Source organism: Galleria mellonella, unplaced genomic scaffold (genome assembly GCF_026898425.1).
Source record: "Galleria mellonella isolate WM207_F2 unplaced genomic scaffold, CSIRO_AGI_GalMel_v1 utg424, whole genome shotgun sequence".
NCBI classification, from domain to species: Eukaryota; Metazoa; Arthropoda; class Insecta; order Lepidoptera; family Pyralidae; genus Galleria; species Galleria mellonella.
In genome coordinates, this window is record NW_026442097.1 from 2239816 (window position 1) to 2344318 (window position 104503).

General features: G+C 36.2%; 6 protein-coding genes across 9 annotated transcripts; 3 read left to right on the plus strand and 3 right to left on the minus strand.

Moving 5' to 3' along the window:
• Nucleotides 1-204: 204 nt before the first annotated feature.
• Nucleotides 205-2486, minus strand: LOC113515619 (chorion class CB protein PC404-like). The gene is made up of 2 exons (XM_052898295.1): nt 2375-2486; nt 205-1131 (listed from the first exon to the last, which is right to left on the minus strand). The coding sequence occupies exons 1-2, from the start codon at nt 2423-2425 to the stop codon at nt 448-450; spliced, it is 735 nt and encodes a 244-aa protein (XP_052754255.1). The 5' UTR covers nt 2426-2486; the 3' UTR covers nt 205-447.
• Nucleotides 2487-2640: 154 nt separating this feature from the next.
• Nucleotides 2641-3609, plus strand: LOC128201418 (chorion class CA protein ERA.1-like). The gene is made up of 2 exons (XM_052898299.1): nt 2641-2751; nt 2981-3609. The coding sequence occupies exons 1-2, from the start codon at nt 2701-2703 to the stop codon at nt 3566-3568; spliced, it is 639 nt and encodes a 212-aa protein (XP_052754259.1). The 5' UTR covers nt 2641-2700; the 3' UTR covers nt 3569-3609.
• A 3783-nt stretch (nt 3610-7392) lies between these two features.
• On the minus strand, nt 7393-8714 carry LOC113515630 (chorion class CA protein ERA.1-like). The gene is made up of 2 exons (XM_026899893.3): nt 8620-8714; nt 7393-8092 (listed from the first exon to the last, which is right to left on the minus strand). The coding sequence occupies exons 1-2, from the start codon at nt 8668-8670 to the stop codon at nt 7505-7507; spliced, it is 639 nt and encodes a 212-aa protein (XP_026755694.2). The 5' UTR covers nt 8671-8714; the 3' UTR covers nt 7393-7504.
• Nucleotides 8715-8893: 179 nt separating this feature from the next.
• Nucleotides 8894-10553, plus strand: LOC113515640 (chorion class CB protein PC404-like). Its single transcript, XM_026899903.3, has 2 exons — nt 8894-8997; nt 9797-10553. The coding sequence occupies exons 1-2, from the start codon at nt 8947-8949 to the stop codon at nt 10454-10456; spliced, it is 711 nt and encodes a 236-aa protein (XP_026755704.2). The 5' UTR covers nt 8894-8946; the 3' UTR covers nt 10457-10553.
• Nucleotides 10554-16376: 5823 nt separating this feature from the next.
• Nucleotides 16377-31034, plus strand: LOC113515651 (angiotensin-converting enzyme-like). Of its 3 annotated transcripts, none has more exons than XM_052898289.1 (10): nt 16377-16458; nt 20256-20626; nt 21805-22193; nt 22946-23134; nt 24337-24443; nt 25639-25784; nt 26526-26634; nt 28375-28853; nt 29830-29985; nt 30744-31034. In XM_052898289.1, exons 2-10 carry the CDS (start codon nt 20289-20291, stop codon nt 30904-30906), a joined length of 2076 nt encoding a protein of 691 aa, XP_052754249.1. In that variant the 5' UTR covers nt 16377-16458; nt 20256-20288; the 3' UTR covers nt 30907-31034. The 3 variants fall into 3 exon arrangements, with proteins under 3 accessions (XP_052754249.1, XP_052754248.1, XP_052754247.1); XM_052898288.1 differs by having other exon boundaries at nt 16381-16451; XM_052898287.1 differs by having other exon boundaries at nt 16391-16465.
• Nucleotides 31035-31688: 654 nt separating this feature from the next.
• On the minus strand, nt 31689-103525 carry LOC113509241 (plasma kallikrein). Of its 2 annotated transcripts, XM_031914401.2 has the most exons (7): nt 102508-103525; nt 68414-68968; nt 50504-50615; nt 44915-44974; nt 35461-35714; nt 34692-34859; nt 31689-33050 (listed from the first exon to the last, which is right to left on the minus strand). In XM_031914401.2, exons 1-7 carry the CDS (start codon nt 103160-103162, stop codon nt 32818-32820), a joined length of 2037 nt encoding a protein of 678 aa, XP_031770261.2. In that variant the 5' UTR covers nt 103163-103525; the 3' UTR covers nt 31689-32817. The 2 variants fall into 2 exon arrangements, with proteins under 2 accessions (XP_031770261.2, XP_052754250.1); XM_052898290.1 differs by lacking the exon at nt 44915-44974.
• Between the last annotated feature and the right edge of the window lie 978 nt (nt 103526-104503).

Sequence of the window (104503 nt, forward strand, 5' to 3'; positions counted from 1 at the left end):
CCCAATTATAACCTAATTCCTAACTCTTGTTTCATGAATGCAGTATAAAATTGTCATTGGCAATAGATTGAATTGATATTACATTAAAGAGTAGACCTGCTGATTTTAGATTAGACTATCAGGAATCAAATCCAATTTGAATTGTTTAATTGTCATTGTATATTTTATGTTTCTGATGCAGAAAAGAGTTAAATAATTAAATACATGTTTTAGATAGATAGATACTCTTTATTGTTTCCTCCAAAAGATTACAATAGTAAACTTATTATAAATATAAACAATTACAAGATATAATCATATGTTATGTAGGTGAAGCCAATAATCGATAGACGATTCTCAGTAGTAAGTGAATATATTATGCAAAATAGAGGTACATGTAGTAATTAAGAATTACCACATAAATTTATGATAAGTAGTAACTTGGACACAGTTTTAGGTATCCGATGTTTACAGTAATGGCGCAACACCATGGCCGATTCCTGGGCCATAGCCGAGTCCACCCAGAGCGGGAGGCGCAAGGGGTCCATAATTCTCATTGATGATGCCAATGTAACCATTGTTGCCGCAGCCGCAGCCAGCAGCGCCCGCACCTGCAGTCGGCAGAGCACCTTCGAACGCTACAGCGCTCAGGAACGGCAGCTGTCCAGCGACTGCCATAGGTCCTTCGATGATGTTCTCCGACACAACAGTGAGACCAGTCGGAGCGAGGGGAGAGAAGCTGAAGATGGGGAGGTTGTCTCTTTTGGTAATTGTGGCGAAGTCGAGGAATCCAGTGGCAGGAGTAGGCAGTATGGCGTTGCCGATTAAGGCAGGGTTGGCCAATCCGACGCCAGCCAAACCAGTGCCTACAATTCCAGTGTTGGCCAAACCAACTCCAGAGCCGATCAATCCAGCGTTGGCCAAACCGACTCCAGTGCCGATCAATCCAGTGTTGGCCAAGCCAATTCCAGAGCCGATCAAACCAGTATTGGCCAAGCCGAGTCCGGTACCAATTAGACCATTGTTGGCCAAGCCTATACCGCCAATTGCATTATTACTAACAGCGACGGTGTTTTCGACCACCGTAGCACCGCTTATACCAGAGATGGCTGACGGCAGTCTTCTGTTGAGGGTTGGGTTTCCAAGCAACGACTGGAAAGACAAAGTATTCATTAAGCCTAAAAATTATAAACAGGTACATTTTTTCAGTTACAAATTTCAGATTCAATATTTCGTAGACATATTCATTAAGACAGTTATCATCTTTTTCTATCACTGTTATGATGCAATATACCTGAGTTGTAATTTGTGATATTATCATCATTATTTCGGCTGTTAAAACTGCTGAACATAAGCCTTCCTCATAAGGAGGGTACTGTCAGTAATTGTCACGTTTGGTAAGCGGATTAACGACCGCAGCCAGGCTTTGGTAATGTTTTAAGAGAAACACAGCTTTCAATTCTTCGACTATTAGTATTCTTTAGTTGCGTCTTACGATGGTGTAAATATATGGTATATTTAATTATACCAGATAAAAACCTAAAAAACTATGAATAGACTATGTAAAACATTGTTATGCATAAAAGTATGAAACCTAACAATATCACAATTAGTAGACAAAATATATGAAAATACACATATATACTCTGTTTTCAACTAAATTAAACAAGGGTAAGGAAATGATGATTCGTTCTTAGCGCTCTCTATATCTCATTGTTAAAAAATATTATTAGCCTACTATTGCGACACTGGACTGCAATTGTATTTTTTCTCTTATTCTGGGGTATTGTGCTTTCTTCCCTTATTTGCCTCTTACTAGGAACGAAAAACAATGCTAACATCTCGTATTATTTCTCCCGAGCTCACATGTCTGATGATAAACAGACACTGTAAAAATTATGGACGTTTGCAAAACCAGGAATGTCATATACGCATTGCTTAAGCTTAAAGAACCTTAATACGCTCTTTATGAAGAATCCCATGCTGTGGTTTCTAAAGGAAACCTTACCAAGAAGCTCATCCTACAGCCTGAACATTCACGAGAGGAAACATCTTTGAAACCGAACATTTAACATTTATGTTTCCTTAATAAAATCTAATCTTCTCTCTCTTTTCATTTCAGAGTTTTCTTTTATCGGTGCCTATGTTTAGGCTTCAGGTTGGCAACCGCTGTTAGCCTTTGGTGATATTTTTAAATGGGACACTTCTGTTGATCCTACGATCATTAAGTTTCCTTAGTCGCCTCTTACGACACCAAACGTAAAAGAAGAAGTGGCCCATTCTCTGCCCGACCACACGGCTAACAGTCTGATAAATTAATTAATAGAAAATATAAGTTTTTCTATTCAATTTGGATTAGATTATTGTTTTTACTAGGATAAATAATATATGTTACCTGAATGAAGAGTGCCTGGAGACACAACACAAATACAATCTTGGCGGCCATTGTTGAGGACGAATGTTCGTTGAATATGCTTCGAGAACAGTTCGTACGCCTTATATACTTACTGATCCCATATTACGACCTATTTACTTATTGTGCAGTCTCTCTTATCAGTAGTAGTAGTGCTGTATCACTTTCACATTTTACAAAGCATTACGTTTTTATGACACGTGATAGATTATATTATTAAGCATTTCAAAATAACATTCGGCAGTATTGTATATAAGACTGGACTTCATTGGAAAATATCATTCTGTGTTCATTATACATCGATAAACATGTCCACCTTCAGTTTCTTGCTGCTTTGCATCCAGGCTTGCCTGCTCCAGGTATTAAATTATGTATTGTATTGTATATTGTGTTGCACTAGTAAAACCTTTAAATCAATACTTCTGAACTTAGTACTATAATGGCTAATATCCCAAAGGCTAAGAAGATTGAAGTAAAAATGGGCTGATTTTATAGCTTGAATTGGCTGGAGGTAGCTTAGGACCGTTACTTATGACAGTCTATGGGCTATTCACTAGATTCGTTTCAGAAACATTAATATATTTTCAGAACGTCTATAGTAACCCTATAGGCCCCTGGGGTCCCGGTTATGGAAATATCGGTTACGGAGCGGTGACTGAAGTGGAAACAACTACCATCGAAGTGGACAGCGTGAACCGCGGCGGGTGGGGCTACGGCGGCCTGGCTCCTGGCTATGGATTCCCCGGCGGATACGGTCTGGGTGGCGGAGTTGCTGTCGGCGCAGTCGCTGAGATCGATGGATTCGCTGGCATCGGCAACTTGGGATACGGCCTGCCAGGAGCCGGCCTCGCGCCTGGACTCGGTAGATACGGATGGGAAGCTGAATATGGGCTGGCTGGTTTAGGTGCCAATATTGGGGCTATTGGTGTTGAACGAGTTGGTCTCGGCGCAATTGGTCTACCTGCACCTCCTGTGCCTGTGGTCAAAACTGGCTACGGCGGTGTGGGCAACGGTGTGATCGAAGTGTTTGCTGACATGCCAGCCGCCGGCACCGCCCTCCTGGGCGGCCAAGTGCCAGTGCTTGGCGCTGTGGAGTTCGCTGGTATTCTGCCCGCTGCTGGCGCCGTGACCATCTCTGGAAACTGCGGATGTGGTCTCGGTTGCGGGCTTTATTAATCTGTTTTGGATGTAACTATTAAAAAAAACAGTGAATTGAATTTTTGAGTTTTAATGTACATGATCCATCCATCCATCCATCATGATCACCCATTATTCCGAATTCTTTCTGTAACGTCTCATTTTGCTTTTTCCCCTAACACAGTCAATTTTTATTCCTTAAGTCTCCGACAAAAACTATTGTGTTTTATTCTTTTACTAGCTGTATCCAGCGGCTCATCCCGCGCAAATCAGTGCTACAAGTATCCTATGTACCATCTGTATACCAAATTTCATTGGGTTCCGTTTAGTAATTTTGCGAAAGAAAGGGACAAGTGTAGTACTTGTCGCTTTCTCTCATGTATTATTATTAGTCTTATTCTTCGCGTGCAATATAGTTTACCTGCAACAATTTTTGCAAAAGTTTAATACTAGCTTGTACGGCTGAAATGTTGAATACAGTATTGAAGAATTTATTTTATTTAAACTATAATACACAGTAGTAGTCAATGTACATTTGGAAGATATAACACCAGACAGTGTTCTCTAACAGTCAGACATTGGGCAAACCGAGAAATACGTAGACGGTGCAGTATTGAATAGAGGAAAAATAAAGCAATACTTGATGTATTCGTATAATATAAACATATAAATAGACTCATATAAACATACATCTAATATATTAAATAAATAAATATGTATATATACAATAAGCACATAAAATATTAGTTAAAAGAAACTGTATTAGAAAAGCAAATAGCAATTTTTGACTCAGAGTAACCAGCAGGAGAAGTTTAAAGGGAAAGTGATTTTTCTAAGAAGTAGATGCACAATTTGTATTTAAAAGCTAGCTTGTAGAATTTTAACTTAATGATAAATATTTAAAAGTTTGAGTATATATTCAAACTTTTGTTTTGTTCTATAGTGTATAACTAGTCAGGCCATAAATACTGTTACTTCAAAACTTTTCTTTTTTCACGATTGAAAAACACTACAATAAACAAAATGATAAAGTGTACGCTCACAGTTCTAAAGAAGTTGCTCAAGTAGTCGGAAAGGTACAACGTGGTCATTATCCTGCGCCAGTGATCGTTTGGTGGGGCGTGTCTCATTAATGAGTCACAAAACTACATTCTTGTGAAAAAGGAATAAAATTTTAGCCAAAGTGCATCAGGATACAGTTTTGGACGGTGTTGTGAAACCTCTCAGCAATACACCGTTTAAAATAATACCGTGCACTTTCCTGCAGGACTCTGCATCTGGTTACAAGGCACTAATTACCCAAGCCTGGCTTGAAACCAACGATCCGGACTTTATAAGAGCTGAAGACTGATCCTCATCTAGCTCAGACCTTAATCCTTTAGACTAAACTACGGTCAATTTTAGAGGACATGGCTTGCTCTAAATGACACGCGACTTAAAAAAATCTTTGGAGTAAGCAGTGGAGAAATTCCCCTTGGAAACAGTGCGTAAATCCATAGAATCGTGGCAAGACAGATTAAAGGCCTATATAAAAGTCAAAGGTGGCCATTTCGAATAGAATATTTTTTTTATTTTTTACTGAGACTAATAAATATGTAGGTATAAATTTTAGTAATATTACATTACTTCATAGAAAATGCATTTTATTTGTAACAGAACTTATGGCTGGACTAGGTATATTATAACTCTCTTTACCGGGGCGCCAAGGTTTGTGTTGGAAAACAGCGCTGCAGCGCCACAAACGTTGCAGCAATATGCTAAGCACGGACCTATTTGTTCCCAGAATATTGCGACACACATACGCACACGACTACACACTTACGTGTATTATTATTATTATCTTTTATTTTTGTTGTTTTAATTATATAGTAATACTTAGTTTTTTTTATTCATGCAACTGTGTGAGTCGCATGATTCTGTAAATGAATACTTTCATCTTTCTTTCTTTTGTATATATATACTATATTCTGTTCCACTAAAATAAGTACGAATAACATGCACAACGCGACAGCGTTATTTTTTCTATTTCTATGAATTATTAAATTCGTAATATCTATTGAATGTAATAGCCGATTTGAACAATATATTTAAAAATATAAACACGATTATTTAGTAAATGGTTTATGTGAAGTTTGCACAAAGTCGGTCGAGCGGTTCTTCAATGTTCGGTGTCGCAATATTCTGGGAACAAATAGGTCCGTGCTTAGCATATTGCTGCAACGTTTGTGGCGCTGCAGCGCTGTTTTCCAACACAAACCTTGGCGCCCCGGTAAAGAGAGTTATAATATACCTAGTCCAGCCATAAGTTCTGTTACAAATAAAATGCATTTTCTATGAAGTAATGTAATATTACTAAAATTTATACCTACATATTTATTAGTCTCAGTAAAAAATAAAAAAAATATTCTATTCGAAATGGCCACCTTTGACTTTTATATAGGCCTTTAATCTGTCTTGCCACGATTCTATGGATTTACGCACTGTTTCCAAGGGGAATTTCTCCACTGCTTACTCCAAAGATTTTTTTAAGTCGCGTGTCATTTAGAGCAAGCCATGTCCTCTAAAATTGACCGTAGTTTAGTCTAAAGGATTAAGGTCTGAGCTAGATGAGGATCAATCTTCAGCTCTTATAAAGTCCGGAACGTTGGTTTCAAGCCAGGCTTGGGTAATTAGTGCCTTGTAACCAGATGCAGAGTCCTGCAGGAAAGTCCACGGTATTATTTTAAACGGTGTATTGCTGAAAGGTTTCACAACACCGTCCAAAACTGTATCTTGATGCACTTTGGCTAAAGTTTTATTCCTTTTTCACAAGAATGTAGTTTTGTGACTCCTTAATGAGACACGCCCCACCAAACGATCACTGGCGCAGGATAATGACCACGTTGTACCTTTCCGACTACTTGAGCAACTTCTTTAGAACTGTAAGCGTACACTTTATCATTTTGCTTATTGTAATGTTTCTCAATCGTGAAAAAAATAAAAGTTTTTAAGTAAAAGTATTTATGGCCTGACTAGTTATACATTATAGAACAAAACAAAAGTTTGAATATATACTCAAACTTTTAATTATTTATCATTAAGTTAAAATTCTACAAGCTAGCTTTTAAATACAAATTGCGCATCTAGTTCTTAGAAAAATCACTTTCCCTTTAAACTTCTCCTGCTGGTTACTCTGAGTAAAAAATTGCTATTTGCTCTTCTAATACAGTTTCTTTTAACTAATATTTTATGTGCTTATTTCATTTTTATATTATAGATAGAGTGAACTATTAGTTAAAAAATGTTATTACGATATAGATGAATATTTAAATGATAAAAATTTTTAATAAAAAATAACGCATAATATATAAATATAATTTATATATAATTAATTATTAATTAATAATACTAAAATTGATAATGATACTAAAAAGATATAAAAATATGAACAACTACATTAAATTGCATTAAAATAAAATAAAACATATGGAAATAAAAAAAATCGTTATAATAATAAAATAATTAAATTAATTTGGAATTTAATTCGAATTTAATTAAATTGATGAAATTGAAATTGAATTAGTTAAATCTATATGACAATTTAAGGATTAACGCCCTCCTCGCTTCTAATTGCTGCGCCCGACAGGGTCTACAATGTACTTTATCCATTATTAACATCTTTCATAATAATATTGGAGAATGCAATAAATTGAATTGATAATTGATAATTGAAAAAAAAAAACAAATAAAGGAAGCATTCCTTAATATAAAAGTAAAAACCGCGTTCAAATCAGTCAAACTGTATTTTACATTTGCGCACATTTTAACAGAAAATAGAACAATTTTAAAAACTATATTTTAGCCTTGGTAACATGTATAAATTTTTATTTAAAAAATTAACACACACATGATTCGTTCACAATTTTATTACATATATGTAAATACAGTTTAAGTAAGAAATTCCATTATTAAACAACCATAAATTCAAATCAATATTTAGTAAAGCCCGTAACCGAGACCACATCCGCAGTTTCCGGTGATGGTCACGGCGCCAGTAGCGGGCAGGATACCAGCGAACTCCACAGCGCCGAGCACTGGCACTTGGCCACCCAGGATGGCGGTGCCGGTGGCTGGCATCTCAGCAAAGACTTCGAACACACCGTTACCCACACCGCCGTAGCCAGTTTTGGCCACAGGTACAGGAGGTGCAGGTAGACCGATTGCACCGAGACCAACTCGTTCAACACCGATAGCTCCAATATTGGCACCTAAACCAGCCAGCCCATACTCAGCTTCCCACCCGTATCTACCGAGTCCAGGCGCAAGGCCGGCTCCTGGCAGGCCGTATCCCAAGTTGCCGATGCCAGCGAATTTGTCGATCTCAGCAACTGCGCCGACAGCAACTCCGCCGCCCAGACCGTACCCGCCGGGGAATCCATAGCCAGGAGCCAGGCCGCCGTAGCCCCACCCGCCGCGGTTCACGCTGTCCACTTCGATGGTAGTTGTTTCCACTTCAGTCACCGCTCCGTAACCGATATTTCCATAACCTGGTCCCCATGGGCCTATAGGGTTACTATAGACGTTCTGAAAAAAAAATGAAAACTATAGATGTTTCTGAAACGAGTCTGGTGAATAGAATGATATCCATATGAGTGTCGCAATCATCATTGTCCACTGCTGAACATAATTATCCCCATAGACTTCCATATGGAACGGTCCTGACTACCTCCATTCATTGACTCTCTGCAGTACATTTGAAGTCGTTGCTCCATCTAATGGTCAAAACTTAAAAAAAAATAATTTCTATTGATTGTTAGTAACTCCAGCCGTGAAACCAACCCATTTTCACTTCAATTTTCTTAGCCTTAGCCTCAAGCTCAGCGTAGCCTGGGATATCAGTCATTATACTACTAAGTTCAGAAGTATTGATTTTAAGGTTTTACTAGTGTACCACAATACGCAATTAATTAGAAGTATATCAAAAATAAGAAGAAGCGAAAGAGGTTTGAATCGAAGCATTTGGCGTTCCATTGTTTCTGCCTACCCTAATGGGAGACAGGCGTGACAGATATGTATGTATGTATGTATATCAAAAATACATAATTCAATACCTGGAGCAGGCAAGCCTGGATGCAAAGCAGCAAGAAACTGAAGGTGGACATGTTTATCGATGTATAATGAACACAGAATGATATTTTCCAATGAAGTTCAGTCTTATATACAATACTGCAGAATGTTGTTTTGAAATGCTTAATAATATAATCTATCACGTGTTGTAAAAACGTAATGCTTTGTAAAACATGAAATTGATACAGCACTACTAATTATTGATAAGAGAGACTGCACAATAAGTAAATAGGTCGTAATATGGGATCAGTAAGTATATAAGGCGTACGAACTGTTCTCGAAGCATATTCAACGAACATTCGTCCTCAACAATGGCCGCCAAGATCGTAACTGTGTTGTGCCTCCAGGCACTCTTCATTCAGGTAACATATGTTATTTACATTCTCCTTACATACTCGTATAGTCCTTCAGATCCACGAACACACAGTTTGCTTTTGATTGATGTGTTTGACATTTCTCGCCATTATATTAGCCGTTAACTGACCACTGCTGAACATAGGCTTCCCCTTATTGGGAGAGTTTGGCCAGTAGTTGTCACGCTTGGCAGGCGAATTGGCAACTGTAGATAGACTTCAGTAATTTTTTCTAATTGAGACGTTGTTGCCCTGCATCTCTTGACCAGTAAATTCTCTTAGTCGCCTCTTAGGACACCCACGGAAAAGTAAGAGGTGGCCTATTCTATGCCGGAATTATACGGCCAACAGGGTAATAAAAGTTTAATATCATCCTGCTAAGGGAATACTCATTCCTGCTTGACAATGAGACGTTTACAGGTTGATAAAGAAGGAATCATCATCGCTTTGCCATCTCCCATTTATTTGCAGTTAGTGCACTGTTTTCTTCTTCCACAAATTTCTATCCACTGTCATCTTTGGGCTTACCTCTCTTTTATACATATCATCTTTCACATATTCCATCCACCTTTTCTTCAGTTATCCCCTTCATTTACATCCATCCACTTTCATACTTAAAACTTTTTTTTATATATTTCTTTATTTTAATTCATCAACACTACTTTTACGCATAATCGTCTTTTTCCCAATTCAATGATCCCTTTTTATGGACATGGAATTTGGACTTCAATAAAATATCCCTCGCGTGTGCATTCCTAGTGAATTTCTTTAAGAGCGTGTTTGAATATGTATGTATATTAATTTACAGTGTGCATTCAGCAATCCGAGCTACAACACTCTACGCCCAGCCATTGCCAGGCCAGGTGTTGCTACCGTTGGTAGTAGCACCGTGGTCGAAAACACCGTCGCTGTTAGTAACAATGCAATTGGCGGTATAGGCTTGGCCAACAATGGTCTAATTGGTACCGGACTCGGTTTGACCAACGCTGGATTGATCGGCTCTGGAATCGGTTTGCCCAACGCTGGATTGATCGGCACTGGAGTTGGTTTAGCCAACACTGGAATTGTAGGCACTGGTTTGGCTGGCGTTGGATTGGCCAACCCCGCCTTAATCGGTAACGCCATACTGCCTGCTCCTGCCACTGGATTCCTCGACTTTGCCACAATTACCAAAAGAGACAACCTCCCCATCTTCAGCTTCTCTCCCCTCGCTCCGACTGGTCTCACTGTTGTGTCGGAGAACATCATCGAAGGACCTATGGCAGTCGCTGGACAGCTGCCGTTCCTGAGCGCTGTAGCGTTCGAAGGTGCTCTGCCGACTGCAGGTGCGGGCGCTGCTGGCTGCGGCTGCGGCAACAACGGTTACATTGGCATCATCAGCGAGAATTATGGACCCCTTGCGCCTCCCGCTCTGGGTGGACTCGGCTATGGTCCGGGATTAGGCTATGGTGTTGCACCACTGCTGTAAACAACCGTTACATAACTTCGCTAAAATGAACAAATTCTATAGTATGATTATGATAGTTTTCAGTTATTATGCAGACGTATTACAAAATCAATCAGTACTGCTCTTGCCTATCAATTTACTTAACAACTACTTTAATATTTCATTGCTTATTACATCGAGTTTCAATTCATTTATTTTTATTAAAACAAATCTAAACTGAACAACTTTGAACAACTTCTTTGACTTCATTCAAAAGTGGTCTACATCAGTACCTCTATCCCACCCGTGTTTTTAGTGTAAAATAGCTGTGCTTACATGGTTGTATTTCTATTTGTAGGGCTATGAAATTACAGGATACAGTGACCACTTTCCATCTTCAAAGAATGGCAACACATAAGAAGTACCATTGTACACAGTGCAATCTGTACTTTAAAAAAATTGCCTTAAAGAAATTTTGGAAAAATGCAAGTGCATTAAAATGTTGTTGAGGAAAATTTGGGACCCCCATTACCAGCAATACGAGTATACCTTATGAGTTCAACCGTAATAATGGTTACTTCTTGATAAATTCGTCACGATGGACTTACTAACCTGACTTTATCCCCACCTAACATCCCTCACCAGGGGGGAAAAGAATTGTTAGTAATAAGATCTTACAGCTACACAGCAATATAACCTAACAGATCGACCTCCACTCGAATCCCCCTGGAAACCATCGAGATTAATTCTTGTGGAATTCGTCACGATAGGCCAACTTACCTAACTTTATTTTCACTTGTCATCTCTCACCTCGCCAGCATAAACCAGTTCCGCGAGCGAGGTTACCTTTCAATTTTTATCCACTTCTACCTGGTTCCTCTACGAAGACCCAGTCGTCAAACAAAGGCCACCTAATTGCCAATTTTTATAGATTCTTACTAATATTATAAATGTGGAAAAGAGAAAGAAATATCCTGTTACATCCGTCATCATTTTCGACGTATGTTATAAGCCATTACCTGTCCTCTGCTGAACATAGCCCTCTCCCTCTCTCTCTTTTAGCCAGTAGTATGTGTTTGGCAGACAAGTGGGCAACCGCAGTAAGGCGTTTAGAGATGTTTTAAGGGGGACGCTGTTGCCCATCCTTCGACCATTAAATACCCTTAGTTGCCTCTTACAACCCCTACAAGAAAGAAAAGGATGGTCCATTTTATACCGGGACTACACGGAGAATCGTTAATTTATTAACCTACATATTAAGAAATATTGAATATTGATCCAATATATAACTATCTTTGTATCGCTACTTCGCATGAATGGATTTTAGATGTAGGAAAACCAATGAAATAGAATATTTCTAGATAAAACATGTATCAAGTTTTAAAATAGACTTTCAGGAGCCCTGTGAAATTTGCATCCAATTTTTAAGTGATGCCAAAACAATCACACTGGATGAATGAATGGACAAAATTTCTAAAAACTAATGTGCTGGCTTTTCGATATCTCTTACTCCTCTTCATCCGAAGGTTGCCTGGAAGAGATCGCTTTTAGCGATAAGGTCGCCCATTATTTTCTCATTGTGATTATTTCTTGTAATTGTTTGTATTTATAATAAGTTTACTATTGTAATATTTTGGAGGAAACAATAAACAGTATCTATCTATCTATCTATATTATTAATACCCTTCATGCATATATATGTATATACATATATAGAGATTGGTAGCAGCTTCCCTTTTAAAACAACGGTTGCCATCCGCCTGCTAAGCGTGGCAACTACTACCAAAACTCTCCAAGAGGGAGGCTTATGTTTAGCAGTTATATATATATATATATATATATATAACTATATATATATATATATATATATATATATATATATATATATATATATATATATATATATATATATATATATATATATATGTATGTATATATATATATATATATATATATATATATATATATATATACAGTCTTTCTTAAATATCTACCATGTACAGACATAGTCTAATTGCGATTTTATTATTTTAACAACATGTTGTTAATGATATTACGATACATATATGTAACAACAATTTTATCAATTTGCCAACAATTTCATAATTAAATTACACGTGATTTTATCAAAAAAAAAGATGACGTAAATATTATTAAATGGTAGGTATAAGAAGGATATATAAATAATAAATAGAATAAACAATCTTAATGTTTACCCTGGTTTTATCTCGGACAAGTTAATTTAAAAATGGCTCACAAATCCTTCTTAATTGTTTTCACTTCGGCTTTATTTAAATAAAACCATTATTATATTATATTTCATCTTGCATTTGTTAATATAAAAAATATATTTGTATATCTGTACAGTCGACAATTTTGTTATTTACCAGCCAAGAATTTGTTCTGTAGTAATTTTTTTTAATACAACTTAGAATGGCAAACAAGCTGACGGCCCACCTGATAGAAAGTGGTAACCGTAGTCGTCTTTTTTTTACAACACAAAGGTTGTAAAAAAAAAAACAAAAAAAATTCTATATAACGATTTTTTTTTGTACAAAAATTTCTTAATCGATTTATAACTGACGAAGTTCTGAGGTAAGAAATATAAAAAAAACACACGCGAATTGAGTACCTCCTCATGTTCGAAAACGGTCGAAAATCGATCACGCCTCCAGTGAGGAAATTAAAAATAGACAACTCACTTACTGGAGTCACTTGTAAGATGACTCGGCGTATTTTTAATATGAAAATTCCTACCATAGCGGCGTCAATAATGCAATAAATTTAATAATAGTGTACGTACAAAACGTTAGTAAACTAGGTGTATCACGTGGCTTTAGACAGGTTGAAAATATATTTTTCTCAAACATGCTTGGAAAGAACTCAAACTCACGTATGTGTGCCTCGGCTACGCCTCGGCTCACATTTGCACGTTCGTCCATCAATGCCTCAGTTGCTTGTCGCTGCAGTAGTGTACTTTAATAACATGATTTTGTTCATTTACTTTAAACACTAAACCTACCGACATTTTATATATACCTGATCCTACCATGAGGGGGGAAATGATTGTTAGTAATGGGAAGGTTAGTCCCCATTTCTATTAACATACACTATCAGGCCGACCACTACGCGGTTCCCCCTGAAAACTATCGTAACTAATTTATCATTGAATTCGCCACAATGGGCTAACAGACTTGCCTTTTCATCCTCACCTATCACCTTTCACTGGTAACCCGCCAGTGTATACCAATAGCGTAGGCGGGGTTACCATGACATTTTCACTCATAAAAAAAATCCTACCATAAGCGATCAAATGACCGCTTTAAAATAATGTATCTTAATATAGAAAGAGATTTTAGGCAATTGGATAGTAAACAAACAAATAATAGTAAGTTGTAAATTTTTTTTATACCACTGATATTGCAAACAAGCGTACGGCCCACCTGATGGTAAGCGGTTACCGTAGCCTATGAAGGCCTGCAATACCAGATAAATTACGCGCGCGTTGCCGACCCTGAAGAAACCTTTTTACCCCCCTTTTGAAGAACCCCATGCTGTAGTCTCTTGGGAAAACCTCGGTAGGGAGCTCATTCCACAACCTAAGTGTTCGTGGGAGAAAACATCTCTGAAACCGATGAAACATATTGAAAAATGGCATGTATGTATATTATATCGAATTAGTAATGAGGAGGTGCTGCTTAGGGGTTAAGGAAAAGAGACAAATTATTAGAATTGTTGAGGACAGAAGGGGAAAAATGTTGGGACACTTGACACGACACGACGAACTTATGAACATTATAATAGAAGGTAAGATAGAAGGAAGGAGGGGAGGAGGGAGACCAAGGCATAGTTATATCAAGGCAGATCAAGGAAGGAGTTGGTGTCGTGTCGTAACAAGAGGTGAAGAGACTCGCTGAAAATCGTAGTGAGTGGCAAGAGCTCCACCGACAAGAGCGCAGCTCTTAAATGGGAAAGATAGTATATTATAGGAAAAGTCAATAAGTTACATGGTGATACAGTAAAGTTATACATAAAAATTATTTTTTTTTATACGACTTAGAATGGCAAACAAGCTGACGGCCCACCTGATGGAAAGTGGTAACCGTCGCCTATAGACATGAGCCGTACCATGTACATAATAGTACACATACTGTTTCGCCCATGATACCCCCCATGCGTTGCCATTCCTGAGGACTCAGGTGTTATTCCTCTGTACCCTGTAAATTCACGCCATATCCCACCCTTCGAACCGAAATACAGCCATGCACACACAACTGCTTCACGGTAGAAACACGAATGGGACAGAGGTACCCAAGCAATCGACTTTTGTACAAAGTCTCCCTCTGGTAGTTTTAAACAAAATTTCAAAAACGGTCATTTGACCGCACTTGTTAGGTTTAGTGTTAATACAGATTTAGGTTATAACAAACTCCTGTCCTATCCACTGCTGATCATAAGCCTCCCCCTTGGAGGGTTTTGCCAGTAATTGCCACACTTGCCAACTGGATTGTCAACCGCAGTTAGGCTTTAGAGATGTTTTAAGAGGGACGCTGCTACCCATCCCTCGTGCTTCCTTAGTTGATTTTTACAACATCCATGGAAAAGGAAGAGGTAGCCTATTCGAAACGGCCATAAGATATATGTATATATATATATATATATATATATATATATATATATTTATTTATTTATATCACACTTTTTTACCACCACTGCCTTTCTTACGCTTTCTGTTACCTAATGGTCAACTGGTGGGGGCATCCCTTACTGGTGCCCCACCAGCGTATACCGTTAGCGCGAGGTGGCCATTTCATTATCACCCATTTAAAAAAAATTATCAGCTGATAGAGTATACCATATGGCATTAAGCTCGAAACTTGTACTAAGTTTTATTGTGCAATATAGAATAAATAAATATATAAATTTTACTTGTATAGAAAACTACTTAATTTTCATTCGAAACAAAGCAAAGAAATCGAAGGGGACATGAATTTGTTTGCGTACAGTTCGAATTAAGATGGACTGCTATTGTCTGCCCCGGGGGGCAGTGATGGCTTACCGTCCATTTAAAGGTGTTTACAAACGTATACTGTATTTTTATTGCTATACTATCATTGATTATTTATTTAGAATTATTTTGTTTAATTCCGCTACCATTAGTATATGTTCGACTGCCAATACTCGAAGATTGACCCCACTATTACTAGCAGAAGTTCCACAACCTTCCATATTAGACATCAATCTCCGACTGTCATTTTGTTCACGCATGTTTTGGGACACGTGTTTCACCTCTAAACGAGGCGTCTTCAAATTAATTATTTTTAACTTAATGCGCGCGTGACATTCTTAATCTAACAGGCATTCATAACCTCGTGTACCATCAGACGAGCTGTATGCTTGTGTACCACCATGGTTTTATAAAAAAAAGTAGCTTTAAAAGTATTTATCGCTCAGGCTTTGCCCATAGGTTACGGTAACCCCGTTTACTATCAGACGGGCCGTATGTCTGCTTGCCACCATAGTTGTATAAAAAATGTCTGAAAAAGTATTTATCGCTCACTCTTTGCCCATAGGCTACGGTAACCCCGTTTACTATCAGACGGACAAGTATATTTGTTTGCCACCATAGTTTTATAAAAAAAAAGTAGCTTTAAAGGTATTTATCGCTCACGTTTTGCCTATAGGCTAAGATAATCCCGTTTACTATCAGACGGACCATATGCTTGTTTGCCACCATAGTTATAAAAAAAAGTAACTGAAAAAGTATTTACTGTTTACGCTTTGCCCATAGGCTGCAGTAACCCTGTTTACCATCAAACAGGTTATATGCTTGTTTACCACCACAGTTGTATTAAAAAAGTAGCTAAAAAAACTTTTATCGCTCCCGCTTTCCTATATTCGTGTACTGGCAGCCTAATGTCACGGCACAAATAAAACATTCCTTGCGCCTCCGGAGTTGTGATTCAGTCTTAATACGGGCCCCTACCTGTGACGTACACTAAATAACAGCATAGTCTGGAATTATTCATCATCTGTGGTATTTAGTGAAGTGTTCGATTTTTGAAAATTTAAATTTCGTCTAATAGCTGCATTTTTAAATTGACCAGAACTTTATTTTAATATTCTTATTTTCGAATTTGCGTTTGTTGCAATCAAATTTAAATATAATACTTAAAAAAAATAATGACTAAATAAAAAAAAAAATACCAATAAGTTATACAACAAATCGTGTAATTTCAAAACAATAATCGAAATAAAATAAAATAAAATGACGTAGAATATTTTTTACTTGCAAATCATTCCAACAATGTGATTACTCACTTAATAAACCAAACCCCGTACTATAATTTCATTTTTACCTTTTTTTAATAAAACTATTATATTATTATTATTATATCAGCTGTTGACTGTCCATTGCTGAACATACATCTCCCTCATAAGGAGGGTTTTGCCAGTAGTTGCCACGCTTGGCAACAACAAGACAGGTTGGCAATCGCAGTTAGGCTTTGATGATGTTTTAAGAGATACGCTACTGCCCATCTTCTGATTATTAAGTAAATTTATAATAAAAAAAAAATAGGATAATTTAAAAAAAAAAAGTTATAACAATTATAATAATTTTTACATATTATCTAATATATAAAATTCTCGTGTCGCGGTGTTTGTTACCAAACTCTTCCGAAATGGTTTTACCGATTTTCATGAAATTTTGTGTGCATATTGGGTAGGTCTGAGAATCAGCCAACATCTATTTTTCATACCCCACAATGATAAGGGTGACCCACCACAAAATTTTTTTTTTTATTTTTTTGACAAAATTTTGTATTTTTATTTTAATATGATTTAGCATTGAAAAATACATACATACATACAATAGGGTTGCAAGATGGCAATTGAGTATAATAATTGTAGTATGATATATTTTCATATATAGTTCTAGAAATAATGTACATGGTAAAACAACGTTTGCCGAGTCAGCTAGTTATTTTATAATATTCAAATAAATAAAATAAATATGTATTGTTAGTGCATAAAGAGGTTTAATTTGTATTAGATAAAGTCAAATAGAGTATAGGGATAGAAGAAAAATTAGCTGATTTCAAAAATTCTTTCACCTATAAAAAGTTACATTATCAGCCAGTATCATTGGCTGTGTTTTATTTAAAAAATAAAAATCTTTTATTATCTATCTTTGTACAAAAGTCTGTTGCTTGGGTAACTCTGTCCCATTCGCTTTTCTACCGTGAAGCAGCTGTGTTTGCGTGGCTGTGTTTCGGTTTGAAGGCTGGGATATGGCAGCGAATTTACAGGGTACAGAGGAATAACACCTGAGTCCTCAGGAATAGCAACGCATGAGGGGTATCATGGGCGTAACAGTATACTCTGTTATGTCCATGGTACTGCTCATGTCTATAGGCAACGGTTACCAATTTCCATCAGATGGGCCATCAGCTTGTTTGCCATTCTAAGTTGTATAAAAAAAAACGTTCTACTCGTGCGAAGCATAGAAGGTTCGCTAGTTCATTATATTTTCTTCGACTTTAAAAAAAATAGGTCCAATTCGGTTGTATTTTTTTTATAACCTCATAACTCCGTCAGTTGTAAACCAATTTGAAAAATATATATTTTTTTTTTATCTAAAGGTGTATACTTATTAATTGGTCCTATAGAAATTTTATTAAAATCGGTTTATTAGTTTAGTTTTTAAGTCAAAATAAGTTTTTCTATTGTGGAACACAATTTATTTGAAAAATAGTTCATTTTTTGCCATAGTTGATTAATTTCAGTTGAGATATCATGGGCGAAACAGTATACTCTATTATATCCATGGTACTGCTCATGTCTATGTGGTAACCGTCGTCTATAGACATAAGCGGTACCATGGACATAACATAGTACTACTCATGTATGGGCTACTCATGTATCATGGGCCGTCAGCTTGCTTGCCATTCTAAGTTGTATAAAAAAAATACTATTTTGCCCATGTTACCTCCCATGCGCTACCATTCCTGAGAACTTAGGTGTTATTCCTCTATATCCTGTAAATAAATGGCAACGCATGGGGGGTTACATGGAAGAAATAAATTTAAATAAATTACTCTGGTATGTTCATGATAGTGCTCATGTCTATAGGCAACGATCACCACTTTCCATCAGGTGAGCCGTCAGCTTGTTTGCCATTTTAAGTACCATAAAAAAGAATCGGAAAATACATCCTTTCAAATAAAAAAAAAGAAATTTTCGAATCGTTTCATAAACGGTTAAGCTCTAAGGTAACAAACACAAAAAAAATACATTCGAATTAAGAACTTCCTTTTTTGAAATTGGTCTGAAAAAAACAAAGTCTCAAGTAATGACCAGTACAAAATTTAATCAATAAATTAATCACTGTTGTAATCGGTAAAATTAAGTGAAATGTCACGTCCCTGATAGCGGACGATGGGTATTAGAGTGCCGTTATCAGAGATCAATTTTCGCCTGCTTACCTGATAATAAAATGTAGGGGGAAATTAGAATCAGATATCTGGACGAAAGCGCGTCATATTGAAGATTAGGGAGTAAAATTGATAAAAAAAAATCAATCAGTCTTTTTTTTATACAACTTAGAATGGCAAACAAGCTGCAACCCACCTGATGGAAAGTGGTAACCGTCGCCTATAGACATGAGCAGTAGCATGGACAGAACAGAGTATAATGTTTCGCCCATGATACTCCTCCATGCGTTGCCATTCCTGAGGACTTAGGTGTTATTCCTCTGTACTCAGTAAATTCACGCCATATCCCACCCTTCAAACTAGGGGGGAAAGGGATTGTTAGTAATGGAGACTGAGAATCCCATTGCTAGCAATATACCTAACCAGGTCGACCTCCTCGCGGTTCCCCCTGGAAACTATCATGGTTAATTCCTGATGAATTCATCATGATGAGCTAACTGGCCTGTTTTCATTCTCATCTATCACCCTTCACTGGTGCTCCGCCAATATATCCCGTTAGCGCAGGCGGGGTTACCATACCATTTTCACCTATCAAAAAAACCCTTCAAACCAAAACACAGCCATGCAAACACTACTGCTTTACGGTTGAAGCGCAGGCGGGGTTACCATACCATTTTCACCCATCAAAAAAAAACCCTTCAAACCAAAACACAGCCATGCAAACACAACTGCTTTATGGTTGAAACACGAATGGGACACAGGTATCCAAGCAATCGACTTTTGTACAAAGTCTCCCTCTGGTAAATCATTTGATTCCGTTTAGCTGTTTTAGCATGATTCAGTAACAAACATACAAGCATTTAAACATCCAAACATATTTTTAAACTTTCACATTTATTAGTAGCAAGTCTTCTGTTCGAACTGGATTTTAGAAGTGGATAGTGTAATAAAAAAAAAAAACAATGGAATAGGCTATTTCTAGATGGCGCGTCAAGACAAAACATACGAGTACATGAGCAGGCCTACTCTTGAATCTAATACCAATATCAATCCAATCTATTGCCAATGACAATTGTACACTGCACTCATGGAACAAGAGTTAGGAATTAGGTTATAATTGGGATCGGTTTACAATAGTTCGCATTGACAAGTTACACTAATATGCATCTATTAGAACAGTATGGAACCATTATGTCGCTAGTGTTGCTAGTCAAAAGCGCGAAACGTCTCAATTACAATATTGTTCTTTTGGAATTTATTTTAAGAGCAACCCCACAGTTTTTAAATTAGACCTTCAGTAACATAACAGTGAAAACCGTGTGTAAAAACTAGTGAATTACTATTTAAATGATTCATTCATTCATACTGATTCAATATATTTTACCATATTTACTGTTCAACTACAGCAAACTTCAAACTATGACAAAAATAATAACAAAATGAAAATCGTCACAGTGGGTTTAATGATACTGACAATACCATATTATTGTTTCTGCCTTGAAGATATACACATCCGAGAATTATTTGAAGAAATCAACCATAATGTAATCAAATTCAATGCACAAGCCGCAGATATAGCTTGGGCATCCTCGTTCGATCCTCGAAACCCAGTATTGCCAGCTAAATCGGCGAAATATCAAAAGCAACGGATCATATGGCAACAAGAAACGTGCAGTCGGTTGGCGGAACTGGTAAAACGTCACTTGTTAACAAGCGCGCAAAGGCGACAGACGTACCTTCTGTGCAGAGAGCCTAAATACACTTATAGAGAGACCAGGTAATATATTTTTTAATTATTTTATTTTTATATGTAATGCTCTATTAATTGCGTACCCAAATGCTTTAAGATTGTCAAATGGCTAGTTGAAACCTATAAGATTCCAGAAAACCCGGAAATTATCAGTAAAGTTGGTTGAAAAACAATTACAGTTCTTCTAACTTTTTACCCGTGCGAAGCCGAGGCGTAGATAGATAAATAAATAAAAAAAATAGATAGAAAAATCATAACATTAATTGAAGTACTGTCTACTATCACATTTTGATAGCCATTCCCCCACAATACTCAATTGTGATTCACATAATGCTCACGTTCATAAATAATCAAAAAACTGCAGAGCTGATTGTCACTAAGGACCTTCAGGTATCCTGTACATGAAATAACTATATACAATACTATGATAATTCCAACTACTTATGATGGGGGGGAAAGGAATTCTTAGTAATGAGGATTAATAGCTCCATTACTAGCAATATACCTTCTTAGGTCGACCTCCACGCGGTTCCCCCTGGAATCCATCATGGTTAACTTTTGTCGAATTTATCATGGTGGGCAAACTGACCTGCATTCATTCTCATCTATCATCTTCCACTGGCGCCCTGCCAGTGTATACCGATAGTGCAGGCGTGGTTACCAACACAACAACTTATGATCAACAATTGATAATTATGATAATTTCTTTATGAAACATAGAATGGTAAACAAGCCAACAACCCACCTAATGAAAAGTGGTAACTGTCATCTCTAAGTACGTTGGACATCAGAGAAAACGTTGTGGTGCCCACAGTACCTAGAGGGAAAGGGATTGTTAATAAAAGGAATCTAACAGCCCCTTTGCTAGCAAGCAATCCCTATCAGGTCAACTTCAACGCAGTTCCACTTCGAACCCATGACCTGCTCTGATTCTCACTTATATCATCTCTCACTGGAGCGCCACCAGCGTATACCATTAGCACAAGCAAGATTACCATTCCATTTTTGTCACTAAAAATCCCTAGTACCTCTGTCCATCCTGGTTATAATGATTATATAGATTTGGCATCTCATCTCCTCATCTTCTAGAAGCCCCAATACTCAAATAACTACGATAATCCTTCTAAAATCTTACATCCAAAAAAACATAGTTTGAAAAACGAGGTAATGACATAATTTTATTAATGGAAATTGTATTTTTAAAGGGTCGCCAGTGCATTGTATGAACAATTACAAGCTATATACTCAGAAGTAAATATATGCATACCCAGTGAACGGAACTTAACTGTAAACAATCTAGCAGAAACTGAAAATGCTATTGAAAATTATTTAATAGCAATTAACGAAGTTGTGACTTCACAAGACATAGATGAAGTATATGTAGCATCCAAAGTTGCTACTAATCATCACGATGACTCTAACAATGCTGTTTGTCTAAACGATGATGCAGATTTTGACAAATTGATGGCTTTTTCGAAGAAAGAGGAAGTGTTGAGATGGCTATGGTTGACGTGGAGGGAAAAAGTGGGACCACTCATGAAGATACCGTACCGCCAATTAGTGGATCTCGAAAATGTAGCTGCAAGAAGAAGTGGTAATTATGTTAACGATATTTTCAGAAATATAGGCCGTAAATATTTTTTACAACTTAAAGACCTTGGTGGAAATATGCACATTGATCGACAAAATTAGATTGAAATACGTGGAGACTTCTTTTCCCGTGGGTGTCGTAAGAAGCAACTGAGTAAACTAACAGTCGAGAGATAGGCAGCAGCATTGCTCTTAAAATATCACCAAAAACTTAACTGTGGTTGCCAACCCACTTTCCAAGCGTGGCAACTAACACTTTCAAAGCGTGGCTAACCCCGCCCTTATGAAGAAGGCCTATGTTCAGCAGTGAACAATTAACGGCCGATATGATGATGATAATTAGATTGTAAATTAATTTGAAACTAATATGTATATCTGGTAAATGAGAGAATCATAATAATAAATATGTCATACTGCATTGTAATTATTTCTGTCGGCTTTACACACATTTTAATTTCGGGGATCTCCGACTAGTTTTTGAACTCGATCATTACATTCCTGAACATAAGCCTCCCCCTTGAGAGGCTTTGCCAGTAGTTGCCACTCTTGGCATGCGAATTGTCAACCACAGCTAGGCTTTGGTGATATTTTAAGAGACGCTACTACCCATCAATTGGACATTAAGTTAATCTTCTCTTATGACACTTACGGAAAAGGAGGAGGTGGCTCTTTCTATGCCAGAATTAGACGATAAGATATAATTACTTTAGAATAAAATTGTATGTTCAACAAAGAATTCATTCATACATTTTTCAGGCTATGCCGATATAGGGGCAGCTTGGCGAGATGAGCTAGAAGTACCAAACTTGAGATTACTCTCTCGTCAACTAAATGATCAAGTACGTCCACTGTATCAACTTCTTCATGGTGTGGCCAGATATTACCTAAGAAAGCGATACGGAGACTTGGTACCCGAGTACGGGTATTTACCAGCACATTTACTTGGTAAGATTTTAGTGAATTTAACCAATCTGATGACAATCGGCTTATAAATCCCGGCATAGAATGAACCACCCCTTCCTTTCCGTGGATGTCGTAAGAGGCGACTAAGGGAGCTTATGGTGGAGGGATGAGCAGTAAGCTCCTTCTTAAAACATCTCTAAAAGCCTAATTACGGTTGCCAAACCGCCTGCCAAGCGTGGCAACTACTAGCAAAACTCCTCTTATAGGGAAGGCTTATGTTCAACAGTGGATAATTAACAGCGGAAGTAATGATAATAAAAACCAATCTGATACAATACTTCCACATCTTAAGAAGAGTCTTGAAAAATCGTCCTATGAGGATAGATAGAAATGATTAATCTAGTATTAGTTATTTTACTGGTACTATACTGCTTTGTTTTGTTTCATCAACTTAATTTTTCATTTCATTTGTTTCGTAGAAATTTTTCCGTGTTTGAATCTCGAACTCATCCTTGCAGTCAAAGCGGAAACAAGCAGGTTTTGGCCCCTAAGTAATATTCCACGCTGAACACATAACAGCAAAATATTACAAGAATTTACATTTATTTTTTTATTTTGACAAATTGATATTTTTTATGATGTTGCTTCAAATTAGCTTTAATTACGAAATAATCAACAAAAATCATAAGTCTGGATTCCAGCGTCATCTAATATTTGATCTCCAATTTTGCTTAGGGACCAATCATCTTCAAAGGTAGATAGATAGATAATTTATTTACATTACTTACAGCACACAAATTACAATACAAACATACACATGATACACAGTAAAAAAGATAAAAGATAGAAAAGAAAAAAAGCAACAAAAAAAAACAAAAAGCAAAATATATAAAACAACAATTTCCTTTTTTTTCCTTCACGCGCGTGCTGTAGTAACACAAAATGGTCACAACTCAGTTTATTGGTTTGCCCTCAAAAGAGCAAAACACTGATATTCTGTTGTGGCCAAGAGTCAGTCGCGAAATTCCTTATTAAAAATAATAATAAAAAGAAATATGAATAAGATATATTGTGTGTGTCCATTACATACGCCTCCATTTGATATTATATTCTAAATAAATAAATAACAGATACCATTATATGAGGGCTAGTCAGAGGTCAATAAAATTTAATTATACTTATCTAGTGACAAGAATTAGCAAAGTTTAATGCTATATTCGACCATTTTAATTATTTAATTTCAGGCAATCTGTGGTCGCAGAACTGGGAACATTTATTAGACATGATCATACCACAGACATTAAACTTGGATGAAAGTATCAAGAAACTTAATTGGACGACTATGCATATGGTAAATCTTGTTACGTTCTAACAAATCTTTACTAGCAACTATATATCGCCGTATGGTCTTTTTTCTTTAATATATAATAATGGAATGATAACTCACTCACCTCACTGGTGCCCCGCCTGCGCTAATAGTATACGCAGGCGGGGCACCAGTGAGAGATGATAGATGAGGATGAAAAAGCAGGTCAGTTAGCCCATCCTGATGAATACATCTGGAATTCAGCACGATGGTTTCCAGGTAGAACCACGAGGCCTGACAGGGTGCTAGCAATGGGACTGGTAGTCCGCATTACCAACAATCCCTTACCCCCTCGACTACCCTACGATTACATAAAATGTAATTAATTACATATATTTATATAATTTAAGTTTGTCTCGTGCCTTTGAAAATTGTCACAATATTGTACACCGCTCTACCCGCTGACATTGATGCTCCTTTCCACTTTGCGTGTTGCTGGAAGAGAACTCTATTAGAGTTAAGCTCGCCTTTGTACATTTGATAACCTAAGTCATATTTTTATGTATAATTGGTGTGTACAATGAAGAATAAATAAATAAGTACGCTAATGCACCTACTATGTACAGAAGAATAAATCAAATTCTTCTCCATTTGATGTACAAAAAAAAATTATACAAATATACGAATAAAAAGCATTTACACTCAAGGACACCAATAAAACATGTAGTAACTTTTTTACATCGTATTGTCTAAAGAACGTATGTAAAACTCATTAAATATAAAAAAAAAATATTAAAATTTAATTATTGTTTGATTTGATTTGAAATCCATTATCCGGATTATCGAGTATAAATTTAGTTCATATTTAGAATAAAAATATCGTTGCGATATCAAAATGAAATTTCAATTTTAGAGACAAAAGGTTAATGAAAATGCCTCAAAGTTGACTATATTATCATCTAATAACTTGAGATAGTGGGAAAATGGATTTTAATTAATTACAAAATTAGTTAGTTAATCGGATCGACCTCCACGAGGTTCCCCCTGGAAACTATGTTGGTTAATTCTAGTGGAATTCATCACGATTGGCTAACGAACACGCTTTAATCGTCATCTATCATCGCTCACTAATGCTCCGCCAGTGTATACCGTTAACGCAGATGGAGTTACCATTTCATTATCATCCATAAAATCTGAGATAATATTATCTATATCTCCAATAATACTAATTACATTATAGGTGAAACGAGCTGAAGACTTCTACCTATCGTTAGGTTTACCGCCAATGACTGACACATTTTGGCGCGAATCCATATTTACGCGGGAAACGCACGTTACGCGCTGCCATGGATCTGCGGCGGACATGTTTAAAGATGGCGATTTTAGGTAAAAAAGTTTTTATTCACATACGAGTATCATTCAGAAATCTGTGTAATTAAAATAAAACCTATTAACGTAAGATCTCGATACTGTCTTCTGCAGATATAGGATTTTTTAATGAATCTTGACCAAATATATCAAAATTATTACCTATTTTCACCTGGCAACCATTATTTTCAAGTAACTAAGAGGAAACAATCCAAATGCAGTACATTTTTGTTCATCTTTCATTTAAAATTTTAAACAAATTTCGTTGAAAAGTCTTATAGATGCAAAAAGCGTTATAAATTTTTTTGTCTATTTTAAACTTTGTTGATTTTTGAAGATCTTTTGTTGAAATCCATCATCAGCAATAGTAGTCGATTAACGGAATTAAATGTTGATAATCACAAAACAATTTATTTATTTATTACATTATTAATTAACAAGCCAAAAGTTTAAATTAACAAGGTTAATAAAATAAAAAAGTGTAGAATTTAAATAAATGATTTTAAAAAAGAAAAGATTTTTATAAAATAGCCTTTGATTTTGATATTTTCAAACTTCAAAATTGAAAGAAGTACTTAATTCAGTTGTATTTTTTATGTATGTTACCTCATAACTCCGAAAATTATATTTCATCTAAAAGCATATACTTTCAAATTGGTCCCATGGAAAATTTAACAAATATCTGTAGTTTAGTTTTTATGCCAAAGTAACTGGTTTAACACGACTGAATTTTTTTTTTAAAAGACATATCTATTTAAGACTTTTGTACTGCTCTGGTACCACTTTGGAAGACTTCTACGTGCTGCACCACGAACTTGGACATATCCAATATTATATGGCTTACCAGGAACAACCAGGTCTGTTTAGAGTAAGTATGGAAAATTTATATCTCTTTCAAAAACAATATCAGCTGTTATTACATTATTATATTTAGCTTTAAAGGCTTTTTTTACTGCATTTAAATTTGTTAAATAGACTAAGGATCTAGTTCACGGGAAGTTGGAACTGTCATCTAGACATTTTTTTTTTATACGACTTAGAATGGCAAACAAGCTGACGGCCCACCTGATGGAAAGTGGTAACCGTCGCCTATAGACATGAGCAGTACCATGGACATAACAGTACACACACATACTGTTTCGCCCATGATACCCCCCATGCGTTGCCATTCCTGAGGACTCAGGTGTTATTCCTCTGTACCCTGTAAATTCACGCCATATCCCACCCGAAATACAGCCATGCAAACACAACTGCTTCACGTTAGAAACACGAATGGGACAGAGGTACCCAAGCAATCGACTTTTGTACAAATTCTCCCTCTGACATACTCAAATGTTGCTATTCCTGAAAATTAATCCTTAAAAGCCTGATTTTTTAAATCAAATTAAAAAATATATAAGTGTATCCATTACTGTGTTTACTAATGGGGAAAAATAGTGAAAAAATCAAAACGATATTTTTGTATATTTATTTTGAAAAAAACATATGGTATCATTTTTGATACTTTAGGCATTACGGTAATCAAAATATTTAAATTTATTTAACAATGAAACAATGAAAACGCTGGTATCAAATTTGAAACTTCAGGTATTTAAGGGTTAAAGTATTAGAAGGGTTAAAGTAGTAGAATTGGATAATATATAGCAATATCTAAATATCCGACCGATATGGACGATACCGAAATGCGTAATGACCTTTGCCCCGCCATCAATGTGCAGAGGAACCCAATATATAGATAACGCATCGATATTCATATTGCCCTATAAAACGTTATGGTTTATAACTCTATAATTTTACAGACATATCCGACTCTTCAAACCGAAACAACCATGCAAATAAAAAGACATACTTCCTACTTTCACTGAAATATCCCATACTGTTACTCTCTCTGTAACTGTAGTATGAGATATTTTACTGAAAAGATAAAGGAAATTTATCGAGCAACAATGAATGGAGATGTCGGTAGGGGCCGCCCTAGACGGACGTATGTCGACCAAATAGGTGACGTGCTGAAGAAGGGCCAAATTAAAAGTACCCGTAACCGGCGAGCGTGTATGAAATGATTGATGAATGTGGAAGAAGCGAAAGAGGTTTGTTTGAATCGAAGCATTTGGCGTTCCATTGTTTCTGCCTACCCTAATGGGAGACAGGCGTGACAGATATGTATGTATGTATGTATAAAGGCATAGTTTTACTCACCTGGATTATTGTTCTTTCATAAGTTGACCAGTTATTGCATATTCAATATCAACATTTGAAATCCTAATTTAACAGGACAGTATTTTTTTTTGATGGGTGAAAATGGAATTTGAACCCCACCCTGCCTGCGCTAACGGGATATGCTGGCGGAACACCAGTGAAAGGTGATAGATGAGGATGAAAACAGGCCAGTTAACCCATCATGATGAATTCATCATAAATTAACCATAATAGTTTCCAGGGGGAACCGCGAGGAGGTTGACCTGGTTGGGTATATTGCTAGCAATGGGATTCTAAGTCTACATTACTAACAATCCCTTTCCCTCCTCAGGATAGTATTAGTCCAATAATAAAATAATTAAAATAACTTCATTTCATGAGATAATATAAATTTATTGCACTTTTGCAGCAAGCAAACACTGCACTTCATGAAACCATAGGCGATACAATAATGCAAGGCGTGCTAACACCCCAACACTTGCACAGACTTGGGCTTGTCAATGATTCTGTTCTGTACACTAATAAATTTGAAAAAGAAAATGATGATAAACTTAATGACTGTGACAGGAATAATGAAAATAATGATAATATTAATGAAAAGAAACAAGAAGATGATGTTAATGAAGTACTTCGTGAATTCGAATCGAGTGATAATATATTAATGCTTAAACAAGCACTAAACAAAATACCGCAAATACCATTTGCACTTCTAATAGATGAGTACAGATGGAAATATTTTGAAGGCACAATTAATTTTGATAATCAGAATAAAGATTTCTGGAAGATGTCCCAGGAATTAATGGGAATAGCACCACCAGAAGTGAGGAGCGAAGATTATTTCGATATAGGAGCAAAATTCCACGTTCCTGATAACACGCCATTTATAAGGTACTAGCTGAACGTTGTTTTACCACTTTCGTTTGCTAGATACATTTTTTGTTAAGATAAAAATTAGAATAAATCTCTCAAATTGGAGCAAAAATTTATTAGCATTTACAAAATATCTTGTGTGTGAATGGGTTGAGTAATTTCAGAAATTAACGTCGATGTCTATATTTTTTTTAATGGGTGATAATGGAATGGTAACCCCACCCGAGCGATCGGCATGTATATATATATATATACGGCTATATATATATATATACACCGGCGGGGTACCAATGAAGGATGATAGGTGAGGAGATGAAGTAGGTCAGTTAGCCCATCGTGACGAATTCAACAAGAATTGTTCACGATGGTTTCTAGGGGGAACCACGTGGAGGTCGACCTAATAAGGTATATTGCTGGCAATGGGGCTGTCAAACTCCATTACTAACAATCTCTTTCCCCTTCGTCGATGTCTATTAAAACATTTTTTTTTTGTATATCAAAATAATGAAATTTTAACTAGATGATTGAACTTGGGAGATATTTAAGAAAAATTGACTTTGCTATGAAGCAAAATATTAATGTCAATACTTATTATTCGAGAACAAAATGTAATATATCCCACATAATCCCAAGAAGTTTAAGTGGTACTAAAGATTCTTAAGTTTTTTTTTTATATATATTTGCATGATAATAAAATAGAATAATAATATGTGGAATCTAAATAAGAAAATTAGAAGGCAAAACGATCATTTTTTTAATTTTTATTTGCTGCTTATATGTTTGTTCGGACGTTATGCAAAAACTAATGCACAAAATTGGATAAGGTCTTCACAGTCATTGCTGATGGTCGAACTAAAAATCTTTTGCATGTTTCATCTTAATACGCAGTCTAGAAATGATCTACTTCATTGATTTTTCTTCTTCCTAAAACCACATATATCCATTCACCAGCAAAAACCAGTTTATATTAATCTTCTAACTTCTGTATTTCTAGATATTTCCTCAGCAGCTTCATCCAGCATCAACTGTTCGAAGCTCTCTGCAAAGCAGCTGTGTACGGCAGAAGATCGATTGCAGAAGATGTACCAAAAACTATCGCGATGAACCGCTGTGACATTTATGGTTCCAAGGCAGCAGGAAAACTATTGAAGTAAGCTTATTCATTCAAAAAACGGGAAGATTCTCAATTCGGTTGCATTTTTTATGTTTCCTACATCCGATCTTGGCTAGCATACAAGATCATGGAATGGTTGCAGAGTCGCAGGTTTTCTGCTTGAAAGAGCCCGACTTTCAATAATGATAAATACCTTAGACCTTGACCCACAGGAGCGTTCCCACAATCTTCTGCAGACCCCGGCTGGAGCCCCAATGAAACGGATTCTTTATCTAGGCGCGCAGGATATGTGCTGTATGGCACTAGCTGACTTGTTGCTACCGTATGGATTTTGGATGTCCCTAAGTATCTGCCACCGTCATTTATAAACCGATTTGGATTTTTTTTTATCTGAAAGGTTACTTTTACATTGGTTCTACAGACAATTTGATGGATGGCCCACCTGATGGAAAGTGGTAATCGTCGCCTATAGACATGAGCAGTACCATGGACATAACTGAGTATACTGTTCCCCCCATGCGTTGCCATTCCTGAGGATTCAGGTATTATTCCTCTGTACCCTGTAAATTCACGCCATATCCCACCCTTCAAACCGAAACAGCCATGCAAACACAACTGCTTCACGGTTGAAACACAAATGGGACAGAGGTACCCAAGCAAACGACTTTTGTACAAGTTTAAAGATATTCAAATGAGCCGTTAAGGCACTAAGAAACAATAAACAAATAAATAAAATCAGATTTATATTATTAGTTAGAATGGAAATACAATCACTGAATCCTTTTAAATTCCAGAGACCTCATGTCCAGAGGTCACTCACAACACTGGCGAGAGATCCTCCAAGCAACGACAGGTGACACCGACATATCGTCGAAAGCTTTATTACGCTACTACCGCCCTCTACAGGAGTTGTTAGAGAAATTGGTTCGCATTTATCACATACCCATCGGTTGGTAATAGGCCTGAATCAGATTGAAAGATGCGCATTTACAGAACACGGATATGTCAGCGTAAATATTTAAAATGGGTGTTAGACGATTTAATATTTAGAGAGAATAAAAGAATTAATATGTCTATCACTTTCATTATCGTTTCATCCAGTGATCGTCTGTTTTGGAACATACATCTTCCCCATAGACTGCCATAAGGAATGAATCAGAGCCACCACTATCTACTGAGTTCTTGAAATGCATTTAAAACCATCTCTTTTTTTTTTATACAACTTAGAATGGCAAACAAGCTGACGGCCCAACTGATGGAAAGTGGTAACCGTCGCCTATAGACATGAGCAGTACCATGGACATAACAGAGTATACTGTTTCGCCCATGATATCCCCCATGCGTTGCCATTCCTGAGGATTCAGGTGTTATTCCTCTGTACCCTGTAAATTCACGCCATATCCCACCCTTTAAACTGAAACACAGCCATGCAAACACAACTGCTTCACGGTTGAAATACGAATGGGATAGAAGCATCCAAGCAATAGATTTTTGTACAAAGTCTCCCTCTGGTACAAAGGTGATTCTCGGTCAAGGTTAGATTTTTTCTTTATTTATAAACATTTGGATTATTAGTTTAATGTTTCATAAACTAATTAAACACCTAAAAATAAAACAAACCAATTAAATTAACAATAAATACAATTTATTAACTTATTCATTTCATTAAATAATTACAACTTTTTGTTTCTCTACAAAAAAATAAGAATAGCGAAGAAAACGTGGTAGTGAAAAAAGTGTTTAAAAAATAAATTAGAAGCACATAGAAAATAATTTACTTAAAGCCATCTTAATTATTCTTAATTTATTTACATTGAAGTTGGTAAAACGAAAATAAAAAAGAAATAAACGGAGACCTGTACAACTATTTATAAAAAAAGAATATTTACAATATGCTATAGGCACTTATGAATTATAAATTTTTTTTTCCTCAATATTTTGACATATTTTACTATCTTCAATGTGTTATTATTAATATCAATATCACATTTTTATATCTATCTATCTATAATTCAAAACGGTAATTTTAATATACTTTTTTTTTAATTATATTTCTTGTAAGGCGATATATTTGTTCTCTTTCCAAAAGAATAATGGACAAATTATTTTTTAACAGTTTTTTTCTCTCTCCCGCTCTGAGAATACAACAATTGATCGAGCTGAGTGATTATTGATAAATTACTTAAATTTTGATATGCAGAATAAATACTAAACTACAATTTGATAGAAAACAAAAACAATCATAGAGAATTTTCTACGAATTTTAATTTAGTGATATTTTAAAATTGGAATGTTTTGAAATGTCACTATTAATTTCAAACTTTCAAATTAATAGAATGGAAGATTGACAAGACTGGACATAAAACAGCATTATTGTGGCCAAGTACACTCAAATTTGAATACAATTCTTTTAAGTTTAAAATTCAAAATTCAATGCAACTACATATTAATAAACTTTTAAACAACAAATAATATAAATAAACTTCACAAATCATCAGTACGAATAACAGACTCCAAGAGAATTTTCATTGAAAACTCATATTTTGGAGTAGAATTATTGTCTGTTAAGTAACAGACCATAGTGGTAGCCTCCAAATACTTATGTAGTGATAGACTACTTGGTAGTGAACTACTAATTTAGCGACGGACTACTTAGATAGTGACGGAACACTTATGCGGTGGCGAACTCTTTATTGACGATCTACTAATGTAGTAGCGGACTTTGTTAGTGACAGACTTCTAACGTAGTAATAAACTACAAATGGAGTGGCTGACTACTTATATAGTAATGGACCACTTAGTGATGGACTACTATAAGTTCGATGGACTGCTATTAATTTGACGGACTTCTTTAAGAGTGACGGACTGCTATGAGAGGGTCGTCGCATGTGAGATCCAATCTACAGTATGAGCGACTCTATGATAAATGCCAGGTTGACCTCTACTCGCGCAGGAGTACCCAGCAGAGACGACGCCGATGAGGTACCATCTGCCAGCTCTTTCTAGCATTAGAGGCCCTCCGCTGTCACCTTGGCAGCTATCCTTCCCTCCGCCCCGATATCCGGCACAGAGCATTTCTGGATATATGACTACGTTTATACCTGTAAAGAAAAACAAAAAGAAATTAAGGCTTCTAATTTGAAAAGTAACTAATATTAAAATATTTACTGATAGCAAATCTTTTTTTATTTTGGTACATAATCTAAAATGATATCATTACCAAAGGGAGATTATGTACCAGATGTCGTCAACATTGTTACTTCTGTTCTACTTCTATTTCTACTATTGTGTTTCTGTGTGTGTGTGTGGGTACATAGAAGTATTTCGATTTGAACGATGGAATATAGAAATGAAATTATAATTTAAGATTGTGTTCCACAAAAAACCGACTTCATTTGTGGCAGTTATTTTGGTTTAAAAACTAAACTACTGCACAGACTTTGATAAAATTTCTATGGGACTAATCTGTAAGTAAATCCTTTTGAATAAAAAATATAATTTTCCAAATCGTTTTATAACTGACGGAGATATGGTGTAGCAAATAAAGAAGACCAACTGCGGTTGTCAACCCGCTTGCCAAGAATGGCAATTACTGGAAAAACCCCCTTAATGGGGGAGGCCTATGTTCAATAGTTAATAGTTAACGGCTGATATGATGATGATAATCTATACTTATATATATAATCTGTAGCGAGGTCAATTCTGTACATGAAATATATTTCCAAAATAACTATTAGGGGGTGATTAGTGATCGATACTGATGCCAAAAATGCAATCAGTAAAATTTTTGTCTGTTTGTATGTTTGTTATAGAAATAAAAACTACTCGATGGATCTTAACGAAACTTAGTACAATTATTCTTCATACTCCTGGCCAGCTTATAATATACTTTTCATCACGCTACAATCAATAGGAGCAGAGCAGTGAACAGAAATGTCGGGAAAACGGGAGAAGTTACTCCATTTTTAAACTTCCGTCGCGTGTGCAGCCTTAATGGCCATTTTTTAAAATGTAAAAACGTGCAACACCGGGACGAGCCGGAACTTCCTTCTTTTTGGAATCGGGTGAAAAAGTAAGGAATAATATCTTAGTCCTTAGAAAAGGCAATGCATGAGAGCTATTATAGATTAATGTAGTGCAATTAGGTAGTATGTTCAATAATACCCTTGATTCATGTCTCCAAGAAATATGTCTGATTAAAACATTAATAAATACTCCGGTCATAGTATTTAATATACGATTATTTATCGGTTTTAGTTTTACTTAATTAGGTATATTATAATAAAAATTACAAAGCAATAAAAAGACAGTCTCGTAGTGTTATAGTGTTACAAAGAGGGCGTCTCATCCGCGCGATGAATATAAAATTTGCAGGGTAGTATGGTGTGCCGTCGGAGATGTGGTGAGTGCGAAAGCGAACCCTTGTCTCCGACATATGGCACCTCGAGGGTATATCGTCTGGTTTTTGGTGGGTACACTCCCACCTTACGGGGGGATTCCTGCAGTACCCATTCACCTCCCACAAGGTGTATGGGTCTGCATGAAGTATTTTCCAGACGTTAAAAAAAATGGTAGTATAGTGTCCGTTGCGCTGTATTGATATGCACGGCCTGTCTGCTACGTTTATGCCGGTCCGCCATTGTCTAGCCATGTATTAGTGTTAACATGATGATTACCGTTTCCCATCTGGCCTGTCAGCTTGTTTGCCTGTTTGCTAGTCCAAATTGCAAATAACTACCTACCATTAGCCCGATGCCATCTTTCGCAGACTCGGTTGTCCAAGACTGGTACATCGACAGCCTGAAGGGTACGAGGTCGAAGTCTGGATCCTGGACTTAAGGCACCCCAGCCGGCAGCCCAGCCATACTGGCCGAGGAAGTCAGACCCTCGTTCCGGTAGGCAGATTGGCGCTGGAAAAAGAATTGGAGAAACTTTAATATTTTCAATATGTTACTTTATAATTGAACGAGAAGAGAACATTGGTTGAAATAATAAAGAATAGAAGAGGCAAAATGCTGGACTACCTTATACGACGTGACGATTTTTTAAGAGCATAGTAGAAGGAAAGATAGAGGGCAAAAGAGGAAGAGGAAGACCGAGGAATAACTACATGGGACAGATAATGGGAACACTAGGCATCATGTCGTATAGGAAGATAAAGGATATGGCCTGGGATAGAGCTGGCTGGAGGAAGATGCATGAATTAGTTGCACCGACAAGAAGAAACTCTTAAATGAAAAGAAGACTTTGTAGTTATAATGTTCCCCCTTCCTTTTCTGTGGGTATCGGAAGAGGCAACTAAAGGAAAGACTTAATGGTCGAGGAATGGCTAGTGGCGTCGCTCTTAAAACATCACCAAAAGCTTAACTGCGGTTGCCAATCCGCCTGCCAAGCGTGGCGACTACTGGCAAAACTCCGAAAAGGGGAGGCTTTTGTTCAACAGTGGACAGTTAAAAGCTCTTGAAAAAATTATCACGCTAATTTCGGATAGAGTATTTAAAATTAACTTACCTATATGAGGCATGTAATGTACATTCCGGTCCAAAGTCAATACAGCCACGTCGAATCGGTCAGCTTGGGGGGTGAACTTGAACAATGGATGGACCTTTATTGATCTGACGCCAAACGTGTATGCCGGTAAGGGTTCAGCCGCTGAGTTTATGACATAATCGCCGAGAGTGACGCGCACGTGGCGAGGCTGGGCGCGGGCAACGCAGTGCCCCGCTGTGACCACGTGACGCCGGGATATGAGAGATCCACCACACCTGAAATGTGACAATATTTGATTAATAAGTATATGTATTTATTTCTTTACAAAAATTTTTGAGGTCTTTTTTATTTTTCAGAATTACATGCTATTTTGCGGAAGTCCATATCACTGGTTATTTGATTGGAATTATTTTGTTTAATTCCGCTACTATTAGTATGTGTATGACTGCCAACGTTAATAATAATAATGGCAGTCAAATTTCAAGTATTAGCAGTCGCACACATACTAATAGTAGCGGAATTAAACAAAATAATTCTAATCAACTAACCAGTGAAGGGTCTTACGAGTACCAGAAGGAATAAACTTTACTCCACAAAAAATAGCAACTTCAATCGTGACGAAACCAGTTATTTCGATTATTAAATTTAAATACTGGACCTATTTCGATAAAATTTCTATATAACCAATTTATATTTTATTTTTAAACGGAAATGATTGGTTGTCACGATTGAAGTAATTTTTTGCAACGGACTTCAAAAAGAAGGAGATTCTCAATTAATTTGTATTTTTTTGTTACCTCATAACTTCATCAGTTGTAAACCGATTTGGAAATTTCTTTTTTACCTAAATTAATATGCTTACAGGTGAGTCTCGTAGAAATTTTATCAAAATCGATTTATTAGTTTCGTTTTTTAATAAAAATACGATTGAAGTTGGCCCTTTTTTGTGGAATAAAATTTACTTCTTCTAGTACCCTTGACTGGTTAGTTTGAATTAAAATTATTTTGTTTAATTCCGCTACCGACTTCTTTAGCTAAGAACTTCCTTCTTTTTCAAGTCATTTGAAAATACTAAAGAAGACGATTAGACTTAATAGCACAGTATAAAGAAATCTATTTTTTTATATTGTCTTAATAATATACAAAATAGAATTTAAATAATTATTATAATATATTATTATATATAAAGAAAAAATTGAAAAAAAACTAACTAGATAGAAAATATATTTAATATATAAGATTTAATATTCTCTCTGAAAGAATACAGTAAAATAGGGAAAAGAAAAAATAAAAGTGAGTAGGTACATTTTTCTCCCCAAAAAAAGCGTTTTTAACAAGTATTTAATAATGGGTTTATGAACTGTCTCAAGCGTTTTGAGACAGTTCATAAACCCATTACTAAATAACGAAGTTACATTACCATATAACTTAATTGCCTCTAATAAAGTTTAAATCCGAATTGCGTAGAATTTTGATGCGAATAGAATAGAAATTGTCTTTATTCAAATAAACTTGTTTATGAGCTCTTTTAGAACGTCATTTCTTTATGATTCTACTACTGGGTTCGGGATGTTATCTGCCGAGAGGAACCCGCAGGAAACTTGACAGTTATTCTTTTTTAAATTATTATGTTTTTTAAACAACTTAGAATGGCAAACGAGCTGACGACCTGGTGGAAAGTGGTAACCGTCACCTATAGACAAAAGCAATACAATGGACATAATATAATATACTGTTTCGCCCTTGTTACACCCCATGTGTTGCCATTCCTGAGAACTCAGGTGTTATTCCTCTATACCGTGTACAAGATAATTTTAACCCATGTAAACGGGTTCTGTGGCTATAATTGGAATTAAGTACTATTTATATGTTTGATTAATAATTCTTAATACAATTTGGACATCCTCTTGACAGATTCGTCATTTTAAAATCATTATTTATTTATATATAATCATTATATATTACACATTTGAAGTCCAAAAGGCAGTCTTATTACTAAAGCAATCTCTTCCAGACAGTCTTTAAGTAAAGGAGAAACGAAAGAAAAATTACTGTAGATTCTTTTATTATTATTGTGTAATTATAATAATGCAATTTATTTAATTTAATTCATTAATAAAACTGAATAATTGATTGATTGATTGATTGCTTGTTTGATTAATTGATTGACTGACCGATTGAATTGATAACAAATATTTTAATTTTGAACGCGAAATTATGTATTGGTAAACAGATTTTGCTTCGCAAAAAGCTGTTTTTTGCTCCGCAAAGAAATACAGCACCTTTGTTCGTCACAATATTAATATCAATTTATATTTTAATGTAAACACTCTAACTTACGTGTATTTTAATCGAGAAAACTCGAGTATTTTCTGGACTGTCCAGGACCTTTAGTCATAGGCTGGCCTATTGGGGAAATCTATTTATGTAACGATTGATCGAGCTGTTAAGGCGTTAAAAGATAACAAACTCACTTTTTTTTTTTAAATATTAACAGAGATAATACAATTAATAGACCATTATCATCCGTAACAGACTATAGTACTAAATTGAACTGATAAGAAAATAAAGAAATACGCTGATAAATTTTTACCTAATTAAAATGGCGTATACGAGATAATGTAATAGATATATGACATAACCATGAATTACATATGAATGAATGAATAAGTATACTTTATTTGTATTATACAATATAGGTAATTGACTAATATAATGATACAGTTGTATAAGTACAATAAGGCGGTCTTATTGCTAAGAGCAATCTTTCAAGATAACCTTAGGGTAATAGACTAATTGTTGTACAAGTAGGTATGATATATATATATATATATATATATATATATATATATATATATATATATATATATATATATATATATATATATATATATATATATATATAGTTATGTCATATTCAGGCTCTATGTTACTTCTAGTTAAATCTTTTTTATATTATTTCTTTTTTTCTTTTATTTATAAATATTATTCCTTTTCTCGCCGTATATGTCCCGGCATAGAATGGGCCACTGTTACCTTTCCCGTGTGTGTCGTAAGAGGCGACTAAGGACGAGAGATGGGCAGCAACGTCCCTCTTAAAACATCTCTAAAAGCTTAACTGCGGTTGCCAATGCGCCAGCCAAGTATGGCAGCTACTGGCAAAACCCCCCAAGGGAGAGGCTTATATCCAGCAATGGACAATTGAAGGCTAATATGATGACCAAACCGAGGATACACGCAAAAGAACCAAAGTAACCGACATAGTCTGAAGGATAAGCAAGCTGAAGTGGCAATTGAACTTGTCACATAACTCGAAGAACCGACAACTGACTGATGGAAGAAAGCTTCTTGAGTGGCGACCTCGTACGGGCAAACGCAGTGTAGGACAACCCACCACTAGATGGAGTGACGACCTCGAATGCATTGCAAGGAGTCTGCGGATACGGGTGGCTCAGGACCGTTCCTTATGGCAGTCTATGGGAGAGGCTTATGTCCAGCAGTGGACAGACAATGGCTGAAATGATGATGATGATGATGAATTAAACCTTTCCTTTTCATAATTTTGGTCCAAAAAAATTGGAACGCACAAATAAAATCACTTGTCACTCGCCTCTGAAACACGTGACAAACGGATTGCATCAAACTAAGTAACCTTTTTTTTATGCAACTTAGAATCTTATTGTAACATTCCTTAACAATAGTTGCAAGTCGACAAACTAGCGTAATTGGTGAAATTATATGTTTAAAGTAGTGATGTGGCGAATTATTCGAGTTAATATTCGAGTACTACGCTAATATATAATACTCGAATTACATGAATCGATGAGTACACTTTATTTGCATTTTACAATATAGAAAAGAAAACATCACAACCAATAAAGAGTGTTTTTAATTCGATTTTTTTAACTTTATTCTTACAAAAATTTTAAATTTTTCATAAATTAATAAGTTTCCTTAGTAATGTATTTAATATGGACATATTTGTAAGAGTCAACCCACATTTATTTCCTCAATTGTCTGACAGAGACATTAGACGAAATAATCGCTTATATATGTGTATGGCTGCAGATAAATATTATGTGTATGACATCAAAAATCTACAATAAAATTCCAGAACAATACAAATGTTTAAACAAAAAAATTGTTTAAGAAAAAATTGAAATAATACTAATTTATAAATGTTATAATAACATTGTTGAATTTTTAAATGATAATTTTTAATAAGGCATACCTAAATTTAATTATACAGATATTAAGTACTCTCTATTTAAATATTATTTAAATTTTAAAATAAATACTGTTTAATATTTTGAATTATTATTATTTGTTATTATTATACTATTATTGACATTATATTATCTGCAATATATATATATATATATATATATATATATATATATATATATATATATATATATATATATATATATATATATATGAAAAACACACTAGCAACATTAGAGTATCATAAATACTTGAAATCTGTATTCGAATACCGTGTATTCGAGTTTTGTACACTGTATTCGAATTTTTATGTATGTAGTAGTTATTCCAGTCGATACTCGAATGAATCTGACACATCACTAACTTTAAGTATCCACGTACGCACTATAACTTAGTTATTGTGAAAAAAATAACAATAGAATTTCACATGTTGATTAACGATGAGTTAATCAATTAACGGTTTGTACATTTCCTTGTTAATTAATAACTAATTACATTGGATTAATCTTCGTTTTAAGTAACTTCCCAAAGATCGCGTAACATACCGAGTAGAATGAACGTAATACGAATCAGGAAACTGCTCGTTCTCGATTCGCCTGTTTTTCTGTACTTATATATATTAGTAATTGACTCGGCAAACGTTGTTTTACCATATACATTATTTCGAGAACAATACATAAAAATATATCGTACTACAATTATTATATTCGATCGCCATCTTGCATTCCTATTACGGCATATAAAAATTGGGTTTAAAAAACAGGGGTTGATCGTAAAAGCGTGAAAATTTGAATTTGTATGTATGTTTCAATGCTAAATCATGATAAAATAAAAATTTTAAAAAAATTACAAAAAAAATATAAATGTATAGACGACGGTTATTTTACATCAGGTGGATCGCAGCTTGTTTGACATTTTAAGTTGTATAAAAAAAAAATTAGCAATAGATCACCCTTATCATTCAGGGGTATGAAAAATATATGTTGGCCGATTCTCAGACCTACCCGATATGCACACAAAATTTCATAAAAATCGGCAAAGCCGTTTCGGAGGAGTTTGGTAACAAACACCGCGACACGAGAATTATATATTAGATATCACCGTATAGGTCTAGGCATACAATAGGCCACCCCTTCCTTTTCCGTAAGTCGTAAGAGGCGACTAAGGGAGCGTATGTTCGAGGGAAGAGCATCAAGCGTACCTCTTGAAACATCTCTTAAACCTAACTGCAGTTGCTAACCCACTTGTCAAGCGTGGCAATTACTGGCAAAAGCCCCTTTATGGGAGGCTTATATTCAGCAGTGGACTGTTACGATTATGAACATTATATGAACATGAACAAACATATACATTGTTAGTAATACATATAAAATATATATACATATATATATATATATATATATATATATATATATATATATATATATATATATATATATATATATATATATATATATATATATATATATATATATATATATATATATATATATATATATATATATATATATATATATATATATATATATTTGTTAATATATAAAATACAAGAAGAGAAATGTGCGAAAAAGTCGGTGTATCTATTTTTTTATACTATACTTTAATACACTACATAAGAAAACAACTGTATAGTCTATGATTCAATATAATAATTATTTATTTTACAAAATATCCAACTAGCTTTTTGCCCGCTACTTCCTACGCGTAGATTTCAGGAGTAGAAAAACCAAAAAAAAAATTAAAAGCACTACTTCTAAACGGTGTATGTAGATAAAAGATATATTTAAAAGACTAAACCGTTCAAAAAAAAACGTTCACGCTCACTTTTTTACTTTATCCGAGCAGTAAGTGCTTTATATTATTCTCAATTTAGTGTATAATATAGTATATGTCATATATGTGTAAGTATATTTGTTATTCATATATATTTATTCGTTTATATTTATGTAATTTTAGTATGTATGTATATCAATAATTACTAGTACCGCATTCGTGTATTCTGACACTTCCCTATGGTTGACTGGGAGAGAATGATTTTAGCATTAAGTCCGCCATGTACACATATTTGTACTAATGAATAAATAAATAAAATAAAGCCAGATTTTAAGTTAAACCTTTATGAACACAACTATAAAAACCGCATCCAATTTGGTACTGTATTTTTGATAGCGTGAAACCGGAATAAAGATGTCTATGAGAGACAGCGAGACAAAATTTTTAAACAATATTATTTTACCTTCTATGACTCTTATTAAAGAGATATTTAAGAAAAATTTATATAAGAGATCTTCCCTTGTATCAAATTTTCTTAAATATCTCCCATGTTAGATATGGGAGAATATGAACATGGGAGATATTTAAGAAAATTAATTGTTTAGTTACAATTTTATTATATTAATAAGTTTATATTTTCCACTACAACTACTACTCAATTTAACTACGATATACACTTTTAAAAGCATTACAGCCCCTACAAACAACTATAAGACAAAGTAATCCCTTTTTATAACTCCACTACTTTTTACAAGCTTTCATGAAAATATAAAGAATATAGCTAGTATGAAGGAATATTGAAATGCCAAAATAAGTACGTGACTTAACAAATTTTTTTAAAGTAATGTAAGGTAATATTTATTACGTAAAATATTTATGTGATTTGGTGTGTAAAAATTATGAATTATCTGCGACTACTACGTTATGTTGGAATCGGCAGAACGTGTTTGAGTTGTTTCCTATAATTTAAGATAATTTTGTATCCATACTTAGATAAATAAATGAATTGAATTTATATTATATCATAATACTATTGTATGTACTGTAATACTACTAGCTTTTATTCACGACTTCGTCCACATAACCGAGATATCCGACTGATCCGGACACATGAAACATAGAATTCAATTAGAAATCTTATCAAAACCGATTCAAAAGTTTTTAAGAGAACTATTTATTTATTTATTCATTAGTACATATATGTGTACATGGCGGACTTAATGCTAAAAGCATTCTCTCCCAGTCAACCATAGAGAAGTGACAGAATACTCGAATGCGGTACTAGTAATTATTACATACTAAAATTACATATATCTGAAAGCTTCTTCTTTTAAACCGGTACATAACTAATAGAATTTGTTTATTTTTTTTTATTTACTCTCAATAGAGAGTAATTTATATTATTACATGTATTCCATGTTTAGAATTAACAGAAATTAACATCGTGCCTCCGAATAAACTGTTTATAATTACTCCTCTCCATCCAAAGGTTGCCTGGAAGAGATCGCTCTTAGCGATAAGGTCGCCCATTGTTTTCTTATTGTGATTATTTCTTGTAATTGTTTATATTTATAATAAGTTTACTATTGTAATCTTTTGGAGGAAACAATAAAGAGTATCTATCTAGCTATCTATCTGTTTATCACGCAAAATTGTTATGAAAATGTTGACCCGCTTTTCTCGAAGTATTTGTATGGGGACACTACTCTATCAATGTAATGTAAGGCTGTATTTTATGTACAAAATAATTAAAGATACATGAACTGTTCACTCTTGCGCAACTGAAGTGGATCGCTAGTTGAAAAACGGATACAAATTGGTAATCTTCTCCTTTTGTAATGTTAAAAAGTATTGTATTGTACTGCTGACAAGCTCCAATTGTTGAACGCAATATAGTATTGTGTGACAATTCTCTCGTTATGTCACAATATAACTCTTGTCATAGTGATATTATTATTACAGTATTTTTGTAGTTAAGGTCAAAATATCCAACCTTACTAATAGTGCAAATGTGAAAGTGAGTTTGGAAACCTAAAAAATCTTCTTAAGCCCTTAATAGTTAAGGTTCTTTTTTCAAACGTTTTCTTAAAGTAGGGAGACATTCTTCACCAGAGGGAGACTTCGTACAAAAGTCGATTGCTTGGGCACCTCTGTCCTGTGTCTGTGGGATATGGCGTGAATTTACTGGGTACAGAGGAATAACACCTGGGTCCTCAGGAATGGCAACGCATGAGAGGTATCATGGGCGAAACAGTATATTCTGTTATGTCCATGGTACTGCTCATGTCTATAGGCGATGGTTACCACTTTCCATCAGATTGGCCGTCGGCTTGTTTGCCATTCTAAGTTGTATAAAAAAAAATAAAAAATAAAAAAAAGGTTCTCAATTCGGTTAACTTTTTTATATGTTGTTACCTTATAACTTTTTTGCAGATAAAGTCGCAGGTAAAAGCTAGTAATTAGTAATTATGTAAAGAGACTAACTGTCATACAAAAATTTATTGATTTTCTTTTAAATATTTTATATTTAAAACATTTATTTTTGATATATTTATATCGAACTGGACAATGGAATATAATGAAATTAGAACGTTTGTCAATTCCAACAATTTTATTTATATATTTTTTTTACTTTACTAGGGACCCGCCCCGGTTTCGCACGAGTGCAATGCTAACTGGCGCCGCCGGCCCCCCATTACTTTAGAAACCTCTAAAATTATTAATGTTTCTCTGCTATATTTTATATGTATTGTACATATAAACCTTCCTCTTAAATCTCTCTATCTATAAAAAAAAAACAGACAGACAGACGGGAATCGACTTTGTTTTATACTATATAGTGTACATATCGTTACAGGATACATCCTAGTTCGACATGTTGCTACAAACAACATTAAGTTTAAATTTTACAATAACAAATAGTAAATATCCCAGCCCTTGTGAACTCCGTCAGATTCGAAACTTAATAAAACAAGTGCTCTAATAATGATGCGTACTGGAGCAAATTTGTTTTAGCCTAAGATACGGCAAATTGTTTCCACTTCATCTGTAAGTACTCTTTTTTTAAATAAATTAAAATTTATTTTTTTAATGTTAGACTTAATTGCAACTAACTCTATTTATCTACTAACCATAGCCACAGAGTAAGTAATTACTTGACAATACCAACTAAAAAGACGAAAGTAGATTGATTTAGAACAGAACAGAATCATAGAAGAAATCAAAACTATTTCCCTTTTCATAAATTTAAAAATAAAAAAGTAATTGAAGTATGTTTAAAAAAGAAGTACGAAGAATAAATCGATCGACTAAAGACAAAATTAATCGAATAAATAAATCGATTAATTTTATTTTGAATCGATTCAAGGAAAGTTGTACATTTTATGTAAATAATATTTACAACATTCCACTACGGCTACTACAACTACATTTAAGAGGTGGATATACAGAACGCATGCTGTCTCTTTCGCACATTTACCTCTCTATCCAACACTGTTTCCAACCAATAAGCTCGAAAATGGACATGAGCATGTTGCATCTGAAAAATTAATGTATTAATATTTATTATTAGTATTTATTAGTGCACACACAAACACGCACACAAATATTCCAATCGTTAGACTTTATACACAACAAAGGTGATAATAAAGCATACGGCCAGCCTACAAGGTGGTAGGCGGCCACCACCTAAATCTATGAGCAATTGACGTGTCAAGATTGCCTCGAACACCTGCCAGATACTAGCGTATTCAATATACAAAATTCGAATATAAAATATTCAAAATTTCGAATAAATGATTTGCGATATTCGAATATTTGTCGAATATTTATCATAAGTTTTTATATTTCTGTTTCATTGAGATTTTATTATTTAAAGATAAAATCAAAAAGTAAACTTTAGTAATCAAGTGGTGAATTACTCAAATTTGATGAAATACTTAAGTACCCATACAAGTACTCAAACACTTGTATCTAAAAATCGGCTGCAGACTCGAGTCTGGGGATTCGATTCTTTTTTTATCGAGAACCAAAGTACAATAATACCAAAAAGGTCGACTTGGCACATCACTACTGTAATATCAACCCCCTTATACTGATACGATCCGTAGATACATCTTCATTACCACACACATGACACATGACAATAGATATTACTATCTCGTTCTATCTGATGTATAGAGTAATAAGTTCATATCTATTGCAAGATTAATTTGTCTTCTTTTAGCTACAGATTACGACATTAGAACACGGTGTCACATTCTATAGCAATTTTAAATTTTAGAATAGTTGATAAAAGACTACATAAATATGGCTGTATATGTATTGGCCCTGTGCATTTAGAGACAGAATAATAATCTAGGTCTATAAAAAGACAAAAAAAAATGTTCTATCGATTGTCTATGGCGCCAGGTGTATTAAATTTCCCGCCAACGGACGTAAAACAAAATGGCGTCACAGATTATTATATAAATTGAATTGTGTCTATAATTAATATAATTTTGTAGTAAAATAGTTATCTAACGATTGAAATATTTGTACGTAAGCAATTATAATTACACAATTTAACCATTAACCGTTATTTACAATGTATATTATGTAAGTATTAGTTGTAAGTACAAAACATGTATATTAAGTAGCCATTCTTATTAAAATTCAAAATATCTCCTATTAAATGCAAGTTATTTGCTTATTTTAAAATAAACAAACATATACTAATGATTAAAAAGTCACTGTTTATGAAATAAAATGAGTTTACAACAAACAATGGCCTCTTAATTCTTTTTTTATTACAATGAGTGATAAACATGCCCTCGCTGTCGATAGACGCTGGCGGGGCACCAGTAATGGCAGTGGAGGATTAAAGCAGATCAGTTGGCCCATTTACATGGCATAAATACATAAAGATGATTTCCAATGGGAAAACGATCTGACAAGTCATATTGCTAGCAATAGCACCCTAAATCCCCCATTACTAACAATCTTGTACCCTCAGAAAAGTTAATTACAGCCTAAACATATTTATAATCACTTCTGAAATATCTAAACGATTTGTGTTTTGTGTTTTTTTTTTTGTTGTGTTTGTATATACAAATCGCTGTATACTCGTATATAAATGTGTCACTTTTAACTAGTGCGACCTCTGGCCAATTTATGTGGACTTCTGAACTGGGCTTTTCTGAGGATATTAACTTCGAATCTTCAGAAAAGCCAATGTTTTCCGAAATATAGCAAAAAAATTCCTTCTATATTTATAAAATACTTTTTAGAGATATCTTTGATAGAAATCTCACATGCTGAAAATCACCCAAGTGTAGATTTCTAGGGCATTATGCAAAATGATAGGAAAGGCTTATGTTCAGCAGTGGACAGATAACGGCTGAAATAACAATAATAATACAAAATGTCATTTATAGAAGCGTGGCAACACAAATATGTTGGGATTGGACATAAAAATAACAGAAATATGCACGTAGAATTCGAAAGATAGGCCAAAGTCGTGATGCCCTACAAAATAACAGCTGCACCAACAAGATCGCATCGCTCAATGAATGAAAGGAATTAATGAATAAATTGAAATAATGAATAAATTAAAGATACCAAAGAAGTGTATAGATAAAGCATTAGGTGTTAAAAACGGGGCAAATTTCACTTTACCAAACGTCAAAATGACACACATACAAACACATTTTTAAATAAGCATTTGTATGGCGACTCTCCATCTATATAATCTAAGTTGAGTACGTCTATGGTTGAAGTAGTGTGATTAAAGTGAGATTTAAACAGAAGGGGGATGTAATAGTAAAGATAGAAATGAAGATGTTGCATTAAAGTGGCTACTTAATCCAAAGAAACCAGAACCAAAACCAGAAACCAACAAAAGAACACCAGAGGGAGACTTTGTACAAAAGTCGATTGCTTGGGTACCTCTGTCCCATTCGTGTTTCAACCGTGAAGCAGTTGTGTTTGCATGACTATGTTTCGGTTTGAAGGGTGGGATATGGCGTGAATTTACTGGGTACAGAGAAATAACACCGGAGTCCTCAGGAATGGCAACGCATGGGGGGTGTCATGGGCAAAACAGTATAGTCTGTTATGTCCATGGTACTGCTCAGTCTATAGGCGACGGTTACCACTTACCATCAGGTGGGTCGTCAGCTTGTTTGTCATTCTAAGTTGTATAAAAAAAAGAAGAATTAAGACGAGGATTTATTGAACACGAATGAGTGTAGATCAGTAAAGGTCGCCTAGAGAAACTTACTCATATGTCGACCAAATAGAAAACGTGCTGGGATAAGACCATATTAGAAATACCCATAGGTTAAGCTATGATAGAGGTGACATATCCTTATAGGACAATGATCCCTATCCATCCCATCCCACCCATCCCTTAAATAGAAAAAGATTAAAAGTACCAATAACCGGCGAGCGTGTATGAAAATATTAACCCTCTGACCGCTTATTTTTTTTTTTTTTACAACAATAAAACACATCTGTTTGTCAACAAATAGCAGTACGAGTGTTTAGCCATCTAGCGAGATACTGAGAAACAATATCAATGTACCAAAACAAAAATCGCGGGATAACAACGTCGATAAACATAAAAAGTGCGAGCACGTCGTAAATCAAGGGATGCGTACAATTAAACTAGTAGATACTGCACTCGGAAATCGCGGGTCAGAGGGTTCATGAATGTGGAAGAAGCGAAAAAGGTCTTATTGAATCGGAGCATTTGATATTCCATTGTTTCTGTCTGCCTTAATTGAAGCCATGTGTGATATGCATGTAGGTATTTTGTTACAATAATACCATTTTTTTTTCTTTTAATGGGTGATAATGAAATGGTAACCCCACCCGCGCTATCGTTATACACCGGCGGGGCACCAGTGAAGGATGATAGGTGAGGATGAAGCAGGTCAGTTAGTCCATCGTGACGAATTCAACAAGAATTGTTCACGATGGTTTCCAGGGGGAACCACGTGGAGATCGACCTAATAAGGCATATTGCTAGCAAAGGGGCTGTCAAACTCCATTGCTAACAATCCATTTCCCCCCAATAATACCATTTAAGAATCAATAATGAAACCATTGTCTAGTTTCATTATTCTATTTTGAACTATTAAAAATTACAGTCAAAATTCCTAACCTGGCTTAGAATTATTTTTAATCCTTCTTTGCATACTGGTGGAAATTTCAATCATAACATTGAATGCCCAAAAATTATATAAAAGAACAAGTTCACTTTAAGATGATCGTGTCTGGTTACCATTTTAAAGTACATTGCAGAAAAAAAAAACATAGCTGTCAAATTTATTTTTTTAACAATTTTTCCTTTAATTTTGAACATGAATATCGTTTATATATGTAATTTTAGTATGTATGTATATCAATAATTAGTAGTACCGCATTCGAGTATTCTGACACTTCCCTATAGTTGACTGGGAGAGAATGCTTTTAGCATTAAGTCCGCCATGTACACATATTTGTACTAATGAATAAATAAATGAATTATATCACCTTGATTTATTTCACCAATAAAAAAATCATGCAAAGAAGGGTTAACTATCAAAAAATAATCGAAGTTTATTTTCTTAATAATTATTGATCAGTTAAGAATATTGACTGTAACCAACTATGTATATATTTAAACATATTTATATTAGTGTTTTAGTAAAATATTAATAGAGTTAATGTAAAATATACAATTTGTACAAACAAATAAAAATTATTTTTATAAAATTACGTTATGTATGTTTTTTTTTTTCATTAAAATATAAAGAGAATATACTTACGAAACTTGTAACGTATTTCATTAAATGAAATGAAATTATCTATTTTATAGTTGAATATAAAAATAAATATATATATAATTATATTCAAAAACTTGTAATAAATGTATCTAAGTATCAAATTAATAAAAATACTTAAGTTAATATTACCTTCCCATATTCATAAAACTAAAACAACCTACAAACCTATTTTAACTAATTAGAGTTTGTCTCTGTCTTTCAAATTGAGAAATTAGCGTAAAAGAAAAGGACAAAACACTTCAATAGTTAAAACAGGATTATGAGAGCTATAAGGTTTTTATGAATAAACAGGGTAAGCTTATATAACTAATATTAATAATAAATACAGAGCGAAATGAAAATCTTTATCATCCTTTGAAATGAGCTTGTTTGCCATTCTAAGTTCTATAAAAAAAAAAAAAAAAAAAAAAAAAGCGAAACTGTACATTTTCAATAACAAACTGTGGAGTACAGGCCACATATATTGTTTATAGCTATATATTATTATTTACCAAATTCGAAATTGACACGCATATCTATTGTTTCCTTTTGGCTTGCCTTCACGGCCGTAGTCTTCTAAGTTCCTTTAATCATTATACATATATTTCCAATTTCCATTCCTGGTTTCCTTTGTCGCCCGCACAGACAAAGGAAGAAAAGAGAAAAAAATAAAAAATTATGTCCTGCAAAAAGAAACCGACTTTTGAATATGACAAAACCGGTTATTTAGATCTAGAAAGTAAACTACTAAACAGATTTTCATAAAATATCTATGAAAGCTATCTGTATTTAGTATATCCTTTTAGATAAAAAAAAAAACTTCAAATCGATTTAGAATTGACGGTGTTATGAGGCGACAAACGTAACAAAAAGAATAATGGAATTGAAAACCTCCTTTTTTGGAATCACAGTCCAAGAAAACATATTATATATTAACATATATTGAAAAAGTAAAAAAAAAAATGCAAAATTACTGAAACTACAATGTTTCCTTTAAATATTTTAATATTTGTCAAATAATTTTCAATTTACTCCTAATTTTTTTTTATTTATAACTTTGCAAAAATACCCCCACTTTCGAATTACTTAACCTAAAAAATAACTATGCCAAGTATCAAGTTTGCAACAATTTTTCCTCCATTTTTAAACATATTTCGACAACCATTTGTTTTTTTGAAAAGTGAATTTTAAATTAAGACTTTTTTCAAAGGATAATATTGATTTTTATATCACTCTGTATAAAAATAATATATTAATTAATTTAAAAATATTATTATAACCTTGAAGATCCTATCCGAATGTATGCTTGCCAGGGGAATGTGCCAAATCCGGCGTCGTCGCCGCCAACTATTCTTCTTTGGGCCGTTTGCTTACTGACCGCTATGCCACAGCCTGAAAATAAAAAAAAAATATTTAATATATATCGTCTTTACTAAAACCATAATGTATAATTTAAAAAACATTATGATTTTCTAAACTTTATTCTAAGAACTAATATAAACCAAATTTTTATTAGCATTAAATCAAAATTATCCCATCAAAAACATAAAGTGTAAAAAAGTGCCAAGTCTCGTCCAATGCAGTTCTTCCACTGCAAAAAGTTGTGAGATCACATGTAAGACTAACAAGTTAGTTATTTTAGTTAGTATTTATGGAAGCATTTATTCAACAACTTTATTATAAATTGTTATCTAATAAATTACCTAACAATATTTATAGTAACCGTATCAATATTTTACATCTTTATTTCTAAATATCAATTATAATTGTTATTTAAAAAAAAAATGTAAATTATTGTATTGTATTGTATAATCTTTATTGTACATAATTCAAATTAAGCACTGATAAATTATTTAATATACAATGGCGGACTTATCCCATAAAGGGATCTCTTACAGTCGACCTTTGAGATGCTGAAAGAAAACTGTAGAATGTATAAGGGTAATAACCGTACAATTAAAGATAAACTAAATAATACCCAGTGAAAAATTGGATAATACGCGTACAATCTTTATTACGAAAGATATTAATCGAGCAAGAATGAATGGAGATGTCGGTAGGGGCCACCCTAGACGGACGTATGTCGACCAAATAGGCGACGTGCTGAAGAAGGGCCAAATTAAAAGTACCCGTAACCGGCGAGCGTGTATAAATAGATTCATGAATGTGAAGGAAGCAAAAGAGGTATGTTTGAATCGAAGCATTTGACGTTCCATTGTTTCTGCCTACTCTAATGGGAGACAGGCGTGACAGATTTGTATGTATATATGCATTTCTATATAATAATTATAATGAATTATGCAAGAAATAAGTATGCTAACCAGAATAAGTGTGCTATATTTATTATTTAGTCTTTATTATGGTTATAATAAATTCATTTATTACAATATATGTTACAGTCAAATTTCGACCACGCAGCGACTACTAGTCTAATCAGTTACCTATCAACATTTATAGTGACAGTATTATTATAAGACATCTTTATTTCTATATTAATTATAATAACTTGGCGATTGCACTGCACCGTAATTATGTATAAAAAATATTTTTTTTTATACATCTTAGAATGGCAAACAAGCTGACGGCCCACCTGATGGAAAGTGGTAACCGTCACCTATAGACATGAGCAGTACCATGGACATAACAGAGTATACTGTTTCGCCCATGATACCCCCCATGCGTTGCCATTCCTGAGAACTCAGGTATTATTCCTCTGTACCCATAAAATTCACGCCATATCCCATCCTTCCAACCGAAACACAGCCATGCATACACAACTGCTTTACGGTTGAAACACGAATGGGACAGAGGTACCCAAGCAATCGACTTTTGTACAAAGTCTCCCACTGGTTCTTCACGTATTAATATAATATATAGATAACAGTATTTCTCTTTGCATACATAACTAAATCAAATAAATCATTAAATGGAATTTCTCATAGTTGGAATTGTGATCTTTTTAATACTGACGCATTCATCATCATCAGCATTCATATCAACTTTTAACTGTCCACTGCTGAGCATAAACCTCCCCCTTAGGGGTGTTGCTAATAGTTGTCATGCTTGGCAAGCGAATTGGTAACTGCAGTTAGGCTTTAATGATGTTTTAAAAGACGCTGCTGCTCATCCCTCGCCCTCCTTTAGTCGCCTCTTACGACACCCACGGGAAAGGAAGGGGTGGCCTATCCCATGCCGGGACCACATGGCCAACTAACTACTTCACTAACACATTGAAGTTAAGAAAATTTATGAATACAAAATCTGTTTACTGGCTTGTTTTCATTCTCATCTATCACCCTTCACTGGTGCTCCGCCAGCGTATTCCGTTAGCGCAGGCGGGGTTACTGTACCATTTTCACCCATCAAAAAAAAACTACATTGCATTTATTAATATTTCAAGCTGTTATTACGTCAATGTGAAACGCGTTTGACTTCCATTTATACAGACCTCTTTCGCCTCCTCTTTTCACTAGATCCATCATTCTATTTATACAAGCTCGCCCTTTACGAGTATTTTAAATTTGGCCCTTTATAATGTAGGTACTATTCTTAATCTATGCTTTATAAGCTTTATAAACACGTTTGGGCATGCATAGACAGAGAATGACAAATATTACGTTTAATCTATCTAAGCACGAGATCTATTGAGGGCGACTTATCAACGTATTAAAAAGCGTATGTGCCTAACGTACGCTTTTTAAATACGTACACTAACGACCATAGATAAATAACTCCCACTAGCTGAATCCCGTGGACTTACGCACGTGAATCATTAGTTAAAATATAATATATGTTAAGTTATTAACTTAGATTACATAGATAAGGGTGTCTCTGTACAAATGAATCGAAAAAAGCGGATCAACTTTTTCGTACATTTTTGCGTGATAAATAGTTATGAGTGATTCCTTTATAACTTCTATATTTATTTGTGTTATAATTTTTGCATCTTTTTAATGCGTAAAAACTCATTTTATTCATTAAATAATTAAATATAGATATGTGAAGATACATTGTGTGCGTAAGTATATAGAACACTGATAAAAAAATCGAGTCAACTATTTGACAATAAGCTGGCACAAATTTGACCCCTTTTTGGGGCTCGAGACTCTATCTATATAATTTAATGTTAAAAACCTACTCGAGTATCAAATTTCAATCAAATCTGTTCATTATTTATTAAGTTAAAAAGTTATAAATCCGTCCACCTATCCTTACAAACTTTCGCCTTTATAATATTAATAAAATTTATCTACATAGGAAAAGTGGTTGTTATTCTTATCTATTGTAGGTAATAATAAAACAAAATATATCCTTAGTCTATGCTGTACCTTCGTAATTATATTTCCTTCTTAGATCACGGAACTTTCTTTTAACTTTATTGCGTGCAGAAATCACTTCTAATATAACCAGTATCACGATTAACAATAATATCAAATGCTTCATAATTATTGTATCTATTTAAATAGTTCGTATTTTAGTAATACATTTTAGATTAAGTATTCATATTTATACAAATAATTTAAATGTAAACTAATTATTTTTCATTGATAAATTACCGAATTTAAATCTAACTGGACGAAGACAATATCTCGCTTGATTTCTTATCATTATTGTAAACCCCGTGAATGAAATTGCGAGCAATACAGGAAATAATATTTCTAAACACTTCCATATTTAAAAATAAAATACTTGCTACAACTTTCCCGCCATCTGTACTTCAAGACACAGATTAAAATTTATTAAAAATTGTCTATGGTATTACACAGGATTACAGATTAAGAACACAAATTATAAAGCCAATATATACATTACACCACTGGTTTTTTTAACAACTTTACACGCAACATAAGCATTACAATTGTCGATTATAACTGAAGTCTAAATTCGATTCAGGCATCGATTATTTACGTAAACCCAAATGTTCGTTTTGTAATCCGAAATTCGTTATTTTAGTGCAATATATTTACGCCATACGTTTAATGTTACAAGACATTTGTCTTTATCCATTTTTTTTTAATTCATTATGATTAATTTTTTTTTTTTAATTAGCAATGGGTGACAACAAGACAAAGAATTAAAAGAGCATATAGGAATTTCGGGTAAGCCTTTTAGTAATTGTAAATTACATATTTATAATATTATTACTAATTAATAAGGCTAGTGTTTTGTAAACAGAATAATCAGGACGAGCTAATAAACATAAAATAAATGAGTGAAATGGAACTTTTAAGACTCAATGTTTTAAATGAAATTTAATCGGCTATCCAAACATTCTCTTGCTTTGCTCAATTTTTGCTCTATACTCGATTGTTCTCAGCAATAAGACCGCCTTACTGTACTTATACAATTGTATTAGTTACATTTATTAATTGTCTTGCTTATTCCCCTATATTGTATTGAGTATTTTCATTCATTGTCAATTGGTATTCCTACCTCTGAAATTCACGTGTACAAAAACAGGCAAAAAAACCTAGTTTTTAGTAATAGTAAACTATTGCTCTTGACACTTGGTATCAAGGTATATAACTTCAACTTGAACTTTCTCCCGCGGTTGCGGTTACAAGTTGTACCTACTGTAACACGAGTCAATTTACAGACACCGGGGCCGATTTCGAGGCGTCATTTCTCCAAACCTTCTCTAAATTTAAATTTAAATACAGTATCATAATGAAATGATACGTGCAACGATGGGACCGTGTGGTCCCGGCATAGAATAGGCCACCTTTTCCTTTCCCGTGGGTGTCGTAAGAGGCGACTAAGGGAGGGCGAGGGATGGGCAGCTGCGTCCCTCTTAAAACGTCTCTAAAGCTTGACTACGGTCGCCAATCTACCTGCCAAGCATAGCAACTACTGGCAAACCCTCCCCCCCCCCCCCAGAGTGAAAGCTTATGTTTAGCAATGGACAGTTAAAGGCTGATATGATGATGATGAACTATTTTTTTAATAAATTTACATCAAAATTATTATAATTCTAATCTATGGTGATATACAAAACCAAAGGGAAGACTTTGTACAAAAGTCGTTTGCTTGTGTACCTCTGTCCCATTCGTGTTTCAACCGTGAAGCAGTTGTGTTTGCATGACTGTGTTTCGGTTTGAAGGGTGGGATATGGCGTGAATTTACAGGGTACAGAGGAATAACCTCTGAGTCCTCAGAATTGCCAACGCATGGGGGGTATCATGGGCGAAACGGTATACTCTGTTATGTCCATAGTACTGCTCATGTCTATAGGCGACGGTTGCTACTTCCCATCAGATGAGCTAACAGCTTGATTGCCATTTTGAGTTGCATAAAATAAAACAGTAATTTTTAGAAATTATCAAATTGAAACATTAAATTAAGAGATAAGTTTAAAAAAAGGCTCATCGGAAACGGTCCCACTATCAGTAAATACTGATCATTGAAATCAATGATCATCATCAGCATCCCATCGCTGTAACAATGGACAGTTAATGACTATGTTCACACAGACATCCCCTATAATGAGAAGTTTTACCAACAGTTGCGACGCTTGGCAGGTGAATTGGCAACTGCATTTAGGCTTTGGTGATGTTTTAAGAGGGACGCTGCTGCCCATCCCTCGACCATCAAGTTCCCTTAGTCCTATTAAGACTTCATAAAAGAATTCTCGACTTGGCCGTATTCATGTTTGTTACTTCACAATTCCGTCTTTTCTGAACCGATTTGGAAAATACTTTTTATTTAAAAGAATATACTTTAAAAGGCCAAAAAGGGTCAAATTAAAAGTACCCGTAACCGGTGAGCGTGTATGAAAAGATTAATGAATGTGGAAGAAGCGAAAGAGGTTTGTTTGAATCGAAGCATATGGCGTTCCATTGTTTCTGCCTAACGTAATGGGAGACAGGCGTGACAGATATGTATGTATGTATGTAATATACTTTCAAATTAATGACATAGAAATTTCATTTAAATTGATTTAGTAATTTGGTTTTTTAATTAAAATAACTGATTTTGTCACGTCTCTATTTGGTGGTTCATTTAAAAAAAAAAAGTTTTTAAACAGGCTTGTTTTTATATTGGCCAAACATGTGACCACTAAATCGAAAGCCAAATATTACAACACTCATTATTTCACACAGCATTACAAACTCCTGCGCAGAGCGTAATGCGCGCAGGAGACTTGCTCAACGCATCCGCGTCACTTTCACCCACCCGTGTCGTCTTCAAGGTACGCTGTCTCCCTCTAACTCGTGGATTATCGTATTATTATCGCTCGCTCGTGAATGGAAAAAAAAAATATTTGTGATATGTAGTAAACAAAATTTTTACGTTCAAAAAGCGAACACATTCTACATTCAAATCAGATGTTCCTTTTTTAAATATTTAATAGCTGATTTGAATCGTGATGGCCCCTGTTGCTACCTACGAAATAGACGGTCCCTTATAGAGATAAAGTTGACCTATTTATCAATTTAGAGCAATTATTACACATTTAAAAATTTTCATTATATTTATCTATGCTTACAATAAATCTGTAGAGAGGTCAATTCTGTACATGAAATATATTTCCAAAATAACTATCAGGGGGTGATTAGTGATCGATACTGATGCCAAAAATGCAATCAGTAAAATTTTTGTCTGTCTGTCTGTATGTTTGTTATAGAAATAAAAACTACTCGACGGATTTTAACGAAACTTGGTACAATTATTCTTCATACTCCTGGGCAGGTTATAGTATACTTTTCATCACGCTACGGTCAATAGGAGCAGAGCAATGAACGGAAATGTTAAAAACGTCCACCCGTGCGACGCCGGGACGGGCCGCTAGTGTAAACTAAATATATAAAAATCAGTCAGGTGCGAGTTGAACTCACTTCACTTTTTTTAATAATAATATAACCTATATCACTCGCTAATAATGTAACAATAGTAAACTTATTATAAATACAAACAATTACAAGAAATAATCACAGTGAGAAAACAATGGACGACCTTATCGCTAAGAGCGATCTCTTCCAGCCAACCTTTGGATGGAGAGGAGTAATTATAAACAGTTTGAACTGAAGCACGATGAGAACTCTGTCATTTTTAAATACATATGCAAATGTAATACATGCAATATTAATTTAGAAAACCCGAGTGAAGCCTGTACGAATCGCTAGTTTTACGTACATAGAATCACTCCGTATAGATTGCGCAACGATCCTTTAAACGCGTTTATTGTACTGCCTAATGATAAGGAAACAATGATTAGCAACTTCATGACCCACAAACAGTACAACAATATGTCTGTCACATATGAGTTACATAATGTGACTTACTGACTTGACAATAGATGTCGCATTTTAATTATATAAACCGGGTCGTAATACCATTTTAATTTATTCCTCGATAAATTACACGGCCTTGAAAATATATATGGAATTGGGATTGCATGACGAGAAAGCAAATCGACAAGCAGAGGATAAAAATCTAAGGCAATAAAAGATCTAATAAAAAATCAATTACAAGAAAGTATTACACTGAGAAAGCAATGGGCGGCCTTATCGCTAAGAGCGATCTCTTCCAGCCAACCTTTGGATGGAGACGAGTAATTATAAACAGTTTGACTGGAGGCACGAAACTCTGTTTGTTTTTTTAATAAGTAGATAGATAGATACTCTTTATTGTTTCCTCCAAAAGATTACAATAGTAAACTTATTATAAATATAAATAATTACAAGAAATAATCACAATGAGAAAACAATGGGCGGCCTTATCGCTAAGAGCGATCTCTTCCAGGCAACCTATGGATGGAGAGGAGTATTTATAAACAATTTGGTGGGAGGCACGATGAAAAATTTTGTTAGTTCCAAATATGGGAGATGTGATACATATAATAATATAAACATAATACAGACGTACACAGTAAAAGAGATAAAAGATAGAAAAACATAAAGCAAAATATATAAAACAACAATTTCCTTCTTTCGTGCGTGTGTCACAGTAACGCAAAATGGTCACAACTCAGTTTATTGCTTCGCCCTCAAAAGAGCAAAACACTGATATTCTGTTGTGGCCAAGAGTCAGTCACGAAATTCTTTAATAAATGTTTAAATTTAAGTCATTAAGGCGTTATCTTCTTCTATACTTACTTGTTCTTTTATATATAATTTTGATAGATACAATGTTATGATGGAAAATTCCACCATTATGCAAAGAAGGGTTAAATAAATAAAGACGCCCTTTTTCGAAGTCGGCTAACCACGGCTAAGCCAGCTCATCGTAATATATTTTGTAAGACATTGTTTGTATACGTGTACAGCATAATATAAGGTTCGTAACATATTATGTCAGAGAGAAAGTCGAACGGCTCCGTTTGTCCAACATAACACAACGCGCGGTTCCAGACGCATTGTACTCAAAAGTTTTATGCAGATAAAAAAATGTGAGATAAACTTATTTTTAGCACTGTGACATAATCTATATCCTTACTATAATATATACATAAATGTGAAAGTGTGTTTGTTTATTACCTTACTAGCGGCCCGTCCCGGCGTCGCACGGGTGGACATTTTTACATTATAAAAAGTGGCCATTAAGGCTGCACACGCGACGGAAGCTTAAAAATGGAGTAACTTCACCTGTTTTCCCAACATTTCCCTTCACTGCTCTACTCCTATTGATCGTAGCGTGATGAAAAGTATACTATAACCTGCCCAGGAGTATGAAGAATAATTGTGCCAAGTTTCGTTAAAATACGTCGAGTAGTTTTTGTTTCTATAACGAACATACAGACGGACAGACAAAAATTTTACCGATTGCATTTTCGGCATCAGTATCGATCACTAATCACCCGCTGATAGTTATTTTGGAAATATATTTCATGTACAGAATTGACCTCTCTACAGATTTATTAGAAGTATAGATTTTAATGACCTTTTGCAGGGCAACTTATATTAATTAGTAAAACTGTTAGATTTCCAGCGTCGAGTTTAAAATGCGTCGTCTAATGTTACTAATATCAAAGAGAGACTACAGCGTTGGGCTCTTCGAAAAAGGGATAAAATTGTTTCTTCAGAGTCGACAACGCCCGCGTTACCACTGGTATTGCAGGCGTTCATAGGCTACGGTAACCGCTTACCATCAGGTTGGCCGTATGCTTGTTTGCCACCTCAGTGGTATAAAAAAAAGTATATAGTACTAAAGTACAGTATGCACACTCCCGCCGCTGAGTTCTGACCTAACCGCCTCTCAAATATGCGTTAGTATCTAAACTTATTTTCTAACTTGTACTGTATTCTGGTTTCAACATAAAATAACTGGTTAATATCAAAATAACTGGTTTAAATCAAAATATCCGGTTAATATCAAAATAACTGGTTTAAATAAAAATAATGTGTTTAATTCAAAACAACTGATTAAAATAAAAATAACTGGTTAATTCTAAATAACTGATTAAAATAAAAATAACTGTTTTAAATTAAAAATAACTGGTTAAAATAAAAATAACTGTTTTAAATAAAAATAACTGTTTTAAAATAAAAATAACTGTTTTAAAATAAAAATAACTGGCTAAAATCAAAATAACTGGTTTTCCCACAACTGAAGTAGGTTTTTTTTTGTGAAACACAATTTAATTATTATATTTACGCAACAGTTCGTTTTACTCACGGAATTGTACGCGTAATGTATTTATTGATTGATGGTTGTAACAAAAATTGTGTCCCACAAAAAAAGCCGAATTCGATCGCGAGAAAAGTTATTTTGATTTAAAAATTAAAGATTTTGATAAAATTTCTATGAGACTGATCTGTAATCATATTCTTGCAGATGGCAAAAATCTAAACCGGTTTACAACTTAGTTATGATACCCCCATCCTAGCAATCTACACTCCTTCTCTATGTAAACTATAAGTGTGCCAAATTCCATACTCCTCCATCTGCGCAATTTTCGTAAAAAAAAAGGTTTTTTTTTTATACAACTTAGAATGGCAAACAAGCTGACGGCCCACCTGATGGAAAGTGGTAACTGTCGCCTATAGACATGAGCAGTACCATGGACATAACAGAGTATACTGTTTCGCCCATGATACCCTCCATACGTTGCCATTCCTGAAGATTTAGGTATTATTTCTCTATACCCTGTAAATTCACGCCATATCCCACCCTTCAAACCGAAACACAGCCATGCAAACACAACTGCTTCACGGTTGAAACACGAATGGGCCAGAGGTGCCTAAGCAATTGGCTTTTGTACAAAGTTTCCCTGTAGTAATTGGGCTTAAGGGCCCCATTGCTGGCAATATCAGGTCTACCTCCAAGCGGTTCTCCATGTAAACCATTGTGATAGATTTATTGTCGCATTCGTCACGATGGCCTAACTGAGCTGTTTCATTCTCACCTATCATCCCTCACTGGTGCCCCGCCAGCGTATGCCGTTGGCGCGGACGGGGTTACCATTCCATTATCATCCATTAAAAAAAAAATCTTAGTTATTATGTGACAAATATGAAACAAAGAAAAAATACAATCTAACTGAGAACCTCTTTCTTTTTGAAGTCTAAAACTAACAATTACATAAATATAAAAAAAAAAAAAAAATACGGCATGTCATTGACCGAGTTCCAAGATTTTAATAACAAACGGCATATTCCATTATGTTGTTGCATAAGAGAGACGCGAGGAAAATTAATAATTTCACGCGTCCAATGGTAAGTATTTAATGACTTACTTCTTACTTCCGAATTACATCCAACAAACTGGTATAGTGATCGACGGAACGAAACGGTGCGAAGACGCGCACACTTAAAATTATGTAGGTAGGTACAGTTTACATAATTCGTCTATGATGTAACCGTTTGCTTAACCCAATTTGCGGATATAATGATAATGTAATTTAAAACAAATAATGGCGATATCGTATAGACAAATGCAGTTTAGGACGACCCCCCTAACATTTTTTTTTCCATTTACGAACTTTCTTTTTCACAGCTTAGACACACGCGCCTTATAAAAGGAATTGTCAACGCTTTCATTCATTGTTCTTAAGATTATGTTAAACGTTTTTATTGGCGTCAATTGACGATTCCCTCGGAGATAAATGTAATAAATTTCCTCTTAATCTATGCTTTTATTTATCTTTAAATGATAGATAGATACTCTTTATTGTTTCCTCCAAAAGATTACAATAGTAAACTTATTATAAATATAAACAATTACAAGAAATGATCACAATGAGAAAACAATGGGCAGCCTTATCGCTAAGAGCGATCTCTTGCAGCCAACCTTTGGATACAGAGGAGTAATTATAAACAGTTTGATTGGAGGCACGATGAAAACATTATTATATTTCTTGTTTTTTCATATATATATATATATATATATATATATATATATATATATATATATATATATATATATATATATATATATATATATATATATATATATGTGTATATATATATAACTTATAAATATATAGCTTGTTATTTCAAATGTATTCGAAGCGATTTTGTTTCAATTTGCATTTTACAATTTAACCTTACAATATAATTTCTCCCATATACTGAATAAAATATGTGCATTATGGTAACCCTAATCACGCACCATAGATAAAAAAAGGTTGACCTGTTTTTTACGAAGCTTCTCGTATGGAAGTACTCTATCTATATAATCTGTTATAATAGTCTAATAACCTCTTTGCCATTGCTTAACATATGCGACCACATGCAATTTGCCCTTGATTGCTTCACGACGGAAATTGATGCATGAACGACCACGTAAACACATGTCCACAATAATATGAGGTGGAAACAGCGGCCACGGAAACCGGTAAATTGATTTTAAGTATTGTAAAAACCTTCGGTAAATAAATTATATATAATTATTTTTTTTATACAACTTAGAATGGCAAACAAGCTAACGGCCCACCTGATGGAAAGTGGTAACCGTCGCCTATAGACATGAGCAGTACCATGGACATAACAGAGTATACTGTTTCGCCCGTGATACTCCCCATGCGTTGCCGTACCTGAGGACTCAGGTGTTATTCCTCCGTACCCAGTAAATTCACGCCATATCGCACCCTTCAAACAGAAACACAGTCATGTAAACACAACTACTTTACGGTTGAAACACGAATGGGACAGAGGTACCCAAGCAATCGACTTTTGTACAAAGTCTCCCTCTGGTAAAATTCTGGTAATTAAAATTTCCTTTAAATCCGCATTGAAAAATAATGGATATCGTGGTTATTAAAAAATAATACTTTGAAATTCGCGGCAAAGTTGAATAGAACCATAGACATTTGTCTTTTATTAAAATTGTGGCTAACTATGAGCCTTAAAAGTTACAATAGGGGCTTATTGAAATATAGCGGAAACGATAAACATTCAGTTTAAATTAAAGAGTTGTAATTTAAGTATATATAAATACGCGATGGGAAAATACGTAATCGTTTATTACGATTGTAGTGTTCTTCGAATATTATTTGAAGAATGAAATATTAATTTTCAAGTTACAAGCCTCTTATACATGACTCTGGCAGAAATGGTCGTAACAATGGCGACCGATTGGAAAAGAAAAAAAGTTACAATAAAAAACATAAGAAGCAAGAATACAAAAATCTACAATATTTATTATACGTACGTTGATAATCCTTACTCATAAAAACTAAAAACTTTTTTTTTTATTTATATAAAACTTTGTCTAAAGACCATCGATAAAAAATGCTTTGGAACCATAGACAATAAAATTTGTGCCATCGACACTTTTAAAAAAACTTTAATGGAAATTACCTTTCTTCTAAATTAACTTATAAATTTTAAAAACTTACCATTAACATTTAAAGTGTAGAAAAAGTGCAAATCTCTCTTAAAATTAAGCACATTCAGTTTAATTATATACTTGCTGATTTTTATCTTGCCATTTGCAATATTTCACTACAAAATGTATGAAACATCTATGATTTATTTATTTATTTCTCTGGAAATATTCTATTGATAAGGATCCCATGTCTATTACATCTCTAACTGTCCACTTTAACTGTCCACTGCTAACCATAGGCCTTTCCCATAAGGGCGGGGAGGGGGAGGGGGGGTTGCCAGTAGTTGTCACACTTGGCAAGCGGGTTGACAACCGCAGTTAAACTTTTTATGATATTCTAAGAAGGACGCTGCTGCCCATCCTCCTACCATTAAGTTACCTTAGTCGCCTCTTACGACATTCACGGGAAAGAAATGGATGGCCCAATCTATTTTGGGACCAACACGACAAATGCCTATTATATATCTGTGTCTAATGAGATTGCAAACAAACGAATAATTAAATCGACCATAAAACTCTTTGTTGATTTCCAATAAAAAATCGATTAAATGATTAAATGTTTCGATTTGTTTCGACTTTTACAGAGTAATTCCATGGCTATTTGATTACAATTATTTTGTTTAATTCCGCCACCATTAGTATGTGCATGACTGCTAACACTCGAAGATTGACCACCACTATTACTACCAAAAGTTCCACAACATTCCATATTAGCCTTTGATCTCCGACCGCTATTTTGTTCACGCACGTTTTGCACGTGTTTCAAGTTCGCCTCTTAATAAGGCAACTACAGACAAATTATTAGATCGCTGCTCTGAGCTTAGTGTTAGATTGCTAATCACTAATTCAATAAAATAGAGTAATTCTATAATAATTTCAACAAAACAGTTGTCTTTTCATTAAGATTTATTGAAATAGATTATATGGAGATTGAACAAAGATTTACCGCCATTTCTTATGACATAAACAATCCATAATCGCAAATACCGCGGGCGGTGACGCGTTGTTTCCGCATCATCGTTCCTGCCTTTCACTCTTCACTCTTTATAACTCCATTATTTGTCATAATCGATCGATTGTGCTGACTAATCCATTTTTTTTGGAGTGTGGCACAGATAATGTATTATACAGCCATAGTTGACAATCATTTTAGTGGGAAATTTTAAGTGCTTAATTGAAGATATTAGATAACGTTCTTTTTTTAAGATGCTTTCCTCCCCATTACCCGTTAAAATAACAGTTAATCTATTTTTATAAAAAGTGCCACAGATAACGTATTATTCAACCGTATTAGACAATAATTTTGGCGGGAAATAAATGCTTCTAAAAGATAATAAAACTCGTTCTTAGCTTTAATACTTATTCATTATAAACAATTGAATAAGGTAATTCAGTTTTATAGATAAGTAACAAAGATAACCTGTTATTAGCCATAGTTGACAACAATTATGGCGGGAAAATTTAAGTGCTTAACCAAATATATTAAATGAGGGAGACTTTGTACAAAAGTCAATTGCTTGGGTACCTCTGTCCCATTCGTATTTCTACTGTGAAATAGTTGTGTTAGCATAGCTGTGTTTCGGTTTGAAGGGTGGGATATGGCGTGAATTTAGAGGATACAGAGGAATAACACCTGAATCCTCAGGAATGGCAACGTATGGGGGATATCATGGGCGAAACAGTATACTCTGTTATGTCCATGGTACTGCTCATGTCTATAGGCGACGGTTACCACTTTCCATCAGGTGGGCCGTCAGCTTGTTTGCCATTCTAAGTTGTATAAAATAATCCAATTAAAAAATCCCTTACGATTATAAAAAAAATATATATTTTTTAATTCAATTCAGATAAACGGATTCTGTATCTGAACCCGGATTCTGTCATAAACGGAGTGCAACGTTCGATTGAAATCACAAAATATGAATCACCGACTATCCGGATAACAAAATGGCATAACATTAGTTTCTCAATACGTGAATAGTATACGTAATACATAGATTATATAGATAGTATAGATAGAGCTTTTTTTTTAAATGGATGATAATGGAATGGTAACCCCACCCGCGCTATCGGCATACACCGGCGGGGCACCAGTTAAAATAGATAGGTGCGGATGAAGTAGGTCAGTTAGCCCATCGTGACGAATTCAACAAGAATTGCTTACGATGGTTTCCAGGGGAAACCACGTGGAGGTCGACCTAATAAGGTATATTGCTAGCAATGGAGCTGTCAAACTCCATTGCTAACAATCCTTTTCGCCCCTATATAGATAGAGTGTCTCCATAGAAATGCTTCGAGAAAAGCGTGTCAACTTTTTCATACAATTACGCGTGATAAATAGTTATGAGTGATTCCTTTATAATTTTATATGTTTATTTTGTCTTATAGTTTCTGCATCTTTTTAATGCATAAACACTCATTTTATTTATTAAATAATATGTCGAAATAGATTCTGTGCGCAAATATATAAAATACTGATAAAAAAGACGAGTCAGCTAATTTGACAATTGGTTGACAAAAGTTGACACGTTTTTGAGGCTCGATGCTCTATCTATATAATCTAAGACGTTATATCATCGGAATACTGACAAGTCTAGATCAAAGGTCGGCAACCTATTGAGTCGGAAAAGTAAACTGTTACAATTTACAAAATTTCAAAAGTTTTTAAAACAGTAAAAAAATTTTTTCTCGCCAACAATAAATAGTACTTGCATAAATAAAGTTTGATGCCTAATCCTTAATTTATTTATTTATTTAACTCTTTATTGTATATTAAAATATACAATGACAAGTGAATAATTCAAGTGAAATACAGTAACATAAATACAGATTGAAATATACACATAAAGGTACAAAAGGCGGTCTTATCGCTAGGGCAATCTCTTACAGCCAACCTTTGGTTAAAGGAGAACAGATAGAAAAGGGCAGGTGGCGCACGAGTGAATTAATAATCGATTCAGAGCGACACTTATTTATTTATTTTTTTTATAAAATAAATAATATTTCATTAGCCGTGTGGTCCTTACATAGAACTGGAGGCACCCCTTCTTTTCCCGTGGGAGTCGTCAGAGGCGACTAAGGGTCCTAATCATGTCAGCCGTGAACCATCCACTGTTGAAGATAGGTCTTCCCCTTGAAGGATTTTGTCCCCCTCGCTTGGGGGCGAGTTGGCAACCGCAGTTAGGCTTTTATGATGTTTTAAGAGGGACGCTGCTGCCCATCCCTCGACCATTAAGTTGTCTTAGTCGTCTCTTACGACACCCACCGGAAAAGATGGGGTGGCCTATTCTATGCTGGGACCAGACGACTATATTTTATCTATACATTACTATGTATTGCATCGTAGACATTCGATGTAATACAGGAAAAACCCATAACACTTCAAACACGACGCAATCGGTAAAGCCGAGTTAAGAAATTACAAAAGCATTACCTATTCTGATTCATGGGTTGCGTTGAAATTGCGTTCTCAAATGTAATAATTAAACGACTTCCAAAAGACGAGGTTTCTCAATTCGTCTGAATCTTATCTTACACTTATGTATGTATATTGACACATTTAATACCAGCCGTTAACTGTCCACTGCTGGGGTTTAACAGCCCCATCGCCCAGCATAGCCAGGCAACAGCCCAATATGCCCTATTAGATCAACCTCCACGTGGTTCCCCCTGGAAACCATCGTGAACAATTCTTGTTGAATTCGTCACGATGGGCTAACTGAACTGCTTCATCCTCACCTATCAACCTTCACTGGTGCCCCGCCGGTGTATGCCGATAGCGCGGGTGGGGTAGCCTTTCCATTATCACCCATTAAAAAAAACTGTCCACTGCTGAATATAGGCTTTCCCCATAAGTTTTTTACCAGTTTTACCAGTAGTTGCCAAGCTTGGCAGACGAGTTGACAACCGCAGTTAAGGTTTCGTGATGTTTTAAAGAGGACGCTGCTGCTCCGTTCCTTGACTACTAATTCTCTTATTTGCCTCTGGATGTCTTACCAGGGAAAAAATATTGAGACACGATTACATATTCTAAATTCAAATATTTTCAATCTAATGTATCTACGAAACATCTCGGCGTATATAATTCTGTTTTCCCAAGATCACCGATAAAGTCACCAATTCCTTTTTAAAATTTAAAAAATGTTTTTATACAACTTAGAATGGCAAACAAGCTGACGGCCCACCTGATGGAAAGTGGTAACCGTCGCTTATAGACATGAGCAGTACCATGGACATAACAGAGTATACTGTTTCGCCCATGATACCCGACTTGCATTGCCATTTATGAAGACTCAGATGTTATTCTTCTGTACCCTGTAAATTCACTGTCATATCCCACCCTTCAAACCGAAACACAGCCATGCAAACACAACTGCTTCACGGTTGAAACACGAAAGGGACGGAGATGCTCAAGCAAACTACTTTTGTACAAAGTCTCTCTCTGGTGTTATTTCTTTCTAAGTTAAAAAATATAATACATGAAAACACTTACCTTTGCCCTGTACAATATAGTAAAAAAGAATATTTATAAAAAAATACGGTCAAATTAAAAATATAGGCATTCAATAAAAAAAAATTATTCCAATTTTATATGACTTTAAACTTCAATAAAAGTACTGCAAAATAAAAAAAAATACAAATATTAAAATGGATACATAATGGCGAAGGCATATGAAATTAGTTTAAAGCTATGTTAGTAAATATATATGTTGATTTATTGAATTAGAGATGTGAAAAGCAAGACATAGTTAGATTAGATAGAGCAGATTTAGATAGGATACATAGATACATATATTTATGTACAGTTATATTAAACATTATTGTCTTTATACCTGATGATTCCGTGGCTATTTAGATTATTCCGGCATATTTACGAATTATATCATATACATTTTGTTTCTTCTAGTTTTCTACCTATGTCTTGCCGACCGACCACATCTGAGCTCTGTTAGTCTTTGGTAATATCGTGCTGTGGACTACAATCACACCGTAGCGTAACATTAATAAAACTAATAGTGCAAAATGTGTACACATTATTAAGATTCGCCAAGTTTTATAACTTCAAAATTTATTTTATCTAAATGCAAATGTTTTTCCAAAAAAATAATAAAAATAAAACTCTTGCATTTTATTTACACAATATGGAATAGCAAACAAACTGACGGCCCATCTAATCAAATGGGCCGTTTCACGTTTATAAGTGACAGTTAGCATTTTCAATCGAAAATGGTAACCGTCGCTTATAAACGTGAACAGTACCATAGCCATCACATGATAGTCTGTGACGCCCATGGTACCCCTCACACTTGCCACTCCTGAGGACTACTGTGTTTTTTTAACAAATATTTTAGTTATTTTTACTAATATCTACGCTACGCTACGATATATAAGTGCACGACGTTAAGACCTCTGAATCCACTTACTTTCGTCATTTATAACCGGTCCGTAACTCAATCCTTCGTTCGACGCGAAATCTATGCTGTTCGAATCGTGCACTCCGAGGATGCCGGCTTTTGCAACTCTATGGCAGCACCCTTTCAGCAGACCAGCGCATGAACCTTCTAGTAGTCCTCCAACCATCCAGCAATAGAAAAAGAACTCACAGGTACCACCTTGTGAACACCTCTTGTCATCCTGCCGATCCTCTTTCAGAGGAGTGGTCACAGCGTTAACATTTATCTCACTAACACTACTGTCTATAAGGCGGCCTTTTCTCACTTTGTTTGTATATTTATTTGTACTATTCATCAGCTCTTTGAGTATTTGGTTTATTTTGACAATTTGCTCGTCCGATATCGGTTTGAACTTCGGCAATGTTCGGGTTGTGTTCGGGAACGTGTAATAGTCGTTCCTTTTCAAGTACGACAGGGTTGTCCCGTCCGTTTGTACGAACATCGGCTTCTCTAATGTTATTCGATTTTGTGTTTTTGTTACGTTCTTTTTAAGGTCGTATCGAGCTCGATGTGGGTCGTTGGCATCTGTTTAAATTAAAAATATTAATTTGAGTATGTTACAAATTAATGGAAGCAAGCAAGTGACAAATTAAAATGATTAATAATTAATTCATTAAATGACTAATTAAATTAGTTTTAATTAATATTTATTTATGAAACAATACGTAAATGAATGTCTATATACATGTGGAATATAGGTTATTTATATACATTAGATAAAACAAACGGAATATATGACATATATATATATATATATATATATATATATATATATATATATATATATATATATATATATATATATATATATATATATATATATATATATATATATATATATATATATATATATATATATATGTATATTAAGTATTCAGTCCATAAATAATGCAAATTCAAATTTTATCTATATTTATATATAAAAATCAATTGCTGTTTGGTAGTTTAACTAAAACTGAAAACTGGCTTGACCGATTTGTATATGTTTTTTTGCTATAATACAGGAAACCAACGTACTGAATTCCAAGTGTATTTATCACGATGAGCTAATTGACCTGCCTTTTCATCCTCACCTATCATCCCTCACTGGTGCCCCGCCGGTGTATACCGACAACGCAGGCGGGGTACTATCCCATTATCACCCATAAAAAAAAATACTACAATTGTTTTACACCGACCATCTTCAGAGCAAGGTATTGTAAAAAAGAAAGGAAAATATAAAATGTATGAAACAGATGCATTTATGTGCATATGTATGAATTTATGTATATGTGTTTTATATACTAATGTGACATATATACATTATGGAATTCTTCAAAAAGGGTGTATTAAGTTTCAAGGTCGGCAACGCACACGTGACAACCCTAGTGTCGCAAGTATTCATAGGCTATGACAGTGTTTTTCAAAGTGTAAGTCGCGACCCCCTGGGGGTCAAGCTTCTACTATAACGCAATTAATGTCTGCTTTAAGTACTTTGTCATATATTATTCAACTTGTAACTATGAAAATAAATAAAAATATACGGATTTCATATTTGTAATATAATAAATTACATACAGATTAGGAATCATGAAGGCTGGAAGGTCGCAAAGTATTACATACCAGAGGGAGACTGTATAAACGTCGTTTGCTTAAGCACCTCTGTCCCATTCGTGTTTCTACCGTGAAGCATTTGTTTGCATGGTTGTGTTTCGGTTTAAAGGGTGGGATATGACAGTGAATTTACAAGGTACAGAGGAATAACACCTGAATCATCAGGAATCGCCCATGATACCCCTCATGCTTCTCATTCTCATGCCAACGCATAAGATGTATCATGTGCAAACCAGCATTTTCTGTTATATTCATAGTACTGCTCATATCTATAAGCGACGCTTACTACTTTCCATCAGATGCGCCATCAAATTGTTTGCCATTTTAAGTTGCATAAAAAAAACATACTAAGGGGGTCACGCTTTAAAAAAGTTTTAAAAACACTGAGCTACGGTGACCGTTTACTATCAGATGGGCTGTATGCCTGCTTGCCATCTTGTGGTAAAAAAAAATATTATGTTTTAATACTAACTATGGCCAGCGGTTACAGTGATACATTTATAATGTTGTTGATTAACCTATAATAATCCTCAAGGAATCAGTCATCTAGTGCAAAATGATTTTCTCAAATCCGACTGGTTATTTAAGAGATCAGCACGCTCAAACAAACAAACTCTTCCGCTTTGTTACATTAGTAGACGAGTACGTGAGTACGTCTCGACCTTTGTATAGGGTTGTCAACTGTGAAAACAACAAATTAATAAACGAAGTATCAAATACTAAATTTCATTTTTTATACAACTTAAAATGGCTGAAGCTACCGGTCCACCTGATGGAAAGTGGTAACCGTCGCCTATAGACATGAGCAGTATCATGGACATAACAGACTATACTGTTTTGCCCATGATACCCCTCATGCGTTGCCATTCCTGAGGACTCAGGTGTTATTCCTCTGTACCCTATAACTTCACGCCATATCCCACCCTTCAAACCGAAACACAGCCATCCAAACACAACTGCTTCACGGTTGAAACACGAATGGGACAGAGGTACCTAAACAATCGACTTTTGTACAAAGTCTCCCTCTGGCAAGTGGCAAGTGGCAACCCTAACGCCGCTAGGTCAAACTCATCGGTTTAACAGTGCCGATACGTCATCGGAACTTCTTTACGTAACACACAAATTTCGTAACACTTCATTAATATTAACAAATGCAATAGTTATTAACTATTATATTTATTATTTTTTATTACTTTAATAAATATATGATTATAAAAATGTGGTCACGATTTTATATATATGTATATATATATATATATATATATATATATAAAAGTCAATGCCACTTTTCGTTGCAACTTTATAACTCAACTTATAACTCTTCATTTATCACATATTTTGTAACAAATGAATTCAATAAATGGCGAATCATTTTGTTAATGGGGATTTTTGTGTCAAATTCAGTGTTGACATATGTAGATATATATATATATATATATAGATATATATATATATATATATATATATATATATATATATATATATATATATATATATATATATATATATATATATATATATATGAACGGTGTGGACTGCCGTTCGGTGAGCGTGGACTGTAGGGGCGTTGGTTCAGGCTGGAGTGAAACACAGGGATTACTATTCTGAAGCCTCCGGTACCGTCTGAAGAGAGTATTTTTTCTTCTTGTCCTATTTCTTCTCGAGTGTAGTGCGTCGCTGCCCGGAAGCGAATGCCGCTCGACGGGAGGCGGCCTATCTTTATACCCGCCCGCTCGCACGATAATGTTTCCAACTCGCGATAGCGATCTGTGCGAGCGGGACGGGGCGAAAATGAACGAGACGCGTGTCTCTTCAGATCGGTACTCTATAGCGTCTATTTATTTATTTTATTTCAATTTACAATTTCTTAATTCTATTTATTGTTACAATTTCTATTCGTAGGTAATAACGACAACACGCAAAGGAATACTTTATTTAACTTACACTATCTTAAATCTATGTAAATCTATATAAAATAACAGAATACAGAAACGATTAACTAGGGACTTAACAACTATAAATTACGATATATACAAATAATGTCGCGAACATAATCTCCCGCCGCAGCTCTCGTAGCTGGAGTTAACTCGTGTTCGCGTCGCTCGATGTCGATGTGGGCATATATATATATACGTCGATACCTCGCCGTCTGGTCCAGGGTATATCGCGGCCACGTGTTGCGAGGCAAGGTCCCATCAGCTATCAGGACCAGGTCGTCCATTTTGATGGCTCCGTGTGTAGCTCGGGGCTCCCGCCGGTGTTGCAACTCGGGTAGGTACTCCTTCACCCACCGGTTCCAGAAGCAATCAGCTAGCCTCTGGCTGGCACGCCACTCCTTGTGTCCCGCCACGTCGCTCTCTGTGAAGCTGCCTGGCAGTGGGACGCGCGATGGACCGCCCAATATGAAGTGATTGGGGGTTAGGGCGCTGTCGTCGTCTGCCGATGTTGACACGTGGGTTAGCGGTCGACTATTGAGGGTGTGCTCGACCTCGACCAGCAGAGTGTGGAGGACCTCTTCCTTGGGGGCCCGCTCGTTCAACGTAGCGGCTAGTGCGGTCTTTACACTACGCACCAGCCGTTCCCACGCACCTCCCATGAAGGGTGCGCTATGTAGCGCCACCGGATGAAATGAACTGATGACTCTTCTTGGATGGCTTCCTCGGCTGCTTTCTTCAGTTCGACGTCAGCACCTTTGAGGTTGGTGCCTTGGTCGGACCATAGCTCAGTGGGACACCCTCTGCGGCTTATGAAGCGCCGCAGGGCCATTATGGCGGAGTCCGTGCTGAGGCTGCCGGCGATTTCTAGGTGGACTGCGCGCGTCGTTAGGCAGGTGAAGAGCACTCCGTATCGCTTCTGGTGAGTGCGGCCCACTGTCACGGTCATAGGCCCGAAGTAGTCTAGGCCGGTGAACGTGAACGGTCGTTGATGATGCGCCAGCCTGCTATGTGGATGGTTGCCCGTTGATGGCTGCGCCGGTCTTGCTCTTCGTAGGCGGCACAGCTGACACCTCTTCAGTTCACTGCGGACGGCGTGTCGTAGGCGCAACACCCACAAGTGTTGTCGCACCTCGTTCGTGGTGATCTCGAAGCCGCCGTGGTGAAGTTTCCGATGCACCCATGCGATGTATAGGCGCACCCAGGCGTGGTTTCCGTCGACGATGGGGGCTCTCGTTGCTCGGCTGACAAATCGGCGGCGGCCGCTATTCTCGATCGAAGTCGCAGAATGTCGTCGTTGTCTATGACGACCGACAGCTGTATGAGTCGACTGGATGACGGCAGCTGTTTCCCATGTTTCAATGCTGCGATTTCGTCGCCGAACGCCTCTTGTTGTATCGCGCGAATCCATAGCCGTCGCGCGCGATCGAGGTAGTGTGTGTCTATGGGGATGAAACACACAGATGGACTATTGCTGTTCTTGATTTTCATCTTCGTCTTCTCTCTATCGACTTTATTCGTGCGGGTCCAAGTGGGGTCGGCGCTCTCTTTCTTCTTGTTTCTTTTTCGGATGGCGGTACAGCGTTGACTGGTCGGTCGCAGGAGGTCGATGAACTGCAACACTCGTGCTGAACTGCGAACAAGTTTCAACCAATTAGAAAAACGTGACGGATCGGGTAATGCTATAGACAACTGCGTCGCGTTCTGTAGCTTGTGTACGCGTTCTTCTCCCGTTTCCGCTTGACTATCGTCGCTCGTACTATCTTCACGCGGCCACTGCTCTTCGGGGAGGTACAGGAAGTCCGGCCCACGGAACCATCTATGCTGCGAGCCGAAGTCCGTCGGTGGGTCGCGTGTGGCGTCGTCTGCTACGTTGTGCCGCGTCGGTATCCATCTCCACTCGTTCGTCTTCGTTTCTTCGACGATCTCGGCGACTCTATGCGCGACGAACGGCTTGTATGCGCGAGGACCGGTGCGTAGCCATGCGAGCACGGTGCGTGAGTCCGACCAGTATACTCGGCGAGCGGGCTTCAGGTCGTGTTCTTCGACTGCCGTGCGCGATAGGCGACACCCGAGGACGGCCGCTTGCAGCTCCAGTCGCGGTATCGTGGTCACCTTGCTGAGTGGGGCCACTCGTCCCTTTGCCGCGATCAGCGACACGTGGACCTCGCCGGTCGCGCTTACGGCCCGCCAGTACACGGCACAGGCGTACGCGTCCGAGCTGGCGTCGACGAATGTATGCAGCTCCGCTGTATCGGCCGTGGCTACCTCCGGGTAGCACCGCGGCACCTCCAGCGCGGACAGCCGTCGCACGTGGTCCATCCAGCTCCGCCAGGCGTCCGCTTCCCGTGGTTGCAGCTCGGTGTCCCAGTCGATACCGGTACGCCACGTCTCCTGCAATATCTTCTTCGCCTGTATGGTGATGGGAGTGGCGAGGCCCAGTGGATCGAACAGTGACATGATCGCTCGTAGCGCTTCCCTCTTCGTCGGCGTCTGTTCCCCGCTGGCTATCTGTGGCGGAAGCTTGTGTCCGTTGAAGTTGAAGCCTAAGGTGTCTTCAGAAGGTCGCCATACCATCCCCAGTATCTTCTCCGCGTCGAGTTGTACCACGCTGTCCCCGCCGGTGTCGGAGAACGCGGCGCGCACTTGATGCGAGTTCGACGCCCACCGTTGGAGATAGTAGTTGGCTCGACCGTGGATCTGTGCGACCTGTCTTGAGACGCGTACGGCTTGCTCTTCCGTGTCGAAGCTGGCGAGGTAGTCGTCGACGTAGTGGTTCATGACCACCGCCGTTGCTGCCTCCGGGAACTCTTCCTTGTACTGTTCTGCGTTCTTGTTCTTGACGTAGATTGCTGTACACGGTGACGATGTTGCGCCGAATATGACACTCTTCATCCTATATTCCATAGGTGGACCCTCTCGTCGATCTCCTCGCCACAGGAACCGTTGCATGTCCCTATCTTCTTCCCGTATGGTGACCCGCATGAACATGTCCTTTATGTCCGCCGTGACTGCCACCCGTCGTTGCCGGAACCGCATGAGGACCCCCGGTAGCGATTTAAGTAAGTCGGGGCCCGGCAGCAGCATGTCGTTCAAACTGATGCCCTTCGTCTTGGCTGCTGCGTCGTGCACGATCCGCAGTTTCCCCGGTTTCTGCGGGTTGATGACGGCGAAGTGTGGCAGGTACCACACCCGTTGGGAACTCCGTGGCGGGGCGACTTCAGCATACCCGTTCTTGAGTAGTGTGTCCATTTGCTGTTCATATCTCTTCTTGATTTCTTCATTCTTGTCGAGTTTCCTTTCGACCAGTTGGAGACGTTGCATTGCCGATTCGTAGTTGTCCGGCGGCACAGGGTCGTCCTTCTTCCATAATAACCCCGTCTCGTATCCTCCCGCCGGTAACGGACGAGTTTTCTCCTCTAAAATGCGTAGGGCGCGACGTTCCTCTTCATTGTAAGACCTCTTCGGTGCGATTCCCAGCGATTCGAGCGCGAAATGTTGCTTCATCATTTCTTCCATCGATTGTTCCTCTTCATGTGTCGTCACTATGTGGCTGATTCTGTGCACCTGCTGTCTTGTCCTGCCGCGACTCGTACCGTGCAGTACCCATCCCAGGTCGGTGAGTGATGCGACCGGCTGCGTGTCGGATCCTCTTCTGACTTCGTGGGCCAGCAGTAGGTGCCAGTTGTGCCCCAGCAGTACCGTCGGTTTGCCCTCTTCGTAGACCAATTCCCTCTCTATGTCCCGCAGATGTGGACAGCCCTTGATGACGCTGCGTGGTACCGACTGCGGTGATAACTGCAGTCTGTCCATCGTCCGTGCCCCCACTGTGTATTCTTGTGAATTCCGCCCGCGGATCTTGAAGTGAACACGCGTCGATTGAGCTGCGTTGATCCGCGCCCCGGCCACACCTTCCATGTAGAATGGTGCGGGGGGACCCGTAGCACCGATTCGCTCCGCCACCGTCGTCTCGATGATGGTGCAAGTCGACCCGTCGTCCAGTAGCGCGTAGGTGTCGCACGTTCCCGTGGGACCGGTGACTCGTATCGGCAGGATCTTCAGGAACGCGATCTTGTCGTTTTCCCTTGCCGATGCGGTGACTGCGGCGGACTTGTCCTCGACGACGTGTGTCGTTACTTCATTCTCCGGCTGTTGTCGCGTGGTGTGCAGCAGAGGGTGATGAGTCTGCGTGCACTCATCTACTCCACATCTCTTGCTCTTGCAGGCGTAATCTTCTTACTTTGAGGCAGCGGAAACACAGCCTATGAGTCTTCGCTAACTCCCATCTCGCCGATGTGTCTGCTTCCTTCATCGTCTTGCAGTCCGATGGAGCGTGTCCCTCTCGTCGACACATCGGGCACGGTGGTGTAGCGGGTTTCTCCTGCGTCGTGTATGTCTTCGCCGTCTTCCTAGGGGCGGACTCCCGCCGGTCTTCGGACGGTATCTCCTCGGCGGGGGCGAAGTTTCCACATCGTGCGGCGGTCCTTTGCAGGAACTGAGAGAGTGTTATGAGGTCCGGTTGTCCCTCCGGTTGGTCGTTGGCGAAATCGTAGTACTTGAAGCGTAGTACCGACGGCATCTTCTCTGTGACGTTTCTCACTATTTCTTCGTTGTATAGGTAGTGACTCTTGTTCAGCGCTCGTATCGTGGCGACGACGTTCTGCACCTTGCTTGCGAAGAGGCAGACGTCTCTTGCGTTGTCCGAGAGTCGTGGTAGCGCGCGGAGTTTGTTCAGTTCGGCTGTGACGAGTGCTCCAGGGCGGCCGAACCTCGCGGCTAACATCTTCATTATATAAGGGAGCGTGCCGCGTCCTTTGCGGCCCCCTTCAAGCTTCTGCGCAGTCTTGCTAGGTTCTCTTGTTCTGTGAGTTGACTTGCGCTCTCTTCATAGGCCATCTTCCATGGTAACCACTCGCTCGACGATATACTCGGTGCACACATATTGCGAGCGGCCATCTGCATGGCGATATATATATACCTTATATATATATATATATATATATATATATCTCGATGGGACGAACCCCTGACGCTTGCCGGTGACTTCTTCTATCTCTATATATATATATATATATATATATATATATATGATTCGGCTTCCAGGGCGGCGACACGTGCGGCGGCCAATTAGCTCCTCCCGTGCCTTGGCCAGAGCCTTCTTCTTCTGCGAGGCCGTGGTGCGAACCGTGCGTGCCGTGCCGTGCTTCGGTTCCTTCTTCCTTGCTGTCTCCTCTGTCGTTCCTGTGGCTTCGGTAGTCTCCGTGGCTCCTGTGGTCGTCGTATCGCCGGACGTGTTCGTAGTCGATGTGGTGGCGGCGGTAGACGACGTGGCAGCGACAGAAGGCATTCTGACAGCCGCAGACGACGTGGTGGCAGCAACGGACGGCGTGGCAGCGACGGACAGCGTTCCGGCGGCCGTAGTCGACGTGGTGGCGGCGGACGTTGTGGCTTCGGTGACGGCGATTTTTTGTTGCGACGACTTCATGTTTCTCGTAGTCGGCATTTCAGCGATCCGGCTTCAGAATGGTCTTCCTCCAGCGATCCGGCTTCTCGATGTACCAACGGTGTTCCTCCAGCAATCCGGCTTCTCGAAGGACCACGATGAACGGTGTGGACTGCCGTTCGGTGAGCGTGGACTGTAGGGGCGTTGGTTCAGGCTAGAGTGAAACACAGGGATTACTATGAAGCCTCCGGTACCGTCTGAAGAGAGTATTTTTCTTCTTGTCCTATTTCTTCTCGAGTGTAGTGCGCCGCTGCCCAGCGAATGCCGCTCGACGGGAGGCGGCCTATCTTTATACCCGCCCGCTCGCACGATAATACTATGAACGAGACGCGTGTCTCTTATATATAGCGTCTATTTATTTATTTTATTTCAATTTACAATTTCTTAATTCTATTTATTGTTACAATTTCTATTCGTATAATATACTTTATTTAATACTATCTTAAATCTATGTAAATCTATATAAAATAACAGAATACAGAAACGATTAACTAGGGACTTAACAACTATAAATTACGATATATACAAATAATGTCGCGAACATATATATATATACATATATATATATTATAACATTTAATGCCCATTCCTATAAAAGACCTATTAACTTTTTCTAAACGATACTTCGGAATAGCAAGTTTGTATTTGTATCTAATGTTAAGATTATTGAGAACGCTGTTTTTAAGAAACAATTGAAGATTACAACGTATGTATAAAATATTTGCGTGTGTGTACTGTAAAGTTACGGTGAGAATATTTGCTTTTCTCTTGTAACAGATCGTTAACCTAAACCTGTCGGGGGGAAAGGGATTGTTAGTAATGGAGACTGAGAATCTCAATAGCTAGCAATATACCCAACCAGGTCGGCCTCCTCGCGCTTCCCCCTGGAAACTATCATGGTTAATTCCTGATAATTTCATCACGATGGGCTAACTGGTCTGTTTTCATTCTCATCTATCACCCTTCACTGGTGCTCCGTCAGCGTATCCTGTTAGCGCAGGCGGTTAGGCAGGTAACCATTCCATTTCCATCCATAAAAAAATAACCTAAACTCTGTCTATCTGTTCATGCAAAGTTTGGAATGACCGATAGTAAAGTCATAGAAAAACATGAAAAAATTAAACCATAGCATTTAGATCTGTCTGGACCATTCCTTAAGATTGTCTGTGGGGGAGGTCTAAGTCCAGCAGTGGACGTATAATAGCTAAAATGACGATGAAAATGAAAATTTAGATCTTTTATTAAATTTAATAACATCTTTACTAATATACGTATGTATGTGAGTTTGTTTGTTTGTTACCTTATAGCGCCTTAACGGCTTAACCAATCACTACGAAGTTTGGTATACACGTACTGTCTTTAAAGAACGAAGAGTTTCGTGCCTTCTGTCAAACTGTTTATAACTACTCCTCTCCATCCAAAGGTTGACTGGAAAAGATCGCTCTTAGCGATAAGGCCCATTGTTTTCTTACTGTAATATTTTCTTGTAATTGTTTGTATTTATAATAAGTTTACTATTGTAATCTTATGGAGGGAACAATAAAGAGTATCTATCTATCTATTCCTTAGATTATATAGATAGAGTATCGACCCTCAAAAATGGATCAACTTTTTGTCAGCTAATTGTCAAATTAGCTAATTCGTTTTTTTTATTAGTGTTCATACTTACGCACACAACGTATTTTTACGTATCTATATTTAATTATTTAATAAATAAAATTAGTGTTTACACGTTAAAAAGATGCAAGATTTTTAAGCAAATATATATATATATATATATATATAAAACGGGTCGAATGATTCCTTTATAACTTGTATATATATACATACATATATATATATATATATATATATATATATATATATATATATATATATATATATATATATATATATATATATATATATATATATATATATATATATATATATATATATATATATATATATGTGTGTAAGGAATCACTCATAACTATTTATCACGCAAAATTGTATGAAACAGTTGACCCGTTTTTCTCGAAGCGTTCGTATGTAGACACTCTATCTATATAATCTAAGATATATATGTACATATGAGATGAAGAAATATATAAGTCGCTTTTTGTCCTGATCAATAAAAATACTCCTGTCACGCGGACAAAGTCGCGTGTAAAAGCTAGGCTAAATTATAAAACTTATTTCCTTGGAAAACTATACACAAGACACTAGTAATGGGTGTCATTGACACAAAGTGAGAGTGAGACGGAAGATGTAGAATGCAACGGGTGAAAGAGACGCGTGTATATCTATATGTGCATTCACGAACTGACGGTCGTGGTAGTGAAATCCATTTAAGGGCAATGTTGTTGGGTAGTAATTTAAAAATGGGTTCCACAAAAAAAGCTTAATTCCATATTTTATTAGAGTGTCGTATTAACACGAAGGAAAGAGAAGAATTCATGCGCCGCTTTAACTTAAATAAATTTAACGTTGGTCTTATTCAATCTATGTTAGCTGAACTTAAACCAGACATTTTTGAACATCTTTGTCAATTATTGATGCCCATTAATTCTTCTCTTTCCGCGTCTAGGGAAAGTAGATAAAGTTTTGTTTGAGAAATCAGTTCAGGGTACGATAGGACCGATATACCTGAAGAAGGTAAAAGCCATTAAAAAAATATAAAAAAAAATTGTGACAGAATATTATATTGTGGTTTCAAAACTGTTGTTTTCGAATTTGATAAAATAAATTTCTATTTACCAATCTATAAATTTATTCCTCCAGATATAAAAAGAATTTTCCAAAACTGACGAAGTTTTGAGGTAATAGACATAAACATAAACCGAATTGAAACCTCTTTCTTTTTTAAGTCAATTAAAAATTACATTTGAATTAGGAATTTCGTTAAGAACTTTAAAAACTTTTTTTTTAATATCATTATCGTATCAGCCTTTAACTGTCCACTGTTGAAGATAAGCCTCTCCTTGGGGGGGGGGGGGGGGGAGCTTGGCAGGTGGATTGGCAACCGCAGTTAAGCTTTAAAAATGTTTCAAGAGGGACGCTGCTGCTCATCCCTTGCTCTCCTTAGTCGCCTCTTACGACACCCATGGTAAAGGAAGGGGTGGCCTATTCTATGCTGGGACCACACGATCTATAAAATATATAGGTGAATAAATATAACTTAAATATCTCCTATGTACAGGTATCGTATAGTTACAATATTTCACCAGAGGGAGACAAAAGTCGTTTGCTTGGGTACCTCTGTAACATTCGTGTTTCTACCGTGAAGCAGTTGTGTTTATGTGTGTTATAGCGTGAATTTACAGGATACAGAGGAATAACACCTGAGTCCTGGGTATCATGCGCGAAACAGTATACTCTGTTATGTCCATGGTACTGCTCATGTCTATAGGCGACGGTTACCACTTTCCATCAGGTGGGCCGGCAGCTTGTTTGCTATTCTAAGTTGTATAAAAAAAAATTTTTATTATATTACATTATTATTTGTTTTTTTAGAACATTACGATTTTTAATAACTCAGTTAATTAATTAATATTTAAACTTTTTAAGTTTTAAATGTTGCATGTCTAATTATGGCAAAATATGGGGACTTATACCTATTGTATTTTGTAAATAAATAAATGAATAAATAAATAATAAGTTATGTATATATATTTGTATATGATAATATTTATATAATAGTGCGCCACCTACCCTTTGTCTTTTCCTCAATGTCCTCTACCCAAAGGTCGTCTGGAAGAGATTGCTTAGCGATAAGGCCGCCTTTTGTATCACTTCTCATTAATATTTTCTGTATTTGTTATTTCTCTTTTTACTTGGTGCAATGAAGTGTAAATAAATAAATAAGTTAATAGTGCATACCCTTAAGTTGCATCAAACACGCGTCGCCTATTCTCAAACATTGAAGAAAAATGCAGTTACAACGGTAAACGGTCAATATATAACGATTATTACACAACACACGTCATATACCGTTACATTGCTCGTACCAAGTTATATTTTAACTTCAACTCGCCGCTAAGTTAATGATCTCCAAAAATCTGGTTATTTTTATGTTATACTTAACTGACTTTGAAACTTTTTAAATAACAAACAATTTAAGATTAATTTTTTTGATTTATTTAATACTTTATTGTACACATTAGTTATAAAAATATGACAGAGGTAATCAAATGTACAAAGGCGAGCTTAACTCTGATAGAGTTCTTTTCCAGCAACGCCCAAAGTGGAAAGGAGCATCAACGTCAACGGGTAGAGCGGTGTACAATTTTTAAAGAGCCAAAATTAAGTTAATTACATTTTATTTTATCGTACAAAAAGATTTTGTTGCACAATAAAAAAACTTAGTTATGCGATCCTGTTTTCAATCAAATTAACGACTTAAAATAAGTTATTATGACTCAATGATCTATATACTAGTTTATTAATACGTGAAGCAAAAATATATATATATATATATATATATATATATATATATATATATATATATATATATATATATATATATATATATATATTAATTTATGTACATAAAATACATTAAAACAATAAAAAAAAATTACACACACTACCATGTTTTTTTTTGATGGGTAAAAATGGTATGGTAACCCCGCCTGCGCTAAAGGGATACACCGGCGGGGCAACAGTGAAGAATGATAGGTGAAGATGAAGTAGGTCAGTTAGCCCATCGTGACGAATTCAACAAGAATTGTTCACGATGGTTTCCAGGGGGAGAGGAACCACGTGGAGGTCGACCTAATAAGGCATATTACTAGCAATGGGGCTGTCAAACTCCATTGCTAACAATCCCTTTCCCCCCCGTACTACCATGTACTTGTCACACACACGCATATATACTTTTTTGTTTATTGTTAAAGTCTGCAGTCAAATTGAGAATAGATTAATATCGTTTGCTTTTAATATATTAAATGTCAAACATAACCATAATAAATTCATTTATTACAATATATGTTATGGTCGAATTTCGACCACTGGGCGACCAGTATTTATTATTATTAGCGCAGTTAGGCTCTCTAATTACACATAAGCCTTTCCACTTTGCGTGTTGCTGAAAGAGAACTCTACTAGAGTTAAGCTCGCCTTTGTACATTTGATTACCTCTGTCATATTCTTATAACTGGTGTGTACAATGAAGAATTAAATAAATAAATAAATAAGCCAATTAAAATTAAATTAAAAACACACTACGTCTAGTATAATAGTCTTTAACAATAGAAACTTATAATTTAAATTAATTATTGTCGAATTGCGACCTCTAATAACTATTGTCTATTACATATACGTACAGTATACGCTTCCCCCTGGGGGGTTCTGGCAGTAGTTGCTACGCTTACCAGGGGAAGACTTTATACAAAAGTCGTTTGCTTGAGCACCTCTGTCCCATTCGTGTTTCTACCGTGAAGCAGTTGTGTTTGCATGGCTGTGTTTCAGTTTGAAGGGTGGGATATGTCGTGGATTTACTGGGTACACAGGAATAACACCTGAGTCCTCAGGAATGGCAACGCATGGGGGGTATCATGGGCGAAACAGTATACTCTGTTATGTCCATGGTACTGCTCATGTCTATATAGGCGACGGTTACCACTTTCCATCAGGTGGGCCGGCAGCTTGTTTGCCATTCTAAGTCGTATAAAAAAAATATAAATAAATTAAATGTATGGATCAATGCACATACAATAAATTCAAACGCGGTTTCCTCATTAGTAGAAAGTAAAATTTGCACGAACAATCTCGTTTGCATACGAGTAACACTTCCTAGTGGGTAATGAGTTAACTATATAATGTTATAGTTAAGTATTTATTTATTTATAGCAAGGCAACAGATTACAAATTAACACATTTATAAAATAAATATTACAAAAAAACGGCATTAAATTTTCACTCCAATAACTGCTCTGCATAACATTCGATATTGGGGGGAAAGAGATTGTTAGTAATGGAGACTGAGAATCCCATTACTAGCAATATACCCAACCAGGTCGACCTCCTTGCGGTTCTGCCTGGAAACTATCATGGTTAATTCCTGATGAATTCATCATGATGGGCTAACTGGCCTGTATTCATTCTCATCTATCACCCTTCACTGGTGCTCCGCCAGCGTACCCCATTAACGCAGACGGGGTTACGATACCATTTTTATCCATAAAAAAAAACATTTGATATTATATACATTAAAAGAATGACGGCTATAAATTTAAAGTAACAAATTGGCAGCCTGTAACATTGCAAGGATCGTTGGAAAATATCAAGGTCCTTGCATATATATAGCTAACTACTATAGTTTTTTTTTTTTAATGGATGATAATGGAATGGTAACCCCACCCGCGCTATCAGTATACACCGGCGGGGCACCAGTGAAGGATGATAGGTAAGGATGAAGCAGGTCAGTTGGCCCATCGTGACGAATTCAATAATAAATCAATGACTATGGTTTCCAGGGGGAATCGCGTGGAGGTCGACCCGATAGAGTATATTATTAGCAATGGGATTGCTTATCTCCATTACTAACAATCTCTTCTCCCCCCAACTATATATAGTTGACTACGCAAGAAAGTGGGGGGGGGGACAGGGATAGTCAATAATAACTATATTGCTAGCAATGGGTTCTAACAGCCCCATTGCTAGCAATATACCTTATCAGGTTGACCTCCACATGGTCTCCCCTGGAAACCGTCATGTCATGTATTTATCACGATGAGCTAACTGGCCTGTTTTCATTCTCACCTATCATATCTCGTCTATCATTGATTTAATCTATTTTTACGCATATTTATAAAAAAAAATAGCAATCTACACTCCCTCTCTATGTAAACTATAAGTGTACCAAATTCCGTACTCTTCCTGCATCTGCGCAATTTCGTAAAAAAAAATGGATTTTTTTATACAACTTAGAATGGCAAACAAGCTGACGGCCCACCTGATGGAAAGTGGTAACCGTCGCCCATAGACATGAGCAGTACCGTGGACATAACAGAGTATACTGTTTCAAAAAAATTTTGGGGCGGTCACCCTTATCATTGAGGGGTATAAAAAATAGATGTTGGCCGATTCTCAGACCTACCGAATATGCACACAAAATTTCATAAAAATCGGTAAAGCCGTTTTGGAGGAGTTTGGTAACAAACACCGTGACACGAGAATTTTATATATAAGATAAAAGATAAAACTATATAAAAAAATCATATTGAATTGAATACCTTCCCCTTTTTCGATGTCGGTTGAAAAAGGGCAGTTCGACCTTCACAGTTCATTGCACTGGTCGTTTGGTCGCGTCAAAAATGACGCAGTGTTTCAAATCGCATTATGAGTTGTGTTTTTGTTACCATCTCGATGGAATCTTGTTTTTTTTTTTTTATTGGGAGACTGTAATAGATGTTCGATTGAATGGAATCGTGATTGTGATGGAATTCTTTAGAGTTAAATAAAACAGGTCTAATACGAGTTGGACTCACAAGCTGACGGTTCCGTACTTGGAATAAAGCGTGAATAGATTTTGGTTTTATTTAGATGATTTTAAATTAGATTTTAGGGAGACTTTGTACAAAAGTCGATTGCTTGGGTACCTCTGTCCCATTCGCGTTTCAACCGTGAAGCAGTTGTGTTTGCATGGCTGTGTTTCGGTTTGAAGGGTGGGATATGGCGTGAATTTACTGGGTACAGAGGAATAACACCTGAGTCCTCATAAATAGCAACGCATGGGGGGTATCATGGGCGAAACAGTATACTCTGTTATGTCCATGCTACTGCTCATGTATATAGGCGACGGTTACCACTTTCCATCAGGTGGGCCGTCAGCTTGTTTGCCATTCTAAGGTGTATAAAAAAAAAAAGAACAATATAAGAATTACTAATAGATTGTTTTCGAAAGATTATTTAAACATATTATCCATTGTATTTATTATTGTCTATGGTAAACAAAGAGTGTTATCACTTTCTATCAAATGTGTGTACTGTCTGTTTGCCATAGTGATAAAAAAAAACAAAACACCCATAAGAAATTATTGGCGACTCAGCTTGTCCAATATTTTACAGACAAGTAATTATAGATGTCTCGGTAAGTGATGGATGTGCGTAGCTTTTTAGAGGTCCGAGGAAAATATAAACGAAAAACATAAAATGGTAAACGAGCTAATGGCCCACCTGATGGTAAGTGGTAACTGTCGTATATTTTCAACCGATATTAAAAAGAAGCAGTTTCTCAATTCGGTTGATTTTTTTTTAATGTTTGTTACCTCACAACTCCGTCTGTACTAAACCGATTCGGAGAATTCTTTTTTTTTCATTTGAAAGGACTTTTTTAACTGATTGGTATCGTAAAACATTTATCAAAATCGGTTCAGCAATTAAAAAGGCATACTATCCCTGATATATAGCCGTGTGGTCCCAGCATAGAATAGGCCACCCCTTCCTTTACCGTGGGTGTCGTAAGAGCCGACTAAGGAGAGCGAGGGATGGGCAACAGTGTCCCTCTTTAAACATCTCTAAAGCCTGACTGCGGTTGCCAATACGCCTGCCAAGCGTGGCAATTAGTAACAAAACCCCCCAAGGGGGAGGCTTATGTTCAGCAGTGGACAGTTAAAGGGTGATATGATGATGATGATAATCCCTGAGTGCTACTTTTTATTTTGGTAATAGTACATTACTGCAGCGGCCAGCAACTGAGGCATTGATGGACGAACGTGCAAATGTGGGCTGAGGCGCAGCCGAGGTACACATACGTGAGTCTATCAATGCCTAGTTGTGGCCAAGGCTTGTATAGTACTTTTCTCAAACAATGCGCGGAAATCAAAAACATAATTTTACTTTTTAAGTTCAATGACGAATAACGAACAGTAATAATTTTTCACGCGCCATAATGTTCCTTTATTTTTTTTTTTTCAATAAACAGCTTTCTATTTGCAAGCCAGTTCGAAATTTAAATAAAACCTTTTATTAGTTACATCCTTGGTAACCATGTTTCGAAGTAAAAGGCCATTCCATTTTTAAATTACAGGACAGATATGAGTTTACATAGTAATTTATCTGGCCGCAAAACACGACAGATATGGATTTTAATACAACTTTTGCCGGCCGCTGCCCGCATGTATCTTGGCAAGTACAGCAATTTTGATTTATCTCGAAGAAGATTGTCAAAATAAAGCTCACATTTCCAAGCATGTTTGAAAAAATATATATTTTCAATAATTAATCACGATAAATGTAATTGAAGTCGACAAAAATTCTATAATATGGCATGCGCTACGTGAACGGTTTGAAATAAAGGAACAAAATCCACAGCAAAATAATTACTTACTTTTAGTTTTACAAAAAAAAGTCTACTGCACCATACTACAAATATAACTATAATAGGTTTAATATCTCAGTCAAAGAAGTGTTTTTTTTTATGTTAAAATTAAAATAAATTTGGATCCAAACTTAAGATAGAGGTTTCACGTATACAGATTAGTTAGATAAAGTAATTTTATTTCATACGGAACCTTCGGCATTTGAATCAAGTCGCACCTGACCGGTTTAATTTTTAATATAAAAATCTATTACAAATGACAGTTGATGATAGTAAAAGAACAATGAATTATCGAGTGAACACTCGCTCCAAAAATTAATGATCTATTTTAAAATGCGATAGCTGTCAATTTGTATGAAAGCGGATGTTAGCAGGAGTAGTGTTAAGTGAGGGCAAAGGTCGCGTGGAAAGTTATTGAATCAGTTAACCGACCTCAAAGAAGGAGGTGGTACTCAATTCGGTGATTTTTATCCGATATGGCTGTTTCTTTTTTTTATGTAATTGTTGTTGGCCGCAGATGGTTTTTACAACTTCACCGAACGCGTGTAAGCACGGGCGAGTGCAGATGGCACTCCAAATCCTCTCGCGGGAGCGACAGAGGTGTCAGCTCTTTCTAATGGACTGCGGCGTGCGCCCGAGGGTGGGAGGGCTCAAACCTCGGCTGGGCTTCGGCCCCCGTCAGGGACTAATCGGTGGATCATTACGGGGGAACGAGGAGACGCCGCGGACGGCGCACTTTCAGGCGTGTAACGAATGTTCCGCGAACGCGAACCGGGTTTAAGGAGTCTTCGCCCCCGCCGGCGGGGACGGTGCATGCGGTGTGTGCGTGTGTGTGTCGTCTGCGGGCCCTAGGGACGAGAGTTCCGCAGTAGGTGGTGGAGACGCGTTTGCCTCTGTTATGGAATCGTCGGGGTCTAATAGTGTGTGCCTCGGCCGACGACGTCTGAATGTGACGCTCTCTCTGGGGGTGTACGAGCCCGCCTTGACTACCAGCGGGTTCAGATGGGATTCAGTCGCAGCGAAGTAGCGTCGAGACGCTTCCTTCATATAAGTCCCGGCACAGAATGGGCCACCCCTTCCTTTCCCGTGGGTGTCGTAAGAGGCGACCAAGGGAGAGCGAGGGATGGGCAGCAGCGTCACACTAATCACTTCATTATTTATTACCTACTATTATTACTACGTGATTATTATTACGAGATCGTCAAAATTGTGTTCTCATTTATTTAATGTGTTCTCATGTACATTATATGTATGTAACTAACCGATATAGCCCGAAGGATAAGCAAGCTGAAGTGGCAATGGGCCGATCACATAGCTCAAAGAACCGACAACCGATGGGGAAGAAAGGTTCTTGATTGACGACCCCGTAAGGGCAAAACCAGTATAGGACGACTCCCCACTAGATGGAGTGACGACCTCAAATGCATTGCAGGGAGTCAGCGGATACAGGTGGCTCAGGACCGTTCCTTATGGCAGTCTATGGGGGAGGCTTATGTCCAGCAGTGGACGGATTGGACGGCACACATACTCGCACACGAACACACGCGCGCGCACACACACACACGCACACACACGAACGCACACACACACAACTTCCAGATTAAATTATAATTAATTATCTCTTCCTATAAATTATATTTATTACATTGAATTCACTTATTATATTACAAGTGTTTAGTAAGTAACCCTGCGGAGTGAGGTCCTGGTGAGCTGTAATACAGGTATTCTTATACCTATCTTAGGCACCAGTCTCTCACAGTTATATTTATAATTTGATTAATATAAACATGTCTCATTGTATTTCACTGTAATTAATTGTGAAGAGAAAATAAATCTATTTATTATTATTATTTTTTTAAATTTTACTATAATTCTCATCTCCCCTCTTAAGGAGAGGAGATGGCAACTAACCCCCGGCAGAAGCACAGTCGGCCGGGGTTCAGGGCCCCAGGGAGAGAAACCGGCGTACAATGCGGGCAGAATCTAAGAGCACTGCTTTCTGCATCTTTTCCGGGAGTGAGCCGCCTCGGAATCCCAACCGTCTGAGATGTTGTTCCAGACTGGTTGGGATAAGACCGTTCACCGACATAACGATTGGGATGATTTCGGTAGATGTCACCCCCCACATTTCGATCACCTCGTGAGCCAGGTCGAAATATTTTCTCTACTTCTCGGTTTCGGCTTCCACGAGGTTCTCGTCATGCGGTATGGTGACATCCACCAAAAACACCCTTATTTATTATTATTATTATTATTATTATTGGACGAATAATGGCTGAAATGGTGATGATGAAACAATTATTTTTTTTTCATCTTTATACGTATTAGTACAAACCCTAAAGCAGTTGTGTTTGCATGGTTGTGTTTCTATTTGAAGGGTAATATATGGCTGTGAATTTACAGGGTACACAGGAATAACACCTGAGTCCTCAGGAATGGCAACGCATGGGGGGTATCATGGGCGAAACAGTATACTCTGTTATGTCCATGCTACTGCTCATGTATATAGGCGACGGTTACCACTTTCCATCAGGTGGGCCGTCAGCTTGTTTGCCATTCTAAGTTACATAAAAAAAAAGTAAGGATTATGCGACGCGGAATGCTTTACCTTATCAGAGTTTAAAACCTGGTGATTAGATAAAAGCTATCAAGCTAGAAACAACTTGGTTACATAGTTTTAAAGGTGCAGTAGGAAATAACTGCATAATTTCATTGCATAACACTGTCATTAGTACAGGTTAGTTAGTTAATACTTAACATGGGAATTCGGGGGGAAAGGGATTGTTAGTACTGGAGACTGAGAATCCCATTGCTAGCAACATACCCAACCAGGTCGACCTCCTCGCGGTTCCCCCTGGAAACTATCATGGTTATAATTCCTGATGAATTCATCATGATGGGCTAATTGGCCTGTTTTCATTCTCATCTATCACCCTTCACTGGTGCTCCGCCAGCGTATCCCATTAGCGCGGGCGGGATCACCATAGCATTTTCACCCATCAAAAAAAATGGGAATTCAAAAGATTTTTATAATAAATAACACTAAGCTGAAATGAAATATATTTATTTTTCAACCGACTTCAAAAATTAGAATTCTCAATTCGGTTGAATTTTTTTTTTATTTGTATTGTACCAGTCGTTAATTGACCACTGTTGAACATAGCCTCCCTTATAAGGGGGTTTTTGCTAACAGTTGCCACGCTAGGTAGGCTGATTGGCAACCGCAATTTGGGTTTTTCCTCCACTATAAGCTTAGTCGTCTCTTACGACACCCACGGGAAAGGAAGGGTTGGCGCATTTTATAATCTTACTTATTGGCCTCATAGGAATTGTATAAAAATCGGTTTAATAATTGAATTTAAAATTTAAAATAACTGAACTTGCCATATTTAGTTTATTTATTTATTCTTTATTGTACACAAAAATTTACAAAAATATAATATATATAAAATAAAGATGCACAACAGACGAGCTTAACTCTGTAAGAGTTCTCTTCCAGCAAACCCTGAGTGGAAAGGAGCATTAATTACTAGCGGGCAGTGTGCGTACAATAATAGAAGGAAACAGTATAGATGTTTCTATTAAAAAATAATAAATATGTTGACATATATAAGTAACTCATACAATTAAAATCAAAATAAATAAATAGTTTCGTACTTTATATGCAATATAACTTTAAATTAATCATTAAATACTATTAAAAAACAGACAGAGATAGATATAATCGTGCCTATAGTCATGTGATTACACCGCCCATAAAATGGGCCACCACTTCCTTTTCGTGGATGCTGTAAGAAGCGACTAAAGGAACTAAACAGTCGAGGAGCGGACAGCAGCGTCCCTCTTAAAACATCACTAAAGCCTGACTGCAGTTGCCAATCTGCCTGCCAAGTCTGGCAACTACTGTAATACCCCCGAAGGTAAGGCTTATGTTCAGCATTGAACAAATATATTCTACCCAAACAATGTACACCCAACAAATTTGCCGTATTAACAAGATTCTATATACATTGTATTATTCAGACGGTACTAATGTTTTTAAAATGACCCATAATCATATTCATAAACGGTGAAAACATATTTAATGCAGGTCACAATACTGACTCACAAAATCGGCTAAAACTGAGCAAAACACGCGGCCAACTTTCTAGAGACCACTTTCCGTGTTGCGCAACCAAACAGAGATGGTAGCCGGTCGTTTTGCCTTCTCAAAATGTTGTCGATGTAATAATGATGTAATGACGCACGGCCTCATTTCGATCGGTGATAACAGCGCGGCCGTTCGATTTTTAAATTTCTGATTTCCCTTTGACATTGACCTGTCAGCTGTCAGATTAAATGTCAACATGACATATTTAAAAACGTAAGGATGGCTGTATAGGCAATTGATTTGACTTCCTTAAATTAAACCATTACTTTATTTATAAATGTAAAGGTGTGCGTATTTGTTATCTTTTAGCGCCGTCACAAATTATTTAATCACCGTGAAATTTAATATACAGTCACTATAAACTTTTTATTCCAGTCGTAAACAAAAGCTAATATAGAATAAAAAATACATATAGTTTAGAGGAGATTTTTTGGCGGCATCTTCTTAAGATGTATTGAAAATATGCCGTCGTTTCGATCTATGATAACAATTCAAATCTTTGATTTTTAAATTTTCGATTTTTTTTGTTTTTATATATTTGAATAAGTGGCTGTGTGGGTATTGTTTGCCTTTCCTGAACAGATCGACGAAACCAAATACTACCAAGAGGTTTTTTTTTTTTTTTAACAGGCATTTTCAATGCTCTCATTTTGATCGAGAATACAACAATATAACGTATATCTACTCCAATTTTAAATTTGTAAATTCTTTTGACATTGACCAGTCACATGAAATGTCATCATGACATCTAGTTATTTGAAAAATAAGTGCATATGTATATTATCTTTATCTCTCTCAAAATGATTTAAAAACCAAAACGACATAGTTTTTAGTGATAAGACAAGGTCGTTCGTTGGTTTCTCTGTGTGATCGTATTTATTGTAATTTCTACGAAATTTTTGACTTCGACTTTCGGTAGGAGTAATAGATACAGCGTGGAGCTGTCAATTTTTAAATTTAAGATTCCATTTTGACACTGATCTGTCAGATTAAATGTCAACATGACATTGCTATTTAATATGTGGTCCGTTGTTGTGAGGACAGCTGTATGGGCCTTCGTGCATCATAAAGGTAGTCTAACTTTTATCACTAGATGGTGACACCCTGACACGAGCACTAGAGAAAAGAAAGGATTGTTAATAAACGAGACCAATGGTCAGATTGCTTTTTTAATGGGTGGAGATGAAAAGGCATGCTGCGCTATCGATTTACACTGATGGTATGGTAGGTGAAAATTAAATCTGGTCAGTTGATCCATCGTGACGCTATCGATTTCGTGCTTTCGTGATTGCTAGCAATACTCTATAAGGTCGACCTCTCGGATCAGGTTAATTCTTGTGGAATTCATCACTATGGATAAACTGACTTGTTTTCATCCTCACTTATCATCTCTCGCTAATACCCCTTGTATGTACATATACCGATAGTACAGGCAGGATTACAATTCAACTATTATCCCATTAAAAAATACACTAATACTAGAAGTACTTATACGTTATCATCCCATCATCCCATGCCATCAGCCATTAACTGCCCACTGTTGAACATAGGTCTCCCCCTTGAGGGGTTTGTCAGTTGCCACGCTTAGTAGATAGGCTCGCAACCGCTTGTTAAAGCTTGTTTACGCTGCTTACCATCCCTCGACTATTAAGTTCCCTTAATCGCCTCTTACGACACCCACGAGAATAGAATGGGTAGTCCATTCTATGCCGGAACCACACGGCATATATTTATACATATAAAGCAAATACAGTTCGTCTGTACGTAACATTGAATTTATTTTCACATATAAACAAACAACACTTTCCCATGAACAATACCAAATTCCCACCGCTTATCGTTTTTTGCTCGATCAGTGAAACTAGCATTTTCACCCGGCGCTCGTCGCCGTCTCTCCCACGGCTCTGGCTCGTAGAAATTATGGCGTATTGTATGTTTTTTTTTTACATAACCATGACCGTATATATTTTAATTGTTTACAATTATTTGTATGGGAAATTCTCTTGTAGTTATACCATTATTTTTAACTGTTACAGCATCCTTACGATCCTTAATAACATTATGGATGTGAAAGCGAGTTTGTTGGTTTATTTGTTTTTTTTTTTATGGATGACAATGGAATGGTAACGCCGCCTGCGCTATCGATATACGTAGATGGGGTACTAGCGAGAGATGATAGGATTTTTTTGATGGATGAAAATGGAATGGTAACCCCACTTGTGCTAACAGGATACGCTGGCGAAACATTATGTAACTTTTTTTATGTAGGTATTTTTCTTTCTTTTTTTTGTGTATGTATCTATATCTATATACGTGTTGTATGTAATTCAAATAAATTATATATCTGTCTATCTAAAGGGGGGGGGGGGGGGGGGGTAAATAGGTTTTTTCAGGGCAACGCATGCGTAATACCTCTGCTATTGCAGGTGTTAATAGGCTACGGTAACCACTTACCATCAGGTGGCCCGTATGCTTGTTTGCCTCCTCAGTAGTATAAAAAAATCTGTCTACACTCTGGCGAAATACCAGTGAAGATTGATAGATGAGAATGAAAAGGCAGCTCAGTTGACCCATCGTGATGAGTACACCTGAAATTCAGCGTGATGGTTTCCAGGAGGGACCATGTGAGGATCGACCTGACAGGGGGTATTGCTAGCAATGGAACTAGTAGTCCGCATTACTAACAATCCCTTCCCCCCTCCCATTCCTAATTAAAAATTGTACAATTATGATCCACCAATAAATCAAGTTCAATATTGACAATATGAGTTATTTCGATTTAAAAACTAAACTCCTGAACCGATTTTGATAAAATTTCTAGGGGACTAATCTGTAAATATATCCTTTCATATGAATAAAGCATTTTTCGAATCGGTTCATAACTGATGGAGTTATGAGACGACAAACATAAGAAAATACAACTGCTTTGAAAACCACCTTTTTTTAAACCTTCTTTGCATAATTTTTTAATTGGTGAAATAAATCAAAGTGATATAATTCATATTCAAAATTAAAGGAAAATAATAAAAAAAAAATTTGACAGCTATGTTTTTTTTTTCTGCAATGGACATTAAAAAGGACGATAAACTTAAAGTAAACTTGTTTTTTTATATAATTTTTTGGCATTCAATGTTATGATGGAAATTTCTACCATTATGCAAAGAAGGGTTTTTTTTTATAGGTGATAATGAAATAGTAACCCCACCCGCGCTATTGGTTTACGCTGATAGGGCACCAGTGAAGGATGATAGACGAGGATGAAACAGGTCAGTTAGCCCATCGTGACGAATTCAACGATAATTGTTCATGATGGTTTCCAGGGGGAACTACGCGGAGGTTGACCTGATAGGGCATATTGCTAGCAATGGGGCTGTCAAACTCCATTGCTAACAATCCCTTCCCCCCTGCAGCAGAAGGATTAAATCGGTCGAAAAATTTATTACAGCAAATAAAACTAATATCTTAAAGTATTTACTCAACAAACTACTGCCTTTTTTGTATTATTATTGTAAAATAGTTTCACCAGGTACACGTAAGATTGCTATTTTTGGCTGTCACCTTATAAAGAAGAGATTTCATGTGAGTTTTAGGTTAAAACGTTGCTTATTGATTGGTCACTGCGTAATCCACTAATGTGTTTAGCAAGCAATGCCCATATATTTTACAACTAACTGGGTCGACATATTGCTTTTAAATATTTAATATTTGGACACAGGGGGGAAAGGGATTGTTAGTAATGGGGTCTAATAGCCCCGATGCTAGCAATATACCCTATCAGGTCAACCTCCACGCCGTTCCCCCTGGAAACCATCATGGTTAATTCTTGTCGAATTCATCACGGTGGGCCAACTGACCTGCATTCATGTCCCACTGGTGCCCCGCCAGCGTATACCGTTAGCGCAGGCGGGGTTACCATTTCATTACCATCCATTGGACCTCAAATAATAATAACAAAAAGGCTAAAAATATGTTATATTTGTGAAATGAAATCTTAATTTATTATCTATATGAATTAATTAAATTCTTTCGCAACAGATTATACCAAACTCTGTCACAAACTAAAAACAAGGAATTATCAAAATTAAAAACTAAAAGTCTATAATCTTTGGTCACTACTCTGTACACATGCCGTTCCGTTCTACGCATCATCTGATACGTATCTATCTAAACATCGCTGTCAATGTATAAAAGTAAACGTCGCATTTATTGAGGAGGTCCAATTATACTTTCATTTGCATGATGTATGCACGCAAAATACGAGTAAAAATTGAGAGTTGCGTGTTACGTATCTGGCACTTTGTGCTTTGCGTCATTCGCAATAGAGTCGCGGATTGTGTGAACTGACACACTTGTTTTCTTTAATAAAGACTTTATGCTATTTTTTATAAAGTTGATAATCGTGTGACAGTGTTCACTCTTTGTTTATACTTTCGTTACCTTTCCTCTGATGTTTGTATGTGTGTGTATTAATTAAAATTGTTTGTTTTACGGAAAGAAAAGACAAATTAATGGAATTATTTACTCATTTCACGACAGTTCATATTTTAATTTATTCTTTATTGGACCGGTTAAGGAATAATAAATAAATATATGATCATACAATCATCGTCATATCAGCGGTTAACTGCCCACTGCTGAGCATAGGTCTCCCCCTTAGGGAGTTTTGCCAGAATTGGCAACTGCAGTTAAGATTTGGTGATATTAGAAGAGACACTACTGGTCATCTTTCGACCATTAAATTCCCTTAGTCGCCTCTTACGACACCAACGGGAAAGGATAGGTTTTTGTTCAAATTATTCACTCAAAATATGAGTAGAATTAGGGGTGGTAATATATATATAATATATATATATATATATATATATATATATATATAGTTGCATTATCTGTATACTGGAACAATAACTAATACAGACTTTTAACATATTGGAGTGGTGGAGTAACAAAAACAATAATCCAAGCATTTCTTGAACGTCTTAAACATGCGTCGTCGTCGTATTACTCTCCCACCATCTTCCTTTTTCTCCCTATCTCCCTTCCACACACGTCCTTCTCTCTCTCTCTCTCTCTCTCTCTCTCTCTCTCTCTCTCTCTCTCTCTCACTCATTCTATTTCGTAACTATTCACATCTCTCATACTATCTCGCTTCTACACGTCATACTCACTTACCTACCTTACTTATGTATTTTATCTCACACCCACATATGTATATACATATATATACACATATATATATACTACCAACACCCTACCAACACCGATCCACGCAGTAAGATTGTAAATCTAGCGTATTCGGAACATCGCGTTCTGAATTCAAATATTTTCATTTACCAGAGGGAGACTTTGTACAAAAGTCGTTTGCTTAGACACCTCTGTCTCATTAGTGTTTCTAGCGTGACGCAGTTGTGTTTGCATGGTTGTGTTTCGTTTTGAAGGGTGGGATATGGCGTGAATTTACTGGGTACAGAGGAATAACACCTGAGTACTCAGGAATGGCAACGCATGGGTGGTATCATGGGCGAAACAGTATACTCTGTTATGTCCATAGTGCTACTCATGTCTATAGGCGACGGTTACCACTTTCCATCAGGTGGGCCGTCAGCTTGTTTGCCATTCTAAGTTCCATAAAAAACAATTAATTTTTACCCGTGACTTCGTCCACGTAATCGGGATATGTTTACTGAAATAAAATATGCCAAAACCCACCTTACAGGGGAGCCCTATGTTCAACAGTGGACAGTTAACGGCTGATATGACGATACGATACCACATGTGTCACAGTATATACTGTGACGCCCAAGAGGCTGTTCACATATCTAGCTGACGGTTACCACTTTTCATCAGGTAGGCGATCTGTTTATTTGCTATTTGCAATAGAGAGAGAGAGAGAAAACCCCGTCTCTTTTATAATTTTATTATAATTAGATTCATTTGTATATTATTGACCTGAATATTTTTAATTAAAATGATTTAGCCGACTGCGGAAGTAAAAGAGGCTAATGCTCTTGTTATGTATGTTTTTTTTCTGTTTAGAATGTAAACTGATTAATTATGTTTAATAAGTAGATCACTTGATTAAGTAAGTTATAAATAAGTAATTTTGATTAAAAAAACAAGATTTTACAGTCAAAAATCGAACTTAATTGTTCGGCAAATTCGGGTATTTTTTTTATGGGTGAAAATGGTATGGTAACCCCGCCTGCGCTAACGGGATACGCTGGCGGAGCACCAGTGAAGGGCGATAGATGAGAATGAAAACAGGCCAGTTGGCCCATCATGATGAATTCAAAAAGAATTGTTCACGACGGTTTCCAGGGGGAACCACGTGGATGTCGACCTAATAGGGCATATTGCTAGCAATGGGACTTTAATTCACCTAGAAATTAATCACGATGACCTATGGGAAAAAGGGATTGTTGGTAATGGAGACTGAGAATCCCATTGCTAGCAATATACCCAACCAGGTCGACCTCCTCGCGGTTCTCCCTGGAAACGATCATGGTTAATTCCTGATGAATTCATCATGATGGGCTAACTGGCCTGTTTTCATTCTCATCTATCACCCTTCACTGGTGCTCCGCCAGCGTATCCCGTTAGCGCAGGCGGGGTTACCATACCATTTTCACCCATCAAAAAAAACTCGCATACCACACTCATGGGTAAAAATAAATTAACCAATACGCAAATACATTCCTTGACCCTTCGCAATCAACCATGTCTGATGAGTGTCTACTTATTAAAAAAACACAATGACCTTACAAGCGTGCTCATAATTATATACATACTAGCGACCCGCCCCGGCTTCGCACAGGTGCAGCATTGTATTGTATTGTAAAATCTTTATTGTACATAATTCAAATTAAACACTGATAAATGATTTAATATACAATGGCGGACTTATCTCATAAAGGGATCTCTTACAGTCAACCTTTGAGAAGCTGAAAGAAAACTGTAGAATGTATAAGGGTAATAACCGTACAATTAAAGATAAACTAAATAATACCCAGTAAAAAAATTTAATATATAATATAATAAAAACAGCTCTATATTTATTTATTTATATATTTATTTATTTGAAAATTACTCACCACACTTACAGTTTCCCAAAACGTGTAGTGAGCCATATGTTTATTTTACAAACTTACAAATTTTGTACAACATTTTAAAAATATATCCATTTTGTCATTAAATAAAAAAAATTATGTTTGTCAAACACAAGGCATGCTGTGGTTGTCTTTAAATGTAAGAACAGTTAGATCTAATCTACCAGTGTATTGTATTGAAATGTTTAGCTGTATCTTATGTTGGTAATCCTATAAATAAATAAATAAATATTAGGAGTACAAATAAGTTTCCGCCGTTTTTTAACACAAATTAAATATTTATTATAGAAGAACGGTAATATAGATTTATATAAAATATTGCCCATCACTTGCAACCACTTTTTCCCATCTCTCAGGCAGCATTCGAATTCCACGTCTGAAGAACTCCTTGTCTTTTGAGGCTATCCACGAATCAACCCAATTTTTGGTATCCTCATAAGATGTAAACCGCTGCGTCGTCAGAGCATGTGCCATGGACCGAAACAGGTGATAATCGGACGGTGCAATGTCTGGTGAATACGGCGGGTGGGGTAACACTTCCCAATCAAGTGTTTCCAAGTACTTTTTTACGGGAGCCGCAACATGTGGACGAGCATTGTCATGCAGAAGAATAATTTTTTCGTGTCTAGAATAGTATTGAGGGCGTTTTTCTTTCAGAGCTCGGCTCAATCTCATCAATTGTGTTCGATAGAGGGCTCCAGTAATTGTTTCGCTCGGATTAAGCAACTCATAATACACTACACCTAGCTGATCCCAACAAATACACAGCATAAGTTTTTTTCCGTGAATATTCGGTTTTGCTGTTGATGTTGACGCGTGGCCAGGTAATCCCCATGATTTTTTTCTTTTTGGATTGTCATAATGTATCCACTTCTCATCACCAGTTACGATACGATGTAAAAAACCCTTTTTTTTATGTCTAGCTAGCAGCATTTCACTTAAGCATAATCGGCGTTCAATATCTCTCGGCTTTAATTCGTACGGAACCCAATTTCCTTGTTTATGAATCATTCCTAATGATTTTAAACGATGTGAGACTGCTTGCTGAGTGACTTCTGATGTTAGAGCAAGTTCTTTTTGTGTTTGAGATGAATCCTCCTCCAATAATTCCTCCAATTCTGCATCCTCGTAAATTTTTGGCCTTCCACTGCGATCTTTGTCTTCTACGTCGAAATCACCGTTTTTAAACTTTTGAAACCACTCTCGACACGTTCTCTCACTCAAAGCACCCTCACCATATGCTTCTACGAGCAATTGATGCGCCTTAGCAGCAGATTTCTTTAAATTAAAGAAGTAAATTAATATTTCCCGCAAATGACGCTTATTTGGCTCAAATTTTGACATTTTCAAGTTATAAAAATTATATTTTACCAATATCAAATCAATAATATTAATAGGTTATGTTGGTCTTGAATGTCGAAACTATTTTTTAAGCCGGTTATCATCTGCGAAAGCTAACCGAAACTCCGTGCCGCGCCATCCACAATAAAACGGCGGAAACTTATTTGTACTCCTAATATGTCAATGTCTGACTGCTGAGCAATCAGAGATACACCTACATATGTAAATAATAAAAGTACATGAATAATAATATAACATTAATATATGTTTGTATAACTTTGAAACTGTTCGACACATTTTACACACACACAAGTACAGCGCTAATTATCTCAAAGATTTTACAATAAACGATATATTCAGACATTTTTATGTTAATTTTATTTTGTAATTAATATTTTTTTTTATACAAATTAGAATGGCAAACAAGCTGACGGCCCACCTGATGGAAAGTGGTAACCGTCGCCTATAGACATGAGCAGTGCCATGGACATAACAGAGTATATTGTTTCGCCCATGATACCCCCCATGCGTTGCCATTCCTGAGGACTCAGGTGTTATTCCTCTGTACCCTGTAAATTCACGCCATATCCCACCCTTCAAACCGAAACACAGCCATGCAAACACAACTGCTTCACGGTTGAAACACAAATGGGACAGAGGTGCCCAAGTAATTGACTTTTGTACAAAGTCTCCCCCTGGTAAATTTGGTTAAAGTCAAATATTTTTTATGTAATGTGGTCAATAAAGAATAAATAAATAAATAAACTAAACAATTTCCCGTATTTCAACAATAGCGTGTTACGTTACTAACCTTTGCGACGTAACTTGTAACTTCAACTTGAAAATGTTAGAACTTAAGTTACACAATGTCTTAACTGATTTGTGACACGCATAAAACATTAGTTACGGTGGTTAGTGGGACAAAAGGTTATCTAATAAGAAAACCTTTTATTGGTAAGTAATTTACGTGTTTTACTTAATTCAACCGAATAAATTCACTTACTTGCTTATATTGCTAAATTTTAACTCTAATATTCGTCTAACATTTGGGTACATTTCTGATATTGTAACGTTTAAGTTCTTAAAATATATTTAGTTATATATATAATTTTAACTTAAATACGAGTAATATTCTTCTACTGTTGCAATATAAGCTCAACTTAAAATTGTAATAATTTAATTAATACCCAAAAATACATTTAATTATTATATAAAAACACGAAAGCATAAAATTATTAATTATAAGTTCAAATTATACTCATGAAGAGTATAATTTGAACTTATAATATAATTTAAACCTAAATCATATTACAATTTCGACCTTAACTTGAGAATATGAATACTTTTGAAATGTTCTAACTGAACACGCATAAAGCATTCGATACGGTGGTTCGGTGGTTAGTGGGACAAAAGGTCGTTATCTAATGCCATAGTTTTGTAAAAAGAAAATTCTTTATTGGCAAATATGCCGGCATTTACCTAATTCAACTAGGTTAATTGACATAAGTGCTTGGTAATTGTGCACATACGTTATATACATTTCAAACATATAAATATAGCGATGTAGACCCCGGCATAGAATAGGCCGTCCCTTCATTTCCCGTGGGTATTATAAAAGGCGACTAAGGGACTAACAAAATTTTTCATCGTGCCTCCCACCCAATTGTTTATAATTACTCCTCTCCATCCAAAGGTTGCCTGGAAGAGATCGCTCTTAGCGATAAGGTCGCCCATTGTTTTCTCATTGTAATTATTTCTTGTAATTATTTATATTTATAATAAGTTTACTATTGTAATCTTTTGGAGGAAACAATAAAGAGTATCTATCTGTCTATTTATTTATAGTGGATGGATGGGCAGCAGCGTCCCTTTTAAAATATCACCAAAAACCAATCTGCGGTTGTGCACCCGCCTGCCAAGCGTGGCAACTACTGGCAAACCTCCCCTTATGAGAGAGGCATTCAGCAGAGTACAGTTAATGGCTGATACAACATATAAACTAGCTTTCACTTGTGACTTCGTTTGTGTGACGTATACACAACAATTAAACAGGATAAATAGTACTATTTCTTTCTCTATATACTTATATATGTATATCATATTTTATGACGATTGGTTGAACCGTAAACGCCACGAAGGCGCCAATAGGTAACAAACAAACTCACTTTCACATATATAAAATCAGTAATTATAACTTCCCGATAATCCTTATTAAAGTTACAAATGTGAAAGTGAGTTTTTTTTTTACCTTATTAACACTACAAACTCAACTAATCGTTGTGAAATTTAATACACGTTTAATATTTGGGAAAGAAAAGGATATAGGCTTTTGTTTATCCTAGACAATCAATATACGACATATTAATAGTTCGCTATCATACGGACAAAAGCGCACATAAAAAATTAGTACTGCTATAATTCTTAGTATAAAATTCTCATTAGAATGAGTCTTATACATAATTATATACTTTATACTGCGATGTATATGTCGAAGGCGCACTAAGTATATGAGTATACTCGTAAATATTTAGAAACTCACGTTATAGCCACGTTTATCGTGTTTTCGCACAAAAATACATCCATAGAATGGAATAGAGTAGAATATAAATAATCTTTATTAATTTTTTTTTATGTGAAAGTGCCTGTGAATATATATATATATATATATATATATATATATATATATATATATATATATATATATATATATATATATATATATCAGAGTTAATAATATTGTTTTCTGTTAAAAAGTCTTTAAAAACACAACATAAACTATTTTTTAAATTAAATAATAATTATTTAGGTATGTAACATAGAATATGTAATATTTTATTTGTATGTTATTTTAAATACTTCATAATTTAAAGAAATTAATTTTGAGAATTAACAAGACACTATTTCAGTAATTATATACCGAATTTCATTGTTGATCACGTCCACAGATAAATTAAATAATATGTGTAAATGCAAATAAAAAATTATTAAACTTCTACTTATATATATAATTTCAACTTAAAATATAATTAAAAGTTAAAACTACATTTAAATTTTTACTTTAATATTATTTTTAATATCTAAGCCACCACGCTCCTATTATATCATTATAACTTACATAATGACCGTTCACACTCACCTCTCTCCGCGAAAGCATCCGCATCCCCCGTACCAATATCCTGAAGTTGCTCATCAGCATCGTTCAGGCCGAAACTCTGTTCACGGAACACGACGTTGTCGAAACCACCGCCGTGAGCGTTCGTCTGCACAGAGTTCCCTGTCTCTTGGTAAGGGAAAACCACGCGCGGACTCCTAGCTTTCCATCCGCTCACTTGGTAATAACTGTTCCTTAATGCTGGCGCGAAAGGTTGGTATTCTAACCCGAAATTCGGCGCGTAAGGTCTACTGAACCGTCCATTATAATACTTCGGGTAGGAGAACGGCCGAAACCGCGGTTCGAAGAACCTCTCATTTCCGGAGGGAACGTTGTCTGGCTGACTTTTTAGTGACGATTCAGAGCCGTCGGGTGACGTGAATTCGTAGTCGGTGTCATCGAATTTAATCTTCGAACTCTTGTCTAGGGTCAAATCGATCTCACCCTTGCCGTACGGCTGCCGATTTTCGTCCTCATCTAAAAACAAAACTCTGGACTGTCGCGGTTTCTGTCTGTACACATTTTTCGGTATGAACATAATATTTTTGTATGGATTCCGATAAACACTGAGAGCATTCGACGCGTCGCCCACAACGACACATGTTGCTACCAAAAGAAACACTTTCAATCCACACTGCATGTTGGCCGGTCAGTGCACTAAAAGTTTCACTTTCATTTCACTTTTATTTTATTTTTTATATTTACATCCGACCCGTTGTCTATGGAAACTTATTTTGAATTTAGAACATTTTCGATATTTGTTTCGCTTTTATTTTTTTTATTGTTTTCTTAATTTGATTTCATTGTTTAAACGCGTGCGGTGTCGGTGGAGTGTGGTCGCGGACTGGCAACCATGGTTCTCCGCTTGGTTGTCAGTTATATAAAATAATGTATGACGCGATAGTTTATGTAACTGTGATTAGCGATAGTGCGGTTGCTTGGCAACCTTTATTTTTGGGAACTATTACTTTGTTGATATTGGGCTATTATGAAATCATATTTCAAATTAGGAGATACTTTCAAAATGCATTATAGTTTTTCTTTCTTATTTCAGTGGCACAGTGCATTTTTAAATTGTTTAAGTAGTAGTTTTATAATAATTATTAAAATGAATACAAAAAATATTGATAATTAATATATTTACTTTTATTTATTTATTTATTTACTAATTATATTATACTTCATTCCATTCCACAAAAATATATTTTATTTAATTGTCATTTTTTATTGTTTTTTTAGATAGATAGATAGATAATTTTATTTGCATTACTTACAGCACACAAATTACAACATACATATACAAAAAAAAAAGCGAGATAACATAAATGACGAAAAAATACACAAAACTTTATTATAGTATTTTTTATTGTAGTAATTGCCGTGTGGTCCAGACATAGGATGGGCCACCCCTTCCTTTCCCGTGAATGTCGTAATAGGTGACTGAGGAAACTTAATCGTTAAGAGATGAGCAGCAGCGTCCCTGTTAAACACTATTACAGCTTAACGGCAGTTGTCAAATTTAGCACTAAACATAGCAACTACTCGTATTAAAAAAAATCCCTTAACGGTCTATGTTTAGCAATGGACAGTTAATGGCTGATGTGAGTGTGTGTACAACAACGACTACAGGACTTCTTACCCTCCATACAGTGAAGGGTAAAGTAGGGGCTTCGGCTTCAACTCCGAAGGCAACAATCTCCGGGTCGCTGAGTTCAATGCCGGGCAGAACGACGTAGTTTTCTTGATATTGTATTTATTGCGGCGGTGAGTTGTGAGAAGCCTCTTCTCTCTTGCTAATATACTTGTATATATTTTTCATGTGTTTGAAAGGCAATAAGAAAAATTTATCCGGTAGATGGCGATAGGGAGGAAACATCGTTGGACGGGCCAAAGAGTGTCTTGTATAAATGTAAGTGAATTTTATACAACACGCGTTGATGTCTTTTCTATGTGAGAAACTTCGTTAAATACGACTATTGAA

Bases quoted from the DNA above. Each gene is read 5' to 3' on its own strand.
- LOC113515619 (XM_052898295.1), bottom strand. From the start codon at position 2,425: ATGGCCGCCAAGATTGTATTTGTGTTGTGTCTCCAGGCACTCTTCATT. The intron at 1,132-2,374 runs GTAACATATATT...TTGTCTTTCCAG, and splicing joins TCCAGGCACTCTTCATTCAG to TCGTTGCTTGGAAACCCAAC.
- LOC128201418 (XM_052898299.1), top strand. From the start codon at position 2,701: ATGTCCACCTTCAGTTTCTTGCTGCTTTGCATCCAGGCTTGCCTGCTC. The intron at 2,752-2,980 runs GTATTAAATTAT...ATATATTTTCAG, and splicing joins TCCAGGCTTGCCTGCTCCAG to AACGTCTATAGTAACCCTAT.
- LOC113515630 (XM_026899893.3), bottom strand. From the start codon at position 8,670: ATGTCCACCTTCAGTTTCTTGCTGCTTTGCATCCAGGCTTGCCTGCTC. The intron at 8,093-8,619 runs GTATTGAATTAT...TTTTTTTTTCAG, and splicing joins TCCAGGCTTGCCTGCTCCAG to AACGTCTATAGTAACCCTAT.
- LOC113515640 (XM_026899903.3), top strand. From the start codon at position 8,947: ATGGCCGCCAAGATCGTAACTGTGTTGTGCCTCCAGGCACTCTTCATT. The intron at 8,998-9,796 runs GTAACATATGTT...ATTAATTTACAG, and splicing joins TCCAGGCACTCTTCATTCAG to TGTGCATTCAGCAATCCGAG.
- LOC113515651 (XM_052898289.1), top strand. From the start codon at position 20,289: ATGAAAATCGTCACAGTGGGTTTAATGATACTGACAATACCATATTAT. The intron at 22,194-22,945 runs GTAATTATGTTA...TACATTTTTCAG, and splicing joins TGTAGCTGCAAGAAGAAGTG to GCTATGCCGATATAGGGGCA. The intron at 25,785-26,525 runs GTAAAAAAGTTT...TATCTATTTAAG, and splicing joins TTTAAAGATGGCGATTTTAG to ACTTTTGTACTGCTCTGGTA.
- LOC113509241 (XM_031914401.2), bottom strand. From the start codon at position 103,162: ATGCAGTGTGGATTGAAAGTGTTTCTTTTGGTAGCAACATGTGTCGTT. The intron at 68,969-102,507 runs GTGAGTGTGAAC...TAATTTAAACAG, and splicing joins GGATGCTTTCGCGGAGAGAG to ATGCCAACGACCCACATCGA. The intron at 33,051-34,691 runs GTAGGTAGTTAT...TTTTCTTTACAG, and splicing joins AAGATGGCATCGGGCTAATG to GTATAAACGTAGTCATATAT.